Source organism: Trichosurus vulpecula, chromosome 4 (assembly GCF_011100635.1).
Source record: "Trichosurus vulpecula isolate mTriVul1 chromosome 4, mTriVul1.pri, whole genome shotgun sequence".
Taxonomy (NCBI): domain Eukaryota; kingdom Metazoa; phylum Chordata; class Mammalia; order Diprotodontia; family Phalangeridae; genus Trichosurus; species Trichosurus vulpecula.
This window is the reverse complement of record NC_050576.1, coordinates 254,687,803-254,831,981: the sequence shown is the minus strand read 5'-3', so window position 1 is coordinate 254,831,981 and position 144,179 is coordinate 254,687,803. Positions and strand designations below refer to the sequence as shown.

General features: G+C 40.7%; 2 protein-coding genes across 2 annotated transcripts; one reads left to right on the top strand and one right to left on the bottom strand.

The window, feature by feature from the left end:
* The first annotated feature begins 32,012 nt into the window (after positions 1-32,012).
* Positions 32,013-84,700, top strand: CCDC39 (coiled-coil domain containing 39). Its single transcript, XM_036756164.1, is given in 21 exon segments — positions 32,013-32,102; positions 35,749-35,868; positions 37,903-38,049; positions 41,370-41,528; positions 44,291-44,383; positions 44,899-45,027; positions 52,111-52,302; positions 53,168-53,271; positions 53,567-53,699; positions 55,393-55,587; positions 56,623-56,787; positions 59,985-60,122; positions 60,528-60,736; positions 69,194-69,317; positions 70,881-71,040; positions 72,809-72,947; positions 72,949-72,992; positions 76,607-76,773; positions 76,942-77,121; positions 77,503-77,585; positions 84,520-84,700. Coding segments are annotated over 21 exon segments (2,898 nt in total). The 3' UTR covers positions 84,647-84,700.
* A 1,633-nt stretch (positions 84,701-86,333) lies between these two features.
* On the bottom strand, positions 86,334-109,107 carry TTC14 (tetratricopeptide repeat domain 14). Its single transcript, XM_036756665.1, has 12 exons — positions 108,867-109,107; positions 105,949-106,073; positions 105,628-105,827; positions 100,617-100,701; positions 100,352-100,481; positions 99,519-99,674; positions 98,456-98,527; positions 93,647-93,766; positions 93,411-93,533; positions 89,691-89,808; positions 88,534-88,643; positions 86,334-87,805 (listed from the first exon to the last, which is right to left on the bottom strand). The coding sequence occupies exons 1-12, from the start codon at positions 109,016-109,018 to the stop codon at positions 86,896-86,898; spliced, it is 2,301 nt and encodes a 766-aa protein (XP_036612560.1). The 5' UTR covers positions 109,019-109,107; the 3' UTR covers positions 86,334-86,895.
* Between the last annotated feature and the right edge of the window lie 35,072 nt (positions 109,108-144,179).

Below are 144,179 nucleotides of genomic sequence, written 5' to 3'. Positions count from 1 at the left end.
ACAGAGACAGTGAGAGACAGAGAGACAGACAAAGAGACAGAATCAGAGGGGAGAGAGAGAAAGAGAGAGAGAGAGAGAGAGAGAGAGAGAGAGAGAGAGAGAGAGAGAGGAGACAGAACAGAGAAGGTAGAGGAAAAGAGGAGAGAGAGAAAAAGGGAAGGAAAGAGACAGAGGAGAGAGGGAAGAGAGAAGAGAAAAAAAAGAAAGAGAAGAGGCGAGGAGAGAAATAGACAAGAGAGACAGAAAGAAGAGATGCAGAGAGAGAATGAAGGAAGGAAAGAAAGAGAAGAAGAGAGGAAAAGAGAGGAAGGAGAAAAAAGAAGAGAGGAGAGGAGGAAGAGGGAAAGAAAGACAGAGAGAACCAGAAAGAAGAGCTACAGAAACAGAGAGAGAAGGAAGGAGAGAGTCAGAAAGAGACAAGTAGAGAAGGAATGAGAGAGAGAACAGAGAAGAGGAAAAATAGAGAGGAGAGGGAAAAGAATAGAAAAGAAGAAAAAGACACAGAGATACACAGAGACAGAGAGACAGAGAAAGGAAGAGAGAATTCTCTAAAAGAAATATTCTTCAAATTCCCTAATGAAGAAAATCTTACTTAGAGCATTAAAAATGTTGCAAATCAGAAAGGAAAGGAGCCTTTGATAACACTGTTAGAAATGCTATCAAATGAGACTTGAAATTCCAGCAAAACAAAAGTGTGTTTTCATGCTGATACCAGCGCCTAAGCTCCCTCTGCTCTACTTCTTCCGTGTTCTGAGGCAAGAAGGATCAAGTTCTTGTACCTTCTGCCTGGTTTTGTCAAGAAAAAAAAAAACTGAAGCAAAGTCTCAGCGGATGAAAAAGCAAACTAAAGCAGAAGCAGGAGGCCAAGGGGAAACCAAAGGGATGTGAATATTGTCCCCCCGCAAGGAAGAGTGAGCACGATTAGATTGTGAATTAATGCGTCCCTGGGTAGTTGAGTCTTATCATCGATACCCCTGTTTCTGACTTCTCCCTATTCTGTACAAAGACTGTGGTTATTTCAGGAGGAGCTGAAATGTTCCAGCTATGGGGACTTGAATACAGAAACAGATGTTTCTGGTCCAAAGCCCAGAAACAGATGTTGCTTTCCCCCACAGCAGGCAGAGTCAGCATGGCCACCCTGAAATTGGCAGTTTCAGGCCAGGCTTTGTCAGTTTGAGGCTGGCCCTTGTCCATTTATCTTTTCCTCTTGGCAATTTGTGTTGGCTTGAGTAGACACCGACTTGGGACTCGGTGGACTCAGGGGCTGAAGTTTTTCCAACTTGTTTCGGGCCCTGCTTCAGAAGCCTAGGGAGGCTTTGCATGAATTCCCAAGGTAGTCTATCATGACTGCCCTTGGCAGAGTTCGGATTCCTCTGGTAACCGTTTAGCACTTCTCAAATCACAGGGGAAGGCTAAAGACGATTGCAATAGGAACCAAAAGAGAGTATAAATGGGAAATTTGCAAATCAGACTTGTATGGCCAGAACACAGTAAAAAACAAACAAACAAACAAAAAAATGCCAACACTTTGCCATATTTGCATGAGTGCAAATCACTTGCAACTTCATGCGGGAGAAAAAGACAGCATCCCTTAAGATGACTCTGAAAAGCCGGCTGCTGTACTTGTTTGATAATGGATTTTAGTTCATTGTCGAATATTTCCCTCTTGATCAGCAGGAGCATTTCAGTTCAGAGAAACAGGCTTTTACCAGAAATGGAACAAAAGCTAGAAATGGGGGGGGGCAGTCGAAGAATCTCAGCACATAGAATGATCCTTGCATGTGTGCAAATATTGTTTTGTAACCCAATTCATGTGAGTTTTCCTGAGCTAAAATCAACCAGATGGGTCTGCTGCTTCTGCAGATGTGAGGTTCTCCCCTCCTCACCCCCTTTTTTCAGCTTAACTCAGAGGTCCTAACCTTACAGAATCTTTATACATGGAGACCCATTAGTTTTATTTTATTTACTTTTCAAGAGGAAAAACAACCATTACAGTAGGCATTTCTGGGGACCTTTGGACCGAGGATCAGATTCATGGGTTTTTTTTTTTTCATTTTCATCAGTGGAGATCAGGTAGCTTGAAGACATCTAAATGATCACCTAAAGCTCTGGAAGATAGTGTGAAATAAGAAGGTTGTATGAAATAAGTGTAAGAAAATCCCTCCTGTGTGAATGACAATCATTTATCCATGAATTCTAAATTTTGCATTAGAGTTCAACTTAATGGCCTTTTCTAAAATGACTTTCATGCAAAGTATTCCATCAAGCGACTTGACATTAGTATCCCTGTATCATAGAATACTAGAGCTGGAAAGGACTTTAAGAGCATTGAGTCCAACTCCTGAATTTTATGGGTTATAAACCACAGATGTAGAGCAGCAGGCTGGGACTTCAGAGGTCATAAAGTTCAACCCTTTCATTTATAGAAAAGGGAACTAAGCATCAGAAAGATTAAATGACTTGATTGAGATCACAGAGATGGTAAGCGATGGAGTGAGGACTCAAACCCAGAACCTCTGACTCCATATCCAGCACTCTTTGATAGTAACAATGAGGAAATTGAAAAACAGGTATGTTAAGTGACTACTAGAGTCCAGGCCTTTTGATTCTCAGTCTACTGTTTTTTTTCTTTTTGAATAATATCAATATTTTATTTTTTAATTAATTTTTTTATCTGTAAAAATCTACCTTCTCTTCCTCTTCTTGCCCCCAGTTAAGAAAGAAAGAAAAGCAAAACTCTTGTTAAAAATATCAACAGTCAAGCAAAATAAATTTCCATATTGGTCATGTCCAACAAAATCTGTGTCTCATTCTGCACTCTACCTCTCTATCAGGGAGTGGGTAACATTTTCATCTTTAGCCCTCTGGAATACTGATCAGCATTTCTCAGTCTTTCAAAATTTGTCTTTACAATGATATGATATGAATTGTTCTCCTGGTTCTGCTCACTTCATTTTGAATCAGTTTTTGCAAGTCTTTCTAGGTTTCTCTGAAACTATCCCTTTTATCATTTCTTAAAGCAGAATTGTATTTCATCACTTTTATATACTATAACTTGTTCAGTTACTCTCCAATTCATTGGCCTCCTCTTGGTTTCCAATTCTTAACCACCACAAAAAGAGCTGCTATAAATTTTTTTTACATCCTTAGAGTTTCTTTTGCTTAGGACTAATCTCTTCTTTAATCTACTCTCTCTCTCTCTTTCCTGCCCTCATACCCCACCTTTGCCCCATTTCCCTCCTGTTTCCCTTTTGAGTAAAATGTATTTTTGCACCATACTCTTTCTGCGTGTGCTTGTTTGACTAGATTGAGTGAAGTCCAAATATCAGCTGCTTCCCCCACCCTTTTCTCCTTGTTTGTATAAACTTCTACTTTATTTTTTCAGTCATTTGATTTTGTGTTAATATTTCTTGTTGTCTCACAGAGCCATTGTCTTATTTTTTTCCATTCTATTTTCAGTTTGTTGCTTGGCTTAGGTTTCATTGTTGTGTTTGTCCTTCATTCTTGAAGAGGACCGTGCCATCAGGGAAATGATGACATGAATTGCAGTTGACTTTGATTTGAGTGAGGGAGGGCTGTGCAAGGTCATCAGCCTCACTTTCTCCTCCAGGGCCATCTGGGTCCAGTGACCTGATATTCACCAGGAGACTGGAGATGGCTTAGGTTTTGTACTTCTTATGCTGAGCTATTAATTCTCTTTCCAATTCTTTCTTCCCAAAATCCCATTTTGGTTCCCTTTTTTTCTTCTTTGGCACTCTAATTTACAAAAAATATTTTAAATTTTTAAAAAATCTTGCTTCATTTCTCCTAGCAATTCTAGGGAATTTGTGTCCATGCTAGGTTTTTCTTTGAAGTAGTGTTTATGGAGTGGAGTTGTTCCCTTCTTCTGGGTTTGGGTCTTGAGCACTCCTGTCACCATAACAGCTTTTTATAGTGGAATTCTTTTGTGTTTGTTTGTTTGCTCATTCCCCCAGCTTACTTTCTGACTTCAAACTTTATATGGGAGCCAGGCTCTGCACCCTTCTGCACTGTCTGGGCTGGTCTTGCTGCTGTTTTCTTGTAATACCGATGGTTATGTTAGCTCAGTGGTGTCAAATTCTAATTGAAACAGGGCCACTAAACAGTTTATAAGGATCCCTGCCCCTGCATATTAACTTAAAGAACTACTTATCATGTTCTATTACATTTTTATTTATCTTGTTAAATATTTCCCCATTACATTTTAATCTGCTATGGGCTGCACTCAAGCGTTGCAGATGTGTTTGACACCTCTGTGTTAGATGATGCACTGATCTATAACTACATCTCAGGGCCTATTCTGAGTTCCAATCCTGTCTTTCCATCGCATCTTAGATAGTTCCACTTGTGAATCCTGCCCATCCCTTAAACTATAACATGTCCATACTACACTCGTTGCCTGTCCTGAATCTTCCTCTCCTTCTAGCTTGCCTGTTTGTGACACACCAGCCTCCCCATTGTTCAGTCATTTCATTTATGTCTGACTCTTCATGACCCCATTTGGGTTTTTCTTGGCAAAGATACTGGAGTGGTTCACCATTTCCTTCTCCAGTTCATTTTACAGATGAGGAAACTGAGGCAACCAGGGCTAAGTGACTTTCCCAGTGTCCCATAGCTAGTTAGTGTCTGAGGCCAGACTTGAAGATATGAATCTTCCTGCCTCCAGGCCCAGCACTCTGTGAACCATGATACTGCCTAGCTGCCCTTAGCCTCCCCATCACCCAGGTTTAAAGCTCTGGAATAGTATTTGACTCTTCACTTTTCCTCATTGCTCCAACCATTCACATTTAATCAGTTGCTAAGTCTAGTTGATTCTATCACCCTAATATCTCTCATATCTATTCCCTACTTTTTGCTCCCACTCCAACCTTAACTCAGTCCCTTATTCTGTCTTCCCAGGAAGTAAATCTATCTATCTATCTATCTATCTATCTATCTATCTATCTATCTATCTATCTGTCTGTCTGTTTGTCTATCTAGCTATCTATGTATCTATCCATCTCTCTGTCTATGGAGAGAGAGAGGAATCTTTCATTTTTATGTCACCTTCATTTCAAAATATATACCTCCTTTTCCCCCTATATAGAGAGATATCCCTGTAATAAAGAATAAAAGAAAAGCATCTGAGGAGAATTAACCAACACATCAACCAATTTTGACAGTACATATAATGTTCCACACCACTTGTACCCTACCTCTGCAGCGAAGGGATGGAAGTGTATTTTCTCATCTCTTCTAACAGCCAAGTTTGGTCATTATCATTATATAACATTCAGAAATTTGTTGGTTTGGGTTTTTTTCCCCCATGGATATTATTGGCACAACTGTGTATTTTGTTTTCCTTGTTCTTGTTACTTCACTTTGCATCAGCTCATATAAGTCTTCTCAAGATTCTCTGTATTCATTATTTCTTTCAGCATAGTAATATTCCATTACATCTATGTACCACAATTTGTTTAGCCATTTCCCCACTCAATTGGCATCTTCTTTGATTCTAGTTCTTTGCTACCACAAAGAGTGCTTTTAAAATAGCTTCAGATCTAGATGGAGAACCACCCCAAAGTGGAGTGAGCTGCTTTGGGAGGTTGTTGGTTTCCTCTCCTTGGAAATCTTTAAGGGAAGAGGGACACCCACTTATTGGATGTATGATAGTAGGCATACTTTTGGCCTATTATTTGGACTAGATAGCTGCAGAGGTCCTTTCCAGCTCCGTAATTCTGTGACTGGTAGCAGGGAGATGAGTTAGGGAGTTATTACAAAAGTCTGTGCTACCAGTCTTTCCTCCTTTCTCCTCCATCCTCCACACAGATGCAAAATAATCTTTCTACATCACAGGTCTGATTCATGTTTTTCCCTTGCTGAGAGACTCTTCACTGAGTCACTGCCAGATACTTTAGAATAAAGTACACATCCTGGCATCTTGATCCATCTACCTTTCCAGCCTTAATTTTTTTTTTTACTGTTCTTCTCCTGTACTCCTTGTTCCAGTCAAAGTGGACTCTTGAACTTGACTTCCCCTCTCCTGCCTCCATGCACCCTCATAAGCTCTGTCCCCTACATGGAATGCCCTCATTCCTCACTTCTGCCTCCCAGAATCCTTTTGTTTTCCTTTAAGGCACTTTTCAGGTGTCGTTTTCTCTAGGAAGCCTTCTCTTGTCCCCTCAGTTGCTAAGACTTTCCTTGCTCAAATTACTTTGAATTACTTGTTTTTTTAAAAATCTGTGTAGATGTTACACCCTTCCCCTCAGTAGGTCACAAAGGCAGCAGATGACAAAGCCAGGAACCAAACCCAGGTGTTCCCAACCCAGGTCTACAGGTTTTCCATTACATCTTCCCCTTGAGGCACTTATACCATGGTCTTGGACCAGATGATCCCAGAGGACATTTCCAGCTCTAAATCTATGATCTTCTTAATAGTTGTATTTTTGGAGTGGGGAAAGGAGGGGGAGGGGAGCAGATTCTCTTCCAGTGGTAAATGGGAAGGGGAGGAGCACTTAGTCTTCAGGATTTTTGTTTATTTAATTCAACAAATATTCATTTATTAGTCAGCCAACAAGCATTTATTAAGCACTTACTACGGGCTGTGCTGAGTGTTAGTGATGCAGAGGCAAAACAGTCTCTGAAACATGTAAATAACTAAGCACATACAAGGTATGTGCAGAGTAGATGGAAGGCAACATGAGAGGAGAAGGCACTGGCAGCTGGAGGCCCTGGGACACAGCCTCCCATGGGCCAGAAACTATACAAGACACTGGGGATGTGAAGACAAAAATGAAAGTTCCTGCCCTCGAGGAGCTTACACTCTCATTTGAGAACCCTGGATCTAATCACTGCCCAATTTGCAGGCCTTACAGGACCAGTTGATGGAGCTTCTCATCAGTAGCAAAGCTACTGCTAAGCAATATCCAAGAAGTTCTGCAGAAAAAGGCTGGTTCGATTCTAGCCTGAGTCCCTCAAAGTGGGATCAGTTTACCCCAGGATTGGGGTCCATTTTAGGATGGATGCCACTGGCCCTTCAATGCCCAATTAGCTTCAGATGTGGCATGGTTTTCCTGGGGTTCTTTGGCTCAGGGTTGACTCAGGGTGATGTTGTTCTTTCTGGGCTGGCTCAAAATCCATCGTAGAACCAAATTAGCTTCTGGAGAAAGTGGGAGGCAGGCTTGGGACGAATGTAGGATATTGCAAAAGTGAGAGTCCTTTGGAAACAAGCCAAGAGCCTTCCCATGACAGAGGCTGTACCCCTTTCAGCGCCTAGATAAGAAGGAATAATGACCTTTATTTTTCACTTGGCCAGTTCATAATGCGCCACTCGAAAAGAAGCAAGTCTGTCAAGTTAGTGTCAGCTTTATCTGATGCTTGCCCCGCCTGCCCTTGCCGTCCCCTCATTGTGTTGGGAGTGCATTAGTTGGGGAAGCAGTGAGGCCCGACCAATGTTGGAGGAGGCTGGGAAGGATTACAGAGAGGAGCACTGAGGCTCAACTAATGTGGGCAGAGGGAAGTGGGGGGAACAGACCCTCCTCTCCTCTCCCATCCCCAACTCTATTTGGTAGCTTCTGGTTAAAGTAAAAGAATTCTATTCAATCAGGACAGAGAGAGGGTTTGGGAAGCTCATTCTGATGAGCCCAGTGGAAGATGCCCAAAGTCATACATATAATAAATGGCTAAATTACGATTTGAAATCATATCCTTTGACTCCAAATTAAATCTTTCTCCCCCTGAACCACACTTCCTCTCACAAGAAGGGAGCAGGTATCTTTCTTTTTCCATTTCAATAAGCATTTATTATCTGCCTTGTGGGCCCTTATTCATAATTTAGTCCAACTCTCTTATTTCCCAGATGAAGAAACTGAGGTTCAGAGACATTCAGTGGAAGTGTGTTTCCTTATTTGTTCTCTGGGTTCAACTGTCTCTCAGCATTGTTTCTGTTTACATTGTTGTAGTCAGTGTGTATCTTGTTCTCTCTGCTCTGCTTAATTCACTTTGTATCAGCTCATACAAATTTTCTCATATTTTTTTCTGAATTCCACATATTCATTGTTTTTTTACAGTACAGTAATATTATATTACATTCAGTAATTTCCAAAGTGATGGGCACCCACTTTGTTTCTAATTCTTTGCTACTAGAAGCAGTGCTATTACAGATATTTTGGCAATGTATGCTTGTCTTTTGTTTTGTTTTTAAATTGAATTTTATTATCTTTCCATTGGCAAACCCACCTTTTCTTACTGCCTCCCCCCATTTGAGAAAGGAGGAAAAACAAAACCCCTATCACAAACATATACAGTCAAACAAAACAAATTTCTGCATTGGTTGTGTCCCAAAAAAGTCTCATTTTGCATTCTGTGTGCAGAAGGTACCCTCTTTTAGGAGGTGGGTAACATGTTTCTTTAAGAACCCTCTGGAATGGTGGTTGATCATTTTGCTTATCAGAGTTCCTAAGTGTTTCAGTTACTTGTCTTTAAAGTATTGTTATCAGTGCATTGTTTCTCTAGTTCTGCTCAGTTCACATTGCATCAATTCATACAAATCCTCTTAGTTTTCACTGAAGCCATTTCCTTCATCATTTCTTATAGCACAAAAGTATTCTATCATATTTATGTACTATAACTTGTTCAGCCATTCCCCACTTGATGAATGTCAGTTTCCAGTTCTTTGACACTGAAAAAAGGGCTGTTCTTTATGTTTCTCTTGACTGGTGTGTTTGCACTTCAAAGTCTCTACGTAGCTCTGGTCTTTTCATCAGGAATTCTTGGAAGTTTACTATTTCACTAAGGTTCCATTTTTTTCCTCTATAGGTTTATACTTGGTTTTGTTGGGTAAGTTATTCTTGGTTGTAAGCCTATATCCTTTGATTTCTGGCATGCCATTTTCTAAAATTTCTGCTCTTTTATAGTGGTGGCTGATAAATTAGATGTGATCCTTACTGTGGCTCTTCAGAACTTGAATTTTTTTTCTTTCTGGATGCTTGCAGTGTTTTTTCTTTGATCTGTAAGCTTTGGATTTTGGCTATAATGTTCTTGAGAGTTTTCATTTTGGGATTTCTTTTAGGAGGTGAATGATGGTTTCTTTCTATTGTTACTTTTCCCTCTGGTTCTAAGAGATTTGTCATATTTTCTTATATGATTTTCTTGAAGTACAATGTCTAGCTTTCTTTATTTCTTTTCTTTTTCTTTTTTTGGTTGTGGCTTTCATGTAGTCCTGTGAGTCATAAATTCTCTCAACTCAATCTGGTTTTCAGGTAAGTTGTTTTTGCTATGAGATACTTTACATTTTATTCTATTTTTCAGCCTCTTGACTTTATTTCAGATATTTCTTGTTGTCACATGGAGTCATTTGGTTCTACTTGGCCCATTGTAATTTTCGGGCAGTATGTTGTTTGGGCAACATCTTGTGCCCAAGATGTTAATTTTCTTTCCAATTCTTTCTTCCAAAGTTCCCATTTCTGTTCCATTTTTTTCTTCTAACACTTTAATTTCATTTGTAAAAACATATTTTTTTCTTAAAGAACCTTTCTTCATTTCTTTCAAGAATTCTAGTGAATTTGTGCCCCTGCTATGTTTTTATTTGAGGTTTTACTTACATATGTTTTGGAATCATTCTCTTCTGGGTTTATGCTTTGAGTGTCCCTGTTGGCATAATTGCTTTTTATGGTGGATTCTTTTTTTGTTTGTTTGCTCATTATTTCAGCTTACTTCCTGAATTTGGACTTAATGTTAGGGCCAGTTTCTGCACACTTCTAAAGGGAATGTCTGGGTTGGTTCTGCTGCTGCTGCTTTGTTGGAGGTATTTAGTGTTGTATTATTCCAAAATTTCAGGAACAGCTCAGACTGGGAACCTACAAACTTTCAGGGCTCCCAAAGTGGTCTAATCCAGGGCAAAATCTTATCACCACTCCCATCTCCTCTTTTGAATTCTGCAAATCCCTAACTTGAGTTTGGGTCTGAGTGACAGGTCTGTAGGCTTGCCCTATTAGATGCGGAGTCAGCCTTTCTCAGCCAACTGAAATGCTCTGCTGGTTCAGAGTGAATTATAGACTGTAGACTGCCTTTCATTTAGGATCCTTGTCCTGGTTATTCCTCTACAGGCTTCAGATTGGGCTGGAAGCTGGAACTAAGAACCAGCTCTGATCATGGAGTCAGTGCCCCACAGGTGCTGCTTGCTTCTGAACTTGTTCCTCCCTTGGTTCATAGTCAAGGGCCCATGACCATGCCTTTCCCTGGAATGCCAACCCTAGGCACAAGTATCCTCCTCAGTTTCCCTTGGATCTGTGACCTGTGACCTGAAGGACATCTAAGTTTAGGCCCTTTTTTGCTGGATCCAGGACCTCTTCTTGCCATGGTACACACTTTCTACCTACACTGGGAGTACTATGTATCATGAGCTCCCGACCAGACCTCTTCCCCAGTCTCTACAGCCCTCTCTTTCTGTTTCCCTACAATAATCTGCGCTGGAGAAATGACTCACTGTAATGTTTTCTTGGCTTTTCCAAACAGGATTTGGTCTGCTACATTTTCTCAAGCTTTTTTGAAGGAGTTGTGTGTGTGGATAGGATAGGGGTGGGAAGTTGGTGGAGGGATCTTCCTATACTTCTTCCTGCTATACCTTGTCCTTTATTTTAAAGAAAGGAACTATACCTGCATGGAAATTGCCTTTGAAACTTTTCTTGGTCCTAGTCAGAAATTTTTATATTTTAGGTGGATTAAAATAATTTCATTTATATGGAAGCCAAGCCAACAGGTAGTAGAAAGAATAATGACTTGGGAGCTAAGGTAATACTGCCACTGAATTCTATTATCCTATGATATTTCATTCTATCTATAAGGTACAGAATGCAATAAACAACAAGGTATTAGCTACCTACTATATATCTATCAATGTGCTAGCTGCTAGGGGAGATACAAAGTTTAGATTAAAAATTAGAGCATATTCACTACCTTCAGGGGGCTTACAGTCTAGCAAGGAGATAAGATACCAGGGTAAAGAGTAATCCTATTTAAGGAAAAAAGACAGTAAATATCTCTAAATGTCAAATAGTCTCAGATGCCTCCCTGTCTTCTGTGGGGCTGGTACATGTACAGATGCATATCTTAGATTCAGGATGTGTCTCTCTGCAAAAGAAATTTGCTGACAGGACAGAATAATCTCTAGAGATTATATTTGTGGCTTCCAGTGATCGATCTAAGTCCTTTCAGCCCTGATAAACCATAGAGACTGTGCCCAAGTTTATTTCATGGTCGAATGGGTCTAGACTCTAGAGTACGGGACGTGGACCACAGAGATGTTTGTATTCAAATAGTGTTTCTAGAACTTGCTAGCTGTACGACCGTGAGCAAATCACTTAATGTCACTGAGCCTCAGTTTTCTCATCTCTAAGATGGGGGTGATAATATGTGTAATACTTACCTTGGAGGTTTGTCGCAATGTTCATATGGAATAATATAAACAAAATACTTTTCAAACTTTAAAGTGCTGTAGAAATGCCTATAGAAATACCATTATTACTTTATACAGTTATGCTCGTAGACAAACAAAATGCCGAGGTCTTCATTTTGATCATTTTGCTTTGGATTCACACAATAGCTTTCAGCAAAGACTCTCAAAGTCTGTTTCTCATTAACAGGAAATGGTAACAGATAATATCCTACTCACTTTTTCCAGTGGAGTTTTGAGGTACAGAAAGATAATTCCTCATTCTTCCTGGCTTAGGGGCCCTGCAGGACCTGCCAAATCATACCATTTCTACGTCTGCAACATCTCTCCCATCCGTCCATCCCCTTCTCTACTCACACATACACCGGCCTTATTCAGTGCCTTGTCGTCTTTCACCTGGACTATTAAAATAGCCTTCTAGAGTGGGCCTCTCTGCCTCCAGCCCCTGCCCCATATAGCTACCAAGGCGATTTTCCTAAATCACAAGTCTGACTCTGCCACTCCCTCAATAGGTTCCAGGGCCTTAAGACAGACTCCTCTGGTGAGCATTAAAGCAGCTCATACCCTGGCCCCAAGTTACATTCCCAGGATGCTTATCTATTACTCCCTTCACACACTCTGATCCAGCCATACTGTCCAAATATGTTTTTCCAACTCCTCTTCCTATGTCTTTTCATCCCTAGAACACTCTCCTTCCTCACTTTTGGTTCTTAGAATGCCTTATTTCCTTCAAGATTCAGCTCAGGTTGTTGCTGTTGTAGTTCCTCAGTCATGGCTAACTCTCCGTGATCCTGTAAGGAGTTTTCTTGGCAAAGATGTTGGAGAGGTTTGCCATTTCCTTCTGCAGTGGATTAGACAAGTTTAAGTGACTTGCTCAGGGTCACACATCTAGTGAGTGTCTGAGGCTGGATTTGAACTGAGGTCTTCCTGATTCCAGGCCCATTGGTCCACTGAGCCACTTAACTGTCCTCAAGTACCAGCTTCTTAATAAAGCCTTTGCTGACCACTTCTACTGCCAATTGCTGGTATCTTCTCCTTCAAAATTACCTTACATTTATTTATCTTTGTATGTATCATTTTTCCCCCAGTAGAATTAAAGCCTCCTGTGAGCAGGTCCCTTATAATTTTTGTTTTTGTATCATCAGCACTTGGCACATAGTAGGTACTTAATAAATGCTTGTTGATTGATTAATAGAAAGGGCCCTTTGATAAGTAATTCATCATACTGCCAATGGCACAGGTCTGCTCATTGCTCCATGAGCACTTTCTTCTATCAACCAGACAGGTCTACACCAAGTCAAAGAGAATTAATATGTATAATTCACCTCTTTTTTCTACTGAAGTTTCTATTCTGTCCAAAGGTAAAGAGAAGGAGGAAGAGAAGAGGAAAGAGGTTGAAGATGGATGGAGAAGAGAAGGAGAGGGAAAATGGGGAAAAGGAGGGGGGAAAGGAGGAGGAAGAGAATGAGGAGGAGATTGGAGAGGAGAAAAAGAGGGAAGAGGAGAAGGAGGAGGAGGAGAAGAAGAGGAGAGATAGGGGGAGGAAAGGAGTAGAAGGAAGGGAAGGAGGGAAGAAAGGAGGAGGAGAGATAAGGAAGGAGGAGGGGGGAGGAAGAGGAGGAGGGGACTCCTTCCAAAAGGAGGAGAATATACTAGATGGACTCCCAAGGCCCCTTTCTGTGATTCTGTGATTTTCTAATAAAATACTTGATCCTATAGGGAGGGTTACTGTATCCTTTTCTTTTGCCACTATCCAAGGAAAAGTTGTTGCCTTGACAACAAGGGATGGAGGTTCTTAGGTTTCTCATATGCTGGGAGGAAGAATGCCAATATCCTTCTTTATCAAGGAAAGCTACTGGAGTGTGTGTGTGTGTTCACAACTGTGTGTGTTTGTGTTTCTCTCTCTCTCTCTCTCTCTCAATGATCAGAACTAGCAAGTCTTCATAGAGGCCGAGTGAGAGATAAAGACCAAATAAAACAATGAAGGAAGAGGATCAGGTATTTTGTTCAAGTCTTCAGAAGCTACAGCTGAGGCTTAGGCAACTGAAATAACAAAAAAAAGGAACACTCAAGAAGGCGACGACAGGGAAGTGACAAGAGACGAGCATGATATTGGCAGGGAAGAGAAGTAACCACGAGCATGTGCTTCTCTTAGTCTGGGGTAAAATGGTAGAGGACACTCTGGGCAAACTTGGAGGAACCAATCACTCACTCGATTAATCAACAAGCATTTATTAGGTGCCTACCGTGTGCCAGGTACTGTGCTAATCTCTGGTGATACAGAGACATACGTGTCCTCCTATAGCTTACATTCTATCAGTGAAGATGACATATACCTACATAAATTTATACAAAATGTAGAGGGCAGCTTGTCATAGTAGGAGACAGAGCCTTGAACTTGGAATGTCAGGAAAACCTGAGTTCAAAATCATCTCCAGATACTTATTAGTAGTGTGAGCCTGGGGCCAGTTTAATCTGTAAGATTCCTCATTTGTCTAAAATTAGGATAATAATAGCACTGACTTCCCAAGATTTTTTAAAAGATTGAATGTTGTGTTAAATGTAAAGCATCTTTGCAAACCTTTAATCTCTCTTTAAATGTGAGCTCTTGTTAATTTAAAGTAATTGGGGAAGCACTGAAGGGAAGCGTTTTAATATAATGATAATAGTAGTAATAATTGTAATAATTAGTAGTAATTAGTAATAATAATAATAATGGCTGACTTTTATGAAGTGATTGATACTTTAAAAAGCACTTTATCTTATTTCATCTTCCCGACTCTTTGTAAACCTTAGGAATTATAGAATTGCTAGCTATTATATTATTATTATAATAGCGCATGGAACTCCCAGTTTGGAAAATCCCTTTATCAACATAGCTCCGAGGTTCATCTCTAACTTACAGCTGTAGAGAGATGCCCAGGGCGCAGAGGGGTCCAATGCATTGCCCAGGGTAACCCAGCCAGTGTACCTCAGAGGGGAGCATTGAACCCAGGTTTTCTTGATTCCAAAGGGAGCACCATCAGAGCTTTGGAAACACCAGTCTTCAGTTATCCAAATATACCAATATCATCATTAGTCCTTTCTAATAAGGCCGGCAGTTTGAATCCTCATTGCCCTGTTCTGCATTTGGCTTTGGCAGCTGAATGAAGTAACTCTGCCGAGCAAATCCAAAGCAGCAATTATTTTCATGCACAGTTCACTAAAGGAATAGGTAACAATTAGTTTCCCCAGGGCTGAGGTTGGGGGGAGTAATCCGGGCCTCCTGCTCTGCCACCTGAAATGGGGCCAAATGCAAACTGGGAAACAAATTGGCAGATGTTAAAGAGGACTTACCCCTGTATTACTTGCAGAGATGCAGCTCATGGGGAAAGGCAGGTGACCCCTCCTCAGATGGTAAAGTGCTAGCCGGAAGAGGGGTCACACTTGTTCAAGGAGAGGGGCGATTCTTGTCTCATCTGTGTTTTCTACAGCTGCCCGTTTGGCTGTCTGTCTCTCTGCACTCATAAAGTGTACCACATCATGACCAGACCCACATTGCTGATTCTGTCCTGTGTTTTTTCCTTCTTTGTTGATCTAATTATATGAACAAATGAATGAATCAATGAACAGGTATTAAGTGCCTACTGAACCTGGTACTGTGCCAGATGCTGGGAATATAAAGACAGTGAAACAGTGCCTGCCGTCAAGGAGTTTACATTCTAATGGGATACATGGTCAACAGGCATTTATTAAGTGCCTACTATGTGTCAGGTACTGTGTTAAACACTGGACAATGAATAAAGGGAAGTATTTGTAAGAATAACCCATGGTACCCAACACATAATAGGCCCAAATAAACTGGCTAAATGTGATACATTTTCAGAATCACAGAATTAAGAAATCATAGCATTTGAGACTTGGAAGGTATTTCGATGGCTCTCTCTAGTCCAACTGCTATCCGAATAAGAGAACCCACTACTGCCTATCTGACAAGCTGTCAATTGTTCGCTTTAACTCTCTGCTTCAAGACCTTCAGTGAGGGGCAACCCATTACCTCTCAAGGCAGCCCATTCGGTCATGAATGGGGCTGTTTGTTAGGGAGTTCTGGCTGACATCGAGCTGAAATCTGTCTCTTTGTAACTCCCACCTGTCTTCCTGGTTCATCCTCCTGGGGACAAGAGAACTAAATCTAAATCTTCTTCTATGTAACAGTCTTTCAAATACTTGAAAACAGTTACTGGGGCTCCTCCTGAATCTTCTCTTCTTCAGACTAAATATACCCAGTTCCTGCAACCACTTCTCACATGACATGATCTCAAGGACTTCCCCTCCCCTCCCCTCCCCTCCCCTCCCCCCTCCCCTCCCCATCCCTTCCCTTCCCTTCCCTTCCCTTCCCAACTCAATATTTCTGCAGAGAGTGCCACCATGGGTCACCCAGATTTACAACTTCAAGTTCATCCAAAACTCTTACTTTTTCTTCCTGTCTCACGGCTAATCAGCTGCCAAGTGTTGATTCTACCTCCATAATATATCTCACATATATTGTACATATATATTTAAATATTATATGTTACATAGACATATAATATGCATATATAACATTTATACCTGTTAAAGCATTTTCACTAATGCCCCTGATATTCCTCTTTCATGGTCTGTGACAGAAAACTCAGTCCTTGAGAAGATCATCCTCAAAATGGACCTAGATTTCAAACTCAAGGCTCTCTGCATCCTTTTTTATTTTTCCAAAACAGTATAAAGTGGCTGAATCTAATTTATACATTTATTCTCTGCTGGCTTAAAATTCAACGAGTTATTGCAAATGTCTTGTAAAAATATTGATTTTGAGCGTGTGAGCAGGGCCTGCAGCTTTAAGCCAAATCAACCCTCTGCTGCCTTTATATGAAGTGAGTTTCCCACGGTCATCTTTTTAAATGATTAGAAGTTTCCCCCTATCCCTCACCCCAGATTATCATGGAATCACAAAATCGTTGTTGCTCGGTCATGTCTGACTCTTTGTGACCCCATTGGGGATTTTCTTGGCAAAGATACTAAGGTGGTTTGCCACCAAGACAGAGTTAAAGTGACTTGCCCAGGGTCACACAGCTAGCAAGTGTCTGAGGTCAGATTTGAACTCAGGGCTTCTTGACACCAGGCCTGGTACTGTGCCACCTAGCTATCCCAATCACAAAATTACCAGATCTCAAATGCAGAAGGGAATACGGTTGAATTTATGGGGAAAGATTTGGGTTCAAATTCTGCCTCTTCTCTCTTACTCTGCTCTTATCCTAAGAGGTCCCTTACCTATTCTAACCCTCTGTTTCTTCATCTGTAAAACTAAGGGTTTGGACTAGATCACTTGGTAATTTGAAGGAAGAATTCATTTTAACTTTTGGGGGAGGTGCGTGGTACACTGACTTTGATGCTGAATGTTGGACAAAAGGCCCATCCTCCTACCCCCAACTGATTGAAAAAAACTGCCTTTCCTTAACTTTTCAGAAGCTAGCATCCTTCAAAGTCCAACTGAGGCACCACCTACTACATGAAGCCTCCGTGGTGGGTGTTGGTGCTCTCTCTCTCTCTCTCTCTCTCTCTCTCTCTCTCTCTCTCTCTCTCTCTCTCTCTCTCTCCCTCTCTCTCTCTCTCTCTCTCTCTCTCTCTCTCTCTCTGAATCTCCTTAAGAGCAGGGATTGTTCTTGAACCCCACCCCCCCAAATGCTTGTGCCTTCTCTCTCAATCTACCTTATATTTAACTACGTTGTGTGTGGATTTGTTCACACATTAATGTCACATGTATATTTATCTGTACTTCTTATTTCCTCCATTAGAATGTAGACTCCTTGTGAGTAGGGTTCAATTCTTGTGTTTCATTCTTGTGCTTTAATTGCCTAGTGCCTACAGTAGATATTGAGACATAGTAGGTGATTAATAAATGCTTGTGGATTGATTTGTCTCCCTATCTCCACAGCCCAACCTGACCCCTGGCATATAGGTACTTAATCAGGGCTTGTGCGATTGGATTGGATTGGAGAACCAGAATGAGCTGCTGGTGGCTGGGGCAGTGCCCAAGGCGTCCACATAGTGAGATGCTCTTCTATCCCTACTCCTTGTCCCTATGCCTCCCAATGACCAGCTTGCTACTTCCCTTGGCCTCTAGTCTGCCATTCCCACCCCCCATCCCAGCCCCTGACTCCCCACAAGCTCCTATAGTCATCATGTCTGTGCAAGGGTGATCTAGAGCCTGTCCCAATGGTCCGAGCAGGGCTGATTGTTAAATTTTTAGTGTGAGCATTTACACCTTGGAAATCAACAAACTATAAATCAGGCCTGAATTTATTGTTTTGTTGTTTGGCTTTTTGTTGCTGTTCAGTTGTTTCAGTGTCTGACTCTTGATGACCCCATTTGGGGTTTTCTTGGCCAAGATACTGGAGTGCTTTGTCATTTCCTTCTCCAGCTCATTTTACAGATGAGGAAACTGAGGCAAACAGGGTTTAAGTGACTTTCCCAGGGTCACACAGCTAGTACATGTCTGGGGCCAAATTTCAGTTCAGGAAGATGAGTCTTCCTGACTCCAAGCCCAGCACTTTATCCATTGAGACACCTAGCTGCCCATTAATTGTTTAGACTTAATAAACTGAAAAAATGTATTTGAAGATTAAACTTAAAAGTATTTAGCATGAATTGTTTCTTCCCAAAGAGCTGGCTGTTTAACATTTACCAGCATGTTGATTTGTGCCTTGGAACCAGGGAAGGCTGTACCTCTCCCCACTCCAACCTCAATTTCCACTCTGATAACCTATCAGGCCTAGGGAACTGCTCCATGGGAAATTCTCACTTCTGAGATCAGTGTGGGACCAAGGATAGGGGAATTGGCAGGGAAGGAAGCTCACTGCTAACTATAGTAATCTCTGCTGTTCTTTTCCCTTCCCTGAAGTCATGAATTAAGCCTTAGTCCTCCCCAAGGCACTATCCACCTCCGTCTTTCCTTTTCACTGGGCTATGTCTGGAATTGTTCTTGATTTTGGTAAAGTGGAAAGATTGCTGGATATAGATTCTGGAGGACTTGAGTTCAAATTTTAAACATGTCATTTATTACCTCTGTGACCTTTGGCAAATCATAGCTACTCTCTGGGTCTCAGTTTTTTTGTCTGTACATTGAAAAACTCAGACTAGAGGACCTCCAAGATCCCACTGAGCTGTGAAGCTATATGGTCATCTACCTCTTCCTCTCATGGTCCTTCTGTTTTCTGGTGCTGGGCAGTATTCCTATACAAGGCATGATCATTCCAGGTGGTCAGCAGAGATACTGGAAGATCTGAGACAGACACCTCTGACTAACATGTGGTGAGAAAAGGTCACAACCCCTCAAATTCAGACTTGGAATGGACCTTTGAGGTCATCTAGAGCCACCTTCTCATTTTACAGGCAGCTGGGTGGCACAGTGGATAGTACACTGGGCTTGGCATCAGGAAGGCTCATCTTCCTGAGTTCAAATCTGGCCTCAGACACGTACTAGCTGTGTGACCCTGGGCAAGTCACTTAATCTTGTTTGCCTCAGTTTTCTCATCTGTAAAATGGGCCGGAGAAGAAAAAGGCAAACCACTCCAGTATCTTTGCCAAGAAAACCCCAAATGGGCTCATGAAGAGTCAGGAATGACTCCACAACAACTCATTTTACAAACAAGGGAACTGATTTACCCAGCATAGCACAGATAGTGAATAGCAGAGTTAAGATTTGAACCCGCTGTCCTTTGAGCCCAGGGTCAGTACTTTGTCCACATGGGATGTCAGTTAGAGATAAGCAGAAAGCCCTTTAAAATGCTAACAAATACACTTATAATAAAATTTTTAGGCTGGTCAGGTATAGATGTGCTTGGAAAATCAGGATGAGAAACAGGTCCTAAAAAAGGATGCCAATCACCAATCAATCAATTCATTAACTCAACAAGTACTTATCGATGAGTGCCTGTGATGTACACAGCATTATGCTAGGATGATTAGAGCTCCTTCCTTTGAGAGAATGAAACAGCAGGAGAATTTTCAAAGACCATGAAAAGGCATTAAAGAGATTGCCGCATCCCATTTAGCTCAAACCAGATTTCATATAGTAAATGAATACTGTAAATAACATGCCCCGATTTGTAGGTTACCGTTTGAAGTCAATAGCAATCCCAATTAGCGGCCCTCTTCCATTTTCTAAGGCCTTTGTGCTGGCAACTAACAGAATGCTTTCCGATTCTGCCAGTCTAGAGAAGGCAAGAGTGATTATTTCAGCTCACTGTTGTGGACTTTTCTAGATAGCATTCCAGTTTTAATTATTATGAATACACAAGGAACATCTTCCCTCTCTCTCTCCTCCCCTTCTACTTCCAGTCTAGTTCTTTGTGAGTACTTTTAAGTTAATATAAGGTTGTTGATTGAATAAATGACTACTTCAGGATCACTAAATCCTTAAAGATTGCTAAGACCATATTGGCAGATAGGGACAAAAATTGCACAGAAGTGACTTGGTGCCCCTAGGATCAGATAAAAATTCTTCTGTTTAGCCTTTAAAACCTCATACAACATGGCTCCGACTTGTCTTTCCAGACTCGTTGGATGTTATTTCCCCCTTATACTCCGGAGATCCAGGCAATCTGGCTTCTGATGAGAGTTGTGAGTGTTTCTCACTCACAACACTCTATTTCCTACTCCTGGACCTTTGCATTGGCTGTTCCCCTTGTCTAGAAGCCATTTCCACCTTACCTGACTCACAGGGTCTCTTCTCCCTTTAAGAAGCAGTTCAGACCCACTATCTTCTACCTCGTATTTAGCTACTACATACGCACATATGTGCAAGTGTATATATGTACATTCATATAAATATATATTTATATATCTGTATATATACACGTATATATATATTTGTATTTATTAACTATATTTATGTTCTCTACTTATATGTACTTGTCTCCCCTATGGGAGACATTCCCTATGGGAATGGAAGCTCCTTCCCAGTAGAGATGGTTTCTTTCTTTGTTCTTGTATCCCTAGCCAGCACTCAGTAAATACTTGTCAATTAATTCATTGAAAAGTGTAGTAGATTGCCAAAGGACCTGGATTCAGATTCTGCCTGTTACATTTTTACCCATATGATCTTGGGCAAGTCGCTTAATCTCTGTCTGGGTGTGTTTCCTCTGCTGTAAGATTAAATAGCCTCTAAGCCAGGGGCTATTAATCTTTTTTTTAGTCATGGATTCCTTTGATCAACTGCTGAAACCTATGGACTCCTCAGAATAATGTTTTAAAATAAAATATATAGGCTAGCACAGGAAGCCAGTTATGTTGAAATACAGTTATCAAAATAAAGGTTGTCCCCAAATCTTAGTGCAGCTTTAAGCATTACTAAACAGCCATTTAATGGGTGAGAGAAGGGATAAAAGGAAGGAAAGAATTTGGAACTTAAAAAAAAGATTAAAGCTATACTAAGACTTTTGGAACACTCACCCTGTATTTAAAAAAACAAGTTCATATACCCAGGCACAAGATCCTAGCTCCAAGTAATTTCCAATTCTAAATCCATAATCCAGATTCCATGAAAATACAAACATGGATTGGCTGTTCTTCATTTTTGGAGGGAAAACTCTTATCGATGAAACCATGGATCTTTTGGAGTATTTGAGTACTCAAATGGAGTAGAAATATCTAGGAGACAAAGCATGTTATGGTGCTAGCATCAAGCTAGGAATCCTTGGGTTCTAAATCTGCTTCTGACTCCTACTGGCCATGTGACCCTGGGCAAGTCTTAACTCAATCTCTTTGGTCCAGGTAACTGTTTAAGACTTTGTGTTGTCCAGCAAGCGCCCATCTCCATTGGTAGAGGTCAGTCCGGCAGTGAATGAGTATTTATTAATTTCTTATTATGTACCATGCTAAGTGCTAAAGGCTAGAGATACAAAAAAAAGCAAAAGACAACCCCTGCCCAAGGACCTCAGGGTCTAATGGTAGAGACCACATGGGAACAGCTATGTACAAACAAGCTATAGACAGAATAAACTGGAGATAATCAACAGAGGGAAGACATTAGCATTAAGAGGAATCAGGATGTTTCTTTTTTAGAAATTTCCTCTTCCAAGGAAATAGAACGTCCCTTCCGTTCACCGATTTCCACTGCCGGCACAACCAAACCAAACCTAGATCTTGTTTCTAATCTCCTAACTTTTTCTTCTTCTATCATATGATTCAGGAAGGTACGTGTTAATTAGTATGGCCAGTTTCATTTAGTTCAACAAGCATTTAATAAGCTCTCTGGGCCTCAGTTTCTTTCTCAGTAAAATGAAGGGGCTGAGCTGGATGACCTCAGAAGCCCTCCCTGGCCTTTTAGCTTCTAGCTCCTGTTAAGGACCTTCTGTTTAAGGCCAAGGTCTGAGCTGGGGGGTGCAAAGGCAAAACCCAAACAGGCAGAGCTGGAAGCATCAAAAATTTTTAGAGTCAGAAGAGACCTCAGAGGCCAAGTAGTCCAAGACCCTCATTCTACAGACAGGGAGACAGAGGTCCGGAGAATTGAAGTAAACTGGTTGTACGGTGGTTAGAGCTCTAGACCTGGAGTCAGGAAGACCTATGCTCAAAACCTGCGTTAAAAGCTTACTAGCTACGTGATGTAGGCAATTCTTTAAACTCAGTTGGCCTCAGTCTCCTTATTTGTCAAATGTAGGTAATAATAGCACCTATTTCCCAGGGTTGTTGTGATAATGAAGGAGAAAATATTTGTAAAAGTGCTTTGCAAACCTTACAGCACTGATAATTATCAATTATTATTATTAAATTCTTGTTATTAATTTATTATTGCACAAAGTCATACAAGTGGCAGAACAGTCATGAAAATCCGGGTCTTCTAATGGCAGGCCCAGTCCTCTTTCCGTCTTTGTACTCCTCAGGGAAGCCGGGAATCAGAAAGGATCATCTTCCTGAGTTCAGATCTGACCTCAGACACTTACTAGCTGTGTGACCCTTGGAAAGTCACTTAACCCTGTTTGCCTCAGTTTCCTCATCTGTAAAATAGGCTAGAGAAGGAAACGGCAAACCACTCCGGTATCTTTGCCAAGAAAACCCCAAATGGGGTCATGAAGGGTCAGAAACGACTCAGTAGCAACTCATTTTACAAACAATCTTACATTCCAGGAAGACACACACCGAATTCCCAAGTAAGTAAATGCATATAAACAAAACCATCTCTGACTCAAATCACTTTCTTTTTCAAAAAAAAAACCAAACTTTATGTTCAAAAATTTATATTCACCCAAGTGGTTTCATTTTTTGTAAAAAAGATGCATCTAGGGATTCTCAAGTGCATGAATCACTTAAATGTTGATCAAACTCAGGAGAATTCTGCATTCACGGTCTTATTGTTAATTATTGTCATTATTTCGCTGCTCCACAACAATAGCAACTAACAGGCTTTAGAAAAACAAACGCAACTGTAATTTTGCATCTGTGAGTTGGTAATAGATCTAACTCAGAGGTCCGTGCAACCGGAGACTCAGTCATTGGAGAGCTAGAACGAGCCGAGAAGCATTATCGTCAATAGGCTGTTATGTTCTTATTTACTCCACAATTATTTCTGGGTGTTTTCTCCTCAAGTATGTCTCTAATGCCTCATCCTGGGATTTGGCTTGGAAGATGGGAATAATGATCTTCATTATAATGGGAGACCTTGATGAGGATGCTGGTGGAAAGCTTCCATTTGTGATGCTTGATCTAGATAGACACACAGCGCCATCTGCTGGGTGGTTGTGCATGGATCTGTGCAGTCGAAGAAACCCTCCATCTTCATGGGCAAGAGTGGGGAACCACTGGAGCGTGTTTTTCTAAGTGGTCTGGTTCATTCCATAGGATTTGAAGGATATTTTACAGCTGGGCAAGCATGCTCCTTGGCTGATATGCAGAGGTCCAGGATTTTCTCCCAGAAAATTCTCAGCTTTCTTTTAAACCTGATTATCTCCAAAGCTGAGCATTCTTTTTAAAAATTAGAGCTTACTCATCCACCGGCTTTTCTTATTAGGCAGCGTTGGCATCAATCTAATGGATTATTTTTGTGTTGGGGAGAAGGAGATATCAAGCTATTGTGTCGTAGGCAGTAAGTTAAGTGACTTGCCTAGTTTTGTTTAGCCAATAGGTGTCAGAAGACTTGAACCAAAGTCTTACTGACCTGAGAGCAGCACCATGACATACTGTCTCTCCTAGATATAAAGACAAGGAGGTCTTTTATGAGAATTTTGGGTGTTGCTTCCATAGAAGGACATCTTTTCTGGCTGTCAGCATGACCCATTACCCATATTCCTTCTTTCCTGTTTGGTCGCATAGGTAGAAGTAAGACACTCTTTGTGAAAGAACCAGTGTTACTGAAACAAAGGAGATGAGCTTTGAGCCCAGACTCACTGACTCCAAATTGAGTGTTTTCTCCACTGTTATAGTTTCATTTCCTTGACAAGGGAGTAGCTGTTCCTTGGGGAAGGCATTCCATTTTTCCATATTTCCATATTTCACTATCACGGTATGTATACCATGTTTGTCAGAGATTTGAAGGGATTTGAGCCAGGATCTATAATCTGTGGAGAAGTTGTAAGTCTCAGAAGGCTATGGACTCACAAAAGGAGAAAGAAATCAATGTGAAAAATCTATTGTAAGTCCAGGTGAGAACAAATATCCACAGATCCTGGCTCTAATCCCCAGAACCTCAACCGTCTAACCAACATGGTACATGATGTTGGTGAAACATGGAAACATTTGACAGTTAGATAGTTTCTAAACATTTTCCCTAAATGACACCTACTCCATTGGTAGGGTCAGGGTACCATTATGTAGTGGGGAAAACATTAGATTTGGAGTCATCAGACCCGGGTTTGAATTTTATTTCCTTTGTCTTTGTAAGATCAAGACTATATTCCCACTCATCAATCTGCCTTCCACCCGTGAGTTAAGAGTTCTGACCTCTGGAGTAAGGCTGGAGGAATCTTTCTCCATGTGATAGCCCTAAATAGATGAAGAGAGCTGTCATGGTTCTCTTCCCCTCCCACTCTTCCTATCCCCACACCACTGGCATCCCCTTCTCCATGACTAATATCTTTTTCACATTCCACTTAACAACAGTTTTGAGGCTCTTGCCATAATTTCCCTCCTGGATAATCTTCAGTTTGTTACCTTTGCACTGTGATGCCCCAAACCAAACACAACACTCCTGACACGGTATGTACTGAGATGAATATACAGTGATACTGGGTCTTCCTTCTGGACAGACACTTCTCTCAATGCAGCCCAAGATGAGATGTGGTTTTGTTAAACAACTATGTCACACTGTTAGTTCATTGAGCTTACACTCATCGAAGACCTCTGAGTAAACAGTAAACTGGGTAAACAGTGAGCTAGGTACAAAATTTCCTGTCTTAAATTTGTAAATTGGTTTTTTTTTTGGAACAAGTGTTGTACTGTGGAGTCTGCCTCCACACCATTGCTTAAGTTGGCCCACTTTTCAACTACCCTAATTCGGGCCCTTATCGCCATTCACCTTGACTATTACAGTAGCCTCCCAGCAGAATCCACTCTTTGAGGACAGAGATTGTCTTGGTTTGGTCTACATTCTGTACAGTGCCTGGAGCACTGGAACTTAAAAATGCTTGTTGGATTGAGTGGAATTCAGTTGACTCAGGGCCATTAAAAGCACTGCAGTCTTTACCCAAAGCAACCTACTTCAAACCCCTTCTCTTTGTCAGTTAGACTCATGGTTCATTTGCAGGGTCTGTCCAACCTATATGTACTCCAAAGAGTACACAGCCCCGTTCAGGGAGAAATGGGTTTCCCCCAGCAGAGGCATGAAGCCATCAGCATCTGTGTTTATTATAGTTCCCTTCCAGGCCTAATGATCAACGACTCTATGACTCTAATCATGCATTGCTTTATTTAGAGTTCAGCGAGTAATTTCCGTGACACTTTTCTGTGCCTCAATTTCAGCCTCAGTGACAGCTGGGCCGGCTAAAGTTAAGTCTACTTCCTAACAGCCCATTGGCTTGGGAGGAACAGAGTGAACGGGTCATGTCTGCCATAGTTATTTGTGACTCGGTGCCTGATGATCACAGGGAAAGTTTTGACACTATTTCTAGAAATTAGACCTGAAGGAATCCAGCTGCCTCTGAGATCACACAGCTGGGGCACAATTCTAATAAATCTTAGATAGGGGCTTGAAGATTTTTTCTTCTTCTTTAAGGCCCCATATGTGACATCCCATCTCCGGTTTCCACATCTTTACAAGATGGTTATCTATGTCTGGAGTGCCATCTTCCTCACTTCTACCTTCTCAAATCTCTAACTTCCTCCTCTTCCTTCTATGTGGGGTTAGGATGGGTGTCATGAATTTATTTTTACTTTTTATTCTGACCTTAAACATCAAAAAAGGAACTTTTCTATATATATATTTACAGCAGAACACAAAAGATTGTAGTATATAAAACCGAATTTCTCTCTCCTAGCATTTACTTTTATAAAAAGTTTCCAATAATTCCACATTACTTTCAAAACCATCGTGCTTGGAAAGCTGCGAAACAATTTTTATAGCCAGTGTCTCTGATAAAGGCCTCATTTCTAAAATATATAGAGAACTGAGTCAAATTTATAAGAACATAAGTCATTCTCCAATTGATAAATGGTCAAAGGCTATGAGCAGAAAGTTTTCAGATGAAGAAATTAAAGCTATATGTAGTCATATGAAAAAATGCTCTTAAATTGGTATTGATTAGAGGAGTGGAAATTAAAACAACTCTGAGGTACCACATCACACCTATCAGATTGGCTAACATGACAAAAAAGGAACATGATAATTATTGGAGAGGAGGTGGGAAAATTGGAACACCAATGCATTGTTGGTGGAGTTGTGAACTGATCCAATCATTCTAGAGAGAAATTTGGAACTATGCCCAAAGGGCTATAAAGCTATGAATACCCTTTGATTCAGCACTACCACTACTAGATCTATATGCCAAAGAGATCATAAAAAAGGGAAAAAGATCTACATGTGAAAAAATTTATAGCAGCTCCTTTTGTGGTGGCAAAGAATTGGAAATTGAGGGGATACCCATCAATTGGGGAATGGTTGAATAAGTTGTGGTATATGAATGTAATGGACTACTATTGTGCTATAAGAAATGATGAGCAGGCAGATTTAAGAAAAACCTGGAAAGACTTACATGAACTGATACTGAGCGAAGTGAGCAGAACCAGGGGAACATTGTACACAGTAACAGCAACATTGTTTGACTACCAACTTTAAGAGACTTAGCTCTTCAGTTCCAAAAGACTCATGATGGAAAATGCTGTCCCCATCCAAAGAAAGAACTAGGGAGTCTGAATGCAGATCGAAGCACGTTATTTGCTCTTTTTTTCTTTCTCATGGTTTTTCCCTTTTGTTCTGATTCTTCTTTCACATCCTGACTAATATGGAAATATGTTTAATATGATTGTGCATGTATGGCCTATATCGGATTGCACGCCGTCTTGGGGAGGGGTAGGGAGGGAAGGGGAAAACTTTAGAACTCAAAATTTTGTAAAAGTGAATGTTGAAAACTAAAAATAAATAAATAATGATAATTACTATCCTGCTTGTCTGTGTTCCCTCTGAATTTTTTTCTGTTCCCTTTTGTCTATTTTTAAAACCAGTCTCCCTTCAACCTTGTAATAAATAAACATAATTAAACAAAATTAATCTGCACTGCATCCATGTCCCAAAATGTGTCTTTTTTCACATAGAATGCTTTACCTCTCCATCAGGAGGTAGAGAACATGTCTCATCCTAGGTCCTTTGCAGATGAGATTGGCCATTGCATTGGTCAGAGTTCTTGAATCTCTCAAAGTTGTTTTTCTTTACAATGTTGTTATCCTTGTTTTGGTTCTGTTTTAACTTCTTACAGTACAATAATATTCCATTACATTCCTGTACCGTAGTGTGATCAGTCATTCTCCAAATGTCTAAGACGCTATCTACGGTAGCTCCTTAAATTCAAGTTTTTCCCTTCTCTTTCCCACCTTTCCCTTCACCTTCCCAAAACAAAGGATGTTTGTTTTATTGTGCTCTTTTCTCTTCTGTATTATCCTCCCCCTTTACATGTCATCCTGCTTATCACCAGCTGGTTTCCTTTTTGAGTTTGAGGCATTTATACAACAAACTCTCTCTTTCCCTCCCTCCTCTCTCTCTCTGTCTCTCTCTCTCTCTCTCCTTTGCCCACCTCAGAAAGATGAATTTCCTCCGATGCCCACTCCACCCATTTCTTTCTCCATGTTGTATATTCTTCCTATTGCACCCAATTATGAGAAATAACAAGGTCCTTCCTTCTTCCTCCTTTCTATATCCATGTATTCCTTTTACCATCCTTTCTCCTTAAACCTCCTCAGGCCCTAGGAAAAGAAGAACCAATCTACCCTGCCTACAATCTCTATTTTTCTTCCTTCACTCCCTCAATACCTTTTGAAGAGGTTAAGATTCTGAAGGGACACTGGTTTCTTTCCCCTCTATTAGAGTGTTAGCATTATATCATCATAAGCCCCTTCCTGTTGCTCAAATAAATTTGCTTTTCTAGGTTCCTCTCAACTATTGCGTTTTCATTTAGAAGTGTCTATTTAGCTCTGGTCTTTTCATCAGAAATAGTTGAAAGCATTCTGTTCCATTAAAGGTCCATTATCTCCCCTTATACGCTCAGCTTTGCAAGGTAAATTATTCTGGGTTGTAAGCCTATCTCTTTTGCCTTTTGGAATATTGTATCTGTACCCTCCTTTCCCTCTATCATCATCCTAAAACAGGTGCTCTTTACCGGTCTCCTGGATTATTACAATATTTTCTCAATAGGTCTCACTTTTCTCTCCTCCTTCCAACCTGACCTTGTGCATATGTTTGGACCCATCACTGTTCTGTTCAAAACTCTTTGTACAATTCAGTAAACATTTATTAACCACCTATTAGATACCAGGCACTCTGTCTGGAGGCTAGGGATACAAACGCAGCAATGAAACAGATCCAGCCCTCAAGGTGATTCCTGGATCTCAGGCACTTATTAGCTGTCTGACCTTGGACAGTTCACTTAAGTGGCTCTGGGTCTCAGTTTTCTTGTCTGTAGAAGGAGGGGGTTTGACTCCGTGATGTCTGTGGTCCACTTTCACTCTAAGTCTATCATCCTAAGAGATGACATGGTGGGGGGTGGAGAGGAACTCTGATGCCTCATGATTACATTTTAAACTCTTTATTTTGGCATTCCTTCTCTACATAAGCTGATGCCACTTTATTTTTTTCGTCTACATCTCATTTTGATGTTCATCTCAAGAACTACCATCAACAGAGATCACTCATGGAATTATAGATTTAGAGCTGAAAGAATTCTCAGAGGCACTGGAATCCAACCTTCTCATTTTACAGATGAAGAAACTGAGGCTTAGAGAGCTTGGCTTGCTCCAAAGTCACAAGCTAATACTCATCTGAGGCAAGATGTGAACTCAGGTCTTCCAGTCTCCGAACATGGCATTCTTCCCACTATGCTGTCTAGCTTTCCCTACATTTCACACTTTCCATTTTGCTTCCTCCATACCTTTTGTTGATGTAGTTTCCTATTCCTGGCATATTCTCTTCTCTCATTTATAATCTTTTTGTTTTTTTTATTGTTTATTTGTTTTATTGATACCTTTTTTTTTTTTACATCACCATCATTTCCCAATCTACCTCTTCCCCCTCCTCTATACCTGGAGCTATCTCTTGTAACAAAGATTTACAGAGGAAGAGAAAAAACATAGTATAGCAAAACCCACTAGCGCATGAATCCCATTTCTCTGTCAGCACATGTAATATTCCACACCCATAGACCCTCGCTTTTTCAAAGAAGAAAAGGAGGTGCATTTTCTCAATTTTCCTACAGGGCCAAACTTGGTCATTATAATTCCATAGCATTCAATATTTTGGTTTTGTTGGGTTTTTTATTTATATTTTGGTAGTCATTCTGGTAATTAGTTTTCCTGCTTCTGACTTCACTTGGCATTGGTTCTGGTCTTCCCACTCTGAATTCTTCTTATCTATCCTTTTTTCTTGTGTTATAAAATTCCCTAATGCACGCACCATAATTGGTCTCTTCCGCAATTGGTGATCTGCTACTTTTTCCCAGTTCTTTATTACCACCAAAAAAATAAGCTGCTTTCAATATTTTGGTGGATATTTCTTTCTGTTTTGAGGTAAATGCCTAGCAGCAAGATCTTTGGTATGGCAGAGGACATGGTCATTTTAGTTTAAAAAAAAATAGACAAATTTACAGGTCCACCAACGTTGTATTAGTTTGCTCAAGCTTTCGGCATTCCCCTCCAGTACTGATTATTTCCATCTTTTTTCATCTTTGCCAATTGTCTGCATGTGAGACAAAACCTCAGGGTGTCTTGATTTGCATTTGGAGCAATTTAAATTAAAAGTTTGCCATTCTTTTTTTCCCCCTCCCCCTCCTCCTCCCTTTCCCCTCCTCCTCCTCCCTCTTAGTTCATATACAGGACAGCTAGATGGTGCAGTGGATAGGGCCTGGAGTCAGGAAGACTCTTCCTGAGTTCAAATGTGACCTCACATACTTACTAGCTGTTTGACCCTGGGCAACTCACTTCACTCTGTTTGCCTCAGTTTCCTCATCTGTAAAATGAGCTAGAGAAGGAAGTGGCAAACCACTCTAGGATCTTTGCCAAGAAAAGCCCAAATGGAGTCACAAAGAGTTGGGCATGACTCAAAAACGAGAAAAAGTTCATATACACTAAACCAGGGGTGGGGAACCTGTAGCCTCGAGGCCACAGGTTCCCCTCTAAGTCCTCAAGTGCAGCCCTTTGACGGAATCCAGGTTTCACAGAGCAAATCCCATGTAGTCAAAGGGCCGCACTTGAGGACTTAGAGGGGAACCTGTGGCCTCGAGGCTGCAGGCTCCCCATCCCTGCACTAAACACTTATCCTTCAGAGGAATAGCACATGTTCTTGTGTATTTGTGTTAATTCCCTATATATCTTAAATAAGACCATCATCAGATAGAATATTTGTGGCAAATGTACACATTTTCCCCCAAATATCACTTTCTCTTCTTATCCTAGTTGTCTTGGTTTTGTTAATACAGAAGCTTTCTTTTATTTATTTATCTTATTAAAATGATCTATTTTATCTTTTGTGATTGCCTTTATCGCTGGTTTGCTAATATACACTGCTATAAATGTACAAGACGCAGGCACGTGTACACATGCAAATACAAGAACACCAGACCTATATCTCCATGCTTACAAAATATACAAGCTAAACACCAAACATACATGTACGTACATAACTACACAGTCCATGCTTATGGTAGATACATTGGTTATTCATACCAATGTTATATATACACATACCTGTCATACACAGAAGGTGGCCACATCATACTTACTGACTGATGCACACTTGTACACACATGTGCACATATATGCTTGTGTATATTCCCACATATGCATATACAAATCAATCAGGGCGTGCACAATAAATCAATCAATAAGGATTTAATAAATACTTGCTATGTGCCAGGCAGTACTGATGCAAAGACAAAAAACAAAAGTTCCTGCCCTCAAGGGGCTTACACTTTAATGGTTGGGGCAACATGTAAACATAAAGGTATATACAACAAGCATCCAAAACAGGCACCAAGTAACTTCACGGGAGTAATATGGCAAGCGAGGACGTCCTACAGACTGCAGCACTAGGGCTGTGTGCGTGTGTGTGTGTGTGTGTGTGTGGGGGGGGCACAGCCCAGGCAAAGGTTCGGAGATGGGAGATGGACTTTCATGTATGAGCACGAGCACAGCGGCCAGCATGGCAGGACCCTGGGCGGTTGGGAGGGCAGTATGAAGACCAGGAAGCTAGGAAGGGGAAGAGCTGACAGTGCTAAGAACTAGTGGACTTGTGGCCTGGACAAGGGGGGCGGGGCTGAGGCTGGGCGACCAGGTGATCCCCAGTAACTTCGAGGGGTCAGCTTCGGCTGAAGGGCAGTCTGCAGACGGCCGGGAGGGTTGGAAGAGAGGGAACGACGAGGCGCGAACAACCGACAGACACCATCCCGACGAGTCTGGGCTCCCACGTGCAGACGCCCCAGACTGCTCCTGCCCCCGGAGCGATGTATGCACACTGTCTCTAAAAATAGGCTCGGGCCGCTCACCAAGGTCAGCCATTGGTGGACCACGCCGCACGTGGTTCCCTGATGCACCAATCAGAGCTCCTGTCTCCGCCCCTCCCTTCCCCGCCCTGCAGTGTTTCGGACCCTTGGGGACTCAAACGGGCAGGACGCCTATGCGTCGGGAGGCAGAGCCATGAAGCGTCTCGGCCAATCAGGCTCGAGGCTCCTGGGCCTCCGGCCCGAGGTCCCGACCCCATCGTGACGGAAGTCCCTCCTCCCGCACGAGGCACTTCCTATTTGGTAACCAAGGGCGCCGAGAGGTTGCTAAGGCTGCTGGCAGCCTGCGAGGAGCCGGCTCGGACGTCGGAGAGTTGAATAGGCTCATTCGGGGTCTAGGCGCCGCCGCCGCCGCCAGCATGAGCAGCGACTTCCTGGCCGAGCTGCACTGGGAGGATGGCTTCGCCATCCCCGTGGCCGATGAGCACAACAAGGAGTTGGAGGCTACGGTGAGCAGGCTCTGGGGCGGGGCTCGGAGGCCGGGCCGGGGGTCTTGGCCGAGGGTCGGAGGGCCGACGGAAGCCGGCCCGGGTCAAGATCTCCGGGGTCGAGGGTCTGGCGTCAGAGGATTGGGGCTCGGTGTCGGGGGTCTGGGGACTGTGGCCGGACCGGGGCGGGGGCTGGGGTTAGAGGGCAGAGGCCAGGCTGAGTCAAACGGCCGATGTCGGAGGTCAGAGGTTCTAGGGCCAGGGTTCAGGTTCGGAGCTGAGGCTGGACTTGGGAGTCCTAGGGCCAAGGGTCAGCCGGCCGAGGTCGGGGATCCTGGGACTGACACTCAGGGAGCTGTGGTCAGGAGTCCTAGGGTCAAGGGTCAAGTGGCCCGTAGGGGTCTTGGGTTGGGAGGATGAAAGTGCTGAGGTCGGCGGTGCTGGGGTCAGGGGTCTGGGGAATCGAGATTGGAGGGTCATGGCACTGGAGGCCAAAGTGCCGAGGTTGGGGGTCTGAAGTCAGAGGGTCCTGAGGTCAAGATCTGGGATCCGGAATGAGGGTCAGAGGGCCAGGGTTAGGGTCATGGGCCCTAGGGGGGCCAGGTTGGAGGGTCTAGTTTCAGGGGGTTCTGGGGCAGAATTTTGGGTTGGGGGTCAAGATTGGGGATTCCGGGGCCGGGGTTCAGGTTCTCCAGGCAGAGGACAAAGGCAGGGGTTAGAGATGGGAGGCAGGGGAGGGTCAGGACAGCTTTGCCCCACCAGTGAAGGAGTCAGGAGCCCAGAGTGGCAGATGTGCCCAGAATTCTTGCCCTTCTGTCCTGTGCATTTTTCTCCCACTTCCTCCTCTGCCTGCATTATTTATTACAGCCTTTTAAATATTAAACCAACCAATTACTAGGAATGAATCAGTTCAGCATAGCAGAGAGTGGTGATGGACTTGGATTTAGGAAGCCTTGGGTTCAAATCCTGCCCCAGACATTCCTGGCAGTGTGATCCTGGGAAAGTCATTTAACCTCTCTTTGCCTCAGTTTCCTCATCTGTAAAGTGGGGATAATAGTAACAGCTATGTGTTGTGAGGATCAAGTCAAATGAGGTAATCTATGTCAAGTGCTTTGCCAACCTTAAAGTGCCATATAAATGGTAGCACTTGCATTGGTGATTTCGTGCCTGCTATGTATTAAACACTGGGGACAGACCGAATTAAACAATGTCTGCTCTAGATGAGCTTCCATTCTCTCTAGTGACAGAGGTAGGTGTGTGTGTGTGTGTGTGTGTGTGTGTGACATGCATGGGATATAGGCTGCACCTGGGATTTTATTGATAGAGAACACTCTCTTGTGAGGAAATTTCCTTTACCCTAGGTTGGAACCTTCTCTCCCATTTGGAGTCTTGTTTGTGGAGTCTTGCTTGTTCCCAGGGGCATTGAGAGATAAGTAGCTTTTCCAGAGTCAGGCTTTGCTCCAACTCACCACATCCTGGGCTGCCTCTTTGTAGTTCACTGGTGTCCAACTCAATGATGTCTTGGCCTTGAACCAGATTAAAATGTAATTGAGAAATGTGTAACAAAATAAATAAAAATGATTAAATATCAAAATGATTTAAATGCAGGCAGATAACATTATTTGTGGTTTTCTAAGTCAATATACGTCCACAGGGATCTATTTCTATTTCAGTTTGATACCACTGTGTGTAGTTCTTACGTAAGTATAGACAAAAATGGGTAAAAGGTAATTTTATGGGAGAAGGTCCTGACCAGTCCTGGCTGCTGGGATTAGGCTGGGAGACCAGAGTTTTAGGAACAGTAACAGCAGAGGGAAGCATCAAGAGCCAGGCTAACTTGGGCTTGATGTTAGGATGCTGGGAAAGCCTCCTAATGATTAGATCTATTACTAATCATTGACATTAGCTTAGTGTGAATAACTGGAAAGTTGTATTTTTGAGTTTAAAGAAATCAGTTCCAGAAAATTGAAGATGAGAGAGCCCTGACATGGAATCCATTCATGAGGGAAATGATTGTCTGGTTTTGCTTGAATTTGTTTGCTTAATGTGAGCAGACCCTGCTGAAGTAGCCAAGGATACTGCCCGTCCTAGACTGCATAAATGTAAGGATGCTTTCTGGGCCATGGGGATGTTCACTGGGTGTAAAGTATGTAATGGACTGGCTCTCCTTCCAAAGTGAGGATCGATTCCCATAGAATGATGTCCCCTGATCTCTGTTTGTCACACCCCATGTGTGGTCTGTAGAATCTCTGGCTTCCTTCAGTGCTCAGCTCAAGCCTCTACACCTTCTACATGGGCCTGTCCTGTCCCCATCCCCCTCTCCCCAATCATCCTACATTTAGGTGCTTCTTTGGCTCCTGTTTTTTACATATTTATGTATATAAATCTCCAGGAACTATTTCATTTCTGTCTTTGCATCCGGGGGGGCACACGTAAATAGGGGCACATCATAAGTGCTTGTTCATTGAGGATATGTTCAATTCTGGGTCCCAGATCCTGAGAAGGATATTAATTGAGTCCAGAGACAGTATAGGGGACCAGAATGAAGAAGGGTCTAGAAACTGGAGGAAGAAGAAAAGTTGAAAGAATTTCAGGCATGTATAATTTTTAAACTGATATCTTAGGTTTTTACAAAACTTTCGTTCCCAAATATATCCTTTTCCCCTGCCTTTCCCATTCAGCCATCCTTTGTAAAGGAAAGAGAGGGAGGGAGGGAGGAAGGGAGAGAGAGAGGGGGGGGAGAGAGAGAGAGTGGGGGAGAGAGAGAGAGAGGTGGAGAGAGAGAGAGAGAGAGAGAGAGAGAGAGAGAGAGAGAGAGCGCGTGCTCGAGAGAGAGCAGTTTATTAAAACTTAGCAACACATCAGTTGAGTTTCATAGTTTGTTCCAGACCCACTGCTGGCCACCTCAGTAAGAAGTTGAGGCATACGTTTTCTCAATCCTGCTGGGGCCAGCCGTGGTCATTATAGTCACATGGGGAAGAATAGTTTGTTTTAGCATCCCCCCAGAATTGAGTGGGTACTTGGGGAAACTTCAGACTGTCTCCTGAGAACATATTTTTTTTTGTAAAAAAAGTCAAATGATGCAGATTCCTTCCCTTCTCAAATACTTTACTGCGCACTTGTTTCCAGTGACTTATAAAAACATACAGAATAGGTTCAGAAGCAGGTTGTCAGCATGCTGTAGATGCCTGGTTGTCCTCTTCTGCTCTGTTGTGATGACAGCCCAGGTATAACCTTGGCTTTGAGCTGGTGAGGAGGATGGGGAAACTCCAGTGAACGTCCTGTTGTTATGGGAATTTGCTGGGTTTGCCTGTGATTGGAGGTAACCTTAGACTTACCCTACTTGGTGAAAGTCCTCATGGAATTTCATTTGGGAATGACTTTGCCTTTTAGCTCTTGAGAGTTCAGTTCGTCAATGAGAAAAATATATTTTAGCAAAGGACCCTCTAACTACCACGTTTATGTATCTGATTTCCAGCCTGCGTTCTGCTATGTTGATTTCCCCCCAGTTGTCATGAAATCACATAATTCTGTTTCATAATTTAAAAAAGAGTAGGTTTTAGATGTCCAAAAGCACATGTAGACAAGGACTTTTGGATCCTCCTGGGGTTTTAGTCCTTGCGCTAAAGTGGGTAGGATTGCTGCTAATCATGGCCTTTGTTTACAGCTGCTAAAGATGCAGAATGACAGGGCAGCCCTGCAAGAGCAGCTTTCAGACTATGAGGAGAGAATCAACGCCATGAAGTGTCATTTGAAAAATGTCAATCAGGAGTTTACGTTCACCCAGGTAAGAGGGAGGGGCTGTTGGAGCAGCAAGCTCCCCTGGAGGAGCCCTGCCGACTGTCCATCTACCCCGTAGGACACAGGACGACAGGAAGCCCTTCAGCCTCTATTTTGTACAAAATCTTACTGGGTCACTCCCACGATCCTTCTTTTCTCTGGCAGACTGACTGCCTGCACGGATAGGCCCTGGGGTCACTGGTGTGGAGCTGGCAAGAACCTTCAAGGCTGTCTGGTCCAAACTTCTCATTTCTGAAGTCCAGATTGGGTCAGTGATTTGCCCAAGCTTCTGCAATAGTAACTGTTTCTCTTTTTGGCAGGTACCTTGAGGGTCTTCCCCTCCCAGTTTGATTTTTTTTTTGAGTTTTTGATTAAAAACTTCTTAAAGAGGCCTATTCACTGAACAGGCGTTACCTCACTCAAAATGAGAACCTGAAAAGATCTTAACCTGAAAGGGCCAGGGTCTCCCAATGCATCCTGGGCCATCTCCAGTTGTCCTGGTGAATATCAGGCCACTGGCCCCAGATGGCTCTGGAGGAGAAAGTGAGGCTGGGGACTTTGCACAGTCCTCCCTCACTCAAATCAAAGTCAACTGCAAGTCATGTCATCATTTCCCTGATGTCATGGTCCTCTTTGAAAACAAAGGACAAATACATTAAGCAGGTAGTAAGTAGCACCGGTGAGATTTGAACCCAGGCCCTGGGGTTCCAAGTCCAGGGTGCTGTCCATTGTTCTGTGCTCCCAAAGGAGAGGTGGTGCACTCTGGGGCCTCCAGTTCCTCTCACTCCCAAGTCTTCCCTCTTTCCCTGTGCTTGTTATTACAATATTCTCAATATTAAATCAACCGACCAGGAGGGAAGGAGGTGGTGTGATAGCAAATAGCAGGGATGGTTTGGGGGTTAGAAAGTCCTGGGTTCAAATTCTGCCTGAAACACTTCCTGGCTCTAGTGACCTTGGGCAAGTCTCTTAACCTCTTTATCATTTGTTTTTTACATGACCTCCATTTCCAAATATAGGATGTCCCCTCCCGGTCTGGTAGAAACAGAACCCAGATTTCCTGAATTAGTCCAGGGTTTGTGGGCTAAGTGTGGTGGTAGGGAGTGTGTCTAGGAAAAGAGTGTTCCTTTGCCTAGTCCCTAGGTACACTAGAGTAGTGACAAAAGGTAAGAAAACAAGTTTTAGGCAAGAATCACCAAGAGACCTGAGAGCCTTTACCAAACCAATGTCATAACAATTGGGTTTGTTGTCTTGGGCCCTTGGGGACAGCTCTGATAGCCCATAGAAGTCTGAGCTGCAGCTCTAGACTGACTGGCATTTAAAGGGGTAGGCTGGGAGAGAGTGCGATGGACCCAGAATTCAAGAAGATGCCATCATTGGCCTTGTCCTCTTTCTCCAGGGGATTGCATCTGGTCAGGACCCTTTTAAACTTGGTTTTGTGGAAGAATATTTCAGAATTGGATTGGGGAAATACTGCAGGGAAATTTTATTCTAAATCAATCAGATATGACTTGTGACTTTCAAAGTCTGATTTTTAAAGTTAATTTTTTATGTTTGCTCTTCCCTAGTGTTTTTGATCTAGACCTGTGATTTCATTAATATGGGGAACTTGTGTTTAGGAATCTCAACAATCTCAACGAGTCCAGTGCTGATTGTCACCTGGTCCATAGCTTAGAGGCTTAGGAAGTTTCATGGGGTTCTGAGAAGGTGAGTGACTTTTGAACCCAGCTCTTCTTGATCCTGAGGCTGGCCCCCTCTCCACCAGGACATGCTGCTTGCTGACCAACACAAAGCTGGGAACTCTTGCCATCGATATTTTCTCTTGGTTTTGCCTCAGAGGTAAAGCATTCCAAGACCACATGTTTAGGTATTGCTCACATGATCCCATAATGATGAAGTTTGACCGGGATGAGAAATTTTGTAGCAATATTTAGGCATTTCTTTTGAGGTGTGTCGGTTATGTTTGTGGGAGAGTATATCACAGTTAATTTTATTTAGTATTCAAATTGAATGCTTTCTCTCTCCTGTAAATATTATTCCACAGTCTCTTTACAGAGCCAGAAAAAATGAGATTAACACGGAAAAACACTTAAAGGCTATTGCTTTGAGAGAAATGGGACGAGTGGGTGATGAGATTCACCGAATAGAAAAAGAAATGGCTACAATCAGAGAAAGGAAAGCTGAAAGGGAAGTATGTGGCCTTATCTTATTTAAAATTTTATACTATTGATAATTTTCTGTTAAGATCTTTTCCCTTTTCCCCCAGTCTTTGCAAACAAAATAAGTGGAAGGAGAAGAACTCTTAGTTTTTTGTATTTGTGGGGTTTTTTTTGTGGCCAGCAAAGCCATGACAAAACTGTTCCCTGAAACTTCCATACATAAGTATAGAGGATTATACACTTCAGGGAGGCAGGAACCTTGTTCTCATTGTCTCTGTCTTTGTCTGCTCTCTTCTCTCTCCCTCTCTCCCTTCTCCCTCCCACTCTCTCTCTCTCTCCCTACCTCCTTCTCCCCGCCTTCTTCCTATTGAACTTAAAAAAATAAGTTGTTGTTGATATTTTCTGTTTTTTCCTCTCCCTCTCAGAAAGCTACTCCTATAACAAACAGTATTTTTAGAGAGGAAAACAATCAGCGTGTCTGATAAGTACATTGAGAAAATCCCCAAATATATGCAGTGTTGTAAAGTGAGAACCTCCCACTTGTCTCCTCATAGCTTCTCATTCAAGTCCCACTTGACCTTTATAATTTTGTTACATTTACTTTTGATTTCTTGGTGTGTGGTTCTTTCCATTTACATTGTTGTAGTCATTGGGCATACTGTTTTCTTGGCTCTGCTTACTTCACTCTGCATCAGTTCAAATAGATCTTTCCAGGCTTCTCTGCTTACATCACGTATATCAGTTCTTATACAATGGAAGTATTCTATTGCATTCAGGAACCAAAATTTGTTTTTCTGTTCTCCAATTGAAGGGCATCTCTTTTGTTTTCAATTCTTAGCTATCATAAAAAAGTGATGCTATAAATATTTAGGAGTATTTGGGGGCTTTTTGCTTATTGATAGCTTCTTTGAGGGACAAGCCTTGTAGTATCTCTTGTTCAAAGGGCATAGACATTTTAGTCACTTGACTTTCGTAATTCTAAGTTGCTTTCCAAAATAGTTGTACTTTTTCACACAGTTTCACCAACAAAGTATTAGTATTCCTGTCCTTTCACAATCCTCTAAATTTGCATGTTTCCATTGCTGTCCATCTACAGAGTATTAAGTGAAACCTCAAGGTTGTTCTGATATACATTTCTCTTATTAGTGATTTGGACCTTTTTTCATGTGGTTGTGAATTCTTTTCAGTTTTTTTTTGAGAACTGTTCAATCATATCCTTTGATCATTTGGAATGATTATTAGTCATATATACTTATTAACTATTTATATATCTTGGATACCAAATCTTTATCAGAGAATTTGATAGAAAAATATTTTCCATTAATTTTTGTTTGTATATGAGCTTTTCAATTTCATGTAATCAATATTGTCTTTTTCTTTTTTTTTTTGGTAATTGCTTCTATGTCTTGTTTAGTTAAGAATATATCTCCTATGATTAGTTGTGCTGTCTCTTCTAGTTTTTTATAATATCATTTTTAATATTAAGGTCATATATCCATTTAGATAAGCTATCTAGGTGGTGTAGTAGATAGAGTGCAGGACCAGGATTCAGGAAGACTCATCTTCCTGAGTTCAAATCTGGCCTCAGACACTTATTTGCTGTGTAACCCTGGGAAGTCACTTAACCCTGTTTGCCTCAGTTTTCCTCATCTATAAAATGAACTGGAGAAGGAAATGGAATATCACTGTGGTGTCTTTAGCAAGAAAACCCCAAATAGGGTCATGGAGAGTCTGACACGACTGAAATGGCTGAACAACAACAAACATCATCCATTTATAATATATTGTGGGGTGTGATATAAGTTGTTGGTCTGAGCCTAATTTCTGCCAGATTGCTTTCCAGTTTTCTCAGAAGGTTTTTTTTCAGATTGAGAATTTTCCCTAGGTGATTTCTTTCCCACTTTCTCAAAAACTGGGTTTTTGAATTCTGTTACTTCTGAAGCATGCTAGGCTAGTCAGTTTCATTGATCTAGCTCTGTGTTCTTTAACCAGTAGCAGATGGGGTTGATGACTGCTGCTTTATAATGGAGTTTGAAGTCTGGGTCTTCTCTTTAATATAATTCTCTATATCATGGGGCCTAGTGTTTTGCGTCTTGTAGCAACAATCTTGCTAGCAGATACTGTGGCTGCGTAAAACCAACAACAACCAGCACACAGAAGGCTGCTAACACTGGTTCTTTGATCTGCTTTACTAAGGGAAGTAATGTTAAGGGATTAACAATCTTACTTTAATCCAGCATACAAATGTCATTCACTTAGTTCAGGAGGAAAAGCCAGCAACCCGAATTTCAGAGCAAATACAAACAAATTACAAACATACATAGTATAAACAGACCAAATCACAATTCATAGTTACCGGGAAAGCTTCAGCATCTGGGTTGACAAGCCGGAGAGCTCTTAACCACGGCTTGCTCAGAGTTGTGCACCATTCTTTCAGTGACTGAGAGCCCCCAGTCAGGGGCCAACCTTGGATCTTATATATCCATGTCAGGGCCCCCGAAGGATTCACACCTAATCAGCAAAAGGGTGTGGGCCTGGGGTTTAGTATCTAGTTAGCAAAAGGGTGTGTGCCTGGAGCTTTGCATCTCTAAGACTCAATCAAAGACAATTAACTTAGCATTCTAAAACAGTAAAAAAAAGTCCCACCTTAATTACCAATACACATGTAGATACTCAGTTCCTTATATTATGTTCTATCTGACATAGGTTTGCAGCTGATTTATGCTCTACTTGTCTGGGAACCACCAATGGCTTCATTCTCATCAGGTTGTTGTCCTGTACCAGTGGCCCATTGTGGGTCAGGAGTAGTGCTGGGCAGTGCCAGCAAGAGCACAAGGCCTAGTAGACCATCTGTAGCAGCAGAGGCCAAGAACCTGGGGGGACAGGTTACAGGTCTGACAAGCAGACTGACTTTGTCTGAGAAACTTAACTGGGAGCTGACCACCAGGCAAAGTTCATTAAGGCCATCAAGGCCTGGAGGGCTGATGACTATGGCTGGTGGAGGCAACACCCACAACAGTGACATCACATTTTGGAGCATCAAAATAATAAGTGATGTCTGTGGGTTTTTTATATATATATACATATATATAAACACATATGTGTACATGCAGTCCATATGTAATATATGTACATTATGTATATATAGATAATACATGATATATGTCATAAATTATATAGATATCTAACAAAATATATAAATTATATAGGCATCTATATAAATATTTAATAATAGAGATACTTAAATACATTATATATACATATATACAGCTAAATAGAGACATTTTGAGAGCTTCTTTATTCAGTTTCTTTGTATAATTAACACATTTCATTTTTCTTTTCTGGAAATTAGAATATCATATTCAAAACCTCTCAAAAACTGGAGTGTTTGAGGTGTCAGATGAACTGGGATCAGCAAGCTCTGGAGGCTTGGTTAGAGGAATCAGCTCATAAAGATAGTGATGCATTTGCTCTCCAGAAGTACACACAACAAGATGACAGCAAAATCAAGGTAAGTATAAAAAGTCATTTTTATGCCATTTCAATGTTTTCTCTCTAGTAGTAGTTAGAAAATGAGACTCTATTTAATCAGTATTTAGATGAAGCTAATAAGAAATATTTAGGGAAATAGGAATTTTTGTATTTGGGACATTTACAGATGTTAACAGTATTTGTTTACAATTAGTTTAAATATAATATTCCTTTTTTGAAATCACAATGCCAGTTTTTCAGATATTACCAATTTTACTATTTTAAAATTTAGGTGGAGTTCAAGTTCAAGTACTGTTCAAGTTAGCCTAATTATATAGCTGGGCTAGTTGAAAATATAATAAAATTACTCAAAGAGGCTGCTGCAATAATTGTTTTTTAAAAATCTTTAAAATGGAAGTTAATATCATTGGAAATCAAGGGCACAGTAGTGATACCAACCAAAAAAACCTTCTGTGGATAACTCCCTTTATTTAACTATCATGATTAGTCTAAGGTCCAGCCTGCATACCTAAGTACAGAGCGACTCATCTCCAGTAGGCTGGCTGTTTGGGGCTGAATTCTTTGGCCATAACAACCCATGAAATAAGAAAAAGTCCAAAATGGCCTCAGTTCTGTGACTCTGGCTACTCCCTTTGGTTGTGATGGAGGTAGGAAATGGGGCTGAGAACACTAAGACTGTATTATAACATGGTTTTTAGCTTGTCGAGCGTTAATTTAAGTGTTGGTCCCATAAGTATGAGAATCTTGTCCAGTGGCCGAGTGGAAGTACTGGAAGAAGTGAATGGAATCAGTCTTAACATTTTTGATAGCAATGAAGACAGAAGATCAAAGGAAGCTGCAGATGAGTGAGAGGAAGGCACTGAAACTGCCCTTAGAGAAGCAAATAAAGAAGTCAGTGGGGTTGGTTTTATGATGTGAAGAAAGGTAACAAGAAACATAATTTTGTGAAATAATTGGTCATCTTGTATTGCAGTGATTATGGAAAATAATTACAGTATGACCATCATGAAAACAAGTGCAGCTTCTGTGCTGACCTAAGCACCCTAGGCCATTTAACACTTTGATCAATGACTACGGCAAGGGCGTTGGTATCATCCTTTACCAATTTTTTTTTTAGTATTTAGCACTAGGAAGGGAAGTTTACACACTGAAGGACAGAGTGAATTCCAAAAAATCTGGAAAGTTAGAATTTGGGGTCAGATCTAATAAGATGAATGAGATGTCCTATGCTTGGGGTTTCAGATATTTAGTTCACAAGTACAAGATAGGAGAGGTGTGGTTAGACAGTAGTTAGTCTGAAAAAGATGAGGACTTTAGTGGATTTCAAGTTTGGTATGAGTCAGTACAGTGGTATGGCGGCCCCAAAAGCTAATGCAACCTTGGGCTGCATTAAGAGAGGAGACATCACTTCTAAGATTCAACAGGGGATAGACCTGCTGTTACATGCCGTGATCAGACAACTTTGGAAGTATTGTGTTCATTATTTGGCACCACATTGTGGAATGAACATTGATAAGCCAGAGAGTGTCCAAGGAGGTAACGGTGGTGGAGAAGGGCCTTGAATTCATGACATATGAGTTGAAGGAACTGGGGTTGTTTACCATGGAGAATAAAAGACTTGGGGGAGGGGGGATGATAGCTGTCTTCAGATACCTGAAACTCTGCCATATGGGAGGGATTAGAGGGACTAGACTTTTCTGCTTGGCACCAGAAGGCGGAACTACAAGCAATGTATAGACGTTGCCAAGAGATGATTTTAGTCTTAACATCTAGAAAAACATCCTAACAATTAGAATTATCTCAGAATGGAATGGACTGCCTTGGGAGATAGTTGATTCCCCTTCTTTGGAGGTCTTAGGGCAAAGGCTGAATAACCATTTGTTGGGGATCTTAGAATTTTTTGTTTGTTGTTCAGTCATTTCAGTCACATTCAATTCTTTGTTACCCCATTTGGGGTTTTCTGGGTAGAGATATTGTAGTGGTTTGCCATTTCCTTCTCCAGCTCATTTTACAGATGAGAAAACTGAGGCAAATAGGGTTAAGTGACTTGCCCAGGGTCATACAACTAGTACGTGTCTGTGGCCAGGTTTGAATTCAGGAAGATGACTCTTCCTAACTCTAGGCCTGGCATTCTATCTGCTGTGCCACCTAGCTGCCCTTGAAATGGGATTATTTTTGTTTTGAGTGTAGATTGGATTAGATGGTAGCTGTGGTCCTTTCTGTCCAGAAATTCTGTGATTCTGGGAATGACCACTGCAGAATATTAAAAAGTAGAGAAATTCTGTGATGAATTTGATAAGTCCATCCAAATTTAGACAGTATATACTCTGATACTTGGGGACTTCGATGCAAAGGTGGACATAGGGGAAGATGGTGGAAAATATGGAAGAAAATCTAGTTCATGAATAAGAAATACGGGAGACCAGAGAAAACTCCCACCTATAGACCATGAAGGCTTTTTCTTGAGAAAAGGATGAGGAGATCCAGGTTGTGGTAAGCATGAAATAACATAGGCAAAAATGAAACGGATTTTAACAGAGAAAAAATGAATGACCACTTCCTTGAGATTCCAGAAATCGCTTCCTTGAGTCACCATTCTGTGTACAGTCAGACCAATCACTGGTTTAGTCATTTAGAGAAAATACATTTAGGGTGAGAATATCCATCCATCTTTTAGTTTTCTATATCGTAAATAAATTTCATAGATGATACTTTTTGAGACCCGGGATCTGACAGTTTTTAGGCAGTGAATGATTAACCGTTGCTTGTTTTTGTGTGCAGGCTCTAATCCTACAAATCGAGAGGCTGACGGTCGAGTGCAACGAGAAACGAAGGACACTCGACAATGAGCTCACTGAGACCATGTCTGCTCAGGTTGGTGTGGCTGCAGGTGCCTTCAGCATCGCTTCTTGGCTTCCCCATTAGAGTGCATGCCTGGCAAGAGCTCCTGGCCCCAAGGTGTCTGTGAGCATCCCATGAGAAAAGATTGGTAAAGTGCTTTGGAACTATGGAAACTTTAAAGCTCTGGATAAATCCAGCTAGCTGCTGCTGCTACTCTCTTCCTCCTCCTCTTCCTTCTCTTATTCCTCTTCCTCCTCCTTTTTTCTTCTTTTCTCTTCTTCCTCCTCCTCCTCCTATTCCTCCTCCTTCTCTTCTTTCTCTTCCTCTTCCTCCTCCTCCTCTTCCTTTTCCTCTTCCTCTTCTTGAGGGCAGAGCCCATCTTTGCTTTTCTTTGTACCCCCACTGCTTAGCCCAGTTGCTGGGCTAAGTGATTAACACAGTTAATCACTTAATAAATGCTTGCTGTCTTGACTTGTTATTGACTTGAGTATACTGTTTGGAACAAGACTTAACACTTAGAAACATGCTTTTGGTCTAATATTTTGCAGATCGAGCTGGATAAAGCAGCACAAGATTTTCGAAGGGTTCACAGTGAAAGGCAAGAACTCATCAAACAGTGGGAAGGTACAATAGAGCAGATGCAAAAAAGAGATAAAGACATCGATTGTTGTGCATTGGTAAATCACTTGCTTAGTCCTTAATTTTTATTAATCTTTTTTGTTTTTGACTCATTTACTTCAAACTATAAAAGATTATTTTAAAAATTACCTTCTAGGTGGATTCAATTATTTTTGTCAGTTTAGTTTAATTCAGTGAATTCATGAAGGCTGGCCTTTGTGCCAAGTACTGTGCTAGATTCTGTCATATAAAGGCAAAAGCGAAATAGTCCTTACCCTCAAGGGGCTTACATTTTTGTAAGGATTCAAAGTGAAAGCAGGTCAGTTCAGATTGTGGCTGTTAGGAAGATGAGTGTGGCAATGAAGGTGCTAACAAGGTAAGAAGAAACTGCTGAGATGGGGAATGATGACCCTGGAGCTGGAGATCCCCCCAGGTAGTTTATTATGGCATTTCTACAGGGGATCCATTACAAAGAACAACAGATGCTTTGATTGCTCCCTGGTTAGCTAGGTGGCAACTTTCTGGTGAAGAGTCCTGCCACACCAAAGGCAGGAATATGGTGGCCACAGAAGAGATTAAAATGTTGCTGGAGTAGAATACATCAGCTCTAAGGTCCACCTAGTAATGAAATGTGGAAAATGTAAATTGGATTACAAAGAGACCCTTAAAATGATCAGATGATTAAAAGAAAGACAAATTGGCCTCCTAGCCAATAACTGTCTGGCTTTAAGGAAATCAGGAATGGGATCTTATGCTATGGTGGACAGAACTGGCCTACAGTGGCAGTAACATTGAATTGGATACTGCATGTGAAAAATACCATAGAATATGTACGTAAGATATGTGTCATTGATTCAGGTGAGACTGATGTCCTTATAGACATGCCAACAGACCAGGAAAAAGAAAAACTTTACAGAAGTATTTTTTAATAAAACTGCCAAAGCTTGGTTTTTACTTTATTTTATTTACTTTAAAAGAACAATAAAGTATGAAAAACAAGGGAAATTTTTCAGGATGAAAATATTTATATTTGTGCATGACTAATTTATTGTTTTCTCAAAGTCCATGCTGGTCTCCCTCCAAGATGAGAAGGTAGAGGAGTTGAAGAAACACCTTCTCCCTCTCCAGGTTTATCAGGGAGAGTCAGATGTTCCTTTAAAAAGTGAAAGGACTTCCGTGTGAAGACAGGAGAGAAGAGATCTAAAGAGGTTGAGGGGAATCTTGCTCTGTGTCAGGAAATTGAAGGGCAGGAAAAGGTCCCACAGGGTACAGTGGGCGGAAGAACATTTGGAGATGAGAGATAGGGAGGAAACTCTTCCAGAAGGGGAAGGAGATGCCCCGCCCCCCAGTTTCTGATCCAACGAAGGTGAGATGGATCTTTAGGGGCTGCTGTGGGGGTACCATACAGGCCAGTGAGAGAAGACATGTACAGTGCTGGTTGGTCACTCTTTGAGGAAGGGTACTAAGGCGGCCATTCATCATGCAGAGAACCATACGGGGGTCTTCTATCTTCTTGTAGCATTCATCCCCAGTATTTGGACAGTGAACTTTCAAAGGCTCGTCAAACTGGATGACTAATACTTACTGCTGGTGATTCATGTGGGCACAGATGATGTTGCTAGAAGACATCGGTAAAACACTTTAAATGCTTGTGATTATGAAGTTTTGGGCCCAAAACTGAATGCTTTGGGGACATAGGTAGTATTTTCATCATTACAGCCAATTGAAGGTAAATGCTTCAGAAGAGGAAGATTTGGGAAGTGAATAATTGGTTTAGAAGATGGTGTTTAATACTGAGTTACAGGAATGAGACTCTTGGAAGGGAATAAAGGAATAAACACTGACAATGAGTTTGCCTTATAAATCTTACAAATTTAAAGGGAGCCATAGCTCCCGTGTATTTTCATCAAGGTGGGTAAGCTACCTTAGGTACCATGGCTAGTGAAGGTAGACGAATAATGATAGGAATGCCTAGAAATTCACAGGAGATAAAATCCAAGACGAGCAGCAATAAAACCCTTGCCTTCAGATGCCAATGCACAAATGCAAAAAGCTGGCCTAAGTAACGAGCACTGTGTTGGGTGCTAGGAATACAAGTAGAAAAATCAAGATGCTTCCTGCGTTCAAGTGCACATTCTAATTGGAGGGAGAGAGCACATTTCAGAGAGTCGAGCTTCGGGGCCAGTAGAATGGCCTAAAAATCCCAAGGGCTCAGTGGTAGGGGCAGATGGTAAGGTAAGGTCCTTGGCAGGTCAGAGGGCAGTGCAGGGGGTCTGGAGGGTGTAGGGACAGGGCACCTGGTAAGGCTTAATGTTCCTCCGTCTTCCCGGAGGGTTGGGATGACTCCCCAACTCATCAAAGCAGCAGCCCCAAAAAGCTCCCTTACCCAGGGAGCAGGCAGAGGGAAAGGAAAAGGGGGAATGTGCCCTTGCTGATGGTTAATGCAAGAAGACAAGTTGTTTGGGCATTGTGCTTCGTGCCGGGGATGCAAAGAAGAAAGAGAAACCCTGCCTGCCTTCTAGGAACTGACGTAACAGAAGAGACAACATGTACATAAGTATACACAGAATATATACAAAAAAATGCAGCGTAGGAGGGAGGGCACCTGCTGCTGAGGAGTGGGGAGGAGGCAGATCAGGAAAGGCTGAGCTGAGTTTGAAGGAAGCCGTGAATTCCAAGAGGTGATGGTAAAGAGAAAGGGCGTTCTAGGCATGAGGGACAAGCAGTGCAGAGACGTGGAGGTGAGAGAGCATTAGTGTACAAGGAATAGCAAGTAGGCCAGGATGAATGGATGGTAGAATACATGGTTGGATTAACGTGTAAGAGTTCTAGGAAGGTAAGAAAGAACCAGATTGTGAAGAGCCTGAAATGACCAACAGAGGAGTGTATATTTGATCCTAGAGGTAAGAGGGAGTTTCTGAAATGCACTGAGTATGGCAGTAACATGGCCAGACTTTTGCTTTTGGGGAAAATTGCTTTGTTGGTTGGATAGAGAGGGGAAGACTTAAGAAGGGAGACCAAACAGGAGACCATTGCAATAGTCTAGGTGAGGGGTGATGAGGATCTAAACTGGAGTGGCGGCTGCATCAGCAGAGAAAAGGGAGTCTGTGTAAGAAGAGTGGTGGAGGTAGAAGAGGAGGTGGCGGCTGACTGGACACATGGGGTCATCAAGAGTGAAGAAGAGGATGACATCAAGATTTCAAGTCTGACCGAAGGGTGGTACCCTTAGGAGTAATAGGGAATTTCAGAAGAGGAGTGGGTTTTTGGGAAAAGATAACAAATTTCTTTGGACCTGTGGAGTTCAAGATGCCTGTGATGCATCCAGTTAGAAACTGGAAAGTTGGTGAGATGACACTCATGCCTGGAAAGGAATAGGATACAGAAAAGGGAAAATAGAATTTTGTATATTAAGAAAATATAGCAGTGTGAAGAAATCCAGGAGGAAAGAAGGTGGTTGGGATGGCATGGTGGAGAGCACTGGGGCAAGGATCCACAGAGGCAGAACAGAAGTGACATTGTCATTGGAATATCCAACAGACATCCCAGAAGAAAGACATAGATGTCTTTGGGAAGCAGGTCACCAGCCTAGCACCAGAGCCAAAATGCAGTACTGCCCATTACCCAGACATGTGCTGTCGCTTTCTCAGCCCAAAGCAGAAGAGCTAATTGTTGGTTGGTTGTTGGCCAAGGAGCACCTCACTTGAGAATTTGTGATGCAGTAGGGAAATCCAAGACTGGTCTGACATCTACCTTAGATTTTGGGAAATGATGAATTGAAAAGTGATTTATGTTTGTTGTTCAGTCATTTCAGTCGTGTTTGACTCTCCATGACCCCATTTGTTGTTTTCTTGGCAAAGATGCTGGAGTGGTTTGCCCTTTTCTTCTCCAGCTCATTTTACAGATGAGGAAACTGAGGCAGACAGGGTTAAGTGACTTGCCCAGGGACAGACAACTAATGTCTGAGGCCAGATTTGAACTCAGGCCTTCCTGACTCCAGGCCCAGTGCTCTATCCACTGAAACACCCAGGTACCTCAAGTGCTTGCTATATATTAAGTACTTACTATATGTCAGACAATGTGAGGGATGGGGATATACATGCTCTTTTGGATTTCAAGAGGTCTAGAAAAAGCGCTGAGTTCTAAAGACTAAAATTTTAGAAAGGAAGTTTCCCTGGAGGGCTGTGAAGTTTGTAAGGATAGAATTCTGAAGGTGTAAATACCAATAATTCCTATAGAGAGAAGTCGATCAATAAGCAAGAATATGTTAAGTGCCCGTTGGAGAAGCATGGGTTCAAATCCTGCATCAGATGCTTGCTGGCTGTGTGGCCCTGGGCAAGTCACTTAACCCTCTCTGCCTCAGTTTTCTCGTCTGTCAGATGGGAATACTAACAGCACCTCACTTGAAGGGCTCTTGTGAGGATCGAATGAGATGACATGTGTAAAGTGATGAGCACAGTGCCGGGCACTTAACAGGTGCTGTAGAAATGCTTGTTCTCCTCCCTTCCCCAGTGCCAACCAATGTGTCAGGAGCTGGACGTACAAAGACCTGACCTACAAGTACTTGTATGTGAAATAAAAATAAGATGGTTTTTGGCAGGAAGGTGCTGGCAGGTGGGGGTGGGGGAGTGGATCAGGAAAGGCCTCCGGGAGGAGGTTAGTGAACTTTGGAGGAAACTGAAGATTACAGGAGGTGCAGGTGAGGAGGAAGCACATCGCAGTCATGTAGGGGGACATTGCTTATGCAAAAGCACAGAGGTGGGAGATGGAAAAGGGAGAGCTCTTCAAAGAGAACAGTGTCGATGCATAGGGAACTCATTAACCAACCTAGATTTTTAAAAGGCTCCTTTGAAGCCCATAACGGAAGATGAATGCAAAAACTTAGGGTGACACTCTCTGAAAGGAGAGTGTCAGGAAAACTTAAGCTCAGAATGACTAGAGCTGGGCAGGGGAAGCCAGGGACAACAGAATGGCTTTGTTTTATTTTGTTTTAACCTCTGTGTGGGGATGGCTTCCACAAGTGCTCCTCTGATATATCCTCCCAGTGTGGAGGTCAGCTGGCCACCTGGGGATGATTCTTTGGCTGTGGCAGTGCAGGAAACTTCGATGGCCCCCAGTCCTCCATGGCCTCTGCCTAGTCTGCAGTGATGGTGGAACAGGGGAAGAGGAGGAATCACCAAAGACTGAGTGAGAAGGAAGGGGGGCTCAGCCCTGCTGGTAATTCTGTTTTCTTTGCCAACGAGTATGATATTTGGACTGGAAAGGGCAGAATCAAAATGGCCCAAGATAAGTAAGGGGCGAGGAGGAGAACACCCCGCTGCCACTGATGAATGTAAGTCTTTAAATGTAGGTGAACTTCATCCCTGGTACCATAAAAGAATTGGCAGATGTTATTGCTGAGCCACTATCTGCTATCTTTGAAAGATTATGGCCAACAGGAAGGGTGGTACAGGAGTGGAAAATGGCACATGGTGTCTAGTTTTAAAAAAAAATGGAGAGTGAAATTTGTGAACTATGGCCCAGTAATGTTTAACATGGCTTTCTGGCAAAATTCTAGAATGTTTTATGAAAGGGATGGGTTGTAAACCTTTAGAAAAGGAAGCAGTGATCAGGCAGCTCTGTGGTCACCAAACTAGACCCTGCCAGACTCAGTTTCTATAGTGATGTCGTTATTAGACTGATCAGGGGAATGATGGCTATGGTTTACCTAGATTTTAACAAAACATTTAATAAAAATAACATTATATTATTATAGAAAAGATAGAGATGTAAAATAAGTGGTTGGATACTTTGGTGGGCTCAGGACTCGTCCTTGGCCAAACCTGAGGTCATCATTTGTTTGGTGGAGGGGCCCAGCAGGCGTGCACTGAACTCTGTTCTGGTTAACATTTTTACCAGTAGCTTGGAGAAGGGCATAGCTGAAATCTTCCTCAAATTTGCAGATGATGCAAAGCTGGGAGGGGAAGCTCGCATGCTGAATGATGACTAAAGTGATAGGGTGAATCTAATGAAATGAAATTTAATACATAATTAAAAAAACTTTAAATGTATAAGATGAAGCAGACACACCATAAGAGCTTTTTTTGAAGAAGATTTGAGTATTTTAATGGGCCTTGAGTTTAGTTTTAATCTTGATTGTGATATGGCATTAAGATGTTTAGCTCCATCATGAGAGACATTATGTTCTGGAGCAGGGAGGGGAGGGTTCTGCAAGATTCCTAACTGCTGAGGCCACATCTTTGAGGAGGGACGTTGGAAAGCTGCCCAGTGGTCAGAGGAGGGCTGCTGGAATGGTGAGTGATCTGCAGACCATGCCATACGAGCACCGGATGGAGGAACTGGGGATGTTTGCCCCAGAGGACTCAATAGAAGACAGGGACACGATAAAATGTTTGAAGTACTGTTGTGTGGAAGAGGGTTGAGATTTGCTTCCTTTGGCCCCAGGGGCACAGAACTAGGAGCAGGTAGAAGTTGTGTAGATGCATATTTAACCTCCATGTATGAAGAACATGATCATGATGCCTGGCACATGGTAGATGCCTTAATAAGTGTTTGTTGACTGACTGATGTCCAACCCTGAGATCCTGCGATTCTGTGGTTAATAAAAATATAAAACAAACAGGACAAGGTAAGAGTCTGATCCCTGGAGCCCTGCAGGGGACACGCTCCTTCCAGACTCACCCAGAGTTGTCAAGTATTCTTCTTTCTGTCCATTCAGCAAGCTTCAAACGCATTTTACTGCTGTATCAGGTATGATTTGGACTGGAGAGGCTCTGAGGCCCCTGCACATTCTGAGAGTCTGTGGTTCTCTAAAGTAGAAAACAAGGTAGGAAGTGAGGGTACAAAGGAGAGGTCATTTTGAGCCCTAGGGATAGTAAAAGGGAGAGAACATTCATAGCTTTGGAAATCAGGGAAGGCATCATGGAGGTGTAATGTGAATTCAGGTTTGAAGGTAACTAAAGAGTCTGAGAGGCAGAGTGAGGAAGGAAGTGGATTCTGGATTTGGGAGCGTGGCTTGGGCAAAGGCACACATATGCAGGATGACAAAGTGACTGGACTCAACAAGAAAACAAATGAAAATATGATTGCTTTTTCAGTGTTAGTTTTTGTACTCTACTAAAAATTATGCATTTTTATTATGTCAGTTATTAGCAAAGGCAAAGCAGGAGTTAAGATCTAAAGAAATCATGATTAAGGAAAAGATCAAGTTCTTGGAGAGTGAGGCAGAAAACAATGCAGAATATGAGAAGAAAATCACGCTTGCTGATCGAAAAGCTTTGAAACTTCGATTGGATTATCAAAATTGCGAAACCAATCGGCTGCAGCTCCAGGATGAGGTACTCAGAGGTAGTGTGTGTGTGAGCTGGGGAACGAGGTTTGGCCTGAGAGGTTGTGGGAGGGCTTCCTAGCTAGCGATGCCCTCCTTCTTACTGGAATCAAAGCATCATGATGTGTTAGACACTTCACTGTCCAATGCAAGCCTAGTGGATGCACCAGCCAAAGTGGCTTGGGCCTCAAGAGACCAAATTAGACTTCACAATTTGGGAGTTTCATGGGAGTTTCCCTACCTATTCACAAGTAATTTTTAGACAGTGTTTTCAGAGACCATCAAAAACTCTACATAGCTTCCAATTTTGGATAAACCTTCTACAGTTTTAGTTAGGGCTTAAAAAAGTACAAAAAACAGTATTGGAAAAGTAGAATCAAGGATAAGAACATTTTATAATCTGCTGACGTTTTCCCAAATATAATTTTGGGTTTGCCTTGTATTTTATGACATATTCTTAATATTGACTCATTATATATATATATATATGTGTATATATATATATATACTTAGCATGAAATAAAAGCCAATTGGAAAGTATAATCAGAACTATTTAGAATAAATGTGGTATGTACATTGTATGAGTGGTCACAGAGATAATGGACCAAATTTTCAGACTTTTCTTTAATATAGTTACATACATAGGAATTTTCTACTGATAAAATAGCAAACACTACTTTATGCCAAATATGCCATTGATAAAGACCAAATGTTCCATATTTGTCAATTACAGTAGAAATATATTGTACTTCTGGGAGACCTGAGGATAAACTTTAATCACAGTGGGCAATGGAACATCTCAGAAATGGTGGGAAATATTTCCATGTTAAACTCTCGAGTTAAAGTGCCTCTTTCCTTTGCTACCTAACCTTTAGCTGGACACTCTCAAAGCCACGGTGACTAGAACATCAAGTGACCTGGAAGCCATTCGGAGAGAGGTGATGAGTATGAAGAAAAGAATTCAGGAAAAAAATGACAAGTAAGAAAAAGCTTTTTGAAAAAATAGAACTTTGTGATGATTTCTAGAAAATGGTATGGGTTTTTTGACAACTTCTAAATGACAGATGCCAAATCATTTTAAAACTTTATAATTTTTTTCCCCCAGCCTGTTATTAGTCAACAGAAACATTACATGGTTGAATACTATTAGAATCCATCTCAGAGAGCAGCCGTTCTCTGACCAGAGGACGTGCCCTCGGACTCTCCTGGGTTAGCTCTTCTGAGCGATCTGCTTCTCAGTTTTCTGATCATACTTTTCTGAACGATGTGTTTAGGCTAAAAGAGACTCGGGAACAGAATGAAATGCTCAGCAAAAAGCTAAAAGAGACCACGGAAAAAACTATGAGTGTGGAAGAGAAAGCTGCCAGAATGGAAAGGATGCTAAAAGAGGAGGAAAAAGTCATCAGGGTAAAGTTCATTGGAGATTTTTCCTCTTTGTTAAAAAAAAAGGAGGCCCTGGGGACTAAATCAGAGCATCAGAATCACAGACTAAAGAAGACTTTGGGGGCTACTTAGCGTACCCTCCTGGGCTTGGGAAAAATTGCACCTGAATGGTTTCTTGTAGAGGTGGGAGCTGCCCAGGATTCAGGCCAGCCCAGGAGCCAGGACCCAGCCTGGCCTTCACCTTGTGACTCTAGCAGGGGCCGAATGTGTTAGCACAAGCTTTGTGCTCATCCGTGCTTCTGTACTCGCTTCCCATCAACCTGTCTCTTCACTGGAGCTAGAACAAGGCATTTTTGAGCCTTCAACACAAGGTCAGAAAATGGCATCCTCCTGGTCTGAAAATGGCACTAACACCTTGTGTGGTAGTTCTGCCGGAGACTTTAAGAGTCCTCTGTGGAGGTGCGCACAAGCCAGCTCCAACCGGCTGAGGAAAGCTGAGTGTGAGCTTACACCTCAGAAGTCAGCAAATGGTAGAAATCAGGGCTTAATTCATTGTGCTCTTGATCGTTTAGACTTAAGTAGTGATGGAGAAAATGTTAGTATTGCCAATTAAACTTACATGTGTCTTTTCTGTGCATGCATTTATCTTTGTTTAGAGCCAGTTGTTAAAAATTCACCAGCATACCCCTGACAGTGACCCATGTGACTTGACTTATCAAAAACTATATACCTATATGCCACGGAGAGCAGACTCTTCTGGCATTGAGAATATGTGTGTTTGTTGAAAGCATCATATGACAAAGAGCCCTTCCTTGATCCTCCTGGGCTTGGTGATGTGACCTAACCAGCTCTCTACTCCGACTGTCCCTGGTCCTTTCTCTGTGCTCCATTATTCTCTCAAAGGAAGGGCTGCACTTCCTGCTCAAGGCAGCCTGGCCATCTGTGAGCTAGATTCTCTCCTTCCCTGATTCTAAGAAATCCTGTTAGACAGTTTTCCGGCCTAGCATCTTTTTAAAAGAAGTTTTTATAGATTTTTTTATATCACTTTAGTTTCTTCCAGTATGCCCTTCCCTCCCCTTCCCAGAGAGCCATCCCATATAGCAAATTCAATTTTTAAAGACAAAGAAAAGGAAAAATGAAGATGAAAAAATCAGCCTAAAAAGGCTTCTTGGTTACTCTTTCACATTGAGCTTGAGCTTGCAGTACACTAAAACCACCAGATCTTCTTCATACAAACTGCTTTCTAGCCATACTTCCTCCTCCTTATTCCTGAGAAATTTTTTTAACCCATGTGTAAGACTTCGACATTTTACTCTGTTAAATTTCAACATACTAGATACAGCCCAATGCCCTAATTTGTCAGATCTTTTTGGGTCCTAACTCAGTCATCCAGTGTCAGCCATCCTTCCCAGCTTTGTGACGTCTGGAAATGTGATAAATGTGCCTTCCTTTTTTTAAAATTATAAAATGAGGGAATTGGACTGACTCCAAATCTCATGATCCTTTGTATTCAAAAGAATTTGTCTCAAGGAGAATATTTTAAACAGTCCTCCTCACCGGGATACTTTCCCATGACCACCTTGCCAGCTTATAGGACTGAGTCACAGCGTTAAAGGGGTTCCTGAAGAGTTGCCCACCTTTGGAGACTCTGAACTTCTACAAATAAAGAATTCTAGGATGCTCTTATTTGGTGAATTAACTTAATGTTTATTCCCAGGATGTGGAATCTCATTTGAGTAGAATAAAGGAAGTGCTTTTCAAGAGTATGGAGAAGTTGAAAACTGCGACGTGTGAGGAGAAGTCTGTTTTATCTGAAATTGAGGGAACCCGCTCCTCCCTTAAAAACCTCAACCGCCGCTTGTACAAACTCGATTTGGAAACCCTGAAGCAACAGGAGATCATGTATAATCAGGTGTGTGCATGACTGTAACCATTTGCAGACTTCAGCTGACTTAGTTTTCATAAGGGCAGTGATAGTCCAAATGCTCTTTACCTCAAGAAGGCAGCAGCTTTGGAGCTCAGATTCAGAAGGTCAGCACTGCATTACTGGGGTAGATGCTGGAGGCAGGAGTTCAGCTTAGGACAGAATTCTGAAAAAGCCTGGTTCCCCTTGAACGGAATTATTCCTGTAAGAGGAGACAGGTGTTTCCCCTTTGTCTAGTAAGAGAGCAAGATCCCTATTTGAAAGGCTGCAAGAGGAGAACTTGGACCCAGTTCTTTCACCCTCCAAGGCTGTCTCTCTGTCCATCGTGCCATGATGCGTCCTTTGTAGTGACAGTAGCTAGTAATGTCTTTCATGCTTGCATTTATTCACAGTGGGCCCCATTTCCCCTTTGTCTACACTTGGAAGCTCTTGAGAGCACCAAGCAGTCACAGGTGGTTTGTCTACTTCACCCGTCTGTCCCAGAGCCCAGAGCTCTACGTGAGCTAGAAACTAAGCCTGGGACTGGAGAAGGGCAGGAAATAAGGTCTAGTCACTGTGATTTAGCTGAGTCAGTCCTTTCCTACTTCAGCCAGGCTTCTTGGGTCCTTTTCACCTTATAACTATTTAGGGATTCAGATTATATATATATATATCTATCTATATATATATATATATATATATATATATATATATATATATATAATTTCCCAAATTAATTCAGGCATGGAACATTGTGAGGCTTGCAATATATTGATGGAACTCATGAATACTAGTTTGTAGGGAGGTTTAGTTCTGGGGACATGGAATACCCCTGGCTCACAGCTGGGAGCTGGGGGGAGGATAGTGGAGAATGTGTCAGAGTAGTAGGAGGGGAGATGATGATGATGGTGTGTGAAGGGGAGTCCATGGCACATGCATCAGACATAGGGTGTGCGGGTATTTAAAATTGTATGTCAGATCCTCCTAGTTATATATAGTTGTTTGCTAATTTATTTACTTCTTTATTTTTACTGTTTGAAATAGGATTTTTACATTCAACAAATAGAGAGACGAATGTCACGGCTCCAGGGAGAACTTAATGTGGAGGAAAAGATGGTCCTTGAAACAAAACTTATTGATCTTAGAAATACTTTTGAAGAGAAGAAAAGTTCATCGGAACTATTAGAAAACCAGATCAAGAAGCTCGATGTAATTTATTCAGAATTGCTTTTATGTTATGAAAAGTTTGTGATGAACCATAGTAAATGGCTAATTTGTTTTAATCAGCAGATTTTTAAATGGACTTACTCATGAAAGGCAGTACTAGCTGTGATGACTGTCACACTCTGTTACAGCTGATAGGGTTAGTTATTAGTCCTGTCATTACTCTCTTCTCTTGCTGCTGGAGGAATACGTTAAACATTAGTTTCTAATGCCCACACACACATATTAGAGATTATATGTGTGTGTATATACATCCATAGAAATGGATGTGTATATCTATATATGTGTGTGTATGTATAGTTAATAGTTATATATTAAAGTTTATTATTAATAATTAGGTTACTAATAGCTTAATAGTTATTAGAATTAAAAATGCATTAATTCTAAAGGAAGACTTTTGGATTCCCCACCCCTGCTTGTATATATAAAACATTTTATGTTGTGAAAAAGTTTGTGCTGTAAGACTATGTTGTTACTCTCAAGCTATGCTGTGGACTAGTAAACTACATGCTTTCTGGGCTCAGGGGTGGTTGAGGTAAAGTACAATTCAAGAAGGACATACAGACGGAGGTTGTGTGTGTGTGTGTGTGTGTGTATAAGTTGATAGATTTTAGGAACTAGAGGCTTTGGTAATGCAGGTTTATCTGACTTGCCCACGTTTGCTGCTGGCTGGCATTTGGGGAAACCCTGGTGTGTTAAGAGAGTGCTTGGTTGAGCCCAGGGAAGTAGGTTGAAGGCCCATATTTACTACTACTTATGACCTATGGGACCTTTTAGTGAGTCCGTTCAACCTCTTGGGGACTCAGTTTTCTCATCTGTAAAATTGGGATCATAATACTTGCACTACCTACCTTATATGCTGGTTTATGAAAACAAAATGTGACAGCTTATTGCCTTGGACCAAGTATAGACTACGGTGGATTTGTGATTGTTCTGAATGTACCTCTGGCAACTAGAAATGTAGTCCATGAAAAAAAAAACCCTCAACTTATAAAGAAAGGTCTTGAGTTAACCTAAAATTATTTATTTACTAGTAAATGTCTTCTCCTTAAGGAGTAGCTAATATTTCATCAGAAATATTAAGTAACATGTTTGCATTTATCATCTTGCTAGAAATTAATGTATTAGAGTAGGAAATCATCCCTGTTTCTGAACTGGGGGAAAAAAACTAGTAGGGGGAGGGATTCTTAGCCTGAAGTCTATAAATGTGTTTTAAAAAAATTTTTGATAATTGGGTTTTTTGTAACCCTATGTATTTTATTTTATATATTTAAAAACATTATTCTGAGAATGGGCCAGTAGGTTTCACCAGGCTGCCAAAGGAGTCCATGACCCAAAGAAGGTCTAGAGTTCCATGTAGTAGAGATACATCTAGAATCAGATCCTTATGGAGAAAAGTCATGGTCCCCTCCATGTCACGCTGCAGCCTTTGGTCCTGCTGCTAGATAAAGGAAAGGAATGAAGAAGAAGAAGACAGACAGACAGACACAGAGAATCAGCCCTGAAAGAGAAGGAACAGGTTACCAACAGGGGACTTAAACTCAAAGTTAAAAAGGCAGAGAGAAGACAATGGAGGCAAGGTGGAACCAGAATTGCTCTGGGTACAGACCCTGAATCCTAACTTTTAATCAATAGAAAGTAGAGAGCAGATGTGTGGGGTTGAATGGGAACCAACAGTGGTCAGAGTGGGCACAAGATGGAACTGGAAAAAAAACCCATAGAAGTGGGCGTCAGGCCTGAAAAGGGTTTGGAGTGGGAACCATGTTGGGGCTGGGAGCAAGTGAGATAAATGATTCAAGTTAGACTGCAAAAAGTACTGCATATATATTGGATGGGGACAGAGTGGAAGAAAGAAACAAACAATACTGAGGAACTTTTCATGAAACTAGGAACTTCTGTATATTAGAAATGGCTAATTTCCTAGTATTTTTTTCCTCACCAATAATAGGATTGGTGTGTATGTTAATAGCTTGATGGCCAGAAAACTAAAATCTGCAACAAGAGCAGTTTGAAGCAAACCACCTAGAGGACCAAAAGTTGGAATAAATTAGACTTATTTTCTGTATCATTAAATGAACCCAAGCATTATTTTGAATAAACTGTGTTCCCATTCCCCCTAGCCCCCAGCCTTTTTTAAGAGGAGGGAATTTAAAAAAAAATTAAATCAATTAAACAGTTTAAATTAAGAAATGAGTATAGATATTCAACAACAAATGTTTGAACTGGAACCAACTGGAATGTCTGTTTTCTGAGTTGAATGATATTTCATTTAGCTCAAGAATTGACTGGCAAATTTATAGATAAGAATTCTGATCTGTTAAGAACTGTTAAGGGGTCCCCTGAATTTGTCTTTTTGAGCTGCCATATTTTCCAGAAACACTGGATTCAGGGTATGCAGGAGGTCCTGAATGTCTCAAGGATGAAGGGTGCCCCTCCCCCCTACCTGAGCTGACATATGTTGTTAACATCCCAAGCTGGACTCCCTGTGTGTCTTTGGGAGTCAAGATAGTTGCTAGACAGTCTGCACTAGGCTGGTGCACCTGGGACCCTTGTAGAGTAGCAACCCCTCCTATCTCCATGGTCCCAAGGGAAAGGAATGTGGCTTTTGCCATTGCCTTGCTCCTCCCCTTCAGGAAGGGTCTTGTCCTTTTCCTACCTTTCCTACACCTTTCCCCTCTCATACCATGCCCCTTCCTGGTCTCTCCTTCCTTTATCCTGCTTCCATACAAATGCAAAATTCTGTATGGATTGTGGGTTCCACATGCATGTTCATTTCTCTTGTACTAAACCTAGTTTTCATGTAAGTTTCATGTAAGTTGTGATTGCCTCTTGACAGATCAAAGACTTCTGACTTTTTAAGGGACTGATCTTAGTCATCGGTCAGTCCAGGCCTCTCAGTTTACTTCTGAGGAAACCAAGGTTGAGATAAGATGACTTCTGTTTCATCATTGAACTGGGGCAGGGGAAGGGGGAGGAAGCAGGGTAATCATTTGTTCACCTAGAGGAGAGAGGTAGCAGTCATCTTTCTCTTCGGAAAAGCAAGGGGAAAATGTTTTCAATAAAGACAGCCAATTGATAGACTTGGGAAAATTCTATTAGAAACATGTAGTATGTATGAGATCGGTTTTTTTTGCCATGACATTGAAGTCATTGGAATCTTTTTCTTTCCTTTGTCTTATTAGAATGACCTCTATTTTCTCAAGAAGGCAACATATAAAACTGGTGAAGAAAAAAATGGTCTTTTGAACAAAATAAGTGAACTCACTCTTTTCGTTGAACGATCAGAAAAAGAATTGCAGAAAGCCAAAAACCTGAAACAGGTAATGACCCATGGGCTACATTAATACACATTAAAAAGTTTTTAGCTGTTTAACATTAGCTTTCAAAGCTGTCTTGCTTGTCTGTGTTTCTTCCTGAACTACTTCTATTCTCTTCTTTGCATTTTTTTTTCATTTTTACTAATCATTCTTGTAAGTAGAAGTTTCCATAAACAGTTTGTAACATTAGCAAAATGGTACTCGGTGCAGTAGTTCCCACAGTATGCTTTAGGAACGTTGTTTTCCTACTGTTGTGTTTTAGGGAAGCCTAAAATTTATATTCATTGTTGTAATAACATTTCCTCGAGAATATCATCCCTTGTTCTGCTTTGCTGAGCAAGATAAAGAGAGACAAATATCTTTGAGGGCTTCCGTTTTCAGTGGCTAATAATCTGGCTCTTTGGGCAGGACTTGTTGATCGAAGACAATCTTCAGAAGCTAGAAATGAAACGTCTCCGAGAACTGCTCCACTCTAAAGCAGATGAAGTCCTTTCCCTGGAGAAACGAAAGCAGCAGTTATATACCGCGATGGAAGAGCGTACTGAAGAAATCAAGGTTCACAAAGCAATGCTTTCATCTCAGATCAGATATGTGGACCAAGAACGGCAGAGCATCAGGTAGCCAGTCACGTTCCTGCCTAGTAGGTTGGCTTGTAGAAATCAATGAGAACAGAAAATATCTCCCATTGGAAATCGCTTTTAGCGGCTTCTAAAACGTTGAAGTGTCCCTATTGGTGGGACTTAAAAGGTGTTTTGTAGAAGAACTAGCCTGACCATTCAGTGCTCTAGAAGAAACTCTATTGGGCCCATTTAAGGTAGGGCCTTGTGGCTCAATGAGACACTCCAGACTAAGAATAGAGAGGGAGGCAGGGGCCTTAAAGGAAGAGCACTAGGGAAGCCAGCACCTTTCCTTCTCCCCAGCTACAGCTTCAGGTGGTGCCTTCAATCAGTCAGCAAGCATTTATTACTCGTTATGTGTCAGGCACTGTGCTAAGTGCTGGCGAAATACAGAAGGGAAAATGATCCCTACCCTCAAAGGTCACATACTTAAAATAAGCTTATTGATGTCTTCCATTTTTTACATCATTGTAGTTTTCCTCAGTGTATCCTTCCCTCTCCCTCCCAGAGAGCCATTCCATATAACAAATAGTAGTTTATATTTAAAAAAAAAAGAAAAAGAGGGAAAAATCAACATAACCAATCAAGACATTGAAAAAATGTGAAAACATGTGCAATGAGCAATACTTGTGGACCTCCTACCTCCCTGCCCCCACCCCACACGAGGTGGGTTAGGGATGTCCGATTATTTCTCTTCACTGGAGTTTTGCTCCATCTTTATAATTTTGCTACATCCACTTTTCGTTTTTCTGTGTGTGGTGGTTCCATTTTCATTGTTGTAGTCACTGTAGTGGTATTTTCTTGGCTCTACTTACTTCATTGCATTAGTTCATACAGATATTTCCAAGCTCCTCTTTATTCATCACATTCACTTCTTTTTAATACTTTATTTCATTAAATATTTCCAAATTACATGTAAATGTTTTTTAACATTTTTTTTTAGAATTTTGAGTTCCAAATTATCTCCCTCCCTCCTACCCCTCCCCACCATCTTTTATCATTTCTTGCAGTGTGGTAATATTCCATTACATTCGTGGACCACAGTTTGTTTAGCCATCCTCCAGTCAATGGCCATTCTAATTCTGTGCTATCAGAACAAGTGCTGCTATCAATATTTTGGTGTATAAGGGGAGTTTATTCTTACCTATGGCTTCCTTGGGGTATAAGCAAAGTAATGGAATCTCTAGGTCAAAAGATATGACCATTTTATTGGAATATTACTGTGCTGTAAGAAATAGTGAATGTGATGAATATAGATGAATACAGAGAAATCTGGAAATAACTCTATGAACTGATGCAATGACATCAGCAGAGCTGAGAAAACAACATACGTAATGACTAGAGTGGAAATGGAAATTTATTTGCAAGAGGAGCTAACATGTTAAGAGAGAGCATGTACGTATAAAGGTATATACAAGGTGCATATAAAGTCCATACAAGGAACTTTAGGCAGGAAGGCACTAGCTGCATGGGGTGGAGGGGATTGGTCTAGCTAGGCCTCCTGTGGAAGGTGAACTTGAACTCAGTCTTGAAGTCAGGGATTCTAAGGGGCCAACATGAGGTGTGTGTGTGTGTGTGTGTGTGTGTGTGTGTGTGTGTGTGTGTGTGTGTGTATGTGACATTCAAGGCATAGGGGCCAGGCAGTTTGTGAAGAGCTTTAAATATCAAACATATGAGTTCATCCTTTTAGCCTCCAGGAGTCATTGGAGTTTATTGTGTAGTGGCATAACATAGACAGGCCTGGGCTTTAGGAAAATCACCGGCAGCTGAGGGAAGGATGCATTGGAGTTGGGAGAGACCTGAGGCAAGTCTCTAATTGGGAACCTATGGTAAAAGGGATGAGGGTCTGAACTAAGGTGGTAGCTGTGTGGGTGGAGAAGACACATACAAGAGGTGTTGGGAAGGTAGAGAAAATGAGATTTGGCCAACTGATTGGACATGTTAATGAGTGAGAGTGAGGAATTGAGGATGACACCAAATTTATGAGCCTGGGTGACCAAAAGGATGATGGTCTCTGAGAGTGGAGTGGGGTGTGAATTACCTGGGACAAAGTCAGTTAATGAAATGTATTGACTTCTACAGTAAAACTTAGAGAACTTTTTTGTGTCTTTAAACATTTTTTGGCATGTAGCATGTTCTTCCTTTGCTGCAGTCTTTTATTTTATGTTGGCATTGAGTTCACAAGATTCTGACACAAATTCTTTAGTTGTTCATCATGAAGTCACACTTTTCTTAAGCATACCTTTGATGAATTTTTTGATGTATCATTTTCCCAAATCTAACCTTGATTGTTGCTCATGGGTTTTCTTGTTTTTAAATTTAATTTTCAAAATTTGAACTTAAAAGCCAAGTAAAATGAGCATGCCCATACGCAAACTAGAACATAAAATAAAGATTGTACATGAAGCCATAATTCTTAATAACATATAGCTTGCTTTTCTTTTTGAGTATATAATAAATTCAACATGGAATTTTCTAAATGGTCCTGCTTGTCTATTTTTCTATCTGGCTTTCTTTGCTTTGCCAGTTCAATTCACTTTATTTTTTTCTCAGTTTCCTTATCTTTTTTTAGTTTAACTTTTTAAATTAACCAAAAAATATTTTCTTTCCTTCCCCTTAAAACCTCCCAAAAATACACATAGTCAAGCAAAAAAAAAATTCCACATTGACCATGCCCATATGTCTCATTTTTGATCTTGAGTCTTATCACCTCTGTCTGGAGAGCCCATGAGTATTTAATGGGTTTTAAATAAGGCAAGTTCCTAGGCTATTAATGGTGTTTATTTCTATCTTTTGGTTACATTTAATATTTCATATGTGGCCTCTGGAATTGGGGTTTGTCATTAGAGTTCTTAAGTCTTCAATCAGAGTTCTCAGGCCTTTCACAGTTGTGTTAGCAATGTTGTTGTCAGTATATGAATTGTTTTGCTCACTTCACTCCCACCAGGTCATAAAAATCTTCCCAGGTTTCTTTCAATATTTCCCTTTCATCGTTTTTAAAATAGCACAGTTACATTCGTATACTCTAATTTCTTCAGCCATTCCCCAATTGAGGGACACCCCTTAGTTTCCAGTTCCTTGCCACTACAAAAAGAGCTTTGTTATTAATTCTTTTTTTACATACGAGTCCTTTTTCTTCTTTGGTCTCGTTGGCAAGTCAGGATGTGTGTGTCAGTCTAACATTGCTGTCTGGGTCAAAGGGTATACACAGTTTGGTAACTCTTGGAATAGTTCTAATTTGCTTCCAGAATAGCTGTACCAATCCATAGTAATCGCCGCCGCTGATAATTCCTTTATGTGCCTGTTTTCCTATGAACCGTCCCAACATTTTTCATTTTCCATTTTTGTCAACTTTGCCAGTGGCTGTGGTATGACACCTCATAGATGGTTTGATTTGCATTTCTCTAATTATCAATGATGTAGAGAATTTTTAAATATGGCTATACTAGCTTAAATTTCTGCCTTTGGAAATTGCCTATTCAGTATCCTTTAATCATTCATCAATTTCATAATGCTTCTTATTCTTGTAAATTTGAATAAATTCCTCATATGTCTTAGAAATGAGATCTTTATCAAAGAAACATGATGCAAAGATTTCCCCCCCGTTAACTATTTCCCTTCTAATTTTAGCTGCATTCTCTTTTATCGTGCAAAACCTCTTAAATTTTATATTATCAAAATTATCCATTTTATCATTTGTGATCATCTTATCAGGAGCTGTTTCTTCATCCATAGATCTGAAATCATGTATCCATTTGGAGCCTGTTTAGGTGTGTGGTATGAACTACTGTTCTTCACCTAGTTTCTGCCAGAATATTTTTGTTTCCTCAGCACTTTGTCGAGAGTCTTTTGAGGTTTTGTTGCGAGTCCTCAGGCAGGTCAGCCTAGTGATGCTAGGCTGCTTTATGGTGTATGACCGAGCTGTTCCATTAATCAACACTTTTTTTAGCTGTCATCAAATTGTTTTTAATGATTTGGTCTTCATTCTTTTTTCTTTTGTACATTTTAAAAATACTTCAAAAACTCTTATTTGTTTCCACAGCCCTTCCTGTTGCACCCCTCTGCTAGTCTCTTCTTCCTCCCAATTCCATATTTTTTAACAAATTGTTTTTTTTCTTTTTTTCAAGTTTTTAAAAAAAGAAAAGAAAAATTCTCCTCACAAATATGCATAGTGAAGCACAACAAATTCTTGTGTTTCTTACTGTCAGAGAGCCCACAGGTTTTCAGTGGGGTTTCAATCAGAATTTTCAGGCCATTGAAGCATTTTTATTTCAATCTCTTGGATAAATCTAGCCTTTGTGATGTGTGGCATGGTGTTGTGTCATTACAGTGTACATTTCCTTTTGAGACTTTCTGTAAGTCTGGAATAATTCTGGTACTTAGTATATAAATATTTATCAATGTTTATCACAACATCAATGGGGATAAGCCTTCCAGTCCCACAAAAGTAAAAAAAAAATCCTCAAAACACAAATTTTTTTGCATGCTTTGCAAACTTTAAACACTCTATAAATGCTAGCTGTTAAATATCCAACAGGCAGTTTGTGATGGGGGCTCTGGAGGCAAATTAGGGTTGGATCTTAGAGTCACCTATGTAGAAATAGAATTCTATCCCATTTATATGCCATAACTTGTTCGGCCATTCCCCAATTTATGGGTGACCCTTTCAGATTCCCATACTTTACTACCTCAAAAAAATCTACAAATGTTTTCATACATCCTTAGGGTTTTGCTTACTCCATCTTCCTTCTGTTTCTCCTTTTCCTTCTCCCCTTTCTCTCCTGTTTCCCCATCAAGTGAAATGTTTTTCTGTACCCAACTGTGCATGTGTGCAGGCATGAGTGTGTTTTCTTCCCTCCTTTGGCCTGAGCAGATGAGAGTGAGGTTCAAGTGTCAGCCACTGCTCCCCCCAGCCCCTCCTCTTTGTGTAGATGTCTACTTGCTCACCCTAATTATATGAAATAATTTCTCCTAACACTCCTCATTTCTTAAGATGTAGAACTCCGGACTGCTTTTACCACTGAGCTAGCCAAAACTTCAAATGCTGGGTTCTAAGCTGAGCCACAGAGCATCACTTAGTTCCTTCCATCCAATTCCAGTACATCTCCTATGCAGTCCCTCTTTCACCCAGTGGTTTTTACTTCTTCCAAACTGACTGAGGACTTCTCACACGTCCTTGGTTGACTGAGCTCTTCAGAGGGGGTGGCTAGGCCTTATTCATGGCTAATTCAGGCTCTTCCTGGTTCTGCTCCTCATGATTCTCTGAATTTCTTGCGTTCCCTGTTTCTCGTGATTCAGGAGTGTTCCATCGCCACTTCCCAACTGATAGGTGTCTACCATAACAAATACCGCGACAGATGTTTTGGCTTTGTTGTCTTGGCGCTCCATGGCATAGAGGGCCTGCTGCAGTGGGACCTCCGGGACAAGGGCATCAATATTTTAGTCACTTTTTCATGTAGTTCCAAAGACTTTTCCAAAATGGTTGGACTACGTCACAGCTCCACTAATTGTGTATTTGTTTTTGTTGTTCAGTTGTTTCAGTTGTGTCTGACTCTTCGTGACCCCATTTGGAGTTTTCTTGGCAAAGATACTGGAGTGGTTTGTCATTTCCTTCTCAGATGAGGAAACTGAGGCAAAGAGTGTTAAGTGACCTGCCCAGATTACGCAGCTAGTAAGTGTCTGAGGCTGGATTTGAACTCCGGTCTCCTTGATTTCAGGCCTGCCACTGCATCCATTGTGTTCCCGCCCCCACCCTACCCCCAACAATGTTTTAGTTAAGTCAGGTTGAGTCTACAAGCATTTATTAAATACCTGTTATGTGCTGGATACAAAGAAAGGTGAAAGACAATGTGTCCTTTCAAGGAGTTTGCAATCTAACATGGGAGACAACATGCAAGCGATCTATAGGAAAAATTGAAGCCATTCACAGAGGAAAGACGCTATGGGAAGGGGGTATCAGGAGATGAGGGGAGATTTTAGCCGGGATTTGTAGGAAACCAGGGAAGCCAAGAATCAGAAGTGATGAGTGAGCGAGAGGACCAGCCCATGAAAAGTCCAGCAGTCGGGAGGAGGTGGTGTTTTTGACCAAGGAGTGGGAAGGACCCCAGTGTCACTGGGCTGAGTAAGGTGACGGATTAGGGAGGCTTTGAATGCCAGCGGCTTTCTTATTCGATCTGAGAGGCAATAGGGAGCTGCCGGAGTTTATTGAATGGGAGGGGGTGGCATGTTCATTTTGACAGATAGATGGATAGATAGATGATGGACTGCAGTGGGGGAAGGCCAGCCAGGAAGCCACTGCTATAGTCCAGGTGACAAGGGCCTGCACTGGGGGAGAGCAGTTTCTTTTTTTATTGTTGTTGTTTTTGTTTTTCGGAGGGGGGAGGGCAGGGCAGTTGGGGTTAAGTGAATTGCCCAAGGTCACACAGCTGGTAAGTGTGTCAAGTGTCTGAGGTCGGATTTGAACTCAGGTCCTCCTGACTCCAGGGCCGGTGCTGTATTCACTGAGCCACCTGGCTGCCCCCGGGGAGAGCGGTTTCAGAGTAGAGATGGGGGTCTGTATGAAAGAGACAGAAATGAGACCTTGGCAACAAATTGGATACGGGGGTAGGGTGAGATTGAACCAGGAGAACGACACTTAGGTTTCAAGCCTGAGTGACTAGGGAAGTTAGGAAGAGGGAGGGGATAGACGATGAGTTCAGTTTTGGATGTGTTGAGTTTAAGATGACGCCCAGTTGGAAAGGCTTTATAGGTATTGAACATAGCGGGAAGTCCAGACTAACTGAAAAATAAACAAAAAAGGAAATTTTTGGTTAATTACCTATAAAATACCTCACTACTTCCATTGCAGAATTACTTTACCTTGTTTTCTTTTAATGAACTTGTTGTCTCAGCCTCCTCCTGTGTTGGAGAATTCCTTTTTCACTGGTCTCAGACTTTACCCCCAGTGACTTCTGGGGAGGCAGAACTGCCCTCTCAGATGGAAGCCCAGGCCATTTCTTTCTGACCTAGTGGAGCCCCACATGTGCTGGCTCTTCACCCCCATTCCCTCTGTTCCTTGTTGCTCTTGCTAAGTATTTTTGCAGCACAACATACACTATAATTTGCTACATATCTTGGATATCTAACCCTCAGGGATATTGGATGGAAAGACGTTTTCCCATTCAGTGATTTCCCTTCTTGTCCTAGATGCATTGCTTTAGTTCATGCAAAAACTCCTCAATTTCATGTCACAGAAATGATCTGTTTTGTCCTTTCTGATCTGTGCCAAACCTCACTGATTAAGTATTCTTCTGGCAATAGGAGCAAAAGGTACCTGATCTTGTTCTCTTCTGCATTTTTGGTGTTGTGATATATATGTGTGTGTGTGTGTATATATACACACACACATGTATGTATGTATATATGTATGTGTATGTACATGTATACACATATATTCAGGTTGCATCTCTATTTTGAGGTGAGGATGTGAGATCTTGTCTAAACCCAATTTCTGCCAAACTCAGTTTTTGCAGTTTTCTCAGTAATTCTTGTCAAATTGGAAATGCTTCCCTCACAGAAGCTTGGCAGAGTGGTGGCTGTGGTACTGGAGCGGGGACTCAGGAAGGCCTGAGTTCATGTAACACTTTCTAGCTGTGCCACCTCGGGCAAATCACTTAGTTTATCTCGGCCCGTTTCCTCATTTGTAAAAAAGGGGTGATAATAGCGTTTTCCTCACAGGGTTGTTGTAAGAAGCTGTGGATATCATATATGGAAAGTGCTTTGCAAACCTTAAAGTGCTATAATAGTCCTAGCTAGCATTATTACTGGTCTATTCTCTCTGATTTATCATATGGGTTGTTAAATTTGATTGTTTCTGGTGCTTAGTTATCAATGGTTTTGATGGTAACAGCTTTATAATTTAATTCAAGGACTGGAAGGTGCCACGCTTCTCTCATTCCTACATTAAAAACATTTTCTTTGAGATTCAGACGTTTTTTTCCCTTGAATTGTTCTTATTTTGTCTAGCTCTCCAAAGTATTCTCTTAAAGGTAGCTTGATTTATATAGCAGTAAATCTGTTATTATGTTAGGTCATAAAGGCTTTTAAAAATTATATTGGCGTATCCCAACCAAGAGCAGTGGATATTCTTTCATTGATTTATCATTATTTCTTCTAATAATGTTTTGTAGTTGAATTAATAAAAGTTTTGCGTGTGCCTTGATAGATTGACTCTCAGATATTTTAAGTACTTTGTATTAATTTTCATCACTTTGCTTTTGAATTTTGTTGTTATATAGAAATGTTGAAAATTTGTATGGATCTATTTTGTATCTTGGCACTGTATTAGAGCTATTGATTATTTCAATTAAATGCTGATTCTCTGGGCTTTGCTTAGTAAACCACAATAGTCTTTTGTAGATAAAACAAATATTTAGGATCTTTTTAATATTGTCACTTTAAAAAATCTCTTTAAATCAGTGCCGAATTTCACGACCGACTAAGTCATATTGATAAACTGAAGAACAGATATGAACTTCTTACAGTTGTCATGATGCCTCCTGAAGGGGAAGAGGAGAAAACACAAGCCTACTATGTGATAAAGGTATTGTCTTATGTGGGTTACAGTTGTGATTTGGTGATATGTCCATAGACTCACGCAATCACAAAATGAAGGGACTATGGAAACCGCTGAGTCTAAACCCCTGTTTTTACCGAAGAGGAAACTGACACCCAGAGATTTGCTCAGGGTCCGGATTCAGATCCGGCTCTTCTGACTGACTTTCTGCTGTCAGAGGACTTGAGGCAGTTACTTTAGAGAATGATCCCAAGGAACCAGTGTTCAGGACTTCCCATTCCATCCGCTTTGTGCCAGGTGCTATGCTGGGTGCTGGGTATCGCAACAATGGGGATGTTCCTTCCAGCCATGCAGAAGGCAGCTGGCTGATGTGGCTCTTGTCCATTTTTTTCCCATAAGTTTGCCACTGTTCATATGCAGACAAAAGTTTAATAGTGCCTACTCTCAAGGTTGCATTCTTCTGGGGGAGGGGGCAGAAGAACATGTAAACAGATGAGGAAGTACAAAATATCTACATATCTTTCCATGTTGGGGCAGGATCTTGCATCTTTTCCATACATAGGACCTGGTATCCCATTGCTTCTCCCTAGTGTGTCCTATCCTCCCCCACTGTTCCTGTCTAAGCAGGAGCTATGGCAGGGGAGACATGGAGTGAGGACAGTTTTCCTACATCTCAAGGGCAAAGGGGAGATAAAAACAAGAAACTCTTGACTAGTGTCTTCCTTTTGCCCATCTTGGACTTTAAAAAAAAATGAGTCATCATGCCTCAGTTCCACTGATGACAAACCAGTAAGAGACTGATATTTTTCCCCAAGTAAGCTTTTAGTTTTACAAGGGAGTTTAGTCTTATTTTGACCTAAATTCAATGAAATTATTATATTTGAAAACTACTTAAAATGTTGGACAGGGAATGACTACATTGAAATAAAAATTGTTATGAACGTGTGTCAGAATTTTATTTCAACATTAGTGTTTCTAATCTGAGAGTCAAAGGGTCAGTATTCAATAGTCCTTGACTTAGAAATGCCGCTTCATGTTCTGTCTGTTGTGATGGGATTTCCATTTTTGTAGACTCCGCAGATCTGGAGGAGTAATTGGTGTACACATCCCACAGAGGACAATGGGGTTGGTTTGGTGCTAGGTGTTGGGACTGTTGGTGAGAGAGACCCTGGCACACCAGCAAAAGGTCAAGCAATAAAAACAAAATTACTTGGCTTCAGTTGAGAGAAAATCATTTGTTAAAAAAAGCCTCCATAAACACACACACACACACACACACACACACACACACACACACACACCATCCCAAGTCAAGTCAACACTTACTTAGAAGAATGCTTGTCAGCCCTGGGTTTACAGAATTGGAGACAGTGGAGACAGTTCACTTGGTCAGATGAATTTCCACTAGGGAAAAATAATAATGGGGGAATCTTAACACCCTGGAGATATGTCTCCAGCATCTAGAGGTTTAATCTTTTCTAGCTGGGGGTGGGGGTTGGGGGGGGGATGGTATGATGATCTTTCCAAGAGAGGCCACTTTTCCTTGCATCAATCGCTTGATCAGACACAGCTCTCTCTGCATTTTCACAGGCAGCACAAACCAAGGAAGAGCTTCAGCGTGAAGGCGACAATCTGGATGCCCAGATACACAAAGCCGAGAAGGAGATCTATGCCCTAGAAAACACGCTGCGTGTGCTGAATACCTGTAACTCCAACTATAAACAATCCTTTAAGAAGATCACTCCCACAAGTATGTGCAGCAGGCTTCTGGTGTTTTTCATGAGTGTCAGTCAGTGAAACTCTACTGTTAGATACTGTTAGATACTATCAGTGATACTCTACCATTAGTCTGAATATGTGTAATGCTCTATGCTAAGTGCTGGGGATACAAAGAAAGGCAAAAAGCCAACAGCCCCTGCCCTTGAGGAGCTCACAGCCTAACAGGGAAGACAGTACAAATAATGATGTGCAAAGGAGCTCTAGGTGGGATAAATTGGGTATGAATCATTGCCAGATAAACAGGAGGATTAAGTCATTCCACCAACAGGCACCACTTGGCCGGACCAGAATAATTAGTAGAAAATCTTATTCATAGCTGACTTAGGATCTTTTTCTTTCTAATAATGCATTTATATCTAATGGCACTATTGTGGCAAAGACTCTGGCCCCTCATCAGCCTCCACTTCCCATCATTGTTATTTCTAATCAAAAACACTGCCTTATTTCTGATAATGTAACAAGTTGTTCTAATCATAGTTCCTTGAAAAGTGATGGATTACCAGTCTGAAAATGGATTCAAAGTGGATCTAAAAATAAGATTAGATTCGAGTCATTCAGGCCCGAGGTTCTAGTCAGGAAGCTGGTGGAGAAAGTTGAAATATGGGTGGCAGTGGACTTTGCACCCCTTCTTCCTCTGTCAGGGCCACACAAACTCCCTTCTTCTTCTCTTCTCCAGATCCTTCTTCTCTCCCTCTGTATGGACTCTGAGATCATTTCATGGTTGCTTCTGACCCCAGGCCCCTTCAGATTGTTGTTCACATAGTATGGTCATCCATTTCATACACACATAAAAAATCAATGAATATTGTTCTGTATGGTGTTGGAGGACAGTATCAGCAAGGTTTGAGAATTGACCCTTGAGTCCAGAAATGACCCAAGAAAACCATGCTTTGTTATTGTTTAGTTATCCCTTGTGAGTGTATGTACATTTTGGGATTAGTTTGATGGCTAAGGCAGTATGTGCCATGATGTCTGTGTGAGAGACTTCTCCAGGTTTTGAAAATACTCAGTAATTTAGGCAACAAATATTTGAGTACCTATTAGGAGCCAGGTGTTGTGTGTTAGCTGCTGGGGTTGAAAAGATCCAATGCTATAGTCCCTATCCTCAGAGAACTTGTGTCTTCCTGGGTATGGTATTCAGTAAGCATTTATCAAGCCCCTACTGTGTGCAAGGTGCCATTTTAGGGGTTGGGAATTCAGATACGTGATGAATCCTCCCCGCCCTCAAGGAGCTTACAGTATAATGAATCAACAGATAAGTAAGTGCAAGATACCCAGAGGAGAGGGAAAGCATTAATAACTAGGGACCCAGGAAGGCTTCTCAGAGGAGCTGTCATATGAACTAGGCCTTGAAGAAAGTCAAAGATTCTAAGAAGTGGACGTTAGACAGCATTCCAGCTTGTGCAAAGACACAGGGCTAGGATACTGAATGTTGAGTTTGGGAGAGGGCCAGCAGGCCAACATTCCAACATAGGACAGAGAGCAACATGGGCTAATTCTGGAAAGGAAAATTGGAGCCAGACTAGGGTGGAATTTACAGAGCAAAGGAGTAGGTCCTTTATCCTTGTAGAAGTATGGAGCCGAGGAAGGGCTGGGAAGGCAGGGAATGGCTACAACATTTTGGGTCAGGAGATCGCATGTAAGTGGAGAAACATTTTATGAGCATTCCATATAAAGTCTGTCTACTCCATCTAGTCCGTGCTCAATAGCAGTCTTATCTAAAGTGCTTTGAATTATAGGTACTGAATATGAAATAAAAATTAAACTGGAAGAACAAAAAAGAAACGTGGATGAAAAATACAGATACAAGCAAAGACAAATCAGGGAACTCCAGGAGGATATCCAGGTAAAGGCTAACAATGGTGATTCCCATTTGCATGGTGCTTTCTCCACAGAAGCCCTGGGACCTGGTCACTGCACCTGGTACCCCCATTTTACAGGTACTACAGGTATTTTTGTCCCCAGTTTATGGAAGAGGAAACCAAAGCTGATAAATGTTAAATGATATTTGGCCATGGTTACCTGGCTCGTAGGTACTGGTCCAGCTCCACTTGTGGTGCTAGTTGAGCTTGCTGTCTGCTCCACACTGCTTGCAATTCTTTCAACAAACACATCTTACTTTTTTTTCAGTAGATCAATGAATTTGTGACTTTATTGATGTGGGCACTTCTGGTGTGGATGGAAACCCATCCAAGACTCTCACCCTGTGTAATTCTTGTCCATCAGTCCTATGTGATGGACTCACCCCATTGTGGTGGAGGCTTTCTTCCAAGTCTGCTTCCATTTCATGGATTCCAGTAGAGCACTTGGGCTATCCATCTCTTGTGTTACTTCTTGCTCCACTTCCTCTTCTGCTTCTTCATTTTTTCAGTGCCACCCACTTTGGTTACCACTGGAAATATACTACCACCTGTGAGTGCCCACCATTCTTCTCCTCATGATCCTCTAAGATTTATAACCACAAAGCATCACATTTTTAAAAAGTAGAGTTTTACATTGAGGGGGCAGCTCGAAATCATGGAAGTAATTGCACAACTTACCCAGTTCTATTCAGCTCACTCTCTGACTTAATTCTGGGCCCAATTCCATGCTCATCTCAAGAGCTGGTTCCAAATAAATACACTAACGGGGCATCCAACTGTATGCCGTTGTCTGGAAAAGAGACATTTTCATCCATTTACTTTTTCCTGTAGATTTTTTAGGCCACTTTCGTTTCAGGCAGTCATGGATCTTGGAGGTCCTGTCAGTGTTTGGGGGCATGCTGATCACATGATACCATCTGCAAACAGGAGAATCTGGGGGACTTCAGCACCTGTAATCTCTCTCCTACTTCAAACTCGCATCACAGATCCTCCATTATTGTAGTGAACACTTGGGGTGTGCACAGATCTCTTTGTTTTCACATTTCGTTTGATGTTAAGAGGGTCATTGAAGGGAGTTTTCTCTGGATCCTTATTTAACAAGGAATCATGTACAGTCTTAATATATGTGTGGATGACCCCCTTGGGAAAAGAGCCTTTTACTGAGTGAAATGCCTTTTTGTAATTAGTAAGTAGTACACGCAGCAGGATTGTTCATTCTTTGTAACTTTGAAGATGTGACCTTTTTAGTGTATTTTTTGGCTTCCCTTTTCATATTTTCATCATGGGTATGCCTGTCTTTCCTCTAAAAATTTTATAAACATGAGAAAGTAAGCATGGAGGCTCATAGTTACTGATATCCTCTTGATTCTCTTTTTTGAGCAGTAATTTTTCAGATGAGCTCTATAGAGAGGAAGTGATTTGCCCAAGGCCACACGTGCAATAAGTAGCACATATGGGATTTGGAATAAGATGCTCTGACTGCAAACCCTGTGCTCTTTGCACATTCTACCTTGCTGCCTTTCACTAGGATGACAAAAGAGAATGAATGGATGGATGAAGAATGGTCCCAGAGTAGTACTGTGGCCTGGATCCAGCTCAGCTATGGCACCTACATACACACTGTGCCTCTTCATGATGAGTTGTCCTCATAGGTCAGGGCTAAGGACAGAACTAGATATGCCCAGGGGAAAGAAGGATGTGCTTTTTGGTGTAACTGCCTAACAATGGAAGACTTCTACAGAAGTTCAGGGGTAGCACATGTCTTTGAGGCCACAAAGAAGCCAAGGCTTCTGAAAGGTGTTTCACTCTCATGGAGGATCATAAATTTAGAGCTGGAAATTTAGAGGCTGAAATTTAGAAGCTGAAAATTTAGAGATCCGTAGTTATTCAAGAGTTTGGCCCAACTATCCACACAAGAAAAACCAAGTGAATGGAAAATGCCTCATTTAGATGGTGGAATGTGGCCTGTATCTTGGATAGACACTACAGATAGGCAACATACTGGGCCCAGAATGGAACATGAGTAGTATTGTAGGCTGGATTGCGTTTAGGTAGTTGTAAGGTGTTTTTAAGGTGACCTCATTATTCTCACTGAAGTAAAGACCCATTATTTTCCATACCAACATCCATTTTGTGATGCTTTTCTAATCTAGTCCAGAGAATAGTGCCTCTAGGAGAATTGTAAATACTTTAGGGGAGATTTTATCTCTGCATACATTTTACATTTCCAATCAGAGGGTCATTGAACAAAATTGTCTCTGGTTGCATATTGTTGTGAGGAGAACCTTCCACATAGCATTTTGCTCCAGTGAATGATGACTTTTAAAATAGTCAACACATGTTAAACACAGTGGGATGTTGTTTGAGTCAATTGTGTGACTGTAAAAGTGGGGTCTGCTGGACAATACTATTTTTGAAAGCCTGCCAATACCCTTCTCAGACCTTCCTCAGGGTAACAATGACCATGCAAAAATACAGATACCAGCCTAGACGAAGAATAAAGCTGGAAGATAGGTTGACAAATGACATGTGGGATTTTTAACAGTTAAACATAAGTGGTTTTTTTAGAGGGGGGTGGGGGTTATTAATGCCTTGGGAGAATGAATTAGGAAAGGCCTTTTCAGGGAGATGGAACCAGAGCTGAACTTGAAAGAGGAAGAGATCTGAGTCCTCAGAGAAGGCAGAGGTGAGGAAGCGTTCCTGGCTTAAGGCCAGAGGCCTGGAATGGGGATAGAATGCGGCATTCAGGGAACAGCTAGCATGAGTTTGGCTGGAGTTTAGAGTGTGTGAAGGGAGGCTCTGGATATGATAGTTTATCTAAAATGGATTGTTTTTATCAAGATCTAGGAAAAGCATCCTGGGTTTTCTAGCAGCAGACAGCATTGGGTAGTGATAGAGAGCTGGCCTTGGTGGCAGGTAGAGCTGGGTCAAGTCCCATCTCTGACATGGCTGCTGTGCAAGGCAGCTCTTTAAAGAATAGAAGGGGATTTTCTCAGCAGGGAACTACTCCCTGCACTGATGAAGTCTAGATCTAGTCAGGAAAAAGAGAAACCAAACCAAAAAACAACTCAGGAGTTTTATGCTGGCCCATTTTCCTCCACACGATCAAAGTTCACATGATTACAGACTTGACCTGGAAGGGGCTTGACAGGCCATCTAGTCTAAAGCCTTTAGTTTACAGATGAAGAAAGTGAGGACCAGGGAGGTTGTGACTTGCCAAAAGTCATATAGATGTAAGTGGTCAAGTCAAGGTTTGAACTCAGATTCCCAGATTTCAAAGCCAGCGTTCTTCCTGCTTTAGTCATTCAATCAGCAAACATTTCCTATGTGTCAGGCAGCGTGCTAAGCACTGGCAACACAAAGAAAGGAAAAAACATGGTCCTTGACTTTGAGGAACTCGTATGCTGATGGGAGAAACAACATGCAAATAATGATTTAAATATAAGATATACACAATGTAAGTGGAAGGTAATTTAATTTAATGAGGGGACTAACAGTGAGGAGATCGAGGGAACTCCCCTGAAGAAGGTAGGATTTGATCTGAGTCTTGAAGGAAGTCAGAGAAGCTTTACGTTCTCTCTTAATGCACATAATAACCCCTAAAATAAGTGAAATGAAGTGACGCTATTCAAGTGGCACTTTGCAGAACTGAAAACATCTACCTGTATGTGTAAGGCATGTTAATACTCTGCATCCTACAGAGCATGGAAAACACTCTGGAAGTCTTGAAAAATCTGATCAACAATTACAAAGAAAGGTATGCCGAGAAGCAGGTTTATGCGATTGAATTAAACAAAGTCACCGAGGAACAGAAGCCCAAGATGGAGAGAGCCAAGAGACAGGTATTGGCATCTTTTAAAACTTGGCCTAGTCTCATTGAAACTGTTTGAAATTGCCAAGAGTGACCAAATCGTTGCTTTTGGAGAAAATGTGTTTGATGATTGAAATGACCTTTTAAAATCTCCTCTGTTGACTGACGTCCAACTGTGATGGTGTCTTTTCCCAAACAGTGCACTAAACTCACCAAAGAGCTCCGCCTGGTCAAGAAAACCGAAGAGCCGACTCTAGAAGAGTACGACATCAGTCTTCGAGAAATCAAAGACTATAACAAGTCCATTGACAAGTTGTTGGTTGAGGCTTCAGAAGAAAATCCTGAGTTATGTGGCATTTTCCAAACATACTTTCAACAGGTAAGACCTTCTCTTAAGCACTTCATTTATGTAGAATTTTAATGAGTGGATGTTCAATAAATATGCTAAAGTGGCTCAAATGCACTAAAGGGGTGCTTTAGAGTAGAGAGGCCTGGGTTCAAATCTCTGTGCTGCTGCACGTGACCTTGGGTAAGTTCTTTAATTTCTATAGCCCTCGTCCCATCATCTGTTCAATAATGAGATTGGATGACAGGATCACTGAGTTAGTTCCTTCTACTGTAAATCTCATGGTAAAAAAGCTGAATAGCAAATGAGCATAAATGTTTTCCAAAGCATCGATCATGAAGTGATTGATATACAGTGAAATAACAGTCTGTTTAATCCAGTCATAGTAATGAGCAGTACACCATGTTCTTCTAGGTGGGTTTGGAACTACCAACAGCAAGTACTACAAGCAGCCGCCGCATGTCTAGGTCTTCTTCTCAGAGTTCGCTATCAGCAAGGTGAGTGGTGATGTTCCTCCATCCTAAAATGGATTATGTAGGGTCTCTAAGCGCCTCCTGCTGCTGTTAAACTCTTGGCCTAGTCTAGGCTCCCTTGCACTCCACCATAGCTGTCCCATTGGGGAGAGGATAGAAGTGGACTTTCCCTGCCTCAGCTCCCCACCTGCATCACTGGCTGCTGGGGTGCAGAGATGGGCAGCGGGCCCAGGGAGGATCCCACTGTAGGCCCTGCAGAGAGGTGCATGCTCTGGGGCCTGGAAGGAGAAGCTGCGACACTAAATGGATCTACAGTAGCGGCCCCTCCTGTGTCATAGTCCTGGTATGTCAGCCTCAGCTTGTGGCCTCTGCTATTTCCTCTTCTCTGAAAGGCTCAGTGAGAGGCATCTGTTATTATCACATTAGAAAGCATAGTGGCATTGGTTGTGTTCCAGTTGACAGTACTCTGAATTATAGATACCGTTCTCTTTCTGGTAAATGAGGATCAGCCATTTTGAGAAATAGCCATAATCAGAATAGTAAGAAACTTGTTTTTATTTATGAAAATCATGTGTCCATGTGTATCTATGTATGCATATGTATACACATACAATCGTATGGACATATATGATAGATAAAGCATTTATTAAGCACTATGTGCCAAGCACTTGGAATGCAGATACAAGCAAACCAAACAGTCTTGCCCTCAAGGAGTTCACTCCTTCTCTAATGGGAGAAGACCACACAGAGGGGAGGGAAGATGAGAATAGAGAAGAGGGACCAGCATAGGGGGCGTTAGGCTGCTGCTGCTGAGGTGAAGTCCAGAAAGTGAGTTGAACCAGGAATGAAGCGAGCATGTCTAGGGCTAGATGTTCAGGCTAGAGACTCACTGCTCACAGCAGTAGGCCTCAGAGCAGAAGGCTACAAGTGAGGAAGTGGAGGGAGTTGAGTCAGGAGTGGGATGAGTAAATAACTGGTAAGCATTTAGTAAGTGCCTATGTGCCAGGCACTGTGCTAAGCAATGGGAATACAGATACAAGAAACCAAGGCAGTCCTTGCCGCCAAGGAGCTTCTGTTACAAGGAAAGACAATAATGAAGAGGTGCTCCAAATGAGAGGGTATGTGTGCTGCCAAGGCATGGTTTGGAGTGGCTGGGAAGTGATGTGGAAGCCTGTTTTCGAGGGAGATAATGTGAAAGCTCACTTAGCAGAGCCCGAGGGAGCTTTAGGAACAGAGTCCAAAGTTCTGGTGGGAAGAGGATGAGGAGCACAGTGAGGCTGGAGTCCAGGCGGTATAGTTTGGAGATATGGAGGCTGGGAAGATCATATAGATGTATATCATCTATACTCACAGATTATGCTTTTTGACTTTTGCCACTTGGGTTGTTTGTCATAATGTCTGGCACACATTTACTGGAAAGGGAATATATTTGTATGTAAGTTCTGGACGTGACTATTTCTTGGCGCAGTTAATTATGCTATCCAGAATACTATCAATTGGAACATAACCAATTTTTCCAAGCTTTTCCCAATAATACCAGTATTTCCAATGTTAAATTTAGAACCACCAGTGTCTTCGATCTGTCAGTTATTTCATACAAAAGGCAACTGTCCTACAACCACACACTATGCTGATGCCTTTCATTCGATTTTACCTCTTAGATAAATATCATTGTCCTTGTCCCCACACTGGCATAGCAAGAAACTGGCTCAAACATTTCTACTTTTTAGAAATCATTCCTTGTAGATGGGAATTCTTTGTGGGCAAGGGCAGAGCTACAGATGTGATCTTTTCCCTTCTTTATGGCTTGAATGCCATTTCCATTTTCTCTGGTAGCATATTAGTACTCTTGGTTTCACGTCCAGATGCAGCGATTTCCCTGATGTCAATGCAGTGAGCTCCGGAGAAAAACCTGGGCAATGGTTCCTGCAATGGATATTCAGGCTCAGTTGGGTCTGATGCCAAGCCTTTTGTTTGCCCTGATTCTGGGGGTAATGTTGCTTGTAATCACCTATAAATGAGCTTATGGTCTAAACTCATATTGCCCTTCCCAGCTATATCACTGTCTGGGAGACCAAAGCCTTTTCTGGGGCAGTTTCTGAGCTTTTTTTGGGCCTGTTTTGGTGTCTCTTACCTCTGTTAACCTTCTGTAGGAAGTGGTGATAGGGATCTAGGGCTTTGCATTTATCTGTTTGCCACTGTTCAGCATTAGTAGCTTATCTGAGTAAGTCAGATTGCATTACTCTTGTAATTGCCCTTGAATTCTGCTGGAACTAACTGATCATTCAGTGGTTTGACAGATAAGACAAGTGATTTGGAAACAGTTCCCATATAATTAATTGGCTTCCTGTATTAAGATAGAGGCATCTTTATTCCTTACCATACCCCATGCCTTTAAAACTTCCTCTTGAAGAATGTAATAACGTTATAGAAGCTTCAAGGTTGGCTCGTTTGCTTTAGCTTGAAGCTTCTGAGTAAATGACACGTCCGTGGCCTTTTTCAAGTTGCGGTCTTGAACACATTGTACATGTTTTTTTGCCACTGGCCCCCATACCTGAGTTGAAGTCACCAAGTACGTGTCTTTATTGTTACATCCATTAGAGAGAGATCCTGAGCCTCAGGATGACAAAAGTCACAAGGGCGCCATTGCTTTTGGGGACTCAGATTGGGATCCAAGTGCCTGGCCTCATGCAGGGCATCTTCTAGGTGTACGTCATTCCATCTTGGAATGAGACTCTAGAGCTAGTGCCGAGTGAATTCGGTCTGGTAGGGGAAGGGGGATCTCTCATCTTCTTATCTGACGTCCCCACCCCTCAGTACCAGTTCCCTAATGTTTGGATTGAGAAGTCACTAGCAAATGCTACTACGGACAGCATTCTCAGTCATCACAGGACCTTGAAGGGTGAAGTTCCAAATCAACTTTTTTTCCCTATCCTGTAACTGTATAGTAGTTTGCCAAAGTTATAAGCATTTCCTCTTGCCATTTCTACTTCTACCTTCATTTCTATCCACCCCAGTTTTCTCTCCGGACCATCTTCACCCATCCTGTTACATAGTGCCTTCTACACTCTGCTCCAATTAAAAAAATATGCAAACATATTTAAACACATGCATATATGTATACATAGCCTTTTCATCTTAGTCCCTTTTCCATATTCTGGAGTTCATGGACACCTGGCTTTCTCTAGAAGATACCACATCTCTGAGCACCCTCTCCAGCACAGATTGTTCATTTTACTCTCAGCTCAAAGAATGCTCTGACTTCCTGCTAGCTTAGCCACCTTGGCTTTCTCTGAGTGCCAGTTCCCCTTCATGTTTTGTTTTCTTGTTACAATGTAAGCTCACTGAGAGTTTTAAAAATTTATCTCCAGCATTTATAACACAAGGTTTGTCTCTCTCTCCTGACATGTGGCAACAGTTGGAAAAACCATACTTCCCTTCCTCTAACATGATCATTTTACAACTTTTCTTCCTATGAAGCACATGCCATCCACTTGCGTCACACAATCTAGATGCTTGTTATTATGATACAACAGATTTCAGGTTATTCTCTAACTTTTAAAGCACAGTACATGGTCTGGGTCTTTCCTTCCACACCTGCCTCTTGCTCTTCCTATATCCTTGTGGACCTCCATTAACATGCCTCCCTCATATGAGGTGGCCTCTCCATTCATCAGTCTCCCCAGCTACCATGGTTACTTATCATTGTGCTAGCTCACTGATAAGAACTCTCCAAAACTTTCAGAGTTGCCTGTTCTACTTTGGGATAGGCCTAAATCTGCTTATTTGCATTTTCTACCCATTACTCCGGCTACTTCCCAGGGCCAAGCAGAACAAGTCTATTCCTCTTTTACGTGATAACCCATAAAATAATTGAAGATCTTCCCTCCCCTACAAACCACCTCTTCCTGCTAAACATCCTGTTGTATTAGTTTCTCATTTATCATGGATTAGAGACCCTTCACCATCTGGGTTACTGTCCTTTGGATATGATCCAGCTTGCCAATATTCTTCCTGAACTGTGGTGCCCAGAACTGTCTCCAGGACTCCCTGCCTCCCCATTAATTTTTGGTTTCAGATTCTGTCCCTTACCCTACCCCTTGAGAAGGCAAGAAATACAAAACTCATTACAGATATCAAGGCCTGCAAAACCAATTTCCATATTAAACATGTTCTGGGAAAAAAGTGTCAGTCTGCACCCTGAGTCTATTAGCCCTCTTTATGGAGGTGGGTAGCATTTTTCATCATGGGCCCTTTGGAATGTTCTTGGATCATCGTATTGATCGGAGTAGCTAAGTCTTTCATAGTTGATCACCCTTACAATATTGCTGTTACTGTGTACAAGGTCCTCCTGGTTCTGCTCACTTTGCTTCAGTTCATATAAGTTTCCCCAGGTTTTTCTAAACACATCCCCTTTATTATTTCTGACATATATATCATGAAAAATGATATGGTATATATACCCTAATTGGTTCAGTCACTCCCATCTCTAATACTTTAGAGGTGAATCCAGGTACGGTACACCTGGAGTCATCACCTAGAAGGAAGGTACCTGTGTCTCTAAATGCAGCCTAAGATTTAGTCAACTTTTCTTGGCTGCCATGCCACACCATTGGGTCCTCCTGAGCTTGCAATCCCAACAAAATCCCCAAATCTTTCCCAAGACAACTGCTGTCTAGCTCTGTCTCCCCACATTTGTATTTTTGAGTCCATGCAGAAACACAGAATCAGGTGCGGGAATGCGGACCCATTTGGCTGGACGGTCATGTATATGAAGAGCAGTAATGTGAAATAAACCTAGAAAGGTAGATTGGTGTCGGATTACTAATGGCTTTAAATACCACACTAAAAAGCTTGTATTTTATTCTGTAAACCCTGAAGGTTACCGAGCGAAGAAATGACCATCAGACTTGTGCTCTAGGGAGGTTTCGGCATTTCTGAGGATGATGAAGACTAGAAGCTGGATGTCCAAGGAGGCTCTTATAGTACTCTGGGGGAGAAGTGATTAAGTACTAAACTACAGTGGTGGCTGTAAGTGGAGAAGGGGATGAAAAAGACATTGTGAGGCAGAACTGACAAAACTTGGCAAATGGTTGGTTATGGAGGAGAGCTGAGGAGTCCAAGGTCGAAAACTATCTACTATCAGTGTACTCACAAAACAAATAGGAGTTTGGGGAAGGGGTAGGTTTTGTGGGGCATGGAATGGGTAGGACAGAGTTCCCTTTTGGACAGGTTGAGTTTAGATACCCATAAGGACTGGAGCACAGGAAAGAGATGATGGCTGAGTATATGGATCTGGAAGTCATGTTACAGAAATGATAGGTGAATCCCGGGAAGGTAATTAGTAGTCAAGAAGCATTTATTAAGTGCTTATTATGTGTCACGCTTGTACTAAGGGCTGGGAATACAAAGAAAGGCAGGATGGTGCCGGCCCTTAAAGAGAACTCACTCACAATCTAATGGGAGAGAGAACATGCCAGTAATTATTACAAAAATAAACAGTGTAAAGGGGAGGTAACCTCAGAGGGGAGGTAGTAGCAGGGGGATGGTGGGAGACCCTTTGGAAAGGTCTGTTGCAGAAGGTTGGATTAGCATTGAGTCTTTGAGGAAGCCAGAAGATGGAGGTAGGGAGGGAGAGCAGGTGGAGTACTGTGTGTGACAACAGCAAGGAGGCCAGTGTTGCCTATTACTAAAGCAGATGGTCAAGTAATCACAAAGAAACTGCTGCATGCCAAGCTTATCAGCATGGAATTCATGCAGCCCACTGGAAAGCAGCTTTGGCTTCTCATTGGTCACAAAGGAAACTGATAAGCAAATATGCTGGTGGGATGTAAATACCTGCCTGTAATGGCTGATGTGCAAGTTACCACGGATGACTCGTGTTGACAATGTCACTGTATTTTGTGAGGGAGTAGATACAGTCATGGTTCCTCGGACTGGTGCTGTGCTGATGGATACAAAAGCCAAAATGCAACAGCGGCTGCCCTAGGGAGATGTATACATGTATAAAACAATGATTTTTTTTTTTTGAGGGCAGGGGGAAGCACCAAATGCAAGGGGCAATCAGGAAAGGTCCACATGAGCAGTTTTGAGAAAACAAAGGAGTTGAGGAGGTAGAAGCAAAGCAGGAGTGTATTCCAGGCATAAGGCATAACCAGGAGATGGGGTGTTGGATATGTGAAAACTGGGACATGCCCTTTTAGCCTTCAATTGCAGCACTTGGTGATCTTTCAAAGTTCAGCCAGGATAGGTTGTAATCACATCTGCTGTTCCTTCTTTCTCTAACTTAATCCTCCTGGACAGAACAATCAGGTATACCCTTGCTACATCCTGACATATTTTGTCTTAATTCCTCATTAGTTCTATTTGCCTTCTGTTCCTTCCAGTCAAGCTTCTCCCTGGCGTGGAAGGCAGATGTAGTTACACATCTGTCCTGCTTCGTTCTCAGTGGTCAAGGCTCTAAGAGGCCTCTCCCTTTGATCTCTTCCCAACACGTTTAAGATAAGCCCTGCTTGTGGTCCTTGGCTTTCCTCACTGAGGGCCTAACGCTATCCTGGCAGGAATATGCCTTGGCTTTTTTTGCATGCATCCTTTATTTTCATCACCTCTTTCCATCTTCTGTATACCTTGAGTCAGCAGATGAGCTCACTGTGCATGCATACTCTTTAAAAGATAATCCCACCCCTCTTCATGAGAATCCTCATTTGCACAAGCTCATTTTTTGAAAGCTTCCCATCCATCCTGGACTCACTGATTTGAGGTCACAGGATCCTATGTGTATTGTTTTTCTCATTTCCCAGAGGTTTACTTCTCACTACAGGCTGTTTCTGTGATTGATGTTGCCAGGAATCTAACTTCTAAATAACTGAAGACTTCTTATACTCAAACTCTAAGGTCTTAATAAGGGATTTATACTAAAAATAAATATTTTTTTTACTAATTCTGATTTATTTCCTAGGTCAACAAAGACTGTTGGAAATGCTGCCCCAGTTTCACCCAAAGTTGTGCAGCTAGGCTTGCAAATCTCTTTACCACCGAGTCCAGTCAGTCCAGCTAGCTCCAGTAGTGGTAAAAGCCAAAAGTGACATTTTTTTTAGCTCCAGGATGAATTCATATTTAATAATGTTTTTGAATGTTAAAACAAAGTGTAGGTGAAGTCTGTACTTAGTTATTGTGTATTAGTCTACAAAAACATATTATGATACTGTTGGAAATTTTAAGTGACCAAACAAGTTTTACTTAGGAAAAAATATATAATAAAAGTGAACAAAAATCACTCAAGTAAAAAACAAACCATTTTTCTATTGGTGTTTTCTCCCTTATTTTGTCTTGGAAGGAAACACTGTAAAGTATTTTTGTATTCCCAGTAAGGATGTACTTTGTAAGCAATTTCCCATCTCCTATCTTAATATGGTATGAGTTACATTAGAGGAGGGCATGCTCATTGTTAAATAACTGCTTTTTGATGTAAACCATGGAAAAAAAAATTCTACCACCAAAAAATTCTACACCATGTGTTTTAAGACTAGTCATTTACTCTGTTAGGAATCTGAAATAGTTCTCAAACTCTGAAAGAGAATAGACAGTGTACAGGTTATCCCCAAAGTCTTAGAGCAGTTTTGAGCCTCGATAGCTTTAAGGCTCAAAAGCCCTTAAACTCTGGGAAGATTTCTGGGATAGCCCATACTTGAGCTTTCCTCTTCCTAGTCTACAGCAACTTCTCAATCACAGGCAGTTGGCACACCACATTACTACTTTTAGGGGTATCCATTATTAAAATTTATTTTTAACTCTTAAAAAAAGTGTCCAACTATTCAATGTGAATGGCTCCAACTCAGTCTCTTAAATGAATCCTAATTACAAAACTTTATCTTGTAAAGAAACTTTTGCAGCATTACAATATATAGTTCAAATCTTCTATTTATGCTATTCAGTTGCATTAAATTTTGCTACGCTTAGCAATCTCAAGGGGAGTGCAAATTGCAATCTCAAATGTCTAAAAAGGAAGTCTTATTGCATGGTGATGAGAAGAAGAAACCATAAAATGAAAAGAATTCAACTGAAGAAGAGTGTGACATTAGTGATCATGTACCAGATAGGGTGGGGAACTATCTTGGCAAAAATGTGTAATGTAATTTGCCCTGTACTTGTGAAATTTCACATTTTCAAGAGAATAAAACACTTTTTGCAAAGCTTAGATGAAAGAACATGTAAAACTCTGGATGCTGCGATGGGAGAAGGAATGTCAAATTAAATAAAGATTTTCTTGGTTAACACTCATTATGGCATGTAATCTGTGAATCAAAGTTTGTCTCTGCACTTCTGGAAAAACAGCATATGAAGTATAATTAGTGTAAAGACCGTTACTTTTTAACCTACAAGATCATTCTGTCAACACATTCCACTGAGTAGGCAGGAAATGATGGTTTTTCAATTCAAAGCAGGTCTTGAAGGAGTTGCCTTATTCCACGAATGTGGAACACTGTAAGCATAATCTTTTGAAGGTCCTCAAAGGTAGAAAATCTTTGTATTTTAAGAGTAAATAGATGAGAGTTGCCCAGAGCCAATTCTGGTTAGTAAATTGATCAAGCTGAGTAACAGGCTTTAGGCAAAAAAACAAACAAAAAAAATACCAAACTGCCAAGGAGCCTTAAAAGTAACTAGAATCACATTCTGGTGTGGCACGTGTCTCATGCCTTTTTGTTCGTAACGGTGCTTCTATGAAACCTTTTTTCCAATGGAGACAGAAAGAAGAGACCAATGCCTTGCCAATACAAATGAAGCTCTTTGAGTTTTTAATAAATTTTAATATTTAAAACAACTCTTTACAGATACAGAATGGCACATCCAGGATGTTCCATTCTGTAAACCCTTTCGGAAGCTCAAGGCTCAGTTCCATTTAACAATAGAAAAACGACAATGGAATCATCAGTTTTTAGTAAATATGGCCTGAATCTTTAAAGTGCAAATCTAATTTTCTCTCAACCTAACCAAAAGGCTACTTCTGTTAGGAGATTAGCAAAGAAATATGGTAAAATGTCATACAAAAAGATCAATTCTGATCACATGGAACATCCTCAAGTAAACAAATTTAAATGGATCAATGTTGTTCTTTTCTAAAAAATGATGTTTGTACATCTATTAGAGATGAAATTCCTGCTTGTGATCAATAACCTGGCTAGGAAAAGGGTGCTACAGAGAAGTCAGTACAGTTTAAACAGAAAAATGCAAGTGTGTTTGTTCTCTGAAGTCTGCATAAATGTCCAAAGGACAGTGGAGATAAAAACACCTTTAATGGCCTTTAGTAACATGAGACTATTTCTTTGGCACCTACTTAGTTTTTCTGCTTATTTCCTTTTTCTTTTTCAAATTCAGCAATCTGATTAAATATAGTGAGCAAATTTTGAGGCAGATTTTTCTTAACATTGCTTTCTGATCGCTCTTTACCATTTAATCTATCTTCTTCAAGATCCTCTGCTATCTCATCCCCATAATTTTCTTCCCTATTTTCAGATTCTTTCTTTTGATTTGTATTTAATTGTGATCTTTGCTCTTCATCATTTCTACTAAAATCATGTAATCCGGCATTTGCATATTTTTTGCTTTTTTCAATGGACTTCCACGAACAGTCCAATCCTGCTGGAGAAGTAGAATATCTCACTGAGCCTGGCTCCCACTTTCTATAATGTTCTCTTCTTCCCTCTGCTCCCTTTTCAAATTTTCTATTAAAATTTTTTGTTTTTTCATCTGAATTTCTACTGAATGAGCCAGAGAAATCTCGTCTACTGGAATAGTATCTGTCTGGTTTACATGGCTTTTCAGTTTTGCTACTACTTGCCTGAGTTCTAGAGCTATTATAAAAATCCCTTGAATCTTCAGACCTACCTCCAAAATTATCCGGAATTTCAGCTGAAGATGAAGACTGAGTGTTACCTCTTTCTCTTTCTTTTATTCTACCCTGATTTTCTAGCAGTTTTTCCATCTCTTGTTTTTGGTTAAGAAAGGATGCTGAGGTATTGGCTGGAAGTGGATAGCTCTCCTCTTTCCTATTCTGATCTGGAGGATGTGAAGCAGTCTTGGAGGAATGCCTTTTGGAATTTCGAGAGGACTCTGAACGGTTCCTCTTCCTTTTCTTATGCTTTTTGTGACCAGAAGAGGAAGAGGATGATGAAGAAGAAACCACCTGGTCAGCTGAAGAAACACTTGAAGATGAGGATGTAGATCTTTTTCTTTTCTTCTTTAACCTAAAAAATGTAGGTAATTCATGAAGCCCCGTTATTGCTCAGAGAACCCACTTCTCAACTTCTGGCATAAAACTGTCCCTTTTCAAGTAGATGCACAAAAGCCAAGATAACTGTTCATCCACCCTTGACATTTCACGCTGTCAGGGCACCCAAAGATTTATCTGGAAAATAATGAGACTATAATTTTTTTTTTGCCTAAAATAAACATATCGTTAAAATAATTGGATTCTTCTGCTTCAATTCTGCAAATACTTTTCAGTTCTGCATTCTACTCTGGAACCAAAAAAATAAGAGTGTACTTAGCTTAATCTTAAAACTTTATTACTCCCCTCCCTCCCAAACAAATAAAAAATCTGCTAAAATACTCTATCCTAGTGCAAATTAGAGGAGTTTTAAGCATGTTCCTTACATGTAGTAAGCCCACTATATATATTCCTAATAATCAAGCAACTTAAGATTTTAATTTATAATTTAGCTTAGTAAGAGACAGATGTCCTAATGGACAACTGAGCGTTTACTATTTATGAAACGCTCTGGGTATGGCTGATGTCACCAACCTCTAGGGAAGACAATGAATTCCACTACACATTCCTGAAATCAGCAAAAATGTCAGTAACTTACGCCTGTTACTGAAGGTAGCATTTGTTTACTTACTTTATTGCTATATGGTGTTTGAACTCAACTCAGTAGACACTTTAATTGAAATAAATGGAATGTTATGGGTTTACCTTTTTTCCTCTTTTAAGAGCTTACGCAATTTTTCTGCACTTGTTTCTATTTTCTTTGATTTCTGCTTTTCTTCTTTTTCAGCTTGTTTTTCTCTTAATTCCAAAGATTTCTTTTAGAACCCAGATATCAAAAAAAACCACACATTAAACATAGCAGAAGATATGAACCCCAGTGTTTCACAAGATCAGCCCCCCCCATTACCAAAAGTAACATACCAACATCACCATATTTCCAACATCAAATAAGTGAGTTTTTTAAACATGAAAAATTTATCAGAGGTATTTGGCATTAATCATCAGGATGACCAGTAGAGGATTGAAGGCCATATTGCAGTTGGTATTCCATTAAAAAAGGGAAACCATTGCATCAGTACCCATGACCCAGGGCAGTGAAACAGGAAGACCAAATAGAATAGATGAGAAAAGACAAGAAAAATGATCAAAAAAGAAAAAAAGGTGGATTAAATCGAGTCGCATGCAGTTTTACAAATAATCCAAATAAAGGGATTCCAATAAAAATATATTTAAGGTGGATTTGCCATGTTTGGATACAAACCATTTAAAAAAATATCGCAGCCCAGTTGGATGCATGATTTACATAAGAAATCATTTTCCAGTTTGTAGTTGGGGATGAGCAGCACCAGATGTCACAGACACAGCAGCAACGGTCCAATTCAGAAGAAAATGCATATGAGAAAACATCATCATCAGTATTACAGGAAAATGCAGTCTCAACTACTTATTTAAATTTATGATTTCAAGTATTTTAGAATCATCAAAGTAACTAAAATAACAACACCACTGGAAAAGGGAGGGTTCAGCTATTTATCAACGTATTTTGTAAACAAGCCACTAGTAGTCTCCAAAACTCCACGGTACATTTGGGCAATCTGAATTCTCAATTTGTGAATATGTATTTAAAATACTTTCTACTTCTGAATACTGAAAATTAGGTGAGTGTGAGTCAACGTCAAATTAGCTTTATACTACAAAAAGGGACAGGGCCTAAAACAATAACATCTGTGAGAAAGAAGCAGCAGTTTTGGGAATGCTCTCATTTCTAAATTCATTTGTTTTTCCTAGAAGGAAGTTTAATCAAAATTTTGGTTATAAGTTTATTACTGTTAGTAATTGTTTAAGGGAAAATAAAGAATCACCTGCATATGCCTGTGAAGCTTCGATAATGCATCCTCTGCTTCTTTAAAAGTCTCATCCAAAGCCAAAGCTTTCTTGTAGTAACTTTCAGCATTTAATAGTTTTTCTTCTTCTTCTAGCCTAAGTTTAAAAAAGGTTTGTAAAAAGGGACATTTTCCTCTACAAAGAGACACACAGAAGTTAGATGTTTATGCCAGAAGTCTGTTGTGGGGTGAACTCTTGCTTAGTATTTAGAAGGGAAGAAGGTAAGGAAAAACAGATCCTAAAATCCTTTTTTTGGGGGGGGGGGAGGGAAAGGAGGCAGAACTAAAATTAATTATCCTCTGACCATAACTCATCCCATACTCATGATACAAAATGGAGAGTACTGGCCCACCTGAATAGTGTAAGAATTGGTCTGTAGAATCAGGGGCTCAGCCTATATGGTGACAAATCCTTTGAAGCTTCTATGATGTTGGGATCTGGTATGAAATTAAGAAGGTGCCCCTTCCCAATACTCAAAAAGGTAGTTAGGAAAGGAAGCTATTGGCAGTGCGAGTGTTTAAGAAACTCTACATGTACAAAGTGGTATCTGAGCTGCCTTTTAATGGATGAAAGAGTACAGGTGCAGGGCCCGACCAGCACAAAGGCCCTGAGATGGATGCAGAGTGGACACGTGTGAGAAACAGTGAGGTCAGTTTGACTCTATTACAGAGGGTGGGAAGGGGAGGAAGATAACGAGGCCGAACGTAGGTTGGGCAAAGGCTGTGAAGGGCTCTAGAAGCTGAGCACAGGAGCTGGTTGAATAGGGAAGTAACATGGTTAGATACACACTTAAGAAAAAGAATCATGTTAGCAGTGTACAGAAAATGGACTAGTGGTGAGAGACTTGAGATGGGGAGACCATTTAGGAGGCTACTGCAATAGTCAAATCCAAATGCAGTGAAGGCTTTGGGTGGCCATATAAATAGAGAGAAGGCCAGATGTGAGATGAGAAGACAGGAATGGAACGATTTGGCAACTGAAAGGAGAAAGTAAGTCTCAAGGACAATGCCGACGTTATGAGCCTGGGAGAATGGAAGAACAACAGTGTCTCTGAAACAGGGAAGTTTAGAAGAGGGCTGGGTTTTGGTGGAAAGATAACGACTTGTTTTGGACATGGTGAATTTGAGATGTGTCTGGGACACAGATTGAAAAGTGTAATAGGCAGGTGGTGATATATGAAGCTAAGGAAAGAAACTGGGCTTGGATGTAGATCTCTGAATTATCTGCATAGTGTAGACATGGAATGGGGGGACAGTCTTGGGGCAAACCCATAGTTAGGAGGCAAGATAAAGATGACCAGGTCAAGGAGCTGAAAAGGAGCAGTTGGGACAATTAGAATGAGAAGCAAAAGAAAGTAGTGCCACCAAAAATGAAACAGAAAGAAGAGTGTGAAAGGAGAGAGGAAGGTCAACACTGTCTAACGCAACAGGTAAGTCAAGAAAGAGGAGGACTGAAAAGATCACTGAGACTGGCAATTAAAGAGCATTGATAATTTCTGAGGACAGGGTTTGTGGAGTGGTATGAGAGGCCAGAGTGCAAAGTGTTGAGGAGAGGAGGAAATGGACCCAATGATTGTGCCTCCCTTCTGTTGATTTTCCCCAATTTATCCTGTATTTAGCATCTTTGTATTCAGTTGTTTTCACGTTGCCTCCCCCATCAGACTGGGAGCTTTCTGAGAGTAGAGCTTGGTTTTTGCCCTGTTTTCTACCCCCAGCACTTGGTACAGTGCCTGGCACAAGGTTGGTGCTTAATAAACATTTGCTGCCTGGAAGCCTTTTCTACTAGCTTAGCTGAAAAAAGCATGATAACCTGATGGGATGGTAGAGTCTGGCAAAGGTTTCTGAAGGAAAGGGGAGACTTGGGCATGTTTGAAGATAACAATGAAGGAACCAGCAGATGGAGAGAAATGGAAGGTTAGAGAGAGGATGACTGAGGGGGCAATTTGCTACAGGGATAGGATCAAGGGAGCATACAGAGGTATTAATTTTGGTAAAGACAAAAGCCACTTCATTGTCAGAGATTGGAGGAAAAAAGAAGAGAGTAAAAGATACTGTAAAGGCATTCTGAGATGAAGGGGAAATGAATTAGGAAGCTCATCCTGAATGATCTCAACTTTCTCAGTAAAGAGGTAGGATTCTCCTCTGTGATGCTGAGGAGACGGGGAGATGTGAGAAGCTTTAGGAGAAAAGATTTGGAATGGCTTCTTTGGAAAGAGACAAGGAAATCTATTAATAAGGATAAAAGTATTGCCCTGCTGCAGTGAGGGCCCAGTTAAGTTGGATAACATGAATTTGTAATGTACCCAGTCTAGGGTTGAATGATGTCCTCCGGCTCCATTCAGCAGCCTGTGAATAGGATTGGAGGAAGCAGACTGATGGAAGTAATGCTGGACTAGGGTTTGGCAAAGGAAGAACAATGACAGGACAAAAGGGAGAGGGCCAACAAAGGCCAAGATCCCTGGGGTACTCCATTAGGTACCTCCAGGTCCAAACCCACATAACTGTTGCTGTTCAGTGGTTTTTCAGTCATGTCTGACTCTCTGTGACCCCTTTGGGGTTTTCTTGGCAACGATACTGGAGTGGTTTGTCATTTCCTTCTCCAGCTCATTTTATTGATGAGGAACTGAGGTAAACAGGGTTAAGTGACTTGCCCAGAGCTGCTAAGTGTCTGAGGCCGGATTTAAACCCAGGAAGAGAAATCCTTCTGTTTCCAGGCCCAGAGCTGTATCCACTGCACCACTTAGCTGCCTCATTAGGGACCTCCAGTTCTAAACCCACATAACTATATGCTATCTTTATGTATCTTCTCTACCATGAGCATGAGAGACTGTCAAATGTATCTTTGATCACCACAAGGATAAAAATGGAACTACTTCTATTTGTACATGGCAGAGACACTGAACCTGTGATTTCACTGATATTGAGAACACGCACTCCAGCACTGCAGCTAAGCACTTTTATTACAATATACAGTCCGGAACACCAAGAAATTAAATGACTTGCCCAGCATCAAATGGCCAGTATGGGCCAGATAGAGACCTAGAACCCAGTGTTATGACTGAGGCCAGCTCTCTACCATTTATTTCTTCCTTTCTCTCCCTTCTCTTCTCTCACTGCATTTCTCTTAGGACACTATACAACTTAGGCTGACTTTGTTATAGTTAGTCTGAATTAATGAATTTTTACTGTAAAGTATAGCTATAGCATGATAGGTTGAATATAAATATACAAGGCAGTTAGGTCAAAAGAATATAGTAAACCTTGATTAGGAATTTATCCAGAATCAATTGTTTTTTGTGAGAAACATGAAAAATGGTAGAAGCATAAGCTTTTATCAGGGATAAGATTTTTTAAAAAAATGCACGAAAAGCCCAACTTTTGGAGTACACAGCCCAACATCTTTTAAGTATACACTGTACAATGAGGAATGTTGTTAAGAATGATAATCCTGAGGATTATAGCCTAAATCATCAAATAAACATTAAATTATGTTCAGTATACTATCCTTCTTATGGCTAGAAAGGGGTTTCTAAAAGTTTTGGAAATATTTTCCAAAAAGATGAAGACTAAAAGGATTTGCTGGCCACCTCTAAGCTTACCAGAACACTCTATACCCTAACCATTCAACTATGAAGGTTTCACTATAAAGGGTCCATCTTTGATCTGCAACTGTATACATAAATAGGATGTGACACTTACTGGCCACCTCTTTCTACAAGGGTCTGGCAGAGGTACTTTCTTGCATTTCTGTGGGTTGGACAGGTTTCCAATGCCACTTCAAAATCTTCAATGGCTTTGTTTAAACTTCCTTTTGTTGCATATCTAGAGATGCAAATATACAAAACTACAGTGAGTATTCCATGTACTACAAATAAAATGCCATATATGCTGTAATATTACCTAAAAGCCACACAGTCTATAGAAAGGTCACTTACAATGCTCCACGAGCTACTAAAGCTTCCACATTCTGTTTATCTATTTCCAGAGCCTTGTTGTATTCATTCATAGCATCCACATGGCGGCCAACTTTAAAATAATCAACCCCGATCTTCACACTAGAAAAAAGATAAGTCACATTTTCTATAACATACCAGAAAACCAAATTTATTAAAGTAGTAATAACATCCTAAATTTTAAAAAAAGGGATTTTATAAAAAATTTTTTTGTACATCCAGAGACTCACTGGTCGGTTACTCTTTCCACCCAGACTGCAATGCCTCCAAAATATAGATGGTTATTAAGACCTGCTATGTCCCAAAACTTATGCATCAGCTAGTGGAAAACCTAGCGATATTTCTCTGAACTTGGACAAGTAACCCACAATTTAATTACTTGGCCCTGATTTGAAGCCTTTCCAGTCTGGCAGGAGCATCAGAGGTTAGGCTCTGCTGACAAGAGTATCCACGGCTTGAACAGAGGTGCATTGGTAAAGAGTAATATGATAACTGAGCTTTCTCATGAACTTTGCTGGTGAGAATGAGGGTTAGCAAACAACAACTGCCTGTTGACGTATGGCTTAAAAATGTAAAAATCATTCTTAGCTTGCTTTATACAAAAACAGGTGGTAGGGCCAGATGTGGCAGAGTTTGTCAACCTGTGTCAGAGCATGGCTAGCACCAAACCCATTGTCATGAGTTTGATGGATCAAACTACATTCCAGAGCCACAAATTCAAAGTTTGCCGAAGTATGCCACTAGTATGCCATAGGGACCAAGGCGAATGTAGCTGGCTCAAATTTACTCTCCCTCTCCTCACACACTGATAAAATCTATCCCCAAATACATAACCTATTAGAAGCGAGTCAGCAGTATTACCTACGTAGAATGTGGTATTGCACACAACTCAGTAATCTTCATTAAGTTTTGTACAGTGAAAAACACAAGACATTATCATATCCTCTTGACCCCACCTGCCATGAAAACACCAAACATCCACAAGGATAATCTGCTCATATAATTTGGAATTCTTGTCTAGCTCTTTTGCAGAAGTACCCTCATCAAGTATCTTTTCTGTTCAGAAATATTTCAATCTACTGTCGATGGAGAGGTGGAGCAAAGATGGCAGAGAAAAGGCAGGGACTTGTCTGGAATCTCCCCCAAACCCCTGCAAACAACTTTAAATAGTGCCCCAAAACAAATTCTGGAGTGGCAGAACACAAAAAAGGACAGAAGTTTGGCAGGAAAAGTGTTGCACCAGCATGAAAGTGCAGCACCGTCCAGCGCAGGTGACACCCCAGTAAACCAGCAGTAGGCCTTGGGGGGGGGGGGCGGTGACTGAATCAGTGGCGGCAGTAGAGGTTTCTAGTCCCAGGGCAAAGAGGAGCAATACCACACCAGAGCTTGCAACTGCAGCGGGGCTGGGATCCTGATCACAGTAACAGGGTGGAAAAGAATGCTTGTCATTGCTCACCGACAAGAGCACAAGCTAGGAAAATAGTAAACATACCTCTCCCTAGATCATACTACCTTGGAAGAAGTAAAAAATTACAGGTCCCCAGGTCACCTCTGAAAATAGCTGCACAAAAAAAACCTGAAGTTTGAGACAGTGCCTTCTCCACTCTGGAAGCAGAGCTCCACTTTAACATAAGAGTTCACAGAAATAGGTTGGAAAAATGAGCAAACAGCAGAAAAAGATCCTAAATACAGAAAGTTATTATGGTGACAGGGAAGCCCAAAACACAAACTCAGAAGAAGACAACAAAGTCAAAAATGCTACATGCAAAGTCTCAAAGAAAAATATGAATTGGTCTCAGGCCATGGAGGAGCTCAAAAAAGATTTTAAAAAGCAAGTAAGAGAGATAGAGGAAAAACTGGGAAGAGAAATGAGAGTGATGCAAGAAAATTATGAAGAATTAATAGCTTTGTAAAGGACGCACAAAAAAATACTGAAGAAAATAACACCTTAAAAAACAGAACAGGCCAAATGGCAAAAGAGGCACAAAAATTCACTGAAGAAACAACACTTTAAAAATCAGAATTGGTAAGTGGAAGCTAATGACTTTATGAGATTATCAAGAAACAATAAAATAAAATCAAAAGAATGAAAAAATAGAAGAAAAGGTGAAACATCTCGCTGGAAAAACTGACCTAGAAAACCAATCCAGGAGAGATAATTTAAGAATTACTGAACTAACTGAAAGAGCCTAGACATCATCTTGCAAGAAATTATCAAGGAAAACTACCCCAATATTCTAGAACCAGAGGGTAAAATAGAAATTGGAAGAATCTACCAGTTACTTCCTGAAAGAGATTCCAAAATGAAAACTCCCAGGAATATTATTGCCAAATTCCTTAGTTCCCAGGTCAGGGAGAAAATACTGCAAGCAGCCAAAAAGAAACAATTCAAATACTGTAGAGCCAGTCAGGATAACACAAGATTTAGCAGTTTCTACATTAAAAGAACAGAACTTGGAATATGATATTCCAGAAGGAAAAGAACAAGGATTACAACCAAGAATCACCTACCCAGCAAAAATGAGCATAATCCTTCAGGGAAAAAAATAGACATTCAATGAAAAAGGATTTTCAAGCATTCCTGATGAAAAGACCAGAGTTGAATAGAAAATTTTACTTTCAAATACAAAACTTGAAAGAAGCATAAAAAGTTAAACAGGAAAGAGAAATTAAAGGGATTTAATACAGTTAAAACTATTTACATTCCTACATGGAAAAATGATACTTCTAACTCATAAGAACTCACTCCTTATTAGGGCAGTTAGAAGGAGTATTTATAGAGAGTATGGGTTTGAGTTGAATATGATGGATATGACAGATGACTATGTAAATAAACAAAATTAGGGAGTGAGAAAGAAGAATGCACTGGGAGAAGAGGAAGGTAGAATGGGGCAAATTATCTAACATAAAAGAGGTGCAAAAGAACTTCTAGAGTGGAAGGGAAGATGGGGAAGCCTGTAAACCTTATTCTTATGAGAACTGGTTCAGATGAAACAACATACATACTCAGCTGGGCATAGAAATCTACAGGAAAGTAAGAGGGGAAGAAGATAAAAGGTAGGGGTGGGGCAATAGGGGTGGGGAGTGGTGCTGACAGAAGGGAGGGTAGATTGATGGATGTAAAAGTCAGAAGCAAAACACTTGAGAATGGACAGAGTGAAATGAGAGAGAGAGAGAGACAGAGAGAGAATGTGAGCAGATAAACAAGGGAGAAATAGGATGGAAGGAAAGAGCAATCATTAACTGTGAAAAAAATTTTACAGCAAGTTTCTCTGACCTCATTTCTCAAATAAATAAAGAACCAAGTCATATTTATAGAAATAGGAGCCATTCCTCAATTGATAAATGGTCAAAGGATAGGAACAGGCAGTTTTCTGGTGAATTAATCAAAGCTATAAATGCCCTAAATCACTATTGGTTAGCAAAATGCAAATTAAAACAATTCTGAGCTACCACCCCATACCTATCAGATTGGCTAATATGATGAAAAAGGAAAATGAAAACATTGGAAGGGATGTGGGAAAATTGAGACACTGATGTACTGCTGCTGAAGTTGTATATGAATTCAATCATTCTATAGAGCAAAGTGGAACTATGCCCAAAGGGCTATAAAAGCATGGATAACATACCCTTTGACCAAGCAATACCACTGCTGGGTCTATATCCCAAAGAGATTAAAAAAAAAAAAGAAAAGGGCCTATATGTAGAAAAATAATTTATAGCAGCTCTTTTAGTGGTGGCAAAGAATTTGAAATTGTGTTGGGGATGCCCATTAATTTGAGAATGGCTGAACAAGTTGTGGTATAAGACTGTGTTGGAATACTATTGTGTTATAAGAAATGAGGAACCGGATGATCTCAGAAAAACTAGGAGAGACTTACATGGACTAATGCAAAGTGAAATGAGCAGAATGAGGAGAACAATGTATACAGTAACAGCAACACTGTACGATAACCAACTGTGAATGACTTAGCTATTCTCTGCAAGACAGTGATTCAAGACAATTCTGAGGGATCTATGATGAAAAATGCTATCCACCTCTACAGAAAGAACTGATGGAGTGTGAATGCAGATCGAAGCATACATTTTCTTTATTTTTCTTGTGGGTTTTTTTGGTCTGTTTTCTTTCACAATGTAACCGATGTGGAAATACATTTTGCATGACTGCAAATGGATAACCTATATCAGGGGCAGGGAGGAAGAGAGGGAGAGAATTTGGAATACAAAAATTTAAGAAACGAATGTTAAAAATTGTTTTTCCGTGTAATTGGGGAAAAAAATCAAATTAAAAAATGAAGGAAAAAAATTTAGATCAATACAAATGGAAAAAATACTCAAACTGTGGTGGAGAGTTAGAAACTAAACCTGGATACAACCAGACTAAAAGGAGGAAATAAACATTGATTCTAGTTCAAAACTTGAAATTACTATATATTCTCTGTCCTCACATGACATATCGTTCAATAATTATTTTCAAGATCTCCCCAAAAGTAAAAATCGCTTCCAGAAGAAAACATCCTCAGATATTGTCTTCATGAGAAACATCTAAGTTGTCAACCAGTCTAGGGAATGACGTGACAACTTCTGTTGTATAACATTAACTGTTATGGTTCATTTCTTTGATTTTTAACATTCCTTACCCTTGGGTCCTACCTATAAAGAAATACCAGTTAAAGATTTTATGGCCCAGAATTGGCAAACAGGTTTCAACACTATTAGAAAAATGCTTGCCATCTATAAACTTTAGCCTTTCTTTATGACGCTTTTGAGAAAAGCCAAAAATTGTCATACCATTTTAAAGCCCAGGAAGCAGACTGTTTCTTCCTTAATGTAAAAGCAAAATCTTCTTCAGAGAAATTTGTCCTATAAAACAAACAAACAAAAAAGCACAATGAGAACCTTATACATTTTACATTTGCATAAAGTTTGTACTTTAGTCTTTGCAAGCACTCATATTTGGTGTTACCAGTACTGAATATAGGAAAACTATAATTGTCACGGATATTACAAAAATTATCATATTACTAATACCCAAAGATGTCTTCTGGAAATCTCTTCCACCTTTCCCACCCCCTCACAGCTTTTCTCTTATATACTGAGGCAAAACAGAATGTAACAGGAAATATTTTGTTTGTCTTCTTAGTATCCCCAATGCCAAGCACAGTGCCTAGCACATAATAGGAGTTAATACTTGATGAATTCATGCCTTTGAATTGTCCCCAAAGAAAAGGGAATCACTGTATTTGAACAGAGCCATGATGACTGCATGCTAGGCTAGGCCAAATACCATGCACAATAAGGTGTCATGTTCTCACTGACCATTTTGCATCATCCCCACATTGTTGGGTTATGCAGAGTGACTAAGCCCCTCCAGCTGTATTGCTTTCTGTTTTACAGACCCTTTAAAACCTCCTGGTTAAACTCTAGTTTCTCCCACTGAGCTGAAGATTCCTTTCCTGTTGTCTCTCCACTACAAAAGTAAGGATAGCCTAGAGCTGATTAAGGAATGATCCCAACTCTTCCCTATGGAACTGTCTCTGCTGCCTGCCTTAGAGCAGTGGAAAACATCAGGGAAAGAAGAAACTACAGTGAAAGTAGTATTGAGCTCATCTCTCATCTATCTAGATATTCCTCTTACCCCTTCTTCTTGTGCTAACTGACCAAACACCTGTGCAGGTGCCCTTTTCTAATGTCCATTTATTTTCCTCTTAGCCTGTTTTGCTTGAAGACCCTGTGACATGCAGGTATCCCCCAAACCCATCACATATCCACATCTCTAAAATTGCTGGACTTTTCAGTCCTTTCATTCCTCCCTTTCCCCACCCTCCAAAATAAAATGTAGTTATTGTAATACCTCTGAAGGCCTCTCATTAAGGATGGTGGATTGGACTCACTTATTCCTAGTTTTCCCAGAAGAAATTCAACTACTCCTGGATTCATAAATCCCATGGAATGCTGCATGACATTTTCATAGGACTCTAAAGAATTACTATTTAATTCAACGCTCCTCCTTAAAGAGAAGAAAACAAGGACAAACATATGAATTATATATAGAATCTATTTCTCAAACTTTAGTATGCATCTCCTAGGCTTAATGTAATTTTTTTTTTTATATATAGAGAAACAGTACAAAATAGTGCAGAGAACTCTGGATTTAGTTCCAGTCTTGTCTCTGATGTTCACAGGCTGTGTGACCTGGGGCAGGTGGCTTAATCTCTCTGGTTCTCAGCTTCCACATTAATAAGGAAAGAATGATAGCACTTACATTCAATATGCTTGCCATGTAGATAAAATAAAACATTCTATAATCTTATAATTCAATAGTTACTGTTTGTAGGAAGACTCAACATTCTCCCTACTGACCAAAATATGAGACCTAAAGTTTAAAAAGGTTTTTTGCTATACACACATACACACCTGTGGAGGTACAAAGTGGGATTCAGTTTCTTTGACATGGAATAAAAAGAACTTTTTAGAAATAAAATATCAAAATGGACAGATTTTTTCTGAGGAACTGTACTGATATTAATCAATAAAAAGAACTTTTTCCTTTTTTAGAAATAAAATATCAAAATGGACAGATTTTTTCTGAGGAACTGTACTGATATTAATCAATAAGACTATTAATGGTAATATATTACAAACTGAAATGATGATGAATTATCTGTAGCGAAAAGAGATTATTACCTGTAGTGTAAAGGAAGATCTTCAGAGCTAATTACACCTAATTTCATATCAGAGAGGTGAGGTGGAAGAGAAGAGCTGTACAAAGACACTACAAGCTTCTCGTGGTAGCGGTCAATATCTTTAATTCCAGCTAAAAAAATATGAAAGACACAAGCTGAAAATATTAGGAAAATATTATCTACGAAAAATAGGCAGAAATGTATTTTTTTATAAATTTGCTAAAAAAATGTTACTCTTTCATCTCTACTAAATAAAAAATGATTACCTCGTATAAGGTCACCAGTTTGATAATAAGACAAAGGATCACCATGGTTACTGTGAGAAGGCACATCTCTTAATGGACAAAGAGCCTACAGTAGAAGATACAAAAAATTGGACAAAATTTGGTCATTTGAAAAATCAATGTTATTTTTTTACCTGGTTGCTTACTAGAATTGCCAAAAGTTAATATAAGCGCTTAAGAAGTAAACAATTCTAATTTTAAAATAAAAGAGCTTAATTACTGAATTCAAATTTCTGTGTAGTAGAGGGAAAACATAACACATTAGCTGACCCATTTTGAGAATTAAAATCTCACATAAAACAGCTAGAGTGGTAAAGTATTTATAATCATGAGGTAATGAAACAAAACAATTCTTTATGGTGATTAAAATTAAGAGAGAACCATTAAAAATATGAGGCAACAAACAAAAATAAAATGTCAACTCCCTAAAGTTCAGGTCAATCCAATCTGGGAATGCCTTCAACTTTTCTTCTTCCTCTTGCCACCCATCTTCTAACAGGACATTTTATCCTAAGTTCTGCTGATCTACTAGCATATGTCCCCTTCTTTTCATTTAAAAGACTAACACCCTAGAGGCTCAAGCTGTCCTTAACACAGACCCAGTTTATCAGAACAGCCTCCTATAACTAACTGGTCTAACATGTCTTGAATTTCTTGCCTGCTAATAATACTAATCACAGCTATAGGATCAATTGTGCTACACTATCACTCCACATCAGATAACCTCCACAATGCCTACAGGCCCAAGCCTCTGTAACTTGGTGTCCAACTCTCATCTCCTCATCTTATTCTCACTGCCCATCATATCCTTCCATGCTGCAGCAAGGTTGGCCACCGCATGACCACCTGATAGATCACACTCATTTCTGACAAAAAACCTTTTGTCTTAAAGAAGTAATGATCACTAGGGCTAAAGCCATACCAAACTACAGTCACGTCTACCATGAATGAGTGGTAGTTCAAGAGAAGGCCACAGACATGGAGTCTTGAAATTTCAGTGAAGTATCTGACAAAGTACTTCAATATTTCTGTGGACAAGATGAAGAAACGTAGGCTAGAAGACAGTATAGTTAGGTAGATTTGTAGTTGGATGAACTGCACCCAGAGAATATTGACTTATGTTGAACTTGGGGGAAAATTTATGATGATCTGGTATGTAAGGGTATATCCTGGTCAACTTCTGTCAAGCCTTGTAAGACAGATGGCATCTTCTCTGATCTGCAAAAGCGATGTACGGTAGAATCAAGATTCAGAGCATTTTGAAGAGGCCAAAAGAATGGACCCCAACCAGTGAGATGAAATTAAAAAGGGATAAAGGTAGTATATTCAGATCAAAATTAACTCCCCAAATTCAAAATAGGAGAAACCTGGCTAGTAGCAGTTGTCAGAGACTTAGCAGTTTCAACGACTTGCAAACTCAGTAGCTGTATTAATAGAAGGAAAACGTGTCCAGCTAAAGAGAGGTTAGGGTTAGCTTCTCTACTCTGGTGAGACAACACCCACAATGGTGGGTTCAATTTGGTGTTTTGAGAGGGGCAGGAGCAAACTACAGGAGGTTGATGGGTCTAGAAACCATGTTATATGAGGGCAGGTTGTAGAAATTATTAACCATTTTTTAGCACTAGAGTTGATATCACTTGGAAGATGACAAGATGGTTCTCTTTACAAATTTGAAGGAATATCAAGTTAAAGTGAATTCAGAACGTGGAATAGCAGAGAAGAGGTAAGTGGGCCTTCTATCTTGGGGATAATAGCACATCCAAAGATCTAAAAGCAGAACAAAATGTTTATGGGAATCAGTAGAAGGTTGGTTATTGTCCCTTAATTTCAAAGAGAACCAAAATGACATCACTTTGTTGGGGTCAAAGTACAGCATGTCCAAATGTGGATGATGAGACGAGCTCAGAAGGCTCTACCACACATCAGGTACAAATAGTCCACACAAACATTTGGAGTGTAAACGCCTTTAAATCCGCGTAGCTGATTTTTTTTCTTTTGAGCTACAGTGATTCTGCTTTGCTCATACAGCACAGAGACTTCTTTGATGCACGCACACCATGCTGAGTGGGCTTGTACCAGTGTCTCCCGTGTCTCACAATCAATTCAAAAGTTCTTCAGAGAAAATTTGACAGCATCCTTGTACTGCTTCTTCTGACCTCCGTGTGAGCGTGTGCCTCGTGTGAATTCTCTGTAAAATAGTCTTTTAGGCAAATGTACATTTAGCACTTGAACAATGTGGCCAGCCCACCAGAGTTGCACTCTCTGCAGTAGAGTTTGAATGCTTGGTAGTTCAGCTTGAGAAAGGACCTCAAGGTCCGGTACCTTACCTTGCCAAGTGATCTTTAGAATCTTCCTAAGACAATTCAAATGGAAGCAATTCAGCTTCCTGGCATGGCACTAGTATACTGTCCAGATTTCATGGGCATACAACAGTGAAGTCAGCACAACAGCTCTGTAGACCTTCACTGTGGTGGGCAGTCTAATGCCCCTTCTCTCCCATACTTTCCTTTGGAGTCTCCTAAACACTGAGCTAATTCTGGCAATGCCTGTGTCAACCTCATTATCGGCACATACATACATCCCTGGAAAGTATACTGCCAAGGTTAAGTAGACAGTATTCAGTACTCTTCCATCTGCTGTAACTGATGACTGATTCCACATGCAGATGGTTGGGTGCCGGCTGGTGGAGAACCTGTTTTCTTGGTGTTGTCAGGCTAAAATTACTACAAGCAACAGAGAGCTGATGCATACTTTATTGCATCCCTCCCTCAGAGGCTGCATCGAGTGTACAGTCATTTGTGAACAAAAAGACACACACCAACTCTCCCTCCACTTTAGTCTTGGCTTGTAGCCTTTTCAAGTTAAACAATTTACTGTCAATGCAATAGCTGGCCTTGATGCATCTGACAACACTGTTGAAAACACCATGCTGAAAATCATGGGAGTAAGCACACAGCCCTGCTTCACTCCACTGGTGACCGGGAAAGCTCGAGAGTAGCACTGATTATCCAGAATCTGTGTAAGGATGTCATTGTGGAACTAGCAAACAACACTGATGAACTTCTGGCAACCCAATCTGGCCATAATCTTCCAAACACTCAAGACTGACAGCATCAAAGGCTTGCTCAGATGGACGAACATCTGCAGACCTCTGTTCTGCTCCTCGTATTTCTTCTGGAATTGTCAGGCAGCAAACACCATTACCAACTGTTTCTTGGCTCTTTCTGAAGCCACATTGGCTCTTGGGTAGATGACCATCTTCCAGGTGAAAGATCAGCCTATTAAGGAGGACTCTGGGAAGAACCCTGCCAGTAATGACTAAGAGACCTCTGATGGTCACAGGACAGCCCACTTCCTTTTCCTTTACAAAGACGGACAATGAAGGCATCCTTGAACTCCTGGGGGATAACTTCCTCTTGCCATATAACCCAGAAGATTTCAGTCAACTTTTGTATGTGCAGTGGACCTCTGCCTTATAAATCTTAGCTAGAATAGAATCAGCAATTGGTACTTTGCCACGAGAGGAACCTAATGGCATTTAAAACCTCTTCTTCAGTTGGAAGAAGAGGCTGGAGAGGGACTGACTTCAACTGGAGGTATATGGTCAATAGATTCATGTCATCCTTTATATCTAAATCACATACCCATTATAAGGGTAAACCACTGTTCCTTGAGCACTGTTCCACGGTAAATGTTTAATTGGTCCACAAATAAATGACAGCGACATAGCACTTCAGGTTTCAAAGTGTTTTACATATATTTCATTTTACTACCAAAAATTCTTGCTTCTTATAACCAATACATGAAAAAACCTGACTTCTTTTCCCTTGCATCCTGTTGTAGGCACCCAATCTCTATGCCCAGCAAACTGCTCTGCTGAGGCTAAAAAAGGCAGAGGAGTTCCAGGTGAAGAATTTACTTCTTATTGGTCCCACAATAGAATCCGGGGCTCAAAATGCTGGATGACTGTTATCATACTTTGAGCTCTAGTGTTTTGAACATATATCTATGAGACATCAAACTGGCCAAGAGAGATTGTACAAGCGTCTTAGTATCAGCACGTAAGACAGTGCCACTAACGCAAACCTGAAATTCTACATTACTTTCTGAGTCAAAGGACAAACTTACATCAGTTTTTGACATTTTCATCTTAAGTACACTTCTCAGAGAATCTCTTGTATCATTAAAAATGAATATTGTCTTGACATGGCTTCTTGTAGACTGGTCAAAACTGCACTCATTGAAATATTCGTGTCAATGACTATCAAAAGCACTTTAAACTACATTTTTAGAAACAAAAGAGCATATGTATAGTGTCTCACCAGTGGCACTTCCAATATTTTCCCAAAATATACAATACACTAGGAAGAACATTCATTTTAGTGCCTTAAGTAAATCTGCAACAAACAAGGGTACCTAGAGCTAAGTGAGCCTAAAATAGAGGCACCTCACCTATCAGTTATTACTGATACTTGACTACATTTTAAAATGCCAAACCATGCCTCCTTTCTTCCCCAAAGAGATATACAAAAGACATAAATTTGATAGTTAGAACCAAAAAGAATGCTTAAAAAAAAAAACACAACATGGTAAGGGCTTGTGATAAAAGTACTTTAGTTTCTTTTCATTCAATACATTTTTAACAAGTGGCTCTAGTATACACAGTACTAATTAAGTGATAGCTAGTTATTTATGTATTCAACCAATTAACATTTACTAAACATAAGACATTTTTCAGTATACTGTGCATCATAAGGCAGGAATATATAACAAAGACACAAATCCTGCATTCAGATGACACAGAAATTTAAAGGAATAACAAAACCGTTCCAATTAATGGAATTCAAATTTGTCCTCAAATTCTGGACATTTATTTTGTAGTAATGAGGTGACCTAAATAACTGCTTGAGCTTAATTCTAGCTTTCAATTTTAAGATCTGGGGGGGAAAAATGAGACTAAACTGTAAAGAAATGAAGGAGAAAAGACACTTACTGTAATTTCTAAGTGGGATATATCTCTCATGATACCACTGCCCAAGCAGATTAACACCATAAAAAATCCAAATTCACGGATGGAACTTATTCGTCCAATTACAACATCACCACGTTCAACATCTCTGAAAAAGAGTTCTCTCCTGTCGACACTGGGGACATCCATGAATTGCTCCAAAGGTGGCATAACGGCGTAATAGTCTAAGGTCAAGAATTGAGGAAATAAAATAGATTAGCAGCAGTTTTGCTTCCTGAAAATTTCACTCCCCAAAGAGGTAAAATAGCATGCCTTCATGGGACATATATATTACTAGACAATTACCTTCATTTTCTTCATTGATTTCAGAAACTGTGGGTACATTTTGTTTCCACGAAAGAGCAAAAAGAAGATCAGCTTTTCTGGAAATAAACTTCTGAATTTCAATGTTGTCACCTCTCCTCTCTTTCCTAAAGAAGAAGACACTTTGATTACACTGATCCTTACCTCTGGTGGCACGGAGGTCACACAGTACTGTCTTAGCACATTTGACAGGTCATTTAAACTCTGAACCTCAGTCTCCACACCTGTGAAAATGGGACTAGAAACACCACCTACCCCAAAGGGCTGCTTTTTAATAAATAAGTTAATCTACATAAAGTGTTTTGCCAAACCTCAAAGTCTATAATATAAGTACAAGGTATTAATATATTCAACATATAGCAAACAAGGTCAAACACGGATTAAATGTTTATAATGTGAAGAGCCTTATGCTGGTACAGAGGTAAAAATGGTTGCTGACCTTAAGGATGCACAATCCGGTAGAAAACATAAGATGTAAACAAACAGAACATAGTATGACTTTTGCAAATACTTCGACGCTCACAAAACACCTGCACAATACTGGGGAAGCAGTTCTAATCCCAAGTTCAGAGATGAGGAGCTTGCTCTCCAAGTTTCACAGCCCACTGTTTTAGCCTCTCACACTGTCTTTACACACTATTGTGTGGTATTTTACAAGTTATTTCATTTTATCCTCCAACAACTCTGAGAGGTAGGTACTACTTTACTTGTTTTACAGAAGAGGACGCTGAGGTGAACAGAGATGAGGTGACCGGTCTGGAGTCACTTACCTAGTAAGAGTCTGAGGCAGGATTTGAACTCAGGTCTGCCTGACTACAACAATTTCCTAAATCCAAATTCAGTGCTCTATTCAATGCAGTTAACTCAATTAGATTTAGAGCTGGAAGGGGCTTTAGAGGCCATTCACTCCAATTCTTCCACAAGCCCCTAAAAGTCCAATGATCTGCCCAAGTCAAACAGGCAGCAAGTGGAAAGGCTGATATTCACATCTTTTCAACTACTTTTAAAAACCAAAAACTTCTGTGAAATTAGGGATTTTGGACAGCATTCTGTCTAGGGCCAAGCCTTTCCTACAATTCATCAGCAGCTGCCTATTCAGGGAGATCATCCCCACCACTTATGTCAGCTCAAGCAGCAACGGCCAGAAGCAAGTCTTGAGGTCCTGTTTCTCTGGACGTCTGATTACTCTGCTGCATACGCTGCATGGTACTTAGGAATGAAAACAAGTGGACGAGAAAAGGCTGGTCATGGGCTGGAACACCCCTCTTGATCTCCGGAAACTCCAAGGTTCTGGGCTCGTGTCCTGATGCATCCTAGTACAATGCTACATACATATGGACGGCCAATAAACACTGAATAATCCTGCACGACTCTTGGCAAGAGCTAAACTTTTCAAAATTTTTGTTAAAACTGTTCTCCCAATCACTGTTAAAATCTGGAGACTCCCAAAATTTCCTTTCTAGGGGAGGAATGAGTTTATTGGAAGGAAAAAATGTTTGCCAAATGCAAGGAACTCATGAACACCAAATGAAGTATGGAAAGGGTTTTCATTTGAACCAATGGAAAGTGCAATATTGCACTGTGAACATCACAGATACCTGAAGTATTAACACAACGAACATAGGTGTGGATCAGGTTAAAATAAAGGGGAAAAAGGAGTTTTCAAACAGTAGCTTAATCATGGTACTAACACGGAAATAACTGAAGAAGCTTAAGGTGGGGCACAGGAGGCTTGAATGAGATATTGGTTTCAGGGGTGAGGAACCTGGGGCCTCGAAGCCACATGAGATCCTCCAGGTCCTCAAGTGCAGAGTTTTGACCAAATCAAACTTCACAAAACCAAAGTTTGGGTTCAGTCAAAGGGCCACACTTGAGGACCTAGAGGGCCTCATGTGGCCTAGAGGCCGCAGGTTCCCTAACCCCGGACTGTTAAGCCCTTAGCACAGTGCCTGGCACGTAGTAGGCACTAAAGAAATGATTGTTTCTTTCCCTCCCATCCCCTTCGGAGGGGAAGGAAGACTGGACAGCCAAGGTAACCTCTGCCACTTCCTAGATTCCAAGACTCTCTATAAAGGTAGTGTAGTAGATGGTCTCCAAGGACTTTTTTAGGCCTAAAGCTGAGCCCACGATTTATTTCAGATTATGGCACTGGGAACAGTGTTGGACTTGGAGGGGACACGATGTGAGTTTTAATTCAGCCTGAGACACTCACTGTGACCTCGGACGGGTAATTTAAGTTCTTCGAACCTCAGTTTTCTCATTGGTTAAATGGGCGTGTGTTTAACAACAGTGAGGATAAGCTCATGTATGCAGAGAGTTTCTCAGCTCTCACAGTACATTCTTAATGTGAACCGATTCTTAAGAATGCAGACTATCTTAGGCATCCATCCACCACGTGTCTGGCAGGGGGAGAACAGGAAACTCAGTTAAAACCGGGTCCCTCTTCTCCATGGACTTTGCCACCCCGGTAAGGGTGAAAAATGACGCTCCAGTGGCAGGCGGGGTTTGCTTGGAGTGACCCCGGAGCCTCGGGTCACGGCCTCCCTGACCAGGCTCGGATCTACAGAGTGCTCGGGGTGGACACCAAGCCAACGACTGGCCCAAGGTCACTCCGGGCCCAGCCCGTCTGGAAGGTGGGAGGAGGAATTCCTGAAACCGCCCCGGGTTTCCTGGATGCGAAGAAGTCCAGGGCTCCAGGAGATGGGGGGGGGAGGGGAGAAGACAGGTTCCCTCCCCAATATTCCCCTCCCCCATTAGGTGTGCACACGCTCAGCACGCCCCCCTCCCCCAGAGCCACTCAGGTGTGCGCAAGTTTAGCCCCCGCCCCGGGGTGCACACATTCAGCTCGCCACCCCACCCTTGCGAGGGGCGTTCCCGGCCGCCAGCGGCGCCGCCATTACCTGGCCTGCAGCGGCGGCGCCCCGCGGGCCGTGTCGGCGGCCGGGCCCAGGAGGCCCCGGAAGTGCGGGTTGTCCTGCTGCTCGCTGCGGAGCAGGGACAGGAGCGAGGGCCCGTGGCAGCCCAAGGACTGCCGCAGCAGGTCGCGGTCCATGGCGCGAAGCGGCCCAGGCCCAAGCCGCGGCTCCGCCGAGCTCGCCTCACGCTCCTCCTCCCGCCGCCGTGCCGCCGCCTTACCGCCGGCCGGCCTGCAAGCGGCGGAAGTGTCCGGGACTCCGCCGGAAGCGTAGGAAACACCCCCTTCCTCCCGGGAGAGCGAGCGGAGACTCCGCCCCCAGCTCTTCACTGCCTACGCAGGGCGACGGAAGCCCGTGAGGGCCCTCCCTCGTCGCTCGGAGGCTGCGCGGAGGCGAGGCGAGGCGAGGCGAGGCGGGGCGGGGCGGGGGTGGGGGGGTAGTGGGAAAGAAAGGAGGAGGAAGGAGAGGGAATTTAGGGAGGGTGAAAGAAAGAAGATAGGGAAGAAGGAATAGGGAGATGGAAGGAGGAAAGAAAGGAGGGAGTCAGGAAGACCTGAATTCAAATCTAACCCTAGACACTTCCTAGCCGTGTGACCCTGGGCAAGTCACTTAGCCTCTGTCAGCCTTGGTTTCCTCAAGTGTAAAATGGTATTGATGGGGGGCTTGGGTGTCTGTGCTTGGACCTCATTTCCAAAATCACTTTTCTCCCTAGCCTCAAAACACTGTCTCAGGCAGTTTTCTCCAGCCCAAGGACAGCATGCCCTAGCAAAAACATTGATCTCTCTTGATACAGTAGCCAGCTGCACTTATAGAATTTATTAGTTTGGCTGAACTGGCTGTGTACTGGGTCATAAAGGTATTTACTACTCACTAACCTAGCATGTATGTCCTAGACTTAGACATATGTATACGCCCTTACTGGAGGCAGCCTGGGTATTTGTCAGGCAGCCCGGACCCCTAGTTGACTTAGTGATGTTTCAGGCCTAAAACCACACCTCCCTGGAGCCCCAATTTGGGCTAGTTCCCAGTGAACTCTGGGTAAAATACCCGCACAGCAGATAGAAGTATGTGTTCCTTTAAGAACTGACCGTTCCTTAACCACTCCCTAATCCCACCCTGAATCACCTAGTTAGCATATTTGGCACATGTTTCACTATGGTTTAGCCTATATAAACATTAACTGCACCCCTCTAAGGCTGCAGGTTGCCTAAGAACTCTTGCCCGCTGAAAAGCACAACAATAAATCTTTGCTGCCTTGACTTAAAGAATGCTTGAGTCTGTGAATCCATTCCAGATGGCCCCCACCCTGTCTGGGAACTCCAGTCTTGGGGTTCCTGTATCTCTCCAACCCTCATCAGTATAGTAATAGCACATACCTCCTATAGTGGTTATGAAGATGCAACAAGATAATATTAGTAAGGCGCTTTGAACAGTGCCCAGCACATAGTAAGTGCTTGTTTCCTTCCTTCCTTCAATTCTTCTTTTTTTTTTTTTTAAACAGATTAGGATACACATTTAGAGAGGGAAATTGACTTCATGGGTAGAGTAGGGAAGAGGGTGAGACACGATTTTCCCGATCCCTATCCTCATATATTCTCTACCCTGCCAAACTTCATTATCATTCACTCCAAATGATAACATTTAGAAAGTCACTCAGCAGTAACAGTTGTCATCATCATTATATACAGCAGCTTTTGAAGAATCTTTCCTCTATGTCTAAGTTCCACCCTTCTTACCATTACAGTCTGTCTCTATTATAGACACTTAGAGGCCAGTGCTTATCCAGGCATTAAACTAAAATCATTTATGGCCCATGTATATGCTATGTTGTCTTGGTAATTCTTTGAGGGCAGGGGTTCCCCCCCTTCTTTGATATCTCGGAGCTTAGCACAGTGCCTGGCATATAGTAGGGTTTAATAACAGCTTACTGACTGACTCTAATGTTAATAGGATATGAAAATCTTCCCCGCCTATTAATAGGTCTCACTTGGAGCCTATTAAGGGAAGCTTGCTTAGGGGAGGCTTGCTTGTAGGAAGGCTTTCACACCTTTTGCTAATTTCTAATTAGGCACTGCGTCACCGAGAGTTGTGATGCCTTCTGGCTCTGAGAAGTTTATATATACTCTCAATTGGTATTTTGCTTTGGGGGTTTCCTTATGAGAAGGATCTTGTGATTCCCTGGTCAAGACTCTGAGTAACCCCCCTGATTGCTTAGATGTAAAGGCTCTCTTCATCCAGTGGTGTATGTAAAGTATACAGCAATATTGCTTTGGTTCAGGAAGTTAAGAGCCATGTCTGTTGGTCTTTATGCTAATTTCTCTGCTTGTATTTATTCTGACGTCAGGGTGCTGACCGTTCCCCTGAACTAGTGAATGTAATTAAAAGTAGGATTGTTAACCCCTTTTTGAGCAGTCTTTCCTAGAAAAGAAGACCTAAGAACTTGTGCTAGCAGGCCATCCTGGGTATGCTAGGGTGCTTGCTACTACACTGACTGACCATTATTGCTCGAGCCCTCCCATTTGTACAAAATCGGTCACAATGACACCACTGATGTCATTTTTAAAAATTCCAGTGATTTAAACATGAAGCATTTACTTCATGATAAGGCAAAAGCAAGAATAATCATAACATTTACATAATAGAAGGCAAAAGCAGGAATAAGTTTTTAAAAAGTTACAGTCTACCCACAAACTTGGAGTATGTGGTGTCAGGAGAGGAGAACGAATGAGAATTCATAGAAAGAAACCTAGTGGGAGGTGAATGAGTTGGGAAGATCATATGCCTAGGGCTTGGTGTCCTTGATCCCTTCAGGAATAGTCTATATCATACAAAGCTACTTCTCTGCTAACTTGTCTCCTTATCCTCACTGTCCTTTTGCTATGCAAAATCACTCCTGCTTTTGAGCAGATGAAGCAATGACAAGCTCTTTTAGTTCACCATTACCCTTAACAGAGTACTAAGAAAATGATATGCTCTTTTAACAGCGTTGTATTTATCCAGTGATAAGCAGTTCCCCTAAGTCAGAGAACTGAAGGCTGAGCTTGGTCCTCTGGGCAATGAAAACAAGCCCAATTAGCTCCTCATTCAACAGGATTCTTTTTTCTCCAATCAGCTTGTAGCAAAGAAAAAAAAATTCCCCAATAAGCACAGCTCATACTAGATGTAGAGCCTGTCATTTCTTTCCTTTTTCTCCCTCTCAAACTACAGAGGGTAGTAGGGAGTAAATAGTTTCCCCTTTCTAAGGCTAGATGCAACTAAAAAGTGATAAACTCAAACAGCTCTGCCTTTAGCAGCCAGATTCAGCTTTCTTCCAATTAGCTGAAGAAGTCTATCAACTGACCCAGACTTTGTCCAACCAATCAACAAAGCAGTACTTCTCTTCCAATCAGCAAGCACCTAACAACTAAAGAATCAGCGGTCTCTGCTGCAAGCAATTTTTCTGTTTCAAGCTCCTTGTGACTTCTCCTGTGCTCAGTTTACTTCTTTTTTTCTTCATCCCTTCCTCTATTTTTCCTTTTTCTTCTTTTATATTCTTCTCAGACTTCATAGAGCTTCTTTTTGGCTTTGAATATCTTCCAGTGTGTCAAATCGGAACCTCCTAGTAGTCAGTGACATTTATTTTATAAGGTAAAATTTAAGAAATCTACCTTTCTGTCAGGTGTAAACTCAATAGTCCTTATATAATTTCCACATAATCCCCAAACAAGTTATTTGATTTTTGATTTTGTCAGTCATAATAATCTTTGAATCTCTACAGCCAAATACAAATAGACTGATGGACCACAATGCCCAGCAGCCACCATCTTGGTCATTGCACTGCCTTCAAACAGATCCTCTCAGTACGTGCTTCTGAGAGACATTCTTCTATCTGGTCCTCAGAATAATCTGTGCCTCTCTCCGGCATTTTATCTGAAAGACTGTTTTTTCACAAGCTGATTTTGTCAGTTTTCTTTATGTAAATTTTCTTTTTTCTTTTTGGTCATTTTCAGAAACCAAACTGTTCATATATGAGGGGAATAGTACCTTATGTTTATAATATATTAATTTGAAAAACCCAACAGAACCTACCAGGATATTTTTTTGAATGGCTTAGTCCCTTAGTTGGGTGTAGGGAAAATCCCTTCTCTATTCTGTCAGCAATCCAGACAAAGTATTGCCTGTCCTCTGTATCAATATTAACAGTCATTCACTAGCTTACTCTCTTACAGCTCAACTGTTTGCAATTAAGTACAAACCCAATTCACATAAAAGTTATGAATGGTAGAAGTTTTATATCAAGTATGAGAAGGCTTTTAAGTTACTGTAAAAATCAGAAATTATGAACAACTTACAGAAACAGAAAAATCTTGGAGTAAATGCCAGCTATCCAAGCCTAGAGTGGGAAGAGCAGGAATTAACTGCTTCATCTTTTCCCAGATCTTGGCTCCATGCTGTCCTTGCTACACACCTTCTTTGGAACTTGAATTAGGTGGGAGAGAATTCACATTGCCTGACACCAGATTCTTAGTCTTATAGCACCAATCAAGTGCTAGAAGGGCTGTCTCTGTTTCTGTTTCTTAGTCTTTCTGTCTGCATTTCTTTATCTGTCAATCTCTCTAACTTCTTTACCTCCTCCAAAGGCTGCAGGAGCTTGGTTTCCACAAAATTCCATTTTCGTTAATTAAAAAAGATTATTAATGCATTTACATCTTTAAGCATGACACGATTCCATATCCTCTTCCAGAATGAACTCTGCTTCATGACAAAAATAAATAAGCAAAAGTAATGGGTACAAAAGATTGTACCTGATAATGTAAATAATATTCTTTCCTAGTGGCCCTCAAAATGGAGGAAATACGTGTCATTATTTGTTCTCTTCCTCCCATCAAAATGGAGGAACTATGTGTCATTATTTGTTCTCTGGGACTTTCTTTTCATTTTTATTTTAAGAGATCCCTGTCCCCTGCATGAGGCATTTAAATAGTTCCAGTACAGATGACCAAGGAGACTTGAGGATCATTTGAAGGATCTGCAGCTGCTTAGCCTAGAAAAGAAAAGACTTATGAATGAATATGATGACCTTTCCAAGAATCTGCAAGGCTGTCATGTGAAAGAGAATTAGGCTGCTTCACAACCCTAGGGGGTATAACTAGAACCAATGGGTAGAATTTATGGGAAGACAGATTTTGGCTCTATGTAAGGAAACGTTTGATAACAACCAGACAAAGATGGCCTTATCTCTGGAGGTCTTCAAATACGGACTGATGGCCCCTTAGGACTGTAGTCTTTGGAGTTAGAACAGTTCTTGAGATCATCTAATCAAACCACCTCATTCTACAGAAATGAAACTGAGACCCAGAAGTTTGTCCCCATCTTTTAACCCAAAGAAGTGTTCCTGGGGACTCATTCTCTAAGGTGTCTTCCTATGTATTCAAAGTGACTTACCAAAGTTCTTAATAGTTTATATTGTCAAAATTAGGATTGAAACCTAGGTTTTCATCCAGACCTGGAGTGCCTTCCACTAAACCACCTGTGAAGGTTGTTGTAGAGGGGATTCCTGATTCAGACACGAGGTGAATTAGGTGACCTTTTATTCATATTATTAAATGACACCCCTCCCCTCTCCCCACAAAACAAAAGGTCAGCTTGGTTTCCTTCAATAGTCTTTGCTGATTTCCTCTTAGTCCATTAGAGGGTGCTCTAAGATCACCATAGACCACAGATTTCTCTTTCTTTACCATCAAGCAGACAAAAAATAATTGTATAGTTTTGGGGACTAAGGTGAGAGTGGGCAACAGTGGTGAATTCACTACCTATAATGTGGAGTCGTTTTAGAAACAAAGTTTGTCACTGAAAACTTTCATAATCTCTAACTCTAGAGAGAGATCCTAGGGACATGTATATTCTTTGAACTGGTTTGCAGCCTATTCTAAAGCTGATTGGGACACACTAGGAATAGAGCCAGTGATTTCAGACACTCGGAATCTCAGTGGTGAAGGAAAACTTAGAGATCATCCATCCAACCTTTCCTATATCTGAGAGATTCTTCTCTAATTCTTGTCAAGTGGTCATCTGATCTCTGCTTGAAGACTCTCATTGATGGGGAAACCACTATCTCCTGAGACAGCTCATTCCACTTTTGGACAGCTATGATTATTGGGAAGTATTTCCTAATGTCAAGTGTAAATCTGCCTCTGTACAATTTTTATCCATTCCTCGTTATTCTGCTCAATGCTGCCAAGCAGAATGTATCTCTTCCCTCTTCTAGACTAGATATTGCATGATTTATATAATACTCTAATCTCTTTAGCTAATCAGCCTAGAAGAGTGGTTATAAGACACTGTGATTGTAGAAAGGAATAATATCTATCTATCTATCTATCTATCTATCTATCTATCTATCTATCTACCTTTCTATACCCCCCGCCATATGAGTGTATGAATGTGCATACATGTATAGTCCCACAATATTTTAATCTTGGCATGTTTAGCTTAATGGATTGGGGTCTATGGTGTTCTGGTAAATGTTTAACAAATAACTCTGGAAAAATGCATTTAAAGTTTAATCTGCATCATGACCATTTTCTCCATTGTTTTCTTAAGTCTAGACAATCAAGAAAATAATAAATCTAGCCATATTTGTAGTATTTGCCCATTTCTGAGGTATAAATAAATGCTCAAACTGAAAATTTAACAACTGGCTCTCATAAGCCAGCAAGAACTGGCTCCAGGCTGCCTCTGATAGAGCACTGTGATAATGATTAGCAGCTAGCCTCTAGAAAAGGGATGAGACTGGACCCCAGAAAGCAAAACTAGGAAAAATGGGTGGAGGTTGTAAATAGACAAATTTAGGCTTGATGGCAGGAAGAAACTTCCTTACAGTGAGTGCTGTCCCAAAGTGGAATAGACTGGCTTGAAATGATAATGAATTTCGTATGAGCGAAAGCTATCAAGAAGAGGCTAGATTACTACTTGTCAGAGACTTCCGTTTAGACATAGGTTGGACTGGATGACTTCTGAGCTTTCTTCTATTCCTGTGATTCTGTGGTTCTGTGATTACCAGCTCCAGTACCAGAGTGGGCCAGTTAGCTATGATTAGATAGCAATCCTATTTCAGATATCTTTCATGTGGTTGCCATTAGTTACAAGGATGATTAAGTAAGGGAATGTGGAATGGTTCAGAGGAAACCTAATTACCATTCTTAGAAAAAAAACAATAGAAATTAGATACCCTACTGATCAAGAATGAACCAGTGTCATCACTTTCATATTTAAAAGGCATGATTACACAAAGAGAAGCAGTGGATAGAAAGCTGGCCTCCTAGTCAGGAAGTCCTGGTTTCAAATCTTGCCTCTGACAAAGTAAATGTATGGCTCTGGATAAATCACTTAACAACTTTCAGCACCCCACACAGTTCTCTAAGACTAAAAATTGCTTATCAGTATTGGTAGAGTTTTTATTATTGAGGGTTCAATACAATGAAATCACATGGTCCTGACCAAAAACAAAAAGGAGTTACATACAATGGTAAACATACACATAAGTCTTAGATTACCAATTTATCAGTAGTGGCTCAGAATGTGAAACTGAACTAAAGATATATATATATATATATATATATATATATATATATGAATTGCTACATATTGGGGGATGTTATTATTGGTCAGATTAAAAATGAATTCATAACACCATAGATTTAGAGCTGAGAGGGACCTCAAACATTCTAGTTTAACCCGCTCATTTTAGAGATGAAGAAACTGAGGCCCAGGGCAAGTGACTTGTCCAAAGTCATATAGGTGGTAGATGTCAGAAGTGGAACTTGAACCCAGGTCCTCTGATTTCAGAACCCATGCTCTTCCACTATACTTTGCTGCCTCCCATCTCTACCAACAGCTCTGGATTCATCGTTGTTCAAATGACAGTGAGCATCTCCCAATTGCCTTTGAATAATTATTTTTGGCTTCATAGGTGGAGAAACCAAAGATGAGTTAATTTGGGCACAGGGAATGAATTGCTGGGCTTAGTACATTTCTATTCAAGATAAGATTCAGCATATTAGGAAAAGGATTGAAAACTTGATCATCACCAAAGACTCAGAAAAATGGCACTGAGGCATCTGGTTTCTCTGAAGTCCTCATTTGTTTTTGGTATGACCTGATTACATTCGCAGACATTGTTTAATCATGCTCCTATCGATGGGCACTCACTTTGTTCTCCCTTTTTTTCTGTTGGAAATATTGCTCCTATGAATGTTTTGTTGCACATGGAACCTCTTTGGGGAATACACCCAATAATGGGATTTCTGGGCCAAGAGATATGAACAGTTTAGTGACATTTCTTTAATTATTCAAATTTTTCCCCAGAATGGTTGTGCCAATTCAGAATTATTTTAACAGTATATCAAGCTGCTCATGTTCTAGCAGCCCCTCTAGCCTTGACTCTTTTTATATTTTATTTTTATTATTATTGTTATCATTAGTTATTATTGCCAATTTCAGATATATTTTAATTTGCACTCCTTAATGTTTGTGTTTTGGAGCTTGTAGAAGTTTTGATTTGATCATGGTCACAGAGCTAGTAAGCATCAGACAGAACTGTACTTGAACTCAGGTCTTTTGATTTTGAGTTCGGTGGCTGAAAACCTCAATTTTTCAAGTACATGATGAGAGATACAGCTAGCCAGACAACAGCTCATGGGGGAAAGACCTGAGAATTTTAGTTGACCTCAAACTCTATGTGATGTGGCAGCCAAAACAATTTACTGTGCTCTTTGGATGCCTCCAGAGACTAAGGAAGTGATAATCTCTCTACATTCTCCCTTGGTCAGTCCATATCTAGAATATGGTGTCAGTGCTGTGTTTTGGCATGTAAGCTAGGAAACAAATATAGGAGGGCATTCTGGATAACGAAGGGACAGGGAATCATATTATACAAATATTAGTTTGTTGAAGACATTGGGGATATTCAGGTTGGATAAAGGAAGATTTGGGTGCGATGGGACATAACTGTCTCTGGAAGAAATATTAGACTTTTTTTTTGTTTGGCCTCACAGGGCAGAACTGGAAGCAATCAGTGGAAGTTGCAGAGGTATATTTTAGCTCAATACAAGGAAAAATTTCCTAACAATTAAAACATCCTCAAAGTGGAATAGGCCACCTCCATAGGTAGTAAGTTCCTCATTCCTGGAGTAAGTAGAGCATAGAAGACTATTTGTTGAGAATATTGTAGAAAGGACTTTTGTTTCAGATACTGTGAGGTCCCTTCCAACTCAAAGATTCTGATACTATAAGCACATAGCGGGGACCTGGCTTGAAGTGGTCAGATTGCTGGGGAGGGAGGCAGACTAAGCTAGGCTACCTAGACTGGGTTAACCAGTGCTTCTTTGAGACTTCAATTCCCTTGGCACTTATGCCACCTGAGAAAGACGATACAACTTTTTATGTAGGATGTGGTCAGGAACAGGGATAGACTATTCTGAGATAGGATGCAGAGGTCAGTACAAAGCTCAAGTTGACCAGAAAAGAAGGGGGAATGTCAGAAAATAAAAAAAAAAAGAGAGCAGAGATTAAGGCGAAGATAATTGGTAGAAGTTTCAAAAATGTCTAATGGGAAATATTATTTGGACAATGAAGAGAGTAGTGTGTGTTTGTGTTTGTGTTTTGCGTGTGTATGCATGTGTGTATACATACATTCGTGTGAAGTGGGGGTTGATGGTAACATAAGGAGGGGTTTGACACCTCTCGCTTTAACCAATCAATGGACCTGATTAGGCTTGTAGTAAGAGGAAGGAGACCCTCTAGGGATCTGGTTTACCAATATTATTGGGAGTTTGGGAAGTGGTCTTGAAGGAGGTGATACAGTAGGATTCCAACGAGAATGTGTTCATGATCTGTACATAGATCACAGGATTATGAATCTAAATCTGGAAGGGATGAACCTTAGAAGTCATCTAGACCTGGGCTTTCAAACTCATGGCCTGCAGGCTGCATGCTGTGTAGTCAGAACCAGAATAAAATGTAATTGGACAATGTTTAAAAAATACAATAAAATAGAGATAATGTTAATTTGTGTTTTTGTTATCAATATGCAGCCTATGGAGGTATGTTTCTATCTGAGTTTGACACCACTGATCTAGTCCAACACCTTCATTTTACAAGTGAATTAATTGGAGCCCCTGAAGGTTGTGACTTGCCCAAGGTTTTTAATAAGGGAGGATTATACTCAATATTGGCAGATGTAAAAAAAAAACGAAAACAAAAAACTAGGAAAAAGGGATAAATGTGACATAGCAAAGCGTGAAGTTTCACTGGCCTTTGAAAAGGAAGGTAGCGCATTTGAGACATATATGGACCAGGAACAGATGTCAGTGTCTTTTGCATTAGATCTCTACTCACACCATCATTACCTTACCTAAGGCCTTTTTATTTTTTGATGGGTAAATGGCCAGATGTCTAAGTGAGAATTCAATTCAACAAACATTTATGTATAATGAATATTTTGTGCCAGACAATAGGGATACCAACACAAGGATAAAATATTTCCTGCCCTCTAAGAGCTTGTATTCTACCACAGAGGTAGCATGTGTACAAGGATAAGTAAACATCAAGTAATTTCAGGAGGCAGAGAGCCCTGAGTGGTATTTGGACACTGGCTCTTGTCTGGACTATTGAAATAGACTTTTAATTGATCTCTCTGCCTCAAGTCTCTCTCCTTTCCATTCTATCCTCCACACATAAGTCAAACAGATTCCTAAAATGCATATCACTCACCTTCTTTTTTTTCTTAATATTTATTTAATATTTTTAGTTTTCAGCATTGATTTTCACAAGAGTTTGAATTACAAATTTTCTCCCCATTTCTATCCTTGCGCCTCCAAGATGGCATGTATTCTGACTGCCCCGTTCCCCAGTCAGCCCTCCCTTCTGTCACCCCACTCCCCCTCATCCCCTTTTCCCTTACTTTCTTGTAGGGCAAGATAGATTTCTATGCCCCATTGCCTGTATATCTTATTTCCTAGTTGCATGCAAAAACTTTTTTTTGAACATCTGTTTTTAAAACTTTGAGTTCCAAATTTTCTCCCCTCTTTCCTTCCCACCCACCCTCCCTAAGAAGGCAGGCAATTCAACATAGGCCACATGTGTATCATTAAACAAAACCCTTCCACAATACTCATGTTGCGAAAGACTAACTATATTTTGCTCCTTCCTATCCTACCCCCCTTTTCTCCCTTGACCCTGTCCCTTTTTGAAAGTGTTTGTTTTTGATTAACTCCTCCCCCTATCTGTCCTCCCTTCTATCGTTCCCCCTTTTTTATATCCTTCTTTCCTGTGGGGTAAGATACCCAATTGAGTGTGTATGGTATTCCCTCCTCAGGTCAAATCTGATGAGAGCAAGATTCACTCATTCCACCTCACCTGCCCCTTCTTTCCTTCCTACAGAACTGCTTTTTCTTGCCACTTTTATGTGAGATAATTTACCCCATTCTATCTCTCCCTTTCTCCCTCTCTCAATATAGTCCTCTCTCATCCCTTAATTTGATTTTTTTTAGATATCATCTCTTCATATTCAACTCACCCTGTGCCCTCCTTCCCTCTGTGTATGTGTGTGTGTGTGTATATATATATATATATATATATATATTCCCTTCAGCTACCCTAATACTGAGGTTTCATGAATTATACACATCATCTTTCCATGGAGTAATGTAAACAAAACAGTTCAACTTTAGTAAGTCCCTTATGATTTGTCTTTCTTGTTTACCTTTTCATGCTTCTCTTGATTCTTGTGTTTGAAAGTCAAATATTCTATTCAGCTCTGGTCTTTTCACTGAGAAAGCTAGAAAGTCCTCTATTTTGTTGAAAATCCATATTTTGCCTTGGAGTTTTGCTGGGTAGGTGATTCTTGGTTTTAATCCTAGCTCCATTGACCTCCAGAATATCGTATTCCAAGCCCTTCGATGCCTTAATGTGGAAGCTGCTAGATCTTGTGTTATCCTGATTGTGTTTCCACAATACTCAAATTGTTTCTTTCTAACTGCTTGCAGTATTTTCTCCTTGATCTGGGAGCTCTGGAATTTGGCAACAATATTCCTAGGAGTTTTCTTTTTGGAATCTTTTTCAGGAGGCGATTGGTGGATTCTTTCAATTCCTATTTTACCCTCTGACTCTAGAATATCAGGGCAGTTCTCCTTGACAATTTCTTGAAAGATGATATCTAGGCTCTTTTTTTGATCATGGCTTTCAGGTAGTCCAATAATTTTTAAATTATCTCTCCTGGATCTATTTTCCAGGTCAGTGGTTTTGCCAATGAGATATTTCACATTGTCTTCCATTTTTCATTCCTTTGGTTCTGTTTTATAGTATCTTGATTTCTCATAAAGTCACTAGCTTCCACTTGCTCCAATTTAATTTTTAAGGTAGTAGTTTCTTCAGTGGTCTTTTGGACCTCCTTTTCCATTTGGCTAATTCTGCCTTTCAAGGCATTCTTCTCCTCATTGGCTTCTTGGAGCTCTTTTGCCGTTTGAGTTAGTCTATTTTTAAGGTGTTATCTTCTTCAGTATTTTTTTGGGTCTCCTTTAGCAAGTCATTGACTCATTTTTCATGGTTTTCTTGCATCACTCTCATTTCTCTTCCCAATTTTTCTCTACTTCTCTTACTTGGATTTCCAAATCCTTTTTGAGCTCTTCCATGATCTGAGACCAGTTCATGTTTTTCTTGGAGGCTTTTGATGTAGGCTCTTTGACTTTGTTGACTTCTTCTGGCTGTATGTTTTGATCTTCTTTATCACCAAAGAAACATTCCAAAGTCTGAGTCTGAATCTGGTGCGTTTTCGCTGCCCGGCCATGTTCCCAGCCAACTTGACCCTTGAGTTTTTTTGTCAGGGTATGACTGCTTGTAGAGTAGAGAGTACTTTGTCCCAAGCTTGAGGGGAGGTCCTGTTGATTTTCAGAACTATTTCTACACAGCAAGGTCTGCCACATCAGCGCTCCTCCCCCCCCCCCCCCCAGAACCGCCAACCTGAACCACGACTCAGATCCAAGCAGGTTCTGCACTCCTGCTCTGATCTGCCACTTAATTCCTCCCACCAGGTGGGCCTGGGGCCAGAAGCAACTGCAGCTGTAGTTCTGTAGCTGCACCACTTCGGCTGCCCCCAGGGCGGTGGCCGAACTCCTTTTACTCTCTCCCTGCAGCTTTTCCCACTAACCTCTGTTGTCTTTGGTGTTTGGGGGTTGAGAAGTCTGGTAACTGCCACAACTCACTGATTCAGGGTGCTAGGGTCTGTTCCGCCTGGCTCCTGATCTGGTTGGTCTGGGCGCAGCCCACACTGGGCTCTGCTCCACTCTGCTCCCAGCTCTGTGCGATAGACCTTACCCAGTGACCATCCAGGCTGTCCTGGGCTGGAGCTCTGCTTCCCTCTGCTATTCCATGGGTTCTGCAGTTCTAGAATTTGTTCAGAACCATTTTTTATGGGTGTTTGGAGGGTCCTGGGGGAGAGCCCTAGGCAAGTCCCTGCTTTCCAGCCACCCCTCTTGGCTCTGCTCCCCCCCACTCACCTTCTTAAAAACCTTCATTGTCTCCTTACTGTTTCTAAGATAAAATACAAGTTTCTCAGTGTGGCATTTAAATCCTTCCCAATTTCATTCCCACTTACCTTGGCATACTTACTTAATATGACTTTCCTTTATGTATGCTACATTTCAGGCAAACTTGTCTACTAGCTGTTCCTAGAACTTGTGCCACACCACCCATCCATGCCTTTGTACAAGATGTTCTCTGTATCTGGCATGTACTCTCTCCTCCCCTCCATCCCTTGGTTTTATTCTAACTTTGCTCATTCTCCCAGTTGCCATTCTCTCTTCCTCCTGAACCTTCTTTGCAATTACTTGTCTGTTTACATACCAAGTAGGATGTGAACTCCTAGTGGGCAATGATTATTTTATTTTTGTCTTTGTATCCCCAGGAACTAACACAGTGTTTAGTGCAAAATGGCATGAATAAATTCTTGCTGAATTGAATTTTCATTTAGATATCTGCATATTTGTGCCACAGGCAACATACTTGCCCCAGACTGCATTTTTCACAAATAAGGGGATCCATTTCTTTCCTGACCTACTCATTGCTGATGTGGCTTTTGTCCCTTGCCATGAGTCCACAGGCCAAGATCTGAGCTAGAGCATGAAAATATTCAAAAGGCTGAAAGGGATTAGATTTAAAAGTGTAGAGCAAAGCTCCTTCATGCTTCCGACATTCTTTCTGCATAGACTCTGATTGCCTACTGAAACCCAAACTAGTCACTGTAAAAAGCCTATGAAGAACCCAAGGGGCCCAAAAGAAGAAAAGAAAAGTCTAAATATTCATAGTGTAGCTTGGTGAATTTAATTAAAGCAGAGGTAAGGAGCTTGGTGAAAGGACAGGGATCCCCTGAAGAATGCTCTAAAAGCATCCTTTACTCCTTCATGGATTGTGAGATGTGCCTTTTGTGGGGTGCAACAGAGGGATGTTCATTGCAGTGAGAACTTTCCTGAGGTAAAGTAATAATAATGATCATGACTAAAATTTATGTAGCACTTTAAAGTTTGCAAAGCACTCTTCATATATTATTTCATTTGATCCTTACAATGACCTATTTGGCAAGTAAGATTATTAACCCCATTTTGTAGATGAAGAAACCGAGGTTCAAAAAGAGGTAGAGAGACTTGAAAAGGGTCAAATAACTAGTAAGTGTCTAAGTCAGTATTTGAACTCAGGTTTTCTGACTCTGAGTCTGAAACTCTATCCATTACATTTCCTAAATGATAACTGTGTTTATTTACTTTCACCTTAGTTTTGCCAAGATATCACCAAATGACTTTCCTACACTTCATTTCAGTCCCATCTTTTGCAAGTTCCATGGCTTTCTTGCTGATGTGACTATAGCCCCAATAGTTTAAGAATGATTTTCCCAAATGTTAAATTGCTCTAAGGTTTTGTATTAAAAACCCTTAAGAAAAATATTAGCATCCAAAGCCATTTTTGATAGTATCAAGCTGCACATTGCAATCTGTTCATTCTGGAAGTGGCTTTGGAATCAGGGAAACTGGGTTAAAATTCAAGTTCTGATATTTATAACTTGGGTGACTTTAGGAAGTCTCATATTCTCTGGGTCTCAGTTTCCTCATTTATAAAATTAAGGGATTGGATTAGATGGTTTCTAAGGTCCCTCCGAATCCTAAATCTATGATCCCACGAGGAAACAGTGAAGATCTGAGCTTCATGGGTCCTCACGGCTCCCACCTTGAGGGGTCAGTAACCTCGTTCTATGTTTCTAGGGAGAGGAAAGTTATCGCCAAGACTAGGCAAATCTGGGCCACTTTTACCCAGGAAAACCATCCCTTTAATATTCTGATAAATCATCTACCTGATTGTTATCTTTTATTTTTCAAGATGACACCACTAATGATGATATTATGACACACATGAACAGCTGAAAAAAAATTAAGGTGGGTTATCAGTCCGTTCCCTACTCTGCAATATGGTTTTAAGGCACAGCACCACGGACAGTTCCTTCTACTCTTTGTATCTGCTGTCAGTCTCTATAGACAAGCTTTCCTTAAAATGATACCACTGTGTATAATTGCTCTATGCAACACTACTCTGCTATTGCTGTTTCCCAGAAAAATGCAGACACATCGTGCCATTTGAAATTGTTCTTCAGTGTCATCATATTCTCACTGAGACTCACCCAGGCTTATTCTATGTTGCTCTAGAGAGGAAAACTAGAGCTAATGAATAGAAATTTCTGGGAGTTATATTTTGTCTCAATATAGATATAATAGGCCTATGTGACTGATAGGACTACATTTTCTGTGAGCTCTGTATCTTAAGAATGGACCTGTTTGAAGTTCCTAGGAGTTAAATCCTTTGCAATGTCCATGGCTGGGTGCAGGAAAAAAATTATCATCAGCGTAGGGGTTAGGATAGGAGGAAAAAGCATGAAGTGACTAGAAGTGGTATTCAGGGAATCTTTTTTTTTTCTGAGCTACTGAGAGTGTAGAGTTGAATGGAAGTTTGTGGGATGTAGTTCTGTTGAGTGGGAATGGCTGTATTGTAGGCTATACTCAATTTTGTGTTCTGGTCCTAGAAGTTAGGGAGAAAAGGAACCCAGAAAACTTACTCTACTAGGAGGGAGAAAACAGTGTCTGGTGCTGGAATGAATCCTGTTACAGAGAATGCAACTCTCTTGTTGGGTAGCATAGCAAGATCAAACAGAGTTTAGTAGAGAGAAAGACAGAATACTTTTTATTATTTTTGAGGTAGTGAAAAATCAGCAGGTAATGAAGAAGTGAATGAACCTTCAAATCTTCAGTTTGGGCATGTGACAAAAACTTTGCAATGTCTTCCTCCTCTTGGATCGTGAGTTTCCAGGGATTTTAATTGCCTCAAACTTAATCTCCTGAGTGGCACATGAAATAGTTTTCCTACTTTTTTTCTAAAAGGAAAACAAACATGGAAAAAGCACAGAACAAGGAGTCAGAATAACTAAGGTTTTTGCCTTGGCTCTACCAGCAGCTATCTAATGCTAGGCATGTCGCTTCATTTTTTCAGGTCAGGGTTAGCAGACTTCTAAAGTGTTTTCCTCATAGGATTTTCTTCTGTTTATTTATCTTAAACCTGGGCATTTTTCCCTCCAGTCTAAAAGCTGTACTTGTTCCTGTTAAACTTTATCCCATTATATTACATTTGGTAGAAATGCTTGATATGATCTTGACAAGCTAGTAAATGGTTTGGAAACAAAAAAAAAAACAATTGTTTTAATCTTAAATGCTTTATTTAAAAAAATCTTTGTTGATATAGTTTGTACTTACAACATCTTTATTTCTGAATACACCTCTTTCCCCTGCTCAGCAGGCCATGCCTTGTAACAAAGAGTTTAGAAAGAGAAGCAAAACAGTCCAGCGAAACCAACCAACACATTAACTATCTCACAAAATATGTAACATTCCATATCGATAGCTTTTCACCAATGCAAAAAAGAGAGAGAAAGTATTTTACTTTCAGAATTCATGTTCCTTTTCCTGGTCTGCCAATAAGGTGTTGCTTCTGAATTTCAATTCTTTTAGAGGTTCCTGGTATATCTAGAATGAGGGTTCAAGTCAGTGGAAGTACATTTATCATCAAAATCATTCCTTCTTTGAACATAATAATCTCTGGGAATTTCAGAGCAAGTAAAAATAGGTTATATAAGGAAACCATCTGGTAATCAAAACTGTCTTACAAAGGAACAAGTTGCTTCACAAAACAGTGCACTTCTTACTGAAAGAGTTTAAACAGTGGCTGAATGACCATCTGTCAAAGATATTCTAGAGCTTCTCACACTAGGTGGAAGGATAGGTTAGAATGATCTCTTAGCTCAATTCCAATTCTATGATTCTATGGGAATCAAAGTGATATATATATATATATATATATATATATATATATATATATATATATATATATATATATATATATATATATATATATATATACAATATACCTCTCACATGTGTGTAGCCTTTTTCCCACTCCCCTCTTCCACCATGAAGTGGGTGGTTCCCTAAAGGACAGTACTATCACATGTTGTTTCAACAATCTGGCTAGCAGCTGCTGTGAGGGTGTAAAACCAACAACAATCAGTTCACAGAACGCTGTAAGCCCAGGTCCTTTTGATCTGCTTTATTAAGGAAAGCAACATTAAAGGGTTAACAATCTTACTTTAATCCAGCATACAAATATCATTTACTTATCAGGGGAAAAGACCAGCACCCTGAATTACAGACTAAATACAATTCGTAGTTATCAACATCTGATTCTTCAGCTGGGGAGCTCATTACAACGGCTGGCCCAGAGTCACGTGCCACTCCTGCTGTGGCTCAGAGCTCCAAGAGAGAACGCTAACCTCTGTGCTTATATTACCTGTTCAGGGCCTCGAGGGCCCCTACCTCGCCCAGGCTGGGCGTGGAAAAGTTCCCCACCCCCAATATCACACCAGATACAAATCAGTGACTCCCAATTGTCTCAATGCTGAGAAATACAAAAACATCCCACTTTATCTGCCCCATTCAAACAAAGGCCAGAATCATTAAAGGTCAACAACAAAAAGTCCCACCTTAATTACTATTACACATGTGAGATGTAATTCCTGATTATCTGAGAGACCTGATGTTGTGTACTTGAATAATTGGGCAGAAATTTTAAATTCAGAGAGACTGGAGAGAAATGGAGAAGTAGTTCAAAAGAGATGGGAAGAGAGAAGGTGAACTATTGAATTATCAATGGGACATCTCCCTGCAGCTGCTTGACCTTGACTGCCTGAAACCTTAGAGACTACTAAGCACAGATTTACCAAGTGAGATCATTTTCCCCTTGGTCAAGCTGAGATTCAGTCTCATCCCCAAATTGAAGAACCCATTCACTTTTATGTATTTTGTGTGACGTATCTTATTTCTATTTACTATTTGTTTGGATAAAATAGGTTTGGTCATTCTCTGAGGTTGTTTTGCATTTGGTGGGAGGGAACTAAGCTGGTGAGAATAAGCTATTATTTTCCACTTGAAGTTGATCAGGGAAAATGGTATTTATCCTGAATCCCAGAAGAATCATACCCTAAGACTACTAATATTTGATGTGTCGCAGATAGCTATAATTCTAACCCTTCTTGAAGATAGGAGAGTGCAGGAGCAAATATTTAGCCTTCGCTTTTGGTCCCCACAAAGGCAAAAATTGCAATCTTGCTTGGAGACAGCATGATCCACATCCCAGAACAAACATCCATCCATGCCACTTATGGGCTATACATATTTATATTAGATAAGTAGCATCTGCACAATTATATTACACACGAATTTATATGTATATGCATACATACACACATATTTACACATATATGCACACACAAATATGTAAATATATGCACATATGTATAAACACACACCTTGAGACAGACAGAACAGTGTATTGCATAGATAGATGACTGGCCTTTGAGAAAGGAAAAGTAGTTTGAAGTCCTATCTTTGATGCATACTAGCTCTGTGACCGTTGCCAAGATACAACCTTTTCAGGGCAGCTTTCCAAGATTATTAATTGCAAATAAATTTCAAAACTGCATTAGTGGAGAGAGTTTACATGCTGGGATATCTTTAAACTGATGAAAACATAGGTCTGAACTAAATCACCCCCTTCCCCTTATATTATACAAAGGTTCTTGACCCTTTTTTGTGTCGCAGACCCCTATGGCAGTCTGATGAATCCAACAGACCCTATAGGTAAGGTTAAGTGTTGTTAATTTCATTTTATAGATGAGGAAACTGAGATCCAGAGACACTGACAAACTTACCCAAGGTCACATAGGTGACAAGTGGCAGAGCCAGTATTTGCCTCTGCTTCTCCCTAAATCTAACTCTCTGCACTGTACCATAGTCAGTCAATTTATTAATAAACATTTGTGAAGCTCCTACTATATTCCAGGCATTGTGCTAAGCTGCGTGAAAGGCAAAGGGGGAGACAACATGAAAACATTGCACACCAAGTTTAAGATGATCTGTGCTGATTGACCATACATCATTTTCACTGAAATCCTGGGGACTAGCCCCAATAGGAGGGCTGCTAAATGAGGCAACAATGAGTCATGAGCTGACGTCATAAAACCGAGCTTTTGATGCAGACATCTGGATGAATAAGCTCTTGCTTCCCAACCCCCAGAAAATGACTCAATCCTTGCCTGTCACTGGTTTGTAGATTTAGATCCTATTATTAAAAATTAGACATTTTATTTATTTTCCTTTATAGTCTGGTAGGAATAAAAATAACATTTGTTAGGAGCTGGATGTCTTTCTGGCCATCTCACAATGCCAGGTATTCTCATGAAGTATTCATGAGTTGACTGTTGTGCAGTAGAAAATTATCTATCTATCCACTCATCTACACATACACACATATATACATATAGACATAATGTCTATGCATATGTATGTGTATGTAAGAGTCTGCGAAATGTGATGAGCATGCAAAGAAAGGCAAAAATCATTCCTGCCCTCAAAGAACTCATATTCTAAAGGGGGAGAAAATAGACAAACAATAATGCCGTACAAGATACATGCAGAGTGATGCTTGAAATTAACACTTAATAAGTCATATTAACTTAGAATTCACAGCTTAGTTACAGAAAAATTGTGGAGTAGTAGGAAGAACATTTGATTTGGAGTCAGAAGGATGATGAGTATTGAGTCATGCCTCTGTTGCTTACTGGCTCTGTGACCTTGGACAATAACTTATACTCTTTGAACCTGAGTTTCCTCATCTGTAAAATGGGATTGAAGTAGAAGATTATGGATTGAAACTTCCTCTGGCTCAGAGTCCCATGATCCCAGGATTCATTTTACAACTCTTTTTTTCCACTATCAGAAACCCAAAGAAAGATTGTGCTTGATAGAATTTGAGGCTGTTGCAAAATCACATCCTGAGGTACTTACAGGCTGATACCATAACATACAATGCAGTAAGTGATGCTTGTATGATACTTTAATGTTTACAAAGTGTTTTCCATACATTATCTTGTTTGAGCTTCGCAACAACCTTGAGATACTTATTATAATTTATGATGAGGATACTGAGGCTTAGAGAGTTGGAATAACTTACTAATAGTCATAGGATTATAGCTGAAAGGAACCTAAGAAGTCATTGACTCTAACCTCCTAATTTTACATTAAGAAGAAACGGAGATAAAAAGAGGTAAACTGCCTTGCCTAGCATCAAGCAGTTAATAAATGTGAGAGACAGGATTCAGACCCTGGTCATCTTGATCCAAATCCCTGTTTGCTATCCGCTAGGTAATACTACCTATTTCCTAGACCTAGCCAGTGTTCAGTTCAGTATACCTCCATGACAGGATCTCAGTAAGAATGTGGAGAATTTGACTGCACATAAATAGAAGCATCCTTTATCTCCAAGCCTGTGTAGACATGGAAAAGAAGGAGAAGGTCATCTTCTTCCCTCCAGCTATTACTCCAAAGCAGTCAGCTTATCTTATGGCCAGTTTGGTACTGGCTAATTTTGGAGGCTTGCTCATTTCTATAGAGGAATAAACAAAGAAGCAACTGGAAGACTTGTAAGATGTCAATGTACTTAATGTATTCTCCAGTGCTTAGGCAATCAATTTTCCAACTGAATACACAGGTGTCATAGGCAGAGGGAAGGTAAAAAAGCATAGCTACAAATAAATTATCTACTGTCTTAACTTAGAAGAGATGGGATGATTAAGTATCTGCCATCTTCAGTCTGTCTCATCGGCACTTCTAAGACCATAACGACCACCCGGTGGATGTAAACTATATAAGTTTCACTCTGACTGGTTATGAAGTCTTAAATGTCTTAGGGCTAGAATATCTAAGTAATCTACAATCTTCCCAGGTATAGAATTCCAAGATGATATCCTTCCTTTGGAGTTCCTATCAATTTGCCCTGGACAAAATAGAACTTCTCATTTCAGAGAAAAATACCTTAAGGTCTCATTGGAAAGCAAGCCTTCCTTCCTTCCTTCCTTCCTTCCTTCCTTCCTTCCTTCCTTCCTTCCTTCCTTCCTTCCTTCCTTCCTTCCTTCCTTCCTTCCTTCCTTCCTTCCTTCCTTCCTTCCTTCCTTCCTTCCTTCCTTCCTTCCTTCCTTCCTTCCTTCCTTCCTTCCTTCCTTCCTTCCTTCCTTCCTTCCTTCCTTCCTTCCTTCCTTCCTTCCTTCCTTCCTTCCTTCCTTCCTTCCTTCCTTCCTTCCTTCCTTCCTTCCTTCCTTCCTTCCTTCCTTCCTTCCTTCCTTCCTTCCTTCCTTCCTTCCTTCCTTCCTTCCTTCCTTCCTTCCTTCCTTCCTTCCTTCCTTCCTTCCTTCCTTCCTTCCTTCCTTCCTTCCTTCCTTCCTTCCTTCCTTCCTGTTTCAACAATTCGACTAGCTGCTGCTTTGGGGGGGTTGTAAAATCAACAACAACCAGCTGCAAAAGCCCAGGTTCTTTTGATCTGCTTGTTAAGGAAAGCAACATTAAGGTGTTAACAAGCTTACTTTAATTCAGCATACAAATAACATTCACTTAGTTCAGGGGAAAAAGCCAGCACCCTGAACTTCAGAACAAATACAAACAAATTACAAACTTCAACAGACAGACCAAATACAATTCATAGTTACCTACATCTAAGTTCAACCTGGGAGCTAATAAGAAGGGCTGACCCAGAGTCATGCACACATGCCACCACTGCTGTGGGTCAGAGCTCCGAAAAAGAGAAAGCCAACCCCTGGTTTTATATCTTTTTCAGGGTCAAGGGTGAGTCACACATGTGACTCACCCACATGACCTAAAATCATCACAAAGAGGCAACTTAAACCTATGTGGTCTAAAAGCATCTGATGTCACAAACATGTCACTCAGACTTGTGTAAACTAGGCTTTCCCTTGAGGCAAGGAGGTCATCAAGGACTCCTAATTTAATCAAGGAAATAAAGGCCAAACTCTTCAAAAGGGCACTTGGTTGAACTAAATGCTAAGAGCCCATTTTGATTGCCAACACACTTCCTTCCTTCCTTCCTTCCTTCCTTCCTTCCTTCCTTCCTTCCTTCCTTCCTCTCTCCTTTCCCTTCCTATCCCTCTTTTTCTCCATCTGCATCCTTCTCTCTCCCCCCCCATCTGTCTCTCTATGTTTCTGTGTCTGTTTCTGTCTCCATCTCTGTCCCCTCTTCCTCATCTCTGATTCTGTCACTAATTACCTGTGTGGGTCTTAGGCAAGTCACTTTCTTGGGCTCTCATTTTCTCCATCTATAAAATGAGGAAATGGGACTAGATGAATGTTAAGGTCTCTTTCATCTCTAACTGTCCAGCTGTGATTCTTTTAAGATTGTGAGGATCCATCTCTAGGTTTTTTTTTGGGGGGGGGGGGGGAGGGAACAAAAGGGAAAAAAAGAAAAAAAGAAATTGACATGATAACTTCTTATATATTTAAAAGGAATAGTGAGTTGTAAATAATAGATTTACAGTTTCATGTGCAATCATATTTTTATCATACTATGGAAATGCTTGTTTTATTCCATAAATTAAAAATAAAATGAATCATTATAATTAAAAAAAAAGATGGTGATGATTTTTCTAGCTTCAGTTCTGGGTATGGGTAGGAGCTAATGAGATATTATTGAGAACTCCCTGAGATGGAACTCAGAAGGAGAACTAATCTACTTTGTTTTCCTGTGTGTAAATGGATGTGCCTAGGTTTTGGATATCCCTATATGTTCACTTCCCTCTGCACCCAGAGTTTGTGCATATGAGAAGGCAAGGGAGCAGAAGAGTAGAGGGTAGCAGGATGGAAAATTGGCACAAAGCAATTTATTCAGAGTATGTTTTTTAATTGTTCACATCCCTTTTAATGAGATCGTGATCAGCTGTGTGCTATCTGAATTTGTTGGAAGACAGACAACAGGTGGTATAAAAAGAGCATATCACTGAAGCCACATTGACTCTGAAATATCACACATTCAGAATCATAGACTATCAGAAGTGGAAGGCTCTTTAGATATATCAAGTCTAACCCATACTGGATCCAATATCCCTCTACAATATATTCACCAAGTGGTTCATTCCATTTTTTGCTTGGAGACTTCCAATGAGGGGGAAGCTACTGCATCCTCTATTAGAGTATGAGTTCCTCTAGAGCAGAGGATTTTGGCCTTTCTTTGTTCTCCAGTGCTTAGCATAGTGCCTAACACAGAGTAAGCACTTAATAAATGCTTGTTGAATGACTTACCTCATGAAACTGTCCCTTCTACTTTGGTATGGCTGTAATTGTTAGGTAGTTAGAACTATGATACGTGGTCTCAGCATTCTAAAATGCATGTTGTAGAGCCGAGTGAGGGATATTTGTATTACGTGAAAGGAAGCAGGAACACAAAGGATTCTCCTCTTCTTCCTCATTATTAACATGTCCCCATCATCATTGTATTTGAAATCCTGTATACTTCATTAGCTTTCTTTTCTCTCTCTTTCTTACTTTCTCACTTTGTTTCTTTTTTCCTTCCTTCCTGTCTCTCTCTCTTTTTCTTTCTTTCTTTTTCTTTCTTTCCTCCTCCTCCTCCTTCTCTCTCTTTCTTTCTCCTCTCTTTTCTTTCATATGAAAAAAAGTTAAGGAGATTGAGGGATTGCATAAGTTCTTGAAATATCCATGGGAAAAAACTGCAAGGTTTCTGAAAGGGTGAGAGACAAACAGAAATCTATGGGTGATCCATGTGGTCCACTTCATGGGAGCCATGAAGAGGCCTTTGATAGAGGAATTCTTGAAAGGTACTTTATAATGGCAAGAATTGTATCAAGCTTGGCCGGTAGGCTGGCCAAGGTACAAGTATGTCAAGGGACACAACTTGAGCCCTGTTCATACTTCTGCTGCTGACATGCTGGGTGAGCTTATGTGAAGCGTTGATGTTTTCCTGAGCTCAGCTTTTCTCCGTACATGAAGGATGTTAACAAAACTTTTTGATTCCATGCTTTTAAATTGCTACCCCACACTATTATCATTAGGCCGACCTGCTTATGTAGGCAGTGCACAATTTTGGTTGCTAGGGGGAAATAGGGCAAAGCTTACCAGCTCCGCACGGCTCTTTTTAGTCTGGTTCTTGAGCTGATTTGCATGGTAACCAGGAGGCATTTGGGGCGTGTTTTTTTAGGGGAATATGGTAATCTCTTGACCCCAACTCCACCCAGATCATTTTTAATTTTACTAATTGGAGTGCCAGGATGATTTGAAGGGGAAGGGAAAAGAACCAAGGCTATGAGAAGAGTTAAAAGGAATTTTGCTCCATAACTTGGATAAATGACAGCTAGGTCCAACCTTAGACATTTAACAGATGTGTAACCATGAGTGAATCATTGAACCTGCTTCAATTTCCTCATTTGTAAAATAGGGATAATAATGGCATCTCCTTTCTAGGGTTTTTGTGAAGATGAAGTGAAAAAATATTTGTAAAGCCTTGTGGGAACCTTAAAGCACTAGGTAAATGCCAGGTATTACTACATGTATTACAATGTTTAGAGCAAAATTCTCTAAATGTCAATAGGAGAAAAGGAAGGAAACAAGCATTTATGCCTACTGTGTGCCAGACACTGTGCTAAGTGCTTTCCAAATATTATATCATTTGATCTTCACAACAACCCTGAGAGGTAGGTTATATAGTGCTATCATTAGGCCTATTTTAGGTGAGGAAAATGAAGCCAACACAAGTTATGTAATTTGCCTAGGGTCTTGTAGCTAGTAAGTGTCTGAGGCATATTTTTATTTTTTTTGTTTGTTTTTGTTTATATATATACATATATAGATACACACATATTTTTATACATTATTTATTTATTTTTAGTTTTCAACATTCACTTCCATAAAATTTTGAGCTTTAAATTTCCTCTCCTTTTCTCTCCTTCCCCCTCCCCAAGATGGTATGCAATCTGACATAGGATCTACTTAGACGTTCATATTAAACATATTTTGAAATTAGTCATGATGTAAAGAAGAATTAGAACTAAAGGAAAGAACCATGAGAAAGAAAAAATGAAACAAAACAACAAAAGAAAAGGAGAGCAAATAGTCTGCTTCCATCTGCATTCAGACTCCAAAGTTCTTTCTCTGGATGTGGATGGCATTTTCCATTGTGAGTCTTTTGGAGTTGTCTTAGATCCTTGCATTGCTGAGAAGAGCTAAGTCTATCAATGCCAGTCATTGTATAATTTGGCTATTACTGTATAAAATGTTCTCCTGGTTCTGCTCCCCTCACTCAGTATCAGTTCATGCAAGCCTTTCCAGGTTTTTCTGAAGTCTTCCTGCTCATCATTTCTTATAGTATTCCATTGCATTCATATACCACAACTTGTTCAGCGATTCCCCAATTGATGGACATCCCCTCAATTTCCAGTTCTTTGACACCGCCCAAAGAGCTGCTATAAATATTTTTGTACATGTGGGTCTTCTCGTTTTTATGATCTTTTTGGGATATAGACCTAGAAGTGGTATTGCTGGGTCAAAAAATATGCACAATTTTATAGCCCTTTGTGCATAATTCCAAATTGCTCTCCAGAATGGTTGGTTCAGTTCACAACTCCACCAACAATGCATCAGTGTTCCAATTTTCCCGCCTCTTTTCCAACATTTATAATTTTCCTGTTTTGTCATGTTAGCCAATCTGATAGGTGTGATGTGGTACCTCAGAGTCATTTTGACTTGCATTTCTCTAATCAATAATGATTTAGAGCATTTTTTCACATGACTATAGATAGATTTGATTTCTTCCTCTAAAAACTGAGGCATATTTTTAATTCTGTCCTTCCTGACTCCAGGAAGAAAAGGAATTAAAAAGACACACTAGACTGAAAGTGCTTACATGGTTCTCTACCTGATTGGGTGTGGTTGTCTAGGGTCTTGATCACAATGGAGCGTAGAATATTAAAAAAAAAAACAACTATAAAGAGAAAACGCTATATTGCAACTGCCAACCTTTCAGGAAGTTCCCAGAAGGAAGAGTAGAAGATAGAGTTATGACAGCACCAGAGGACGACAGTGACTCTGCAATGTCAGAGGCTTGAGTTTCCCCAGCTATTTCTGCTCTCTGGACATCCATACATATTATCTGTGCATGTTATGTGGCTATAAATTTGTGTATTGTGTTACTCATGTTCCGTACTTATATGCCCTCCCACATGTATTATCTCCCCAACTAGTGGTGGGAGTATGAACCTCAGTCTGGATGGGCCACCTGAACACAAATCCCTTCTACAATGGACCCCACAAGGGCTTTCTTATGAAGCTTTCTTATCACTTCTCTTGCTCTGCTATTAGAGTAAATGTCTTTGGTAGCTCAGTACATGGCAGAAAGGAAGTACTTCATAAATGCTGTTGATTGATGTGCTTTGAAATAATGTGTTCTGTTGGCTCAGTCAAGGAAAATACATTAGTGGGGGCTAGTGAGCCATGGTTTTGGGTGGTCGATGATAACACAAAGTGCTTGGAATCTGGTAACTTTCTAGGGACTCATGTGTGAGGGTAGTGCTATATTAATATTAACTTGTGTTAGTAATAAGGTTATTATTACATATAATGATATTATATTATATAGAATATACTATGCATTATATTATATATTGTATATAATAAGGTTATTATACATTATATAGCCTTCTTATTATTACTGCCCTCTGTTGCCAGCTTAGGTTTTACTCAGGCTTTCAAGGATGACTGGGAGGATGAGTCCCATATTTTATGTCCATTTTTCCTGCAGTCTTCAAAAGATTTCTGACTTTATTAGTGTGTGAATTCTCTCCATAGTGCAGATTGTAACCTCTCCACTCCTTGGTTTGATTTAACGAATTTTTGTGGTTGAACAATTCATCTTCTGGAGGCCAATCTTTTGTGCTCCTTGGAACAGATGCTTGGGAAGCAGGAGCAATGTTCTTCTGAACTCACCCTCACAATCTTTCCAGGCAGGCTAGGCCTCAGACCGAGGTAGCAAGGTTGGCCATTCAATAAACATTCATTAGGCAGCAGGTCATGCTAGAGAGACATTGTGTAGACAAAGATTAAAAATTCAAACAGTCTCTGTCCTCAAGGAGCTTGTAATCTATTGGGAGAGTGAGAGGATGTGACGTGTCTACCAATTAATAAGATATAAAGTAGAATCAAATCAACATATGTTAATAAGTGGTTTCTAAGTGCCAGACTGGAAATACAAATACAAGCAAAAATAAAAGTCCTTGCCATCAAGGAGTTTATATTCGAATGGGAGAAGCAACACATAAAAGGGAGCTGAGAAGCTTGAGGGTGAGGAAGGACAGTCTAGAAAGTCTGGAGCAGAGTCTACAGAGGATTGAAGGATGGCTGGCCTAGTACTTCCTCAAAATGGAGGCTCTGGGAGGAACTCACCAGTGAGAAGAAGGGGGGCTCAGGGGCAGAAAGATCTTCCAGGGTGAGAAGGCAACTGAGGCTTGGTGGAATTAGTAAATTCTTGTAGATAAAACAAAAAGGGAAAGGAGCAAAGAGAGACTCCAAATGATCCAAGAGAATTTGAGATGTAGAATACTATCAGCTGGGAGCCCGGGGAAAATTCGATAAAGGCAGTAGTACCTGAACTAGGGCTTGAAGGAAAAAACAGATTTAAGCAGAAAGAGATGGCAAGTGTGTGTTTGTTCCAGTATGTGAATGGAGAGAGGCAGGAGGTTACAAATGATATTGGGAAATGGCAGGTTTGTCCAGTTTGGATTGCCGTAAGCTCACATTTAGAGTAACATCCATGATAACTGCGAACCTTTCCTTCTGAGACCACAGGATCTTATTAAACCTAGTGGCCTCATGATGTTAGGGCAATGGAGACAATACTATGTTCCATCAATTCAACAACAAATATTCATTAAATGCCTACTATTTTTCTGACATAGACATATTATATATTTGTTGCCTCATTCATTAGAATGTAAGCTTATTGTGATTAAGGATTGCTTCATTCTTTATAATTGTATTCCTAGTAGCTAGCACAGTATTTGGGACATAGTAGGAGCTTAAGCAATATTTGTTGATGGATCAATTGAAATAGGGACCACCAAAGAGGAAGTGAGAGGCAACAGGGTCAGAGGCTCCCAATAACATCCAGCAGAGACTGAAAGCCAAGGACTCAATCCTTATGTAAAGTATTGTTGGGATGTGCCTCATCTCCTAACATGTGGGGTGGTTTCAGTGCAGGCACCACTTTGAGTTTTATCCAAACCCCTGGGGAATCTATTTAATGACCTAGACACCTAAGAAGGAGTCCCTTCCAACTCATCCCTAGTCCTGCAGGGTTTGGAGTGATAGTCTGAAGAAGCCATCACCTGAGACCAAAGTCTCCATTAATAACCCCAGTCAACTGGTTCTGCCAAACTCCTAATTCTGATCTCAAGTCCCTGTGATTCTTAGTCTCTGCCAAAGACAGCACTCTTTCTCCCTGCTAACTTCCCCTATGCTATCTTCCCTGTTCATCTCAGCCCTAGCCCCCCATAGTCCATGGCTTCCTTTGCTTTCCATCCCACTGGGATCTCTAGATCATCTACTTTATTGTTGATAAACTCATACATGAACCATTTACTCCTTAGTACTAATTTAAATGGCTGTCACCTTTTTCAGGGATTATGGAATCAGATTTGGAGCTAGAAGGGATGATAGAAGTTATCTCATCCTTTTTACAGAGGAGGAAAAAAAAACTCAAAGGGTGAAGTGATGTGTCCACAGTCACCCAATTAGTGTCAGAAATAAGATTTGAGCCTTTATCTTCTTACTCCAAGTCCAGCACTCTAGCCACTACACTGTGTAGCCTCTCAATCTTAAGCTTTATTTCTGCTGGTGAAGTAGAAGCTGTGTCCCTCATGTAAAAAGGAAAGTATTTGGGAGATGAGGGTGGGCATCTTGCCTTCTTGGTGCCTGAGAAATGACTTTACCCAGGCTGTAGCCAGCTTCACCTACAGGCAAAATTGGTCCTGAGCGAAGAATATAGTATTTTCTGGAAAGAATCCAAAGAAAATAAAAATAAAGCATTTGTAATAATAAAATGTGTGCTCTGCCTTCTCCCCCCAATGATCTTTGAATCCTTTGCAAATCTCAAATAATAAAATTGGGGCTCAAACTCAGGAAATTGGCAAGGTTGTTAAAATATAGGGAATAGTTAATGTTGGAGAGTTTGTGGAAAATCAGGCAGACTAATGCCCTATCAATAGTATGAATCGATCCAATTATTCTGGAAAAGCAATTGGAATTACGTTAGAGCTATGCCACTGAAAGGCATATACCCAAGAAGGTCAATGACAAAAAGAAAGGTCCCATATAAACCAAATTATTTATAATGGCTTTTTCTTGTAGTTCCAAAAAATTGTAAACAAAGCAGGTGTCCATTAATGGGTGAATGGTTAAACAAATTGTGGTAAGTCAAGTAATGGAATATTTCTGTATTGCAAGATTTGATGAATAAGATGACTAAAGAGAAGCATGGGAAGATATGAGCTAATGCAAAAGAAAAGGAAGAGGGATAAAGAAATTGATATATACAATGACTATAATAACATAAATAGAGAAAATAATAGAACAATTGAAACTGAACATTGAGACTTTGTGATGATCAATCCTGGCTCCAAGATAAGATGTGAGAAGGCCCCTCCCTCCACCTCTTTGTAATGGGCTGGATACTATTGGGTGCTGAACATTGTGTATGTAACTCAAGTGGGACAAGGAGAAGCGCATAGTGAGAGATAAATTTCTGGATATTGGAACAGAATCTCTGAAGCAGGACCTCATGATTGAAAATGCAGAGCTTCTGTTCTGACCCATGGAACTCCATCTCCCATCATGAATTTCTCTGGGTCTTTGAGAACACTTGGGTTACACATATAATGTCAAACTTTTTTGATAGTTTAGTTAGTTTTGCTGAACTTCTTTCTTTCCCTCCTTTTATTTATTTATTTATCTATTTATCTATCTATCTATCTATCTATTTATTTATTTTTAAAGATGTTGTCTGGCTGATATAACAACAAAAGTGATCCATACAAATTTATTTTTAAAAATTGGGTACAAGTATTTACAAAGCAGTGAGGAATTCCATACTATCTGTGAACATTGGCTGAAGAGTATTTCTTTTCCTGGAAGCAGCTCTCCTTACTAGACCTAGTGTTCCCCCTTCCCCTTTAGCCCCCACCCCCACCCCCACCTCCACCTCCACCCATTGCTGTATGGAGGTACACACAACTGGAAGTGGTGGAGCTAAGTTTCTCTGTTTCTCTCTCCTCTCATTGTTGTCAGCCATGGCTGGTGAAGTGAATAGGGGAAACTACTGCAGTAGCAACTCTAGCTGTGTGGCTTTGGGCTGAGGAAGACTGGATTTTAATTTGGCGAATAGGAGCTGGGTTTTTTTCCCAGTGCAGCTGCCTCTTCATTTCAACATCTTGGACACATACAGTTTACTGTCCTCACTCGTCTACTTGTGAAATGTGTCTAATGATATGGTTTCCTTGCAGCACATAAAAATTCCCAGGTGAACGTTCTATGGAATTGATATTTATCCCTTTTCTGTACCCACACAAATAACACACTTGCTCAACAGACAGTGAAGTCTGAGAGTGAAATATCACTCCGGAACCCAGGAGTACAGGTTTGCTGGCCAGTGACCTGGAACCAATCCATATGCAATAGGACACCAGCATGCATAATAGAGAGGTATGAGAGAGGAAGAAAAAGACAGCAAGCATCCCATTAAGGCTGAGGATGAGGTATTAGCAGCTCAGTTTTCTCCACCTCTATAAAGGGAAAAGGTAGAAAAGGCCTAAAGTAATTCAAAACCATAGAGATGGAGTATTAGTTCACAAGGGCTTAGGAGGGCTCCTGACATGAGAGCCACATGGGAACAAAAGGAAAATGAGAAAACCCAGAAGTCCTGAGTATATTAGAGGAGGTCTTTGTACTGTGTAGAGGTCCAGGAATTGAAAGGCTATAACTTTGTTTTCTCATATGATCTTTTGGTAAGCCATTCATCATTGCCATTCATTCACTAATTCATTCCTTCTGCCCCTCATTGGTTCATTCTTTCCTTCCTTCATAGAATCAGATTTGGAAGGGACCCTGGAACACATCTAGTTTAATTCCTAACTGAACAGAAATTTCGTTATGATGTATTTGACGAGTGGTCATACAGTATTGGCTTAAAGACCTCTAATGTGGGGGAACCTCGTGATGATGAAGATGATGATGACGATGACAATCATAGCCAATTCTGCTTGGGAACAGCTCTAATTGTTCTTCTCCTACATCAAGTCAAATTTGCCTCTGAAACTTATGCACTAGGAGTTCTCTCTTTGGCCCTTTGTACGGGGGGTGGGGTGCGGCGCAGAACAAAGCAAGTGTACTTCCTCTTTCATATGACACTTCTTAACCCACATGAAGACATCTACCATGTTCCCTGCTCCTCGCCCAAATCTTTTCTTCTTCTGCCTAAACTCTCCCTATTCCCTCATTGATTCAATTCTATTTCACAGGTATTTATTAAATGTTTACTATATATATAACTTTCTGTTAAACAATAGACAGTAATCATTTCCTTCCCTTGAGGAGCTTACATTCTACAGATTAGTAAATTAGAAATTATTTGAGAAGGGAGGAGAGAATATTATGAACTCAGAAAATAAGGAAAGGCTAGGAAGTGGTACTTGAGGATCTGAGCCTCTAATTGATCCATATGCAGATTGACCTCCTGTCTCCTTACTGTGCTTGTCCTCCTTTGGACCCTCTCCAGCTGCTCACTATCCTTCCTTAAACATGGGCCCCAAAAATGAACACAACAATCTGGAGATGATCTGACAAAGGCAGTGTCAGCTGAGGCTGTCACTGCCTTTGTGCTAGAGCACTTTCACTCCCTTAATAAAACCTAATATTACATTAGCTTTTTTGGCTGCTGTTCACATTGATGACTCATATATATCAAGTTTGCAGTCTACTAAAGTCTCCAGAACTTTTCCAAATATCCATCCATCCATTCATTTATTTGTTTATTTATTCATTCATTCCACAAGTATTTGAGGAGCACTTGCCATGTGGATAACACTTTAGGTATTGACAAGGATGCTTTGCTTCTATTTAATTCTTGTCCCCTCTTATTGTTTATCTGAATTGTCTGGTCAAGATGTATTCTCCTACTTAAGAAGTTTAAGTTGCTCCCTACTGCTTTTACCTGGACCTTCATGATCCAACATCAGCATGTCTTTCTGGACCTTTCACCTTATCCGTCTTCATGCACTTTACAAAACAGCCACAAGGGCCTTCTTACTATTCCCTATATACAACATTCCATCTTTCCTCTGTGCCTTTGTGTAGGATAGATTATCCACCATTCCTGGGATGCTCTGCCCTTTCAACTCTATCTCTTGGAATAAGTCCTTTTCTTAAAGGCTTCTTCAAGGCTCAACTCAAGTGCCAGCTCCTTTATAAAGTCTTTCCTGTCTCTATCCTCCTAGAATTACTTGACATATATTTTGAATTGATTTTTCTCTGTATATATGTATCTTCCCCACGGAATAAGGTCCTTTAGGGAATCATTTATTTCACTTTTGTTCTTATATTCCCAGAATCTAACCCAATGACTTTCAAATATTTGTTTAATTGATTTGAATTGAATATGGAGAGAGAGAGAGAGAGAGAGAGAGAGAGAGAGGGAGAGAGACAGAGAGACAGAGAGAGACAGAGAGAGAGACAGAGAGAGGGAGAGAGAGAGGGAAGCTCATGTAGTTTAGTGTATCTACGTGGGTCTGTCTACATGAGATATAAATAGGTATATCTAGGGTTTTCTCTGCCAACCTCAACCTTTCTCCAAGGTAGGCTTGATTCCTGCCAGGAGGGAATGAGGAGAATGGCACCATGAGGCTAGCTACTTTGTTGTCTAGGAGAGATAATTATTTTTTCTTCAAACTGTTATCCTGATCATTATCCTTTTCATGGGAAAGGTACTCCACGTTGTGTTTGAAGGTGTGCTTCTTTCCCACTAAATGCCAGTTACACAATGACCATCAAATATAGTGAATAACAAATAAACTCATTGATCCAAGCTGATAGCAAATAGAAATCAGAGAAGTTATACAGATTAGAATATGCTACCCAAAAAGTGAACTAGTTCTCCCTCTGGGAATGAAATAGCTCATGTAAGAAAAAGAGTCCCCACTCTCACCCAGGGAGAAATTCCCTGAAATTTCTAGTATGGTAAACTAGGGACAGAGATATGGTCAAGACACCAACTGCTTTACATGTTGGCTTCTCTCTCTATAGTGATATTTTCCTGAAAAGAACCTGAAACCATGTTTTTTTTCTTGAAGTTTGAACACAAGCTCTCTCATGTAGGCACAGAGCATCCTGTAATCATTATCTATCAACGAACAATCTTGTGCAAATGGGTTTAAGCCTCAGGTTAAAAAATATATGTATCAAAGTGAAACGGCATGCCATATTGGATGCTGGCCTTAGAGCCAGGAAGACATGAATTCAAATACAGCCTCTGAAACAACCTGTCTGTGTGACCCTGGACAAGTTGCTTCATATCTCAATGTCCCATACAACTCTCTAAAATGATCAGTTGCAGGGCAGATGCTGATCTGCATTAGAAGAGGAACTTCCTCATTGGGATTTTCCTACACTAATGAAATCACAGATTCTGATGAATCAACTCTAAGGGCTATGTAACTGTCTATATTTCATAGTCTGGTTTAAAGGTATTCTTCCTCCACTTGTTTTTCCCTATGTAAATAGTTATACCAATCTCTTCTGAGTGACTATGGATCTTATTCAAAAGGCTGTGATATTTAGGGAATCCCTCTTCCATTTAGATGTTGCCTCAATAGTGGCAAATACCCTTGATGGGCATATGTTTCTTCATTTTATCTTTCTTGCTAGTAATTATCAGTGGATTATTGAGGCAAGTTGTCTTGGTTGTTTCATTCAAGACATCTTGTACAGTCTTAACATTTATGTGGAAAGAGTTCTTAACACATACATGTTGGAGAAGAATGTTTAAGTTAGCATTTGTGCCACCAATTAAAGCTACCTTTTTTTAAAAAAGAAATAATGAACAAGCACAATGAGATCTTATTTTATCTAAATCTTTTGTTGAATTGCAAAAAGGTAAAAATATAATGCATTGTTGAATATGGATTGTGAAAGCCTGCTTGTCCAATTGTGTCTAGATGACTATGACATATAAGGAATTTGTATAGGTGGGAGAGTAGACATGTTGGTCAGTAGTTATTGATATTTTCTTGGTTGGTTTTTTTTTTTGCATTGTCAAAATTCATTCACATGTTTGAGGTCTTCCATTCCTTCCAAAACTTTGCATTTCAATACCCCAGCACCCTTTCAATTATGTCCCTTCAAGCACATATTTTCTCTGTATACTCTTGGCCCAGTATGGCCATTTTCCCTTTTGAACACTTCTTTGCCAGATATCCACCAAAGCTACATTGATGTAGATGACTGATTTGAGTATTTGAGTAACCCAGTGAGGTTTGGGGGAATAAATAATTGGTTTCCTTTCCTACATATTGAGGCAAGATGGGAAATAGTTAACTATCTCCCCTGGTGTAGCTTCCTATGAGTCTAGGCTGGAAGATGATTCCTTCCTGTTCTTTGTCTTCTTTGGATATCAAGGGAGAAACACAGCTTTCTGAGAGATGTTATCCTGGATATGGAGGTGGGTAGAGAACCAGAGTTGGGAGATAAAATTTTAGATAAGCTTTGCAAGCACCAAACT

What these genes read in the sequence shown, in the direction of transcription:
- TTC14 (XM_036756665.1), bottom strand. Translation starts at nt 109,018, where the DNA reads ATGGACCGCGACCTGCTGCGGCAGTCCTTGGGCTGCCACGGGCCCTCG. An exon ending in GCGCCGCCGCTGCAGGCCAG is followed by an intron (nt 106,074 to 108,866) that starts GTAATGGCGGCG and finishes CTTCTTCTTTAG; the next exon opens with GAAAGAGAGGAGAGGTGACA. An exon ending in TATCCCACTTAGAAATTACA is followed by an intron (nt 100,702 to 105,627) that starts GTAAGTGTCTTT and finishes CTTCTACTGTAG; the next exon opens with GCTCTTTGTCCATTAAGAGA.